The sequence below is a fragment of the Xiphophorus hellerii genome, chromosome 3 (assembly GCF_003331165.1).
Source record: "Xiphophorus hellerii strain 12219 chromosome 3, Xiphophorus_hellerii-4.1, whole genome shotgun sequence".
Taxonomy (NCBI): Eukaryota; Metazoa; Chordata; class Actinopteri; order Cyprinodontiformes; family Poeciliidae; genus Xiphophorus; species Xiphophorus hellerii.
Genome location: NC_045674.1, coordinates 4532092 through 4651117, shown reverse-complemented (window position 1 = coordinate 4651117; position 119026 = coordinate 4532092). Strand labels below are relative to the sequence as shown.

At 37.0% G+C, this 119026-nt stretch overlaps 3 protein-coding genes across 6 annotated transcripts; all 3 read left to right on the top strand.

Moving 5' to 3' along the window:
• The first annotated feature begins 934 nt into the window (after positions 1-934).
• On the top strand, positions 935-59819 carry LOC116717101 (semaphorin-7A). Its single transcript, XM_032558205.1, has 14 exons — positions 935-1250; positions 14992-15131; positions 22020-22082; positions 28236-28331; positions 28642-28747; positions 32233-32340; positions 32632-32771; positions 35267-35445; positions 36945-37053; positions 37263-37473; positions 48263-48378; positions 49153-49325; positions 49787-49842; positions 52871-59819. The coding sequence occupies exons 1-14, from the start codon at positions 1172-1174 to the stop codon at positions 53218-53220; spliced, it is 1926 nt and encodes a 641-aa protein (XP_032414096.1). The 5' UTR covers positions 935-1171; the 3' UTR covers positions 53221-59819.
• Positions 59820-66199: 6380 nt separating this feature from the next.
• tlr18 (toll-like receptor 18) lies at positions 66200-82926 on the top strand. 3 transcript variants are annotated; one of them, XM_032559149.1, is made up of 5 exons: positions 66201-66382; positions 75333-76337; positions 76893-78075; positions 78918-79242; positions 79282-82926. In XM_032559149.1, exons 2-5 carry the CDS (start codon positions 75343-75345, stop codon positions 79467-79469), a joined length of 2691 nt encoding a protein of 896 aa, XP_032415040.1. In that variant the 5' UTR covers positions 66201-66382; positions 75333-75342; the 3' UTR covers positions 79470-82926. The 3 variants fall into 3 exon arrangements, with proteins under 3 accessions (XP_032415041.1, XP_032415042.1, XP_032415040.1); XM_032559150.1 differs by having other exon boundaries at positions 66200-66382; positions 78918-79382; XM_032559151.1 differs by lacking the exon at positions 79282-82926 and having other exon boundaries at positions 66200-66382; positions 78447-79045.
• Positions 82927-83090: 164 nt separating this feature from the next.
• s100a1 (S100 calcium binding protein A1) lies at positions 83091-85477 on the top strand. Of its 2 annotated transcripts, none has more exons than XM_032559152.1 (3): positions 83091-83193; positions 84451-84601; positions 85165-85477. In XM_032559152.1, the coding sequence occupies exons 1-3, from the start codon at positions 83132-83134 to the stop codon at positions 85327-85329; spliced, it is 378 nt and encodes a 125-aa protein (XP_032415043.1). In that variant the 5' UTR covers positions 83091-83131; the 3' UTR covers positions 85330-85477. The 2 variants fall into 2 exon arrangements, with proteins under 2 accessions (XP_032415043.1, XP_032415045.1); XM_032559154.1 differs by lacking the exon at positions 83091-83193 and adding an exon at positions 83644-83751.
• Positions 85478-119026: the final 33549 nt, after the last annotated feature.

The window sequence follows — 119026 nt, the reverse complement described above, 5'->3', positions numbered from 1 at the left end:
TCTGGTTTGACCACAGAACACCACTGTGTGCTGCAGTAATTTGCTACTTTACAAATAGTGATTTTTTTATTTTTATCTCTCTTACCAGCTTCCTTGATATGCACGAGAAAAATGTCTCTTGGTTATCATCCAACCTAATTTATCACAGTTCCAGCTGTATAAAATTGTGCAACTATTTCTCTGTGTCAATATTGGCAATTTAATTTACTTCCCTAAGAGAGCAGGACATTTCAGACACAAATCTGGTGGAGTCCATCAGAAAATTACATTATCACTAGGTATTTGAACAAGGTAATAATTCAAAATATAATATGGATATGGTTCATCAGAGACAAAATCAAAATTAACATTTTCAATTGAAATCCATCCATCCATAACAACACAGTCAACCACACACATATTCTCTGTTCAGGGAAATTTAGAGAGACTACTTTACCTAACATGCACGTTTTTGGGCTGTGGGAGGAAGTCAGAGTACCAGGAGAAAAGCCACAGATGCACAGGACCTTCTTGTATCTCCCCTATGCCTTCTGCCTCTCCATCCTCTGACCATAATTCTTTAAAAACATTTTAGAACATAGTGCAATGACTCTCTGTGTGCTCCAACTCTGTGAAATGCCATACTGGCAAAAGGGGGTAATTTAAAGTATGACAAAGATTGGTAACAATAATTTGTCAATATGATTTTGGAGAAAGGAAATAAATATTTTATTTTGGGATTTTCTTTCTTCCAAATAAATATGATCAAATCAAAGATGTGAGATTAAACGCCAGAAGATGACACTAGAAAATGAGATCGCTGTCAAAAACAAACTTATCAGTGAAAATCATCTTTGTAAGCAACAGGTATGACGTTACTCCACAGATCAGTGACCAAATCAAAAGATTTACAGTGACTTCCAATCCCCCCCAGCTGTGATTTCCTCTCCTACGCTGACAAGAGACACTCCCCCCTCTTTTTCGCCTTTTGTTCCGAGGTGGAGCCTGACACCCCGACTTTACCGAACCTGACTGCTGGCGGAGGAGACGGAGGACAGAGAACCGGGACCAGCGAACATTGGCGCGTCTCTGGAACGCAGCTCGGGGAGGGAACCTCACTAGACGGCTTCAGGGAAGGAATCAGCTTACAAATCCTACAAACCGACAGTGATCGACAGATCCGCACGAAAAGATGAATTATTTCATACTCCTGTCGGTTCTGGCCACGGTGGTTACCGGAAAGTCACCTCGCCTGAAATTTATTGTGCACGGTAAGACATTTATTTTGGACCGTTTCGGAGATTCAGCTTGATAATTCAGCTTAATATTAATATCTGCAAGCTTATTCTTTCATGTCGTGTTCATTAGGAGTTGACTGTGTCATGGATACATGAATGGCTGAATGGTTGGATGAGTGAATGAATTAACGGAGCATACATTATTAGCTGATGCGCTCAAATGTTTTGTTTTGTTTTTCCTCAATTCGACACCGTTTCTAAGAGAAAAGTACAAACAGAAAAATAATAATCGGAGCACTTCATCAATTTTCTTCATCAGCCAACCGGGGTGTAAATTGCGCGTTCCAGCGTTCAGGCCCCGCACTAATTGTCAAAGCATCTAATTGCATTTGCACCTTAAGAAAAACTATTTTACAAAATCAAATTCACATATTAACCTTGTGTTAGAAAATATTTATTAGGCCTATGAGATTAGTGGGGGGGGGTTTTATTTCAATTTGTTTGCAGTTGTAGTTGCGGAGTACCATAAAATTGGGGGCTATTCATGCAACTTGTGGATTTTCTGTCGTTCCTTTTGACAAACTCTGAGTTCCATTTCTTTAAATCCACATCTCTTTGCAATGCCCAGGACAACGACGCTTTAATTTGTCCTCCCACACTGTCACATCCTGCAGACGCACAGCGAGAGATTAGGACCAGAGGCACTAATAAAGCAACTCTAATATGCCAAAGGTGGCTTCATGGCGCCTGTTTGCTCCAGAAAGGCTGTCTTTTTAAGAGCGGCCGGGAATCGCTGGAAAGCGTCATTATTATGATATACGAGTCTATGGAGGTTGACACGTTCATTGTAGCTGCCGTGTCCTTGCGGAGCTGCAATGCGGGACGCGGCAGCTGCTCCACACTGCAGCAGATGAATCAGGCTCGTATAAGAAAAGGCTGCTGTACAGTAAAAACAGGAGGAAAAAACATGCATAGCTGCATATATACTGGTTCATAAAGGGAACTTGAACGGACAAGAGAGCAATGAGTGGAAAATTTCGAGCCCAGTCCCCGTTATTCATTCCACTCACGCACTTTTACGCCGCACACAGACCTCTAATATATTCAGCAATCAATGGCGATGTGGCTGTGTGTCAAGTTATCTGGATCTAGATCGCTCTCCTCCCTCTGGATGGGGCAGCACACAAAAACGCACCACCAGATGACGTCTCTGAACGTGCGTGTCATATCAATCAAACTCGTTGTAATGCATTTGCAGGCAGGGACACACTGTGAAGTACAGGTAGAGAATGTCAGCGTAAATCCACGAAAGCCTCAGTCTGCCCCAAGGAACTCTCTGATGTTCTCATTTGGCACCCTTGAGCCAAATGAGGACATTAAGGAGGTTCTCATATCTTTCAGACACGGTGTTGAGGCTGGTTTGGGATCTTGAGAGTTAGAAGACACACTGCACTGCATTCACTCAGGTCTATTACTGTAAGTGCATTAAGCCTCAGGAGGAGCAAGATATCTCAGAAAGCTCTTAAGTACAACAAACAATTATGAAAAATTCAACTCTAATGACAGGTGTGCTTTACAATAGAGTAACTTCATTAATAGATAAATGAACTTGTCTGCATGTAATGCAAAAAGGTCACAAACAAACATCATAAACAAAAGTGATACTTATAGCAACATAAATGTTAGCTTTATGGACTGCATAAAGTGTCTTTCTTAATCAGGATTGATAATTGGTTATCCTAATCATAAAATATGAATATGACTAGTCTCACACAAAAATAGAAGCGTTTGGCATGTCTAAACAGTTGAAATATCAATATATTTTATACTAAGAAATATGAGATACTTTTTGGCAGCCAAATCGTTGGAAATTGAACCATTTTCATCTCTTCAACTTATTGTGTCACCAGCATACCTCTGACAAAGGGCAAAAGGGCAGAGAGCCCAGAATTTACCTTTCAGTCTTTCTTGTTTATCATTGGTCTCAATTTGTTCATCACATTAGTGTTTTCTTTATGTTGCCAGGTTGGGATCATTACTTTTACTCTCAGTTGTTTATGCTATAGAGGAGCATTAACTGTTGTCACTATATTGGACTGAGCAAAGTTGTTGTGTGCTGTTTAGAAATATTAATAGAAATACTACTGAAATATTAACTGGTGTAAAGGTTAGCTGAAATAGCCTCTAGCATCTTACTTTCAGAGCTACAATGTGTTCGGTGAAGCATTGCCAGACACATTGCTGATAAAACTGTGATTGATTGAAAGTACTATTGCCACTGTTATTGCAATAAAACAGAATATTATCAGAATATTTAAGGTCCATATAACTCACCCTTAGGTTACCTCAGTACTTATTCTAATTTGTAATTAGAAACAGATTGCTAAGAGTAACTTAATTGAAGCAGCTGAGCATCCTTAAATAACTTACTTCTAATTGGCAATAACTAAATTTGACTGGATTATACCAAAACTCAGTTTTAATTAGAAAATGGTTATGTGGTAAGGAATGTTTCTACATGGTTGCTACGTATTGCGTTGTTTGCTTAGTTGGAAACTAAACAAATAGCACTCATCGCTTAGTTAAAGTATCTAAAGTGGCTGGCTACCTGAAGAGATAGTTCAGCTAATAGATCAGCTAGCAGCTTGTCAAACTCCCAGTGTTACTGTACAAACAGAAGAACAGCAAAACATTCTGTGTAAACACATTTGAAGCCAAATTAATTGGCTGTTTATACTTGGCCAAACTATGATTAATAATTATAGGTAAAAAATAGAACAAAACTAATATTTCAATGTATTTTGTAATCACAGGAAGAATATTTTTCTCTTCTGCCTAAACTTATTATGCCCATCACTAACCAGGATCCATACAAAGTAAGAAACAAGTTGTTGAAAGGATGAAGAAATCAGCTGCTTGAAAGTCACTTCTTGTGAGATGTTGATCATAAAAGATCAAAGTAGCTTCTTGATGGGCACGGTTGGGATTCTCAGGGTAAATTAATACCACAGTATCAAGGGTTATACCAAAATTTTGCACCAAAATGCATCATTTTGTTTGGTTTCGGTACTCTGAGTTTTTTCTTGGCTGCTGAAAATGGAGTGAGTGGCAGATCTGGAGGAGTAAAACTAAAAGCAATGCAAGCAAAACAACTCACTGGTGTATTTCAGGGGGTCTAAAGGGAACTGTAGAATTGTAGGATAAATATTTGAGGCAGCTGCTGCTATGTTTCACTTTAAGCATACACATAAAATCCAGCTATTGTCAATATGAATAGATTTGTGCAGCTTGAATCACAGTAAACTAAACCACAGCTTTTGTGTTTAATATTTATTTGGACCCATTTCTGGACTTTTTTTTTTACTTTGGTTTTGTTGAACCTGCTCTAGGATTAGGATCTGGATTAGGCAGGCAGTAGATGAAAAATGAAAAACAGTCTCGCTTTGCTGTGCACAGCTACAACAGGAAAAACCCAAAACACAGACAAAAAGGAAATTAATGACACTAAAATGTACTCATAAATTAAATGTGTAAAATAAAAGAATCAGAGAATCAACCTTTTATGTGCATTTTTTTTTTTGCATTGACCTTTTCGCAAAACCATACTTAACTATAAATGAGTTTTACAGATTTACCCATCAAGAGAAAACTTGGAGGTTGATCTAAAAAAACATTATTGCAATTTTAAAATGTGGAACCAACATTGAAGCTTTTGTTTCTTAAACAGAAACAACATCTTCACTCTTTTTCATGTTTCTTTGAGCAATTCGAATTTAGTTTCTTCAAGAGTGGCTCATTAATTTCAAAATGTCTTAACTTCAAGGAACACATTGTCCTTTGAGGGTAAAAAAAGCCATAATTCGCTGCCTTTATGGACAGCTTTTTCAAGCTAAGCAAAAAATGAGCCTCAGTTTGGGAAAAGCCTTTTGAGAATTCAAGGTTTTTACACAGTAAGAATAAAATAAGGAAGAAGACGAGGACAAAATATTTAAAACCACTGGAAACACAGAAATAAATATTCATGAGTCCAGATTGATGTCAGATATTATCTTGACTTACTTCAATAAATTGTTTAAAAATATATTTGACATATTTTTATAGTATAAAGTATGGACAACTTGCACTAGCTGTTCATTTCATTGTTTGTTTTTTGCTAACTGCAGGACATTTCTGTTTTGCACCCCAGAGAACATATAATCCCCGACAAGCAGGTTTCCACAGGGCTTAGTGAATCTTTTTGCATGTTTTAAGAGTACATTTCTCCAAGTTTTTAGCGTCAGTATTTTAGCATTAACGTCCAGGCCCTAAGCTGCTCTGCCCTAGGCAGTTCATGACCTCTTAGAACTGCATATACTAAATAAATACTCCTGATTTCTACATTACATTTCACATCCTGCATTTCAAGGCAAGAAGCAGGAAAGTTGAAAAAGGCTGATTATGAAGCAGTGACAACGAAAAGCACACAAACAGTTAAATACAAGTGTAGATTACTCATTAGCAGTCATTACCTGATTTTTATAAAGCACTTTTATTGAGGTAGTTGCTTGGTTAAGTTAAAGTATTGTGTTACAAAATAGTCCCATTCACTGTTATAAAATAAAGAGTTGTTAAAATTGGTAAATGCAAACAAATATAGTTTACTGGAGAGTCTGGCCTTCGTCTCCATAAATACATCTTGCAAATGTATTTGGGCTCCTCAAACTCTCATGCTTTGTCATGTTATAACCATAATTTTGATGCATGTTGTGTTGATTTATGTGATATATTGTCATACTTTTGCATAGTGGAAATAAATGGATGAATAGTTTTTAGTTTTCCTTTTATAAATTGTAAAACCATACTTCTTACTTTAGTATTAAGCCCACTAAAGCATTCTAATGCTAGCCAAATTAATTGGTTACACAAAAAAATAGCAAATATAAATAAATTAGAAAGCCTTTCAGTTGGAGAAAAAAAATACAAGTTAGAGTCCATAACTTTGCATCAAGTCCACAGTGCTTACCAACTCATACAGGGTTAGCTCTTCACAAAAAAGTATTTGTGTCAAGGCTCACCAGCAGAGATTCAACAGGAACATGAAATCATCCCAAAAAATACAACCTGTAGGGAGGTCAAAATATTAAAAATTAATTTATTTATACAACACTTCAACTTAAATGACCAAAACAAATGTTTGGTTTACCTTTAGCTTCAATCTTGTTTTCAAAGGGGAACTCACAACATCAAATATACTGATGCAATGATGTGTTTTCATCTCGATACATAAAACACACAAAATCATTAAACAGTACAAACCTTGGCTTTCAAAGTGTAAGTTGTCCAAAGCTTGTGATCTGGTGGGGATCTGATGTGGTTGGTAGCAATAAGCTACAGATTTAGCTTTGTAACTGCCAGCAACAAGAGAGTTTGGGAAATGACTTTATGAAATTGGTTAGATTAATAAGATGTTTTACTAACAGCTACTGAACATGATGAACTAACCACTAATTGTGTGTACAAAGGTTTGAAAGTTCAACAGCCTTTTAAACAGGTCTCTCAGTCTGAGAGGAAGTGAGGAAGCAGGAAGTGACATGACTTGCTGTCGCTCTTTACACAGGAGAGCAATAGCGATGCAATTTGTTGACCAGGTACAGCTGCTGAAACTTGGATTTTTACAGTGCTTCTCAATTCCAGTTCCCACCCCCCCCTGCTCTGCATGTTTTAGATGTGTCTCTATTCCAGAACAGCTGATTCAAATGATTGCATGACCAAGTACTGCAGAAGCCTGCCAATCACCCACAGATTCAATCCAGGTGTGTGGCAGAAGGGAAACACCTAAAACATGGAGGGCAGAGGGCCGTGAGGACCGGAATTGAGAAACAGTGGATTACACCAACCTAACTCTAAACTTAAAAGTGCATTTTCCAGAATGCTCTCCATTCAGTGTGATTCAGCTTGTACTGTTTTTCAAAGAATAATTGACAGAAATGTTAGTCTGTCAATAAAGAAATATTCTTTAAAAGACTGTAACTGCAGCAAAAGGTGGTTCTAAAAAGTTTTGAATCAGAGAAGCTAGATATAAATGCAAAACTTTAAGATTTCTATTTGCATAAAACCATGTATTATTTTTTTCCTTTGACTTCACAATTATGCACCACTTTATGTTGGCCAATTACATAAAATTCACATAAAATGCATTGGCATTGTGGTTGTAGTGTGACACATCTGCAAATGTCACATGAAAACTTCTGCTAGGCGCTTAACTTTTATCTTAAGTAAGATAGATTTTTGTAAGTCTTCTTGGTTTTCCCAGTTAGTAAAATGGAGGTTAAAATACACAACTCAAAATGTTTGTGTCATTTAATCGAGACAATTTAAACTTTGTTTGTGTAAATACAACAGTAAGGTAAATTTGAATATATGTATACATAATTAAAATAAATAAATATGCATGATTCAACATATTCCATACATTTCTGATGAGGACATTCAGATTTACTAAGCTTCTGATAAAAAGATATTGTAAATTGCTAAAAAGATTAAATAAATTTAAGTTTTATCTAAGCCCATGGAGAATTATTTACATTCACTATCAGGATGCTGTTAAACAATTTTACTAATGTTCTGTATTACATTATTAAAACTTACTAACAGGCTTACAATTAATTGGATCAACGGTATGAAATATACTAATTGTATATCTTTATAGAATTCAACCAATTTTCACTACAATTCTTCAGTTTCTCGTGTAAGTTTAATACCAGAGATTTTAGTGTAACAAAGCTATTTAATTATGTCTTTGTATGTCTGTTTATACATCTGAAATAAGTCTGGCCTTCTAGGGATAAAACTCTGTTCAAGAAAATTAATAATTAAAAAGATTTAGACATTATATGGCAAATAATTGATTTCTTAACATGTTTGTAAAACATTTTTCAACGTCAGGATGTGAGCAGTGGAAATGTAGTTCGAAAACTGCTATGGAAACATCTGAAAGCAGATCAAACTATACTGTAATTAAACTAATGCATTACTCGAACACAAAAACGTCCGGCTTTCCATAAATGGGTCAATTTGTGTTCCTACAGTAGATTTTTTAAAGTGGTTTGACTTTCTCAAGGAGAAGTGTTCTGGCTTTTAATGTCTGCTGTAGTTGTCACCTCTAGTCCACCCAGAAAGTATAGAGTGGACACTTTGGAAAACTGTGAAGCAACAGAACCCCTTCAGCTTCAAATTGTATGTTGATGTCCTCTGGCTCACAAGTTTTATTTTTTAGTGTAATTTCATTTCTTTCTGTAAACACTTTTCCATTGGTTTTTAAATGTTTTTCCATGGATTCTGGCCACTTTGCTCATTAGTTCTCAGTACTTTTTCTTGAAAACTTTGAACTGAGACAACAAAGCTTCCTTTCTCTAAACCTGATTGTGTCCCTCCTTCTAGTTTGTGGTATTTCCTGGTATGTTTAAGCAAACCAAGTGTTGTTGCGCAACACCCCCCCCCTCCTTTCTGTCTCTACTGTCTCACTCTCTACTTCCTCTTCTGAGAGGGGAGATGTGCTACCAGCTCTCCTTCTAACGGGTTAATTGAGTTTCCTAAATCTGCCGGGATTTACCCTGTCCAGAACTGAAGTAAACTCTGTTTAAGCTGGTTTCGAGAAACGATTCGCCTGGTTTTCTGACGGCCTACATCCAGGTGTCCCACCCTTCTTCCCCCTGTGAATTAGCCAGACTGAGCAGCCTACAGCCAACTAGTTTCACAGAGCACACCTGTTAACGGTCGCTCGTTCTCTATTTTACAACTTGCATTTGTTATTGAACCAGGTAGGTTTTAGTGACTCGGGCGAGTCCCAAGGATGACGTTTTAAATTTGGGCTACCAGCAACCTAAAAACATTTTAAACTTTTTCCTCTCCAGAATCAAACATCACAGCTATTTTACAACCATCAAAGAACTTTAAGGTGACTCATTAACTGAATGTCCACAACATCTTTTAGATTTTCTTTATGCTAAATATTTTATTAGTAAGGCAGTTTTGCAAGGGTCAGTACAGCTTAATTCAGTAGCAGAAATAATCAAATAAGTAAAATCAATCATCTAGTCTATCTTTCCCTACTGCTGATACTGAGAACTAAAAAAAAGGGAACCTTTGAGAGAGACGGACGGAGTTTGACGTTTCGAACCCCAGACCTGGCTTGATGATGAAGAAGGTGTTGCAGCAGGAGGAAGATGTTGATCGGCGAAGGCAGGAATCGCTGTAGGTCTGATGAGCTTCTTCTCCGCATGGATGGTGAGGTTACACAGGACTTGGTGCTGGCAGGAAAAAAGGCACCAGTTCTTCTTCTTTGTCTTTGCCTTTGTCTTTGTCTTCATCTTTGTCTTTGGGGTCTGAACCCAGCCGATGAGAGAAGTGCGATTTGAAGCCACAGGTTGTGGGCCTGACCGGTTGGTCTCCATGAGAAGGACAGTCTTCGGCTCCGTGGCCCCGGCTCTTCTTCAGCTGCAGAGTTCTTTGTCCATCTCGATCTTGGCTCGAAGCTGCCCGGAGGATCCAACGAACGGTTCCTCTTTTGCACTCACCTTTTATAGGGTTTCTTTGGCTAGCACTGTTGCTGGGCTTGTTTCATTGGCTGTCTGCTTAGACAGATGATCTCATATCCATCACTGTCTTACAGACCTTATGTCCTGATGTCTGTGCTAATGTCTCAGGGTTGCTCAACCTCCTATGTCCATTGCCTGCACAACCTTTTACCTAAATAAGGCGTTGATCATCTCTGCTCTCCTGTTAGTTCCCCTTTTTCCCTTAACCGTTCACCTTTCACCTACTATCTACCTCCAACATATCAGTGATGTTTAATTGCAGTTACACCTTTTACACCATTTCAAGTTCAATGTCAAAATCACATTTATTTTCTTTAGCTTCTCTGATCTAGCATTCATTTATAATTTTATAACCATAACTTATATCACATTTATTTTCTTCAGCTTCTCTGATTTATCATTCATTTATGATTTTATAACCATAACTTATTAATTATACTTATTATAATCCTAATGTGAGTTATTACAGATGTTTTTCTGAAAAGAAACCAAGAATAATACATGATTCTAATTATTTAATACTAAAATTACAGTTACTTGTTTTTCTTGTAAGTGTTCCCACAAATGTTCGTGTAAATATTATTACAAGTAAACCAATATTAATATAAGTATTTTACTTTGAATCTTATCAAATTACTCAAAATGTTTTAGATTTCATTCTTTAAAACTTTCATGTTTTAAAATAAGTAATAGTCTCAGCTATTTTTATAAATCTGCAGGCTGGAAACTTCCTCTTTTTCCAGGAAACCTGCTTTTCCTGTTTAATGACTCTCTCTGACTGACTATGATTTCTTATGATTAGATAGAAAAAAGTAGAATTAAAGCAAAGTTTGCTTTAGACAAAACAACACACACAACCAGATTTATTTTATTGACACTTAAGTCTACTGTTGGGCCTTGATGTCACTTGAGTGATTCATTTTAAAGATAACTTTATTTATTATTACTGTTAAACTAAAATCTCCAGCATGGGGAAGTGGGATGAGCTCGGATTTTCTTGACACAAGCCTCTATACCGTTCATAAATTAATTGTGAATGTTTTGCCTTTTAAAATGACTGTAAAGGACAGATACATCTGGAAAGCTAAGTCAGAAGAAGAATGTAATTATTTGGGAGGTAGTGTGGTTAAATGGCCAAACAGGTGAACAAAAAGCAGCATCAGCTGCCAGTTCCGGGTTCTTCTGGTGAATTTTATAGTTTAGCATGTTTTTAAGGCTCTGACATCTTACTGGTTTTATACCAAACTGGCAACACAACTGCACTTCATTAGACCATACCATAATAGAACAGGCCAAACCAAACAACAAAATCTAAACAGAGAAATAAGATTATTAATCTAATTTACAAACCCATGTACAGTATATAACTAATTGGTCTGCAGGAAAAAAAAAAAAAAACATTTAACACAGGGCAACTCAAAAGGTTACATTAAAGAAAGAAAAAAAAAACACAAAAAAGAAAACACTCCATTTGTTTACCCAGTGATGCAATCAGTGACATCACCACCATTTAAGTAGGAAATGCTGGGGCCCCTCCTGTACACCTACTCAGGCTTTCGCATCTGTTACGTCCCGCTACCCTCACCGTAGCTCGTTCTTATTAATTTTTTTAAAATGCTGATCACGGGAGAGAAGGGGCCGCAACAAAGTGTGTAATAATTTACACAAAAAGGAACGAAGTAAAGAAAACAAAACTGGGCACCTGACGGAACACACAGTGTGGCGGGGCTTACCTTAGATGTCCGATCAGTAGATCATATTCCTTGACCAGCTGGCATCCATTGGAAAAGGGCGATCCCTCATTCATCCGCCGCTCCGTTTAATAGTTTTTTTTTTCTTTATCTTGATATATGTAGTTTTTTCTCTTTTCCTAAAAACCGCACCTCTGGTGATTTCGTCGGTGGTTGATCTTGGCAAGCGTAACTCCCCGGTGCTAAAATGCTTTAGCGTCCAGCCGGTTTTCCCAAAACAAACCCAAACAATCAAAAACAAACTTCATCCCGGCCAAAACTTCCGACGCTCCCCTCTGGATGGATCCGTCCCGAGGTGAAGGCACTCTTTTTTTCGTCCAGAGCCTTCCCGCACCGTATTCTTAATTAATTTTTCTTCGCCCAAAACTCCGCTGCTGCGGCAGCTTCGTAGACGCCACCATCACTCATCCCTCTCAGGTGCCCACCAGCACAGCTAAAACACCTGGGCTGGCTGTGCCCCGCCCCCACCAGTGAACCGTCAAAGGTGCCAACAATAAAAACAAAAATAAACAATCAGGAGGCGGAAGCAAAGTGTAAGCATGTAACACATCTCAAAGAGAAAAACAATGGTGAGTTAAAAAAGAAAAAAAAAAAAACATTTATCAGAAATTTACCTTTAAAGGAAACATTCATATTCCTCCAATGGTCCAGAAGTGTTGGCTTTAATTAAAACATGTACATAGATGTAATCTGCAACATATTGCTACTAAATAAAAACAACAACAACAAAAAAACGGGAGACTGAGTGAAGCAAAGTTTCAACGGCAATGTTTAAAGGGACAAGTGGTAAACAAAACTGAACCACTTTGTAACATTATTACATTCAAAATACCGTATGTTCCGGACTACAGAGCGCACCTTACTATAAGTCGCACCTACACATTTTTTGACAAAAAAAAAAGCAAACAAAAAAACTGGAAATGTATATATATTTGCCGCTGGTATCTCCGCCTCAGCCGAGGGCTGCTTCCTTAATCCGTCTCTAACTCCGAACCATGGTTTCGTTCACACCGAGTTTACGTGCAGTGGCTCTATTTCCCTCCTGTACTGCCAGATCGATGGCCCTTAACTTAAAAGCTGCATCATATGAATTTGAAGAAATTTCTTCGTCGTGCCTGCTGCTAGCATGTGCTTGTTCTAAATGAAAATTAGCACTTTCTTCTTTGATTTCCAATTTTGACTTCCAATGATTCACTTCCTGCTAAAGAGCCCCCTAGTGGCTGAAGAAAAATCCACAGAAAAGTCACACCAGGTTATAAGCCGCATGGTTCAAAACGTGGGAAAAATGTAGCAGCTTATAGTCCGAAAAATACAGTACATAGAAATATAAAGTACAACTCCTTTGAAAAGATCTCTAACTCTGATTTACCAATTTCCACTGTCTTTAATGTTCTTCTTCTGTTGTTTACTTTCTGTTCATGTTAAATATTTTTGTTGAGAGTTTACCTTAGTTAAGCTTCATAGCCATCAAGACCTGGACCTGGAAATGTCTGCTATGTTAAACAACATGTAAACCATAAGTATGTGAAGTCTCTTCATAAAATAAAGCTGTTTAAAAAGTTTTTGTGATGTAACTTTTTAAAATTGACTAAGGCTTAAAATCATAATTTTGGCAAACATATTAATTGAAGTGATTTCATATGTTCTTGTCTTTTAGGGTTATGTAGTTATTGGATTTAGCTCTTAGGGAATGACTTTAGTTAAAAACAGTCATGCTTGTTTTAAAAATGTGCTTTGAGGTTGTTGTAAATTTGTCTCAGACATTAATTTTGGTTGAAATAACATTGAGTCAACAAAGACATGCTCAGGAATCAGTAACACCCCCTGTGTCAGCTGCCAAAGTAAATATTGCAATAAATCTGTTTGTTTGATTGCCTCATAATTTCCCCCACAGCCAAACGCCACACTGGGTATCCTTCGGTATTTCTCATTTTGTCTGAACAACAAGTTTCATCAATTAGATTCCCGTCAACGAAGGAGGCTGTTGTTTCCATAGAAACATAGTTGGTTGGCTAGCAACCTATAGGGCCTCCTCTCTCTTCATTCTGGTGTTGCTGTCAGACTGAATGTCCTTTTTATTACAAGAGTGAAGAGAAATTTTATGGAAGTAATCATTTATCTGATATGTAAGTTGAAGACAAGAGATTTTCCAAAACACATCCCAGGAAAAGAAACAGAGAAATTAATTTCTGGTTGATAAAATTGATTAAAGTCTTGAAAGTTTAAGGTAATCATTTTTAGATTTCCCCCCTTTTGTTGCAGAGCATTTATCATTATATGTGGCAAAATCTCTCTGAAGTTATAATTACTTAGATAGCTACTCACATATTTCATACAGCAGCAGTGATTTCAATCCATTTCTAACTGAAGGCACAGTTGCAGTGTAGGTAAGTGTGATTCAGAGATGCTCAAATGTACTTTGAAGCCTTCTGGAGGTGTCTTCGGTGACAGAGAATATGTGATAGAATTTGCCCACATGATTTTTTCAGTGATATTTATGCTCCCACCACATGCCCTTTTTCTCTAGCACCCAACTTCTCTAGTTGACTGGGTTGTTGCTTGATGAGAAACCAGAAAGGGCAGCGATGTTGGAGCTAATGTTCCTGTAAATGTGGCTGGTTCGTTGCCAGGAAATACTCACCTGGTTCCATATATTGATGGGAGATTAAATAAAAAAACAAAAAAACTGGGGGTTGAGAGCTTTGAGTACTTCAGGACTCTGATTTACCTGCAAGAGCAGCTTAGGCTGGTTAAATCTCGATAATCTTTTTATTATATTTTTGAGAAAATACATTTGCGCTTACTGCAGTAATCTTTTGTTATTGTGTTGAAAATCTATTCTGTGGTCATGGATTAATTTCCTGTGATTTGAAAGTTGTTTTTAACTGATTTTGAACAGAAGCCAACATTGTGTCCTCTTCCTAGTTGTTGTACTTGTAATTACAATGCAGGTCAGAAGTTTTACATGCAATAATCATAGACACTCTTCAGAAAGGGTTAGTCTCATTTACAGGACATGAGGCCCAACCTTGATCAAAATTTGACACCCACATCTGTCATGCAATTTGGAATCACAGCCCTTAGCCAGATCAAATGTTCAAGGCAGAAGTTCCTCACAACTACATTAGATATGGTCCATATGGTTTTAAAATGACAATGTCTTAGTACCAACTATAGTGATGTACCGCCAGCAGTACTACAGCCTTGCCTAAAATTTGTGAAATACATTAAAAATGATCACAATTACTAAACTGGCAAACCAAACAAATAAAAAATATGTATTCTTATAAAGATAATGTCTGTAGATTTCTGGGCTTATCTCCTGACAGCATAATCTGTTATTTTATTAAAACATGTTCAGTTGATGCATCATGTTTTACTCCCATTACTTAAGATTTGTCACAACATTCCATATTTTACTAAAATTGTTTTCATTCTCCCACTCAGAGCCCCCCAGGTTCCATTTCAACAAGCCTGAGAACTACATCAGCATGTACCACCAGGAAGGAAGTGACACGCTTTATGTCGGCGGCCAAGCAACGATCTACGTGTTGACATTCAGTGATAAAAGGGTTGTTGACATGCAGGTAAATTCAACTAAACTAATTTTCCTGCTGTTTGCAGTCATTCTTTATTGTTATGGTCAATCACATGTATGAGTAAATTCTTGCTGTAGTAGTTGAAGCTGTATGCCAATTCTGGATCAATCCTCTTTAGATCCAAAAAATAATTAGTTTCTATTCAACTGAACAAAGTTATGGCCACACACCCACCTTGATTTGTTCTATGCATTTGTTCAGTACTTTAATGGTTTTAGATGGGTTTTAATGTAGAGCTGTGTGTCATCTGTGTAGTTACGGTAACTAATTGCATTAATTGTTATTGATGGGGGGAGCACGAATATATCAAATAAGAGGAGCCCCAAGTTGGAGCTTTGGGGTCTCACATGTAATTTTTCTTAGCTCTCATTAAGTTACCTGTACAACTTCATAAGTTATATAAGTAACTGTAAAAGCCCAAATGTCTGAGCAAAGTTAAATTATAAAATTTTGCTCAGACATTTGTTGCTTAAGAGCCATTAGAATACATTGGAAGCATTGTAGCTTTATTGTAAGCAAATATTTGAATTTGAAGCAAATTCATAGAAGAGGATGTCATCTGTGATCACTGAAATGACTCGCCCAGGTACCCACTAAGCACAAGCTGTCACTGATAGCACAAGTTCCTAAATCAAGATGAAAATCTTGGTGCATGCATGAATGGACTGTTAAAGATCCCCCCAGGAGTCATGATGGCAGCATCACTAAACTGTGAAATTGGGTGTAGCACAAAAACTACTCATTATCATAATCTAAATTGTCATCTCAAGGAAAAATTGCTGGTTTTCTCAAGCAACCATGACGTTTATCTTGACAGAACAAGAGACCAGATACAAGATAAAAGAAGTTTGCTTTACTCAAAATATTACTTCAGTCATGATTCTGGGAAAATTCTGTTCAGAATAATTGGTCACTGTCACAGCAAGTGTATTTTTTATTTTTTTTTCTGTTTGAGAATAAAAGATATGCATAGATGCACTATGAACAAGTGGTCAACTGTAAAATTGCATTACTGCCACCCAACATTCAAAGGTGAAGTGCCTTTAAGTCAAACAACACTCAGTTTTAGTTTCTGGGCTGCTGTGGGAACATAAATCACCGAGTGAATGCACAGACCTTTCCAACTCATTCTCAGTAGCAGAGCTAAATTAATCTTTCTGTCAGGATCTGTGTTTTCTGTGTTCATTTAGAGTTTTTTGTGTCCTTAAGTCTCTTCGTTGTCCTGTCCTCCCCTTGATTGTTCCCAGGTGTGTCTCGTCTCTGTGATTACCCTCCTGTGTATTTAACTCCACCTGTGTTCCTTGTTCCTCGTCGGGTCCTCGTCAATGTTTCGTCAATGTCTAGTCTGTTCGTCGTCGGTGTGTCTCTGTGCGAGCTGCCGTGTCACTGGACTTATTTATTATTAAATCAACATTTTCATCTAACCTGGGTCCGCTGCCTCTGCCTCACCACCAACACCACCCGCACTTCATGACAGTAGGACCCGACCAGACTGAACGGTGAGGCTCGCTTCATGATGGACCCAGCAGCATTAAGGAGGTTCCCTCCAAAAGGGCAGAGCGGATCGAGGCGGAGATCCGGCAGGGAGGAGAGGACACTGGCTGAAGCTCTCTCTGACCTGCAGCGGGAGCTTTTCCGGGGAACGAGGCTGGTGTTGGCACCCCCCGGATTCGGCCCCCGTCGATACCTCCATCCGGAAGGTCAGCGACGTGAGCCGCCGGTGGAGCCGGCCCCTCGTCGCTTTCCGGAGCCGCCACCTCCACGGTCAGCCCGGAGACAGCGACGTGAGCCGCCGGCAGACCCGGCCCCTCGTCGCCTTCCGGAGCTGTCACCTCAGCTGTCTGCCCGGAGACAGCGACGTGAGCCGCCGGTGAACCCGGCCCCTCGTCGCCTTCCGGATCCGTCACCTCCGCTGTCAGCCCGGAGACGGCGACGTGAGCCGCCGGCAGACCCGGCCCCTCGTCGCTTTCCGGAGCCGCCACCTCCACGGTCAGCCCGGAGACAGCGACGTGAGCCGCCGGTGGACCCGGCCCCTCGTCGCCTTCCGGAGCTGTCACCCCCGCAGCCGGCCCCCAGGCTTCGCTCCGGCTCACCTCCGCAGCCGTTTCCAAGGCTTCGCTGCGGCTCGCCCCCGCGGCCGGTTCCAAGGCTTCGCTGCGGCTCGCCCCCGCGGCCGGTTCCAAGGCTTCGCTGCGGCTCGCCCCCGCGGCCGGTTCCAAGGCTTCGCTGCGGCTCGCCCCCGCGGCCGGTTCCAAGGCTTCGCTGCGGCTCGCCCCCGCGGCCGGTTCCAAGGCTTCGCTGCGGCTCGCCCCCGCGGCCGGTTCCAAGGCTTCGCTGCGGCTCGCCTCCAGCCGGCGCACCCGAGGCCGAATCAGCCGGCGTTCCAGCCGGCGCACCCGAGGCCGAATCAGCCGGCGTTCCAGCCGGCGCACCCGAGGCCGAATCAGCCGGCGTTCCAGCCGGCGCACCCGAGGCCGAATCAGCCGGCGTTCCAGCCGGCGCACCCGAGGCCGAATCAGCCGGCGTTCCAGCCGGCGCACCCGAGGCCGAGTCAGCCGTTCCTTCCGAGACTCCCAGTGTTCCTTCCGAGACCCAGACCCCCAGCGCTCCGACTCAGACTCCCTGTGTTCCTCCAGAGACTCCCTGTGTTCCTACCGTGACCCAGACCCTCTACGTTCCTTCCGAGACCCCGACTCCCGAGACCCTCTACGTTCCCTCCGAGACCCCGACTCCCTGACCTCCTGCGTTCCTCCTGAGACCCTGACCTCCTGCGTTCCTCCCGAGACCCTGACCTCCTGCGTTCCTCCCGAGACCCTGACCTCCTGCGTTCCTCCCGAGACCCTGACCCCCTGCGTTCCACCCGAGACCGAGACCCCCTGCGTTCCACCCGAGACCGAGACCCCCTGCGTTCCACCCGAGACCGAGACCCCCTGCGTTCCACCCGAGACCGAGACTCCCTGCGTTCCACCCGAGACCGAGACCCCCAGCGTTCCGACCGAGACCCCCTGTGCTCCACCTGAGACCCTGCCTCGGGGGGCTCGTCGTCGCCGTCTGTGGGCGGCCCCCGGGACTCATCGCCACCTCCAGCGCCGCGGACGGCCGCCGGACCGCCTCCGTGGTTCCCGCCTCCAGCGCCGCGGACGGCCGCCGGACCGCCTCCGTGGTTCCCGCCTCCAGCGCCGCGGACGGCCGCCGGACCACCTCCGTGGTTCCTGCCTCCTTTGCCTCCGCCCACCCTGTGGGTAGTTTTTTGTTTGTTTTCGGACTCTTGGCCCTTCTTGTGTTTCCGCCCACGATGGTGGGTTGTTTTTTGTTTTTCTGGACTCTGGCCCCCCGTCCAGCGCCCCTCCGCCCACCCTTGTTGTGTTTTTGTTTTTTCTGGACTCTGGCCCCCCTTCCGGCGCCCCTCCGCCCACCCTTGTTGTGGTTTTTTTTTTGGGCGTCTGGTAGCCGCCCTTGAGGGGGGGGTACTGTCAGGATCTGTGTTTTCTGTGTTCATTTAGAGTTTTTTGTGTCCTTAAGTCTCTTCGTTGTCCTGTCCTCCCCTTGATTGTTCCCAGGTGTGTCTCGTCTCTGTGATTACCCTCCTGTGTATTTAACTCCACCTGTGTTCCTTGTTCCTCGTCGGGTCCTCGTCAATGTTTCGTCAATGTCTAGTCTGTTCGTCGTCGGTGTGTCTCTGTGCGAGCTGCCGTGTCACTGGACTTATTTATTATTAAATCAACATTTTCATCTAACCTGGGTCCGCTGCCTCTGCCTCACCACCAACACCACCCGCACTTCATGACACTTTCTTTCCAGTCGTTAGAAAATAACGCTGAGTTTGTTGTTTGTGGAGCATTATGGGATGGTTGATGCCTCCCCTGTTAGTTTTTTTCCCTGCATCCTGTTAGCTTAGCATGATGAGTGCAAGCAAAAGTAACAAAGGGAGTCCTTTATTCTTTGCTTAGTATTCAAATCAACAGCTGTTTCCATATAGAAATAATTTTGTTGCTCATTACCTGAATTGAAATTGTTGACTGTGATTAACAAAGCATTTTTAAATACAAAGAAATTCCATTAATGGACCACAGTGGAATTAGGGAGAGGTAATCTGATTCAGACAATTAATGTGCTTTGGTTAAGGTTAGGGAAAGATGGAGGTTCTCAACACTGGTAAACACTGTGATTATAAATTGATCGGTTGTGTCTCTTGTTTTTAATTGCTGAAGGTGAAGTAATGTTCAACCATTATCCAGCACTTAACTTTTTTATAAGATATGATGAAAAAATTAATTCAGAGATGTGATATTTGCTGTTTATTCCCCAATTAAGTTTTAACGACTCTCGCTTTTGACTTTATTGTGTAGTTTTCAGCTCTTATTTATTTGCATTTTATCCCGTCTCAGAACTATTAAATCTGATCACTTTCAGAGGAAGTGCAGTTTGTCAGTATTGCTGAAGTTCATGCAGTTGCATTAATGTTTCTTTATTCCCCTAATACACCCCCCAAAATCTTTCTACTGTTGACTTTTGGAGTTTTCTTTATGATAAATCTAAGCTTGGTTGCCATTTTGTTTCAAGTATGTGACATGGTGAACCTTGTATGCCGAGGGAGATATAATGGCTGACCCACTGCTGACCCTGAGCAGCAGCTGAGATCCAGAGAAGACTGTGGAAATTAGGTCATGCATACAATAATGAAGCTGCAGCTATTTGTCAGAGGGGAGAACATATTTAACTGAGCTAATGTTGCCAACATATATACCCAAGATTACTCCTTTGAGTATCTTACAGCACTATACTAGCTGGCCAAAAATTGAAGAGATATTTTCTAATATGTCTGCAGTCTGAGTGTGCTGGGTTGTCCTTCAACATGATGAAAGGGAATAAAAAGATCTGTTAAGATTGCTTCATTTTTCTGAGTCGGACAAATGTCTGAAAAGTGAATACACCCAAGTTAAAATGTCAGGTTTACCGGTGATAAAAATGTTTTTGATTAATCATTTCTAAGACTTTTTATATAAATTGTGACATTTATCCTGTAAAATCCATCCATCCATTTTCTAACACCCCTTAGAGGGGTTGGGAGGGGTGCTGGTGCCTATCTCCAGCTAACGTTCCGGGTGAGAGGCGGGGTACGCCCTGGACAGGTCACCAGTCTGCAGGGCAGGGCAACACAGAAACAGACAGGACACACAACCAGGACACACACACTCACTCTCACCTAGGGAGAATTTAGAGAGAACCTAACAGTCATGTTTTTGGACTGTGGGAGGAAGCCAGAGTACCTGGAGAGAACCCATGCATGCACAGGGAGAACATGCAAACTCCATGCAGAAAGACCCCGGGTTGCAGACCTTCTTGCTGCAAGGCAACAGCTCTACCAACTGTACCAATGGGCAGCCAAAAAATCTTTTGAAGGATGAAAATAACAGCAGCTATACCCTCGCTGCACAAACAAGAACACCATTAAAGTAACACTTTCTTGAATCATTTTTTGACTCAGTTTCAACATTTAGTTCACAGATGTCATCAATTAAACCAAAATATAGTTGAGGTGTCTTAGCAGGATTTGTTTTCATTTGCTTATTTGCATCATTCAGCTAAAACTGTAGTATTCAGAGAGGTTATGAAGGATTTAAAGTATCTCATATCAGTTATTAGAAGGGTACAAAAAGGGTGCAGACAATTTTTAATCATAAGTCCAAAAGGAAAGTTTGGCACAAATCTGCTCTGCATTTCACCAAAGAAACACCATACCCAAAGTGAAATATGGTGGTGGCAGAATGATGGTCTGCTTCCTTTAGGTGATACTCAATGTGTTGTCATTTTAGGATTGAAAACTACCAATCAGTGTTGACACAAAACATGTCATTTAGAAAACTTTGAAGGACAGTTAGAATAATTTTCAGCTTCACTCTGAGTACAAGGATACATCAAAATCAAGAACAGAATAGTTTCACCAGAAGAAAATTTTAAGTTTTCAAAATTCAGAACGAAATCTGACAGAAAATCTTTGGGGTCACTTAAGGGAAGAAAAGAGGTGTTCTTGACGTTTGAAAAACAGGTTGGCCAATTATTGCTAGGTCAACAGGTGAGATAGTAACAGACTGCTTCCAAGAAAGACTGGCTGCTGAAATTAAATCAAAATATGTTTCTACAAAGTATTAGTATATGAGTGCACTTATCTCAACTTATGGGTGGTATCCGTTGTATTTTTTCATATTTTTTCTTTAAACTGATTTGTTTTATAGCTGAATTGTCCAGAATACGTGTCACAGTATATCTGGAAATAGCTTGATCTTATTCTGTACCTCACAAAAACTTGCTGTTTTAACAGGGACGTTTAAACTTTTCAGAACCTTGGTATCTGTCGTAAAAAAATGAAATTACACTTTGCCTGTTATTTCCAGTAGAGAGTGGTTTAATGGAACACAGTGGAAGGAAAGTCAATATTTTATTACGTGAAAGCATCAAAAGCGAACACCAATCCATTTCACGTAAAAATGAGAGAACGAAAATTTTTCTTTTAAAATTCAACAATTTATGGTAGATGTGGCATAAAAGGCTCAGAAACAATCATCAGATTTTCAATGATGAACCAATTACATCAAAAGATTTCCCTTGTAATGTCATATGAATAATTGGCTGTGGTGCAAATTTGCTTAGAGGAGCTCTGGGTCTGCATGAAAATGTCAGGGCAGACTGAAGAAAAGCACACATTTAATGAGAAGTATAATAAAAAAATATATAGAATGAAATACCTCACATCCTGAGAAAAAGCAAGCAATATGAATGTCATTTGTGAGGACTGTGTTCTAGAGGCTGTTGTGAGACTGAAAGAGTTTAGTGTGAAATAACTTGGCACAAAATAAGCCGTCCTTCCTCCCACAGATCCCAGCGGCATCGGATCAGACTGCAATTGATACCTGCAAGGCAAAAGCTTCTCCAGATGAGGTAAAAACTCATCCTCACTGCCAGAACCTCCATCTCTTCTGCACAACCCTAACCAGCTCAATCAGTGCATTTGTCTCACTAGCATGTTGTTTCTCATCACCATTATATTCAGCACAATAACGTATGACTGTGAAAGACCTGTGTTTCTAGACTTGGATGAACCAGATAAACATACAATGATACATAAAGACATCAAGAAGTGGAAATTTATGTAGATGGAATACAATTACACATGAGATGGTCCTACCTCAAAACAAACACTGCACACTTGACTGAGCACTTAATTGCATTGAATAATTTACATCAATTTCTCAGAGAGAAAAATAGAAATTAAGAATTAGTAAAGATAGATACATTTTACAAAATATGTAAACTTGTCCCAGAAAATACCTTATTTTTTAAGTAAACTGCATCTTCACAGGATTCGCAACAACTGAAAGCTTGTAGTAAATCCACTTCAATGTAGGATGTAAGAAGCTTCTACAGTGAGGGGAGCAGAAAGAATCATTAAAGTGTCACAACTGTCTTCATGAACCTTTTGAATTCCTACCATCAGGCAAATGATATCCTAACTTTAAAAGTAAAACCAACAGACTGCTACACAGCTTTTAACCACCAGCTGAACTAGAAATTGTGAAATCATCATAAGTGCTGCTAATTATGTGGTTTGATTTAGATAATTAAAGTGTTGAAAGACAATTAAAGGAGGTTTTGAAGGTCACAATACAAATGTTTTGTAGAATAATTTAGCTTTAGCCTTTCTTTAAAGTCCATAGATCAGAGTAGAGAGAACTCCATCACATGTACCATTGATTTAGAATTATCTGCAACAACAACTCAAATATGGCAACAACAAAAAAAGAATGCTGTGCATTTCACACCTTTAATACTAATATGCACTAATTAAAAGAACATAAAAAGCTACACATGTTCAGAAATTTTACTTTCAGGTACCAGTACTTTATATTAACTCATGCTTAAACCTGTGCAAAACACATTTTTAGTAAATCAGCACACATGGAAAAATGAACAGTGTGACAGCAGCTTTAGTTTGAAAAAGACATAAAAGAGATAATGATGTCAGAACAAAATAAAATCAGTCCTAATGCAGTAGTATACATCCTTATAACACACACGACAAGTTTATTTTTTCAAAATGTATTTTTTTCATTTAGACTCAAGTTAGAATCATTACTAGAAACTTGAAAACACATTGAAACAATATTTTTTTCTGAGAAAAAAGGCATTCAGCATCATGCTTATGGTCTCAGTCCTTGGTGGGAGAAGCAGCTGGACCTTCTACATGTTACTGCCTGAAGGTACATTGTTTTATTATGCATGTTAGTGCCTCCTCACACAATAGCTTCTGCATTCCCCTGAATAAATACATATATTACCAGAGAATACAGCTTCCAGTTCAGTCCTGGAATTTTACATTTATTTTGTAACATTCTAAAGATTGTTATGACTTCTGATATGACTGCTTGGTGCATCAACCTTACTCATATTTGGAAATTAATCTCTAACAGTATCCTGTGGCTGATTGTTCTGCTGTTTTATGTGGGCGAGGATTTAGCAGGACATGTTTCATTATTTTTGCTTAGGTTTAATCTTCTTGTTACAGCTTGAACCTGCTCTGCTTCTGACACCGGTATGCCACCAACGTCACAAAGCGCAGGAAAACAAAAGCTTTAATACAATTTTTCAGTCAACACACACAGTGCTGCATGTTTTCGGCTTGCAGCTTTAATAAACCACCGTCTCAGTCTGACAGCTGTGTCATCCCGAGGCTGCGGTATTACTCACAGCTACACGGTGTCAGTGGTGACTACCTACCGCGAGCTGGTCTGCCACTGATTATGTTCTGAAGCCCCCTCTCCAACTCATGCTACATTATAAAAAAATCTATAGCAGACTTGCCCTATGCCTTTAGGAAAGTGTAACAGTTGTTTCAAAATAGCACATGTGGAATCCTCAAAAGGTGTTTGCATTGATGTTCATTACTGAAATTGAAGCATTTAAAGCCCATACATGAATAAAAATAAACATTTAATACAATTCAGAAAGTGGTGTGATTCATACCACTCTTCTGTATTTGGCATAACTAATGCCTCTTTTTACAGACATTGCTGTTGTCCGTAGTATGTAGTCTTTTATTAACCGATCGTCCTTCAAAAACGAAGGAAAACTCACTCGTATGTGTTTGTTTATAAAATGTCTAATAGGTTAATCTCTGCCCTATCTTTGATTCCCAATTATCTGTGCTCTGCCCAACATATTATGGTTAATGTTCCCACAATTAAATCAAAATATGGAGAAATAATACAATGGTGCTCAGTGTTAAAGCTGAGCACCAACGTTTAAAGATATTCTAAAGAAGATGCTGTCTGAAACCTGCAGATGTCTAAGTATTGTTTTTTATTGTTTTATGACACGTGTCAAACGCAAGGCCCGCGGGCCACATGTGGCCCGCTACGTCATTTTATGTGGCCCTCTCCCCCACCACCGTTTTACAGCCCCATTGATTGACTTAAAATAGGTTTTGAGCACGAATTGACTACAAACTACATCTCCCATAATGCCTTCCGATTGTTACCAGCCAACATTACGGCTTCTCGCCACTAGAGTGCAGCAGAGTCACCTCAAGCTGATTATTAATTTTCCCAGCGAATAAAACTGAAACATCGACAAGCTAAAGAGCGAAGTTCCGTGATGTTTCAATCGAGGACTTTTACCGTCTACTGCCCCTGATTTGATGCCACAGCTTCGACTCCATGCAGCTCGTGTTTTGTCCATGTTTGGAAGCACCTATCTGTGCGAACAGATGTTTCCAATAATGAATTTAAACAAGACCAAGACCAGATCGCGCATTACTGACGAAAACCTACACGCCGTTTTGCGGATTGCCACAGAATAGAACTAAAACCAGACATCGACGAACTGACCAGGGGAAAACGGTGCCAGACAGAAAACATTGGTAAGCACGAACAAACTAAATTTAAATAGAATGAATGTAAAACCAAAACTCAGTATACTGGAATATGCATATAGTTTATTGATTTTGCTTGTGTTTTGTTTATTTACAGAACACAACACAATGAGGATGTGTGTGAGTTGGTGACAGGGTGAAGAGGATCAGCGTTGTGTTCAAGGACAGGCAACATCACCTAATTGTTTTGTTCTTATGTGAAATACATGTTCGTTGTGTAATAAATAACGAAAAAGTTTTGTGAAGGAAGTTGAGAGTTAATATCAAAACTTGTTTTTATTCTTTGTCGGCTTCTCTTTAACGCAGACAAAGAATAATTTTCTCAGCGAATAAAACTGAAACATCGACAAGCTAACAAGCTAAAGAGCGAAGTTTAGCTGAGCAGCTTAAAAATACTGAGCATATTTTTAAACTGCTCAGTTTAAAAACATTGTACTTTTTAAACTGAGCAGTAATTTTACATCCATGCAAACTCAAATGTAATATTTAAAACTTGAATACATAAAATCAGTTATTTAACAATATGAGGTGTTTAATTTATTTTTAACATTGTATTTTCATACATTTATGCTAGGGTTGCCCAAGTCTAGTTTTCCAGACCTATCACTCTGCAACTTTAGATGCGTTCTTTCTCTAACACACCTGGATCATTGACTCATTCATAGGCCTCTACAGAACTGAGTTGCTGCTAATGGGGGAAGTCAACTTTTTGTCCGGGGTATGTTTTCGCAGGGACGCATCTAAAAGTTGCAGTCTGGAGGACTGCTCTTGGGCATTCCTGATTTATACCGTCAATGTGGCCCGTTGAGGGTGGCCAATATGCTGAAGTGACCCTTGGTGAAATTGAGTTTGACACCCCTGACCTCAACCGTGTTGCTGTTTGTTGATTACTGTAAAAGTCTGCTGCTTGATCTTTCTATGTGTTCTTCCTTCTCCGCCAGGTCATTCATGTAAATAAGAATTTGTTCTTATTAACTCATCTGGTTAATTAAGGGTTAAGTGAAAAAAAAAATTACAATATAACTGATACACTTTCACACTATAATTTAAAAGATTAAAGGTCTATACGATGTAATGGTTTGAAACATTTGTTAAATCTTGATATGAGTGAAATGTTTTAATGCTAATGGCATCCTTTTTGACCTGACAATATTTTCTCAGATGATTCAACAATTTAAAGACTCCACTGCATAACATAAAATATACCAGAACTAGTGAATTTGGTCTAACAACTATAGGTGTTTTGTAACAATCTGATTGACTTCAACCTTTACTCTGACATTCACACTGAAAGTCAGACCTTTTTGGCCGCGACTGCGTTTTGCCTGTCTGTTTGATGTGATGTGCTCAGTCTGCACTTATGTCTGGCTCGACCCAACAGATTCATGAGAGACTCGAGTTCAGTGTTTTAACACTTCTGTTGTTTATTTTTATGAAACTATTCATCTTTTATACATTAACTTGAACAATAAATAGACAGTTAGAATGCATTTACTTGTGAAACTTGGAATTCAGATAAAACGTGAGCAAAAGAAGCATGTTTCACCTTCTGTGTTGAAAGCAATACAGAAGGTTAGATGGAGATGAATCAAGCATTCTGCATGTGGGAACTCTGTCTAGCTCTGCATAAGTTTATCAGGAGCACACACACTGTTTCTTACATGACAGTTCTTCCTGAATACGGGAGGAGTAAAAAAAAAAATCAACCTACAAAGTCTGCATGACTCAATCAAATCTCACTTGGGGCTTTTCAGGCTGATATAAAAAGCACTCCCACTCTTGAAGATAGGTTTTTTAATTCCAGGTGGTATTAATCAGTGTGTAAAACCATCTCTCTAATGTGTTTTTCATTCTTGGTGAGCGATCCTTGGTGATCATGCTGTGGACATTGAAACTACTGTGTGTTTAGAGAAGGTGTATGGGGACTCTGATGTTTCTGCTCATTATGATTCCCAGTCAATTTGTCTGTTATCAGAGGATTAAAGCCAAACTTTGTCACAGGTAATTGAAATATCAAATAGTTATGTGACATACACTGTTTAAATCTAAACAACTACAATGGTTTGCACTCACTCACAGCTCTTTCAGTATATTATAACCACAAGCTGCCACTTATCCACTAGAAACATATTTTTATCAAGAGATATAGGTTTATATTTTAACAGTTCCTCATGTGAATTTCTTAAGGTGGTTGCAAAAGTGCTCAAAAACAATATAAAACATACACAGCATGTGAAATGAACAGAAATGTCAAAGGATTTGGTTAAGGGGTGACATGTGGACCCAACAACATATAAACCTGTCTTGTCTTGCCAGGTAGAAAATATCAGTCCCAGTGTCAGGTGCAACTGTGACTCTACAGCTCACACATTTTAACTTCAGCTCTCCATTTAATCGTGAACATCAAAAATCAATGCCCAAACATACACCAGCAACTATGTTTTTCAAAAACTGAAATGCGCGTGGACACAAAATAAAAGAAGCTAAGTAAAATAAAATCTCATCCCACTCTACCACCTATCCAGCCACCTACATACCCACCTACACATGTCCAATCCTCATTCTGGATTTTAGCAATGCTTCTCTATCATCACTGGATATGTATCTAAACTGATGTTCTCGTTATTTTCAACATGAGAAAAAAATGCCTCTTTAAACACTTTTTAAAAGTCTTGATAAAGGATGAGCAAAACTTCCTAAAAAACTGATTATTCATTAAGAATATTTCTGTAACCATATTCATTCTGCATCCATTTGTGTACAGTGCAGTCCATTATTTGTCCCTATTGATGAAGTGGTGCATAGTATTGTACTGCAGGTCTAAGCCTTTTTTGCTGTCTGCCAAATGTGCCAAGCATGGAAGGCTTCCAATCTCTTCTCAGCAGCCCATTTTTCTCCAGTAATCTGTTTGTTTTCTGTTGCACTTTTGCTTTGTTTCTCCATCCCTCTATTCTACCTTCCACTGCTTGAGTCCCGTGGTAGACTTCCTGTTGTCTTTTGTTTTCTTCTCTTTTTTTTAAATCCCCCTTTCACCCTTTTCCGTTTCTCTCCCCTTCTCTTTAATCCTTAAACCCTAAAAGAAACAGCATATTTTACTCCCCTATCCTCTGCATCCTTGATGTTTTTCCCTTTTCTGTCTCACTCACTTTCTTTTTCTTCAACAGATGGAGTGCGACAATTTCATCACCGTCCTTCAGAAAGTTAATGACACATTCATAGTATGTGGGACGAATGCTGGAAGCCCCAGATGCTGGATGCTGGTAAATATCTACAGATAAATTCCTTTGAGTTTCCCTGTCTCTCTTTCTGCTGCCATAAGACCTTTCTGCAGTAAATTGAGCCATCTGTAGAGCAGCTGCAAACAGCATTTATCTATTTCCTCACTTATTTCTTCTGTTCATAAAATGAAGGCTAACAGTTATTTACACTCAAAGAGAATGTTCTTACTTCAATATGATCCTTCACAGATAAATTGAAGTTTACCCAGTGAGTGAAGGGTAAAACATGTAATGAGACAGATCTCAAGGAGACCTCCGCTTGGCTCCAATATCCTGCACCTTTCCCCTGCAGGTAAATGACACGGTGCTGACAGACGTCCAAGGCGGTGGGATGATAGCGCCAGCCTCTCACATCTCACCTCCCTTCCCTTCGCAGAAGTCAATCAACTTGCCTGCAGGTAATGAATTCCAAAAATGAAAACTATTTTCCTTTCAAAAATTCAGGTTTAGATGAAAAGAGAGGAAACATCAAAGATTTTATTTGTAATTTAATATCTGAGGAAGCAACTGCTGCAAAACATCAGACTCTGTGGTACAAGTTCCAAGTCATTTAAGAGTTGGTGAAAAATCTGAGTGATTTGAAGTATTGGTTCTAAATTAGGAACACTTACTGAATTCATTTTGCACCCAAAATTGGATCCAGTGAGTTATATTTGCAGGGAAGAGAATGAAAACATGGAAGTAAGATAAAAGGCAGCCAAGGGATGGTGTATGTGGAAATTATGCATATTTCTATGCATGTTCTTTGCATGTTAAGTCAAGTTCAAGTTTATTTATAAGGCACATTTCAGCAACAAGGTAGTTCAAAGTGCCTCACCCCATATAAACATCATACAGTAACACATTATGAAACAAGCAATAAGCATTACATTTTATCAAATGTCATCATTAAAATCATCATGCAAATACATAAAATATACAGTCAACATGTCTGAGCAGAAGGGCGCAATGATATTTCTCTAAGCCATGCTTAGGATCTCCATGCTGCCTTAAAATGATTAAATGATACTATTTTCAAAATAAAATAAGCAGACATGTTATGATGTTGGAGATTACTTTTTGCAAATAGCTTTGGCATTGCCTTTCCTGACTGAACTTCTCTCATTCAGTCTTAGTTTTCCACCACTCATGTACTGTAAAGCATAAAGGTTTTGCTACCCCTTGCATATTTAGTTTAAAGTAATTTTTGAAATTCACCAACATGTTTCTTTTGACCTGAAATAATATTAATGCCTAGCCCATACTTGTATCTGATGCAGGATCTCTTTCTATGTATCTGTTTTTTCTGTACATTAAATCTAAATCTAATTTCCATGCATTTGTTTAAGGCATAGAGATGAACAAGATAAATATTATTTGGGGAGTAAGTGAGTGTTTTAATGCAGTAGAAATTAGAAATTAATGAGTAGATTGATTTTCTTTAGCATTTGGTTCTGTAGAAGTGTTTCAATCTATTTCTAAAGCCTCCTTGTCTCCTTGGCACCTGTCTTACTCTGGAGTAAAGCCACCTTCAGGTCTTCATATTAACTCAGCCTATTTGTGTCAGGAGAAACAACGTGACACTTGTGAATCCTGGGCTGCCAAGAGCAATCTTGCTCTCATAATCATCTTCTATTCGTGTAATGAAGATGACTAAAGGTTTCTTTTCTCTGTAGTCCCTTGAAATGTTAAGTGCAAAATGCTTTTTGATGATTATACAGACTCACCATAAAAGTTCTTATGTTGCCTAGTACTGAAAGCTCTGACTTATTTAGACTCATAATCAAACTATAGTTTGCTTCTTTATTATTAAGTTATATTTGGTTATAGTTGGAACTTAATCACATAAAAGGTTTATTAATATTGACTAAAAGATTTGTTATAAAATCCACTGTGGGCTGAGTAACTTGAGTCATTTTGCAATATAAATAAAATCGCCCATTTTGGCAGATGACTAATCCTAACATAAGAACAAATCACTTATTTGGATCAAAGGCGTTCTTAAGCTACAGTTGGAGACAAGAATTGAAAATCACGACCAGTGTATCTAAATGAAATGTTGAGTTCCAGTTGAACTCAAAGTTTATTACATCACTCCCATATGTTCTCCAAATGCATAGTAGAAAACCAGTAGGATTTAGTCATTATTGTGTGCAGTGACCAGGCAAGAATTCTGGTAAGAATTAGTTGAGTTGCACTTGTATGTATGCAGACTCTGTACCAGAACATTTATTCATAGAGGTAGTAATATGGTACAATATACAAGACTGATTTATTGAGATAAAAATTAAACAAGTAGAAATCCAATCTTTTTCTTAGAGATTGAATGCAGTTTTATCAGTAGGGCAGCCATGTTTTATGTTGAGGTTAGGGGAACAGAAGAAGTCTATTTTAACAGATTAATTCATCAGTCTTGCTACTGAGAAATTCCAACTTTTGAGTTCAATAAACTGTTTGCAGTTACTAAAGTTGCAATTTACATCACAAAGTTGGATGTTTTTAGAAAATACTGTAGTATGTTCTGTAGTTCGACTATTCCAAAGGGCATTTCTATAGTCATCTGTGTCCTTAAGTATTCTGTAGTTAGATTGTTCAAGTAGTTTTTCTATAGTTATACATTTCCTACATCAGCTCTGTGGTCAGGTATTCCTGCGTAAATTTATGTTATTGCCATGGAGAAGAGGTTGTGAAGGGAATTGTGAAAATAACCTACAGTTTGTCTGTACAGCATAGGAGTGGCTCACAACAGCAACTTAATAAAATGTTCCAACTTAAACCAGAGTTATAAGACATAGAGGGATAAAGCGTTACAATAGTTATTTGAAAAACTGCCAGACACTGTACTAAATAGTGCTATGGTAAGTTTTTGAGACCAATTTAATTTTATTTATTTTTCCTATCATAAATTTTAAAAAGAAAAACTTAAAAGCTTTGCTCCCCAGGTTTTGTTTGGTCCCCAGCTAAGACTTAGATAATGCATACATTAATTTTAGTAAACTTAGTATTTTGTTACAACTTGGCTTCGGCAGATCGCTGAACCTGATGTGAATGGTATGACAACATCTGACCTATTTCTGTAAAGATTTTTACTCAATATTTTTTCAAATCTAGCTTAGATTTCTTTTGTATGTAAAGACAATTCATATATAAGGCTGGATTTACTTGCACTTGCAAATTACAGACAAAGCTTCACAACACAAAAAATAAGACTCTTCAAATGAAACCCTTGAGTGTGTAGGTATTAAGTCTTGCATAACATTGCCTAAATAGGGCTGTATCTAATTAAACTGACCTTCAGTAGTCATTGTGCATGAAGAGGGACTTGCAAATTGTGTGTTTCTTCAACCATCTAATGCAGATGGGCTGTTTGAAGAGGCACTTAAATCAGTGAGGGTTTGGCTGCTCCTCCACATGGGGGGGGTTGATTGTGCATGCAATGAGTCGACCCCTTTGCTTGAGTTCAGTGGCATCTACATACTGATCAGTCCTGATTAAGATGTTACTGCCATGATTTCAAATGCTTCCCCCTCTGCATTGCTATGGAGACAGCTCTGCATTGGATTGTAACAATATGGTCATTTGTAGCTCATGGGAGCAAAAGCTGCTCTGCTTTATAATGTTGTCTTTACTTTGCTCTTGGCTCCCTATTCTCTGCCCTGCTTTTTTTATATTCTGTCTTTGTCTCCCAGGCCCTACTTTTTTCCCTCTAAACTCTGTATTTAATGTTCTCTCCTCTTTGTCTTCCCCTTTTTTCGCCATAGTCAATTCTCTTCTTGTGTCACTCCAGGCGCCCCTCTCCTCCATTTCAACCTTGTACTGATTCGCCAAGTGTGCCCTGTTTTTTATTACCTGCCACTCACCATTTCTTCTCCTGTGCATCTTTTGTTTTTTCCGCCTGTCTCAGATGGGAGTCTGTACTCGGCCATGTCATCAGTGGGAGGTCACACCGGCTTGATCCGTCGTACTTTTGGCTCCCAGAAACTCCTGAAGACGGAAAATGTTTGGCTGCTGAGTGAGTAGGTGGGGGGGAGTCACGCAGAAGGTGTACACGTTTAGATAATTGCATATGGAGATGGTGGGTGGTGCTCTCTGTAAATCATCTACTATCGTTCCCATAGGGACAAAACCATGTAGGTGTATTCACGACTGCTGTCAAACTGTCTTTCCAATCAGATGCTCATGTAGCATCTTACATGGTTCTTTTTTTAAGATAGGAAATAACTGCACAAGAAGTGCAGTAATGCTTTTAGTTTAAGTGTTGATGTATTTGATCTCTGTGGATATATTTAAATCTCACCTGTAGATCCTCAGTTTGCTGGAGCATCCATAATCCCTGCCTCGGAAAAGTACAAAGAGGAGATCTATTTCTTCTTCACGGAGTTCAACAAAACAGCCCGAGTGGATGAGGAGCCATACAGGGCCCGCATAGGTCGAATCTGCACGGTAAAGAGTCTGCATACAGTTTTTACCAAATTCATATACACCCTATATAAATAGGCATAAAATCCAACATTTCCTGTGTCAGGTAAGCTAGAATTGCCAAAATTTATATTTGCCAAACATTTGTACATACAGCATATACAAACATCTAAATTCATGTGTCTATGGTTTTCAGTACATTTGGCAGCATTAGTGGCTTCAAATCCTGTTGGGAATCTTCCCACTCTTCCATTTTTAGTCCTCTTTATAGATGTTCAGAATCTAGCTGGGTCACAGCAAGAGATCTACAGAAGCCACTTGTGTCCTTTATTGGTGGCCTCATGGTTGATTGAGAAAATGTAAACCTTCACTCTGACTTGAAGAAACACTCCCCCATTCCCTATAATAATTTCAAAAAATCTTATTTTAACAGTGTCTCATACATTACCAGCGTAATTTTATTTCATCCAACATAAAACTTAAAATCAAGGTGACCAACATGCTTCTCTTCTAACCTTGCAAATATATTACCAATAAAAAAATATTGAAAACTTCAGGGCAAATATGTTGTATTTGTGATGAAAAAACTCTGATGAATTACTGTGCTGATATTGCAAATGCTTGATAACATTGTGACCAAAGTCTGTTGTCTGGAGCAGAGACTTTAGGTGACAGATGGGAGCTGAATCATTTAGGATTAAAATCAGATCAACAGGTTTCTGAATTTCTATTGGCTGCATTTCTTCATATCGTGTAACTTAGTGCATAATATTCAAAATATGAAAATTTATCAATGTTTACGTAATAAAATTTATATTAAATGGCTCCTTAAGATTGCTGAACACCCAGGAAGCTTTTAAAGAGGGCTAGAAGGGGCTAAGTGTTGTTCTTGGGTGTCACACTAAAATAAAATCAGGACTGTAATAAACTTTATAAAAGTGAGTTATTCACAAGATTGAGGGTCAAAGATTACATAAACATAAATACGTAAACCACATACATAATTCAGACTAATTGAAGCCGTTTTCTTTTCTTAAGTTATTGTTCATTAAAAATATTTTCCACATAAGACTTTCTCATCAGGGGTATTAGTGGGATCTGAGGAGGTTGATTGTCATGCCCTGTTAAAACTTAAAACACTGTATTTGTGGTAATGTCATTCATGGAAGAAATAAAATGTTCTCCTTTCTGAGTGCTCAATCAGTAATGCAAATAACAACTCCATTATTCTCTACAACATTTTGTACTGAATACCAGAGGTATGAACACTATTCATTTGTGCACCTCAACATCTAAAATAATTATTATAAATCACATTTCAAGTGATACCGTCATATTTGGAGTTAGAAAAGAACCAAATTCAGAGAAAAACTGTGGTTTAGCATTTAACATAGTAGTGATACTTTATTAGCTTTGAATGTTGTTCATTTATGGAGGTGTAAATATCCATTTAAATAACCAATAATGTGGGAGAGCCTTTCTGGATGAAGTGTTTTGACTGAAAATAACATCAATAGATAAGTAAAAAAAGATAAAAAATTACAGGTTGCTAGCTCTATTTCTGCACCACGTTAGTTGTTTTGATGAATAAACCATTAAAAAATACAAAATGGTGAGGCACTTGACGATGCAATGGATCTCCAGGTGTGAATTGTGCTACATTTCCTATAAAATTATTTGAATGTTTTAGAGTCTCTCAGAAGACAGAATCTGTCATTGTAGAGTGAAATATGCTGCTTTGCTTGGAGGATGCTTTTAATCAAACGTTGCAATCAGCAGCATCAAATCAGGTGTTTTTCTAATTAGCTCTCAAAGGCAAAACACCTGCAGCTCTGTGTGAGCCGTGACTCATCCTCTAAATTCAAATCAAGAACCTTAAATGTAATGAGGAAATGTTGAAGAGGTATATTTTCATATTTACTGATCAATAACAAGTCGCAGCTCTTTATGAAATGTCTTAATTGTTTAAGTGATTTTTTTTTTTTTTTACTTAGCATTTCTTGGCTTTGTTTCTGGGAGGAACATGGATGAGCCCACCTGTTGTAGCTCTGTAGTGTCTCTAAGCAAAAGGGAAAATATATTTAAGGTTCAATAGTTTCCTTCAAACTGCAAAACCACTGATATGACTGAAATCAGTCTGGAAGGAAAACATAAAACAGGTTTTCTCCTTTTTCACAAAGGCACTGAAAAAGAATGCGAAATTTATATATCTCAGTAGAAACTGTCATTATTATTTCAGAGACTGCTTATTGCAATAAAAAGTATAACTGCATTTTTAATCACTGAGCTCTAAATGAAGTAAGTAGATAATAAACATCTTGGACTTAATATCCAAAGCTTTCTAAAATAAATAGTGAAATAATTCTTTTCAGAGGGAAATGAGGTTCTGCTGCTCTGTGTTGTGGGACAGAACTGTGTCACGGGCAATAAACACAAAGCGATCAAAAACACAATCAGCCTGCAGACCTGGCTGCCCCTTTGTGTCATTGTTAATAAGAGCCCCTCTGTGTTATTTCCAGGTGGATGAAGGGGGCATCAAAGCCCTCCTGCCAGAATCTTTTACCACCTTTTTGAAGGCTCGGGTGATGTGTGGCGCAGGCAACACACAGCAGCAGTACAACAACATGAAGCAGGCTGTGGTCCTGACGGCTCAGGACAAGAGGGCTGGAGTCATGTATGGCCTTTTTTCCAACGCATGGTAGGTGCAAACATGGCAACCTTTTAATTCTAGCCAAAAGTATGATTGGCTCTGTAAGAAAGCTAAACACATATGTACGATTTTGTAATACTGCTTCTTAGGACATGTTAAACCAACTTGAAGCAAGCTTAATGCTCATTGGATTGAAGATATAATGTTGGGGTTGGGTCTGGAAAAAATAAGATGTACAGTGAGTGGGTATCAAGATGAATTTAATAAGACCTGGTCAAAATTCATTATTTATGCTAAGGGTATAGCAGTTATTTGCAACTTACTCTGAGGTTTGTTCGTTTTTTCATTTTTTTTATGTGGAGATTGAGATTGAGATGATACAGTTATATTTGAAATTGTATGAATTAAACTCTATTTTAAACAAATAAATGATAAAGAAACTTATATAAAATAGAACATGTTAAACCATTCAGCCAACTTCGTGATGACTGATGTTTTATAATTTGCTGATTCTGATTGTTTTAAGCTAAGCATTTGAAATGAATTTATTTTAACTGTGTTGGACTGAGCTCTAACTGATGAATTAGAATGAATTAGAGGCTGATGGAATAATAAAAAAACAAGGTTTGTACTAACTAGACCTTTCACATTTTTACAAAGAGCACCAAAATAACCTTGATTCTCTATTTATTCTGTATGAATAAAATCCACTCAATTATCTTGAGCTCAATTGTCATCAAAGCAGTGGTGTTAAGAGACAAATCTTTTAATAAAAATATATATGATTATGCTTTGCTTTTGCCATAGAGTTTAAAAAAATTGCATTTGATTGCAGCCCTCTTTACTCTGATACTTTTAAATGAAATCAAATGCAATCAACTCTAAGAAGTAAATTCCAGTTGTATGGTTTAGTCAAAGCAGACGTCTACCAGTAATTTCTACTTCCCTCTGTTGACAAGCCTTGTGGAGATGCAAATTACTTTTGGCAGCAGGACTTGTCACCTGCCCACACTTCTAAAAGCACCAATACTTGCTCTAAAAGCCATTTCCAGAAAATTAGTCTGACCTAAATCTCATAGAGAATCTGTGGAGTGTTGTCAAGAAGAGGCACCAGAGCCAACAATGCAGAGAAGCTGAAGGCCGCCATTAAAGCAATCTGGACTTCCTTAACCCCTTCAGTGCAGAGCCACCTCTGCATTGAAGCAGTCCCTCATACTGCAAATTGAGCTTCACATTTTGAATTGAATTACCAACAGAAATGTAGTTTTCAATTATTTTTTATTTAATAAGATGCACTTTTAGGAAACAAAAGAATTCATTTCATATATCACAAAGGAAGGAGTAAATGACTATGGGCAGTGACTAATCCTTGGTGCGCCACAAACTAATCTAATTTGCACAGAAATTAAAAAGATGTTAAATATTAGGGTAACAAAAAAAAATGCTTTCAATTTCTTATTTCAAGGTGAAAGGTTGAATAAACAAGTTTCCCACATAACACCCTAAATACCTTTTCGAGGATTAATTTACTTTTTCCTCCATTTTAGGGGAAGAACGGTGGTCTGTGCCTATTCCATTGAAGATATTGATCGAGCCTTCTCTAATTCTAAACTGAAAGGCTACAGCAGCTCATTTGGTGGCACTCGACCAGGGATGGTAAGAAAATTTGCCTTTTTTCTATCCTATATTTTCACAGTGCAGAGACAATATGTGTAAAAGCATGAGTCAGTCTGTAATTTAGTGACTAAAATGTTATTTTAAAAATGGTAATAAGGGAGAAGCAATTTTGTGCTCTTTATTCAGGATGTTTTGCTTTTTGTACAATCCAGTCTGATGTAATTCGATTATTCCGCCTTTCTTCTCAGTGTGTACGTAAAAGTCCATCACCAGCAGATGGTCAGAACAACGTCAAAAACCTTGGCATCATGAGATACTACCCTGAAATTGAGGATGTAATTCGGCCGGTTGGTGTGAATCCACTCGACCTCCCCACAGATGATCAAATCACCCACGCTGTCGCAGATATTGTCCTGGCAGTCAATGATGAGCATTACACTGTCCTGTACCTCGGAACAGGTACGGGTGCACATTTGTGTGTCAAAATGTTAAGAGTGGCTACATGTGTAAAATTTTGTTTAGAGAGTTTTCATTTATTGAAAAAAATCCATGTTTACACCACAAAATTTCAAAATCTGACTGTTTTAACTCATTTTATACCTGTTCTTTCTGGAAAATTGCTTGTTCTGAACCCAGTTTTTTAATTTCCTCTCGGCTCTGATTGATTCCTGACTGGATAAACTGCCACTAAAAGAGGAGATCATTGTTACTCCCTATTGGTGCAGCATTACAGTGTCAAGAATTACATTTTTGTAACTGTTTTGTTAAACAAACAGTTTTAGAAAATCTTACTTCAGTTAGAGTAGAGGAGAATTTATGGGATGTTTATTTTAGTATTCATTTACCTCAGGTTAAGGAGGTGGCTGTATTTGTGAGCGACAGAGAACTAAACTCATGTTGACACTATTCATCATCGTCATCAGCTTTATTAAAGACACAAATAGGTCCATAGAAAAATAATACAATAACAACACAAAAAAAAACAATCACATTGATCAAGTAGTTTTCATATCAGATGAACTTGACTAAGAAAGGCATGTAAATTATTGGTTAGTGATGTCCTTTCACCATCCTGTGTTCAATATCTCCCTGGTAACCATGGGCAGCCTTAGTTACCAACATGTATTTTACTGCTTTGCATCAGAGCAGAATTACACCACAGCATCAGGATACAGGGCATACAGCAGGTCCACCACTTTTAGCTGCCAAGCACCTGTAATAATTGCAGTAGGATTCAGAGATGTTTCTATAGAGACGCTAAAAACCAAAAACACAGCATTCTCTTAGTTGCTGGTAATGTAGAACGTGTAATTTAATTGATCCTGAGATTAGCTTTAGTTGTTTTACGTGCATCAGTTTTAATCTCTTGCCTCTATTTTATAGCAGAGCAAGTCGTTTGAGTTATTGATTGATCAGCTGGCTGGCCTCCAGAGCTGTAGCTTTTTACTGAATCTTAGGGTGCATTCACACCAGCCCTGTTTTGTCCGCTTAAATCAAAGCTGGTTTGATTAAAACAGACAAATGCCTGCTCCCCAAATGCCTAGAGAGTCCAGATCATTTAGGAAGGTGTGAATATATAATTAAACTCTAACTGAGACCAAAAAAGCAAGCTTTGATTCACCCACAAACCTTGCTCTTGGTTCAGTTCAACTGAACTTTAGTGCGGTTCAAAAGCATATGAATACAACCAAAACAAAAAATCTAGTGCTAGCAGGTTAAATGGCTCGTTGCCATTTTACAAAGAAAACAGAAAAATCTTATAACTGCTAATATTTAACACCACTTCATTTTTGTTTATATTTTGTGAAGTAGCAATTTGTGGTTTAGTATTTTCTTCAAATGTTTTTGTGTTGTCTCCTTCAGTGGGTCTTGGCGCAACGCCACCACAGGTGAGGAGGTAAACAAGTTACTCAAAACTTTTGGTTTGTTTGACTATCAGGTGTGACTACACCCTTAGCGCATAATGACAAGAGCAAGAGAGATAATGTATGAAGGACTAAGCAGAACTAGAGATGTGTAAAAATACTGATTGCACTACATAATTACTGAGCTAAAAATGCAGAATTTCCAAAAAAGAATTTTTTGAAAACTTATACGGGGTCAAAATTGTGTCCACATACATTCTAAGAGTTACCATCTGTCACCTCTCTTCAGTCAAAGCAGTGACTCTGAGGCACAGCTGTTGCTTGTAGCAGTTCATCTAAAAATTGTGTTGCGCTTCAAGAGCATTACTATGGCAACCATCACAACTTGTATCCTCATGCTCTGTATGTTCTGAATGTGTCACAACTCTGAAGTTCACCAAAAAGATGTTTGTCGGTTCTGTCATTACTACAGTGACTGTATTCCCGTCATTCATCAGGCCTTTCTGGGTTGGGTGTATTTTTAGCAGACAGAAACGAATGTAAAGTTAAAAAAAAGAAAAGGTTGATGGCCACTCACTGTGGGCTTTACTAACTGTGTCAGTTAATGCTGTGGAAGGGGACAGTAATGAACAGCTGTGGATTTCTATGGTGGCCTAAAAAGAAAGTAGAACAGTTTGATTCACTCTTCCAACTGAGGCCAGGGAAAACATTGCATTAGAAATGCACTTTTTATCTTTGTTTTTTTATTATTATTATTTTTTGCACCCATAGATGCAGGCATTGTCATTTGTGGATAAACTTTTGCCATAAAAGGTTTTCATTTTAAACACCTTTGATGTTACCTTGCCTTCCCTCAGAGTGCAGGGTGTTAATATTCATCATGCACCAAGTGGAGCTAATCAGTCATCATAATTACTTTCAAAGAGCCTTTTATATTTGTGCAAATCATGGAGAGAAGTTACCTCTATGAAATTATTCAGCGTCAAATAAGGGAAACAGGATTAGATTCTAAAAGTCAAAGCCAATCAAATGAGCAGCTGTGGGTTTGCATTGAGTCCAGCGATGGTAAAAAGGACATTTTGGCAGACTGGGGTTATAACTCCTCACCACTGAGGGAGAATCCAGCAAATATGTTTCATAAGCATGAAAGAGGCTGAAAATTAGGTTTTGCAAAAGCTAATTGTAAGATGTGAGTCCATAATGCAAACATCACTGAGTGCTCAAGTTATAACTCTAGTAATACTGGCTTACAAAGTGAAACAAGACAACTGCAAACAGTTTAAACCAGAAGTGTACATACACTGTATAAACAAACACACTTTTTTCACTGTCAGATATTAAATTAGTCTAATCTTCCCCTGTTGTAGGTCAGTTAGAATTGCCAAAATTATTTCTGTTTCCTAATTACCTGAAAAATAAAATACATGTTGTTTTTTCCCCTTTGTATTAGTTAAAATTTGTCTATAAAAATGTCTAATTTGAGAATCCTTTCCAAAACCTTGCATCATAGTTTGAAGGAATTTTGACCTTTTGCTCCTTTCTGACCTAAATTGGTTTTCAGTTCTGTCCACTATTTCTCGAGACAAGATGACCAGTTCAAACTATTTACATCTTGCTTAGACATTTTTTAAAAGTTGGTGGTATGACTGGCATCATTGTTCGTTTTGTGTCAGAGCTTTAACCTTCTGGCTAAAGTCTAGAGAGTAACTGCTCTGAATGCCTTTTCAGCCCATGTTGGTACTGGAATCCTTTTACTGGTAGACTCAGTTTTAGTTTATTAACATAGTACTTTTGAACATTAATAATTTTCAAAGTCAAACAAAATAAAATAAAGGAAAAAAATGAAATGAAATTTGTCAATGTGTAACAAAGTGGAAACACAACTTTGACAATATCGGTAAAAAGATTTATATCAGGATGGTGTGTTTTTTTATGATTTGTGGTTTTGTTATCTAGGTTTTGCCTGAGAAAACAGGTGAAAAGAGAAAGCAGAAAACAAATTACTCAAGTTTAATGTCACTGAGAAGAAGCTTCTGGTTTCAACTGTAAGTCTGTCTTAAGTTGCACATCAGATACCTTGATATGAAATGTCTATTGGAAAGGGACCACAGAATATGTTTAAATATATGTTTTAAATTGGGTTTTGATATCAGATGACATTTGATTCTTTGAAAATAAGTTTTCCAAGTTATTTTTAAATTAACTGCCATAAAGTAGAAAAAAACAAAAACTGTTATTATTCAGTTTTCACCCATTTAGTAATGTGGCTAGGTACAAATCTTGTATATAACCAGAAAGTCTCCTGGGTTTGGAAGCTAAAAGAAATAATTTAAGAACACTGCCTTTGAACAAACTAACAAAGTGTTGACATGTTCCTAATAAGTAAAAGCACAGTTTACTGTGATTTAAACACCTTGTACTGGTCCCGCTGGGATACAGTGAACCAAGCTAGCGGGGTGAAGCAGTATTTGACTAAATTAATTTCTTCAGCTTTTGATCACGACCCAGGAAACATTTAAAAGGATTAAATTGATTTTTAAAATGCCAGTTCATGTTTTTTTTTTATCTGTAGCCACCAAAACAAAACAAGAACATATTGTGTTTTCCTTGAACAATGCTGTGAAAGGTAAATAATTGGTGCAAAGGCTTTACTTTTCCACATAAAGTTAACTTGATTCACAAACCACAATGTAATAAGATTGGAATTAAAATTGTTGATATCTTGTTATAGATACTAATTTCACTGAAGCTACATTTTATCACGCGTATCATAAAAAGGTGAGTCACAGAACTTTACCACAGGGCTCACGGGCATATGTGCATTTATGAAAAAATAAATGTATAAAGTTGATACAATTCCACAGGGATTTGTGTGGAAGCTTGGAAACACACTTAAGTGATGCCTCTTAAACTTTGAGAGCAATATGAAAACGAAATCACAAACTCTGCCAAACTCTAAGTATCTACTTGTCTATTATAACTAAGGGAAAACACGGACTTAAAAACGTAGCATTAGTTTAGAGATTCATTTACTCCATGGTATGGCAATGCAATAGGATGGAAAGCTCACAGATAATCTTTTTAGAAGAAGCTCTTAGAGCTTTTGCTGCACTCAAGGCTGAGCCAAGAGAAGTGCAAATGGATGCCTAAAAGCAATACAGAAGAACCCTTTCAGTAGGACTTAGGTCAAACAAATTAGCCTGCTTTTATTTAACTTACATTTTCTTAAATATGGAAGCTTGATTTTTGAAAAACTGCTGTTTTCATCAGGAGAATATGATTGTAAAACCAGTTGTACTAAAACTGTAATTTAGAGATGCAAATATCAGAGATTTTGTGACTGGTTTCTGACTCTGTCAGGCTGGTTTCAGTTTTAGCCAGTTATTCTCTGTCTTTCTGGAAATAAAAGAATCACAGCATATTAACTTTACTCTTTCACAGAATATTTTCTTTTTACATATTACAGGTTTCAAATGTGGCATAGCCTAAGCTCTTCCCCTACTAATACAAATAAGTCTTTTCTATTGTCAGATGAATTAAATTACTAAAGCAATTAATTTAACTCTGCAAGGATACATACCTTTTGTGATCAACCATTAATTATTTCCATAAAAAGCAGACAATGCACTGTAGTTTATAAAACTAATTTACTTTATAAAACAAACTTTTTGGCTAACAATCACAAACTAATATATAATTGAGTAAACTGGACTCAGCGTAAAATGACCATGTGTAAATTTACCGTGTTTTATATTCTTTATCTTAATTCAATGAGGCTGTAAATGAAATGCTATTTTGGCAGTGGATTTGTTCTGAAATTAAGGTGATTTATTTACCTCTGAAAATTGACTTTATTTTGGTTTCCTGTTAAAAACCTTGAACTTGAGCTAAAACTTACTTTTTTGTTTTTATTTTATTACCGTTTCTTTGCAAGACTTGTTGTAGCATGCAGTCTTTTTATACCCACTAAAAACTAGAGGTGCACCATATTATTATTGTACCTTTTTATCACATGATCTATTTAAAATAAACAATAGCTTTGACAACATTTCTTGCTTCACCATATTCTGTGACACAGAATTGGATTCTTCCAAATTACACTAGCTTTATTAAAGAGAATGGAAAGAACTGCATCAAATATGCATAAGAGGAACAATATTGTAGTTCGATGGCTTAAAGATGCAGTGAGCCCTAAGAAGTTCCTTAGCTGAAATAAAAATAGCAGACTTGTAAAAGCCTGCAGAGTAACTGAAACAGTCAATATGTCTATCAGTACACTGTTAGGGATGAAAAAATAAGGATCCATTTACTTTACCTCAGTAAGTCAGTGACAGATTGACCACCACAGGCACAAAGTGGTTTTGAGTGTTTTGGCCATGGAGCTTATACAGAAGCTTTCCTCAGGGCTGAAGAAATGTCAGAGATATATATCTGTTTTAGCCTGACTTCATGTTCCAGATTAGAAGTTATATTCCTTTATTTGCTGCTGTGCTTGGAAAGTCACACAGGAGAGGTTCATCTAGTTTATCAAAATTTCAGTCGGGAAAGAATATCAAAGTTGAGAGATGTAAAACTGATTATTCCCGTAAAATAATGGAATGTTTGAGTCAAAGCTATGAAAAAGCTTCCCTAGTTTCTTGTCTTCAACTAATTAAAAATAAACTTGTGTAATTGTGGAGATTTAAAGGTAAAGTGTGAAGCTTTTTACCTTTAAGCAAATGTCCCCTCAGCAGTTTCTGCCTGCATAAATATGGCTAAAAACAGATTTGCCAAGCAGATGTCACAGGAGTTCAGTAACGTCACCCTTTCCCCTTCAGCTATTTCTTTTTGTGCTGATACGCTGGTTTGATGAAAGATCTGAAAATAGCTGCAGACTGGATTAAAGAATCAGGAGAATAAACAGGAAAGAATGGAGAAAGTTATCTTTGACAACACCGAAGGATTTGAAGTCCATGAAAAAAGAGACAAAAGAAAACCAAGTGACAGCATGAACCTGATTGTCTGATTATAAATGAGAAAGTGCCTGACAGGCAGAGTATTCAGGAAATGAAAATGTGCAATAAAAGGGATCACAGCTTCCCATTTTTATAGTGGAGAAGGTAAAACAATCTTTTATGTGACAAAAGACGAAAAAAACAATCTGACTCATTTTTACATCAAACTGACAGGTTATCTGGACAAGAAGAAGTTGTTTGTAGACAATAAGAATGAGCATTATTAAGAAGTGAGAAGAAAAATTAACTATTAGAAATAAAACCCTGCAGGGAAATAGCAACCAACGGTGGCAAGAGTGAGATACTGTAAACTATGTAAGCTGTGGCTGCTCAGATGGGAGGGGCACAGCATGTTGGGCAAAAAAGTGATGGCTCATTGCTGAAAATAATGACTCATCATCTTTCAAACTGAGAGTGCATGCACTATTGACTAACGGAGGAAAGCTGTACAGTCATGTCTGGAATTTCAGCTGCATCTTTTTATCTGTTGGAACTTTGTGCACTTTTATTCATAGAACAGACAAAACACAATTTTTCTGTTTTAAATTACAAACCTTCATACAATCCTCATGACTGGACTGCATAATATGTGTAGTGTTAAAAATCAATGCTTGTGTCTGACAACAAAAACACAAATGGTGAAATTGGCCAATCTGAACAATTCAGTCATTTAACTTAGCAACATGAATACATTTCATTAAGTCAGAAGTTTATCTTGCTTTTTCCCGCAGCCTGCTGCGCATTAGAGCAGAACTTCGAATCCAGACAGCAGACCAATAAATGAGTTTCTTGGTAATCAGCTCCCTTGTCACTCTGTTAGAGCAGTGACATGCTGCTTCCACAAGCGTATTTACATATTTAAAAGATGCATTGACTTGAACAGCCATGGGACAAAAGAAACTTTCAATGAGTGTCACTTTGTTCTTGGAAAAACTAAGCTGATCAGTCTGTGAAATGGGTTATAATTTGCAATAATTTGATGTAGCTGTTTTCTGCATAACTTTAAAAGTCTTTTAAATTGCCATTAGAGAAGTTTGGTCATCTTTTAAAAAATCCTTTACATTTTACTGAAGACACTTGTTCCAACATCATTACAATCAGACTGAGGTCTGTACTTTGACAGGGCCATTGTAACACCACAGCCATTTTGTTGTAGATTTCCTACTGGGTTTGGAATCATTGCTCTGTTGACTCAGTTTGGGTCGAGTTTGAACTGCTGGACAAATTACTTCTGATTTGACTTTAGAATACTTTTGGATAAAGAAGAGTTTCTTGTGATGGGCTCAATAACTGTAATGTCTTCAGGTCCTGTGGCTGTAAAGCATTTCACATTTCTATGCTGATGGTTTGTATGAAGTATTTGTGTTGAAATGTACTTTTGTTTTTTCTCTGATCATGGCACTCTGCATAGAAGACAAATATGTTTGGTTTGGTCTTGACTATCTGAAAGAACATTATTTCTTACATGGAACATGTGACCCGTGGGATATAGGATGAAGATCTATATTTTTATTTTGTTTACAATTTTTCCAAGCATTACATGTTTTGACCTTCAGGTGACATTGCTGGGACATTTACTCTGATAATCCTAACTATTAATCAGATTATTTTTGCTTACTTAATTTTGAATAGCAGACTTAAAGTTGTTTGCAAATGTTCTTTAATGCTTTCCCAGATCAATGGAAAGCCTTATGGAAAGTTGAAAGGAAAATGAGCAATTTAAAGTTGCTCATTTATTAAATCTTCATTTAATGGTTGAAGCTTTTCTATCAGATCATTGCTGGTGCCTTTCTTCCTTGTAAAACAAAAAATTTCTTTATCTTGTATACATGCTGCAGACCATGTTTTTCTGTGATCGTATTGGAAACTGGGGAACTTTCTTTTCTATAATTAATGAAACATGCAATTAATCTGAGCACATCGTTTTCTATTATCTGCAAGGATGCCTTGCTTTAAACTGGAATAACATTGCCACATTGAAATGAGCATGAATTAACTAACACTTCAAATAGAAAACAGAGATGAAAGATTGAGAATGTAACTTCAAATATTATGGTGATGGTGATAGAAGCTGTCAAGTATGGTTGTTAGGAAACAGCAAAGTTCGCTGTTCTGGTTCCCCCCAATTAGACATTTTTTTATTTAACATTGGGCATTTTAATTCTTATGACTGCATATTGTCACAATTTTCACTTTGAAATCCTTTTACAATTTCCTGCTTTCTTGCTACATATGATTTATTTCACTGACTTTGTGCCATTAAGATGATGGTGTGTTTGAAAACAATCACATGTTGCTTCTGGATTATTATTCTTTTATCTTAAATTGGTAACATAGAGGTTTCAGCATTTAAAATCCCAGTGAAGGTAGTAAACTTCTCCATCCATCCATCCATCTTCTTCCGCTTATCCGGGGTTGGGTCGCGGGGGTAGCAGCTTCAGAAGGGAGGCCCAGACTTCCCTCTACCCAGCCACTTGTTCCAGCTCCTCCAGGGGTATCCGAAGGCATTCCCAGGCCAGCCGAGAGACATAGTCCCTCCAGCGTGTCCTGGGTCTTCCCCGGGGCCTCCTCCCGGTGGAACGTGCCCGGAACACCTCACCAGGGAAGCGTCCAGGAGGCATCCTGACCAGATGCCCGTGCCACCTCAACTGGCTCCTCTCGATGAGAAGGAGCAGCGGCTCTACTCTGAGTTCCTCCCGGATTACTGAGCTTCTCACCCTATCTCTAAGGCGCAGACACCCTACGGAGAAAACCCATTTCGGCCGCTTGTATCCGTGATCTCTTTCTTTCGGTCACGACCATAGATGAGGGTGGGAACATAGATCGACCGGTAAATCGAGAGCTTTGCTTTTTGGCTCAGCTCTCTTCACCACGACAGACCGGTACAGCACCCGCTTCACTGCAGATGCTGCGCCAATCCGCCTGATGATCTCCTGCTCCCTTCTTCCCTTATTCGTGAACAAGATCCCGAGATACTTGAACTCCTCCACCTGGGGCAGGTGGAGGAATAGACCTTGCCAGGGAGGCTTAAGAGTGTGACCCCTCTATAATTGGAGCACACCCTCAGGTCCCCCTTTTTGAACAGGGGGACCACCACCCCAGTCTGCCAATCCAGGGGAACTGCCCCCGATGTCCATGCAATATTGCAGAGTCGCGTCAGCCAACACAACTCTGCAACATCCAGAACCTTAAGGAACTCCGGGCAGATCTCATCCACCCCCGGGGCCCTGCCACTGAGGAGCTTTTTAACCACCTCGGCGACCTCATCCCCAAAGATTGGAGAGCCAAACCCAGAGTCCCCAGGCTCAGCTTCCTCAATGGAAGGCATGTTGGTGAGATTGAGGAGGTCTTCAAAGTATTCTACCCACCGGCCCACAACATCCTGAGTTGAGGTCAGCAGCACACCATCCCCACTGTAAACAGTGTTGGTGCTGTACTGCTTCCCCCTGCTGAGACTCCGGATGGTGGACCAGAATTGCCTCGAAGCCGTGCGGAAGTCTTTCTCCATGGCCTCTCCAAACTCCTCCCACGTCCGAGTTTTTGCCTCAGCAACCACCCGAGCCGCATGCCGCTTTGCCCTCCGGTACCCATCAGCTGCTTCCGGAGTCCCACAGGCCAAAAAGGCCCGATAGGACTCCTTCTTTAGCCTGACAGCATCCCTTACCGAAGGTGTCCACCAATGGGTTCGAGGGTTGCCTCCGCAACAGGCACTGACAACCTTGCGGCCACAGCTCAGATAAGCCGCCTCGACAATGGAGGCGCGGAACATGGTCCACTCAGACTCAATGTCCTCCACCTCCCCCGGAACGTGTTCAAAGTTCTGCCGGAGATGGGTGGGTAATCTGAACTGTCGTTTGGCCCGTAAGCACAAACAGTCAGGACCCGTCCCCCACCCATAGGCGGAGGGAGGCTACCCTCTCATTCACCGGGGTAAACCCCAACGTACAGGCGCCGAGAAGGGGAGCAATAAATATGCCCACTCCAGATTTTCATTTACATCTGCCCCACCTAAATATATTAGTCCAAAATTAGTTTACATCAAGACTGTTTTATATATACATCCAAAGATTTACCCCAAAAATAGCAGAAGGAAAAAAATTAATACATAAAAAGACTGCTTTTTACTTGTTTGAAATGAAAACATTATCTGACACATGCACATTAATGTTAATTTATGCGTTACTCAGCCTTTTAAATTGGAATTACTAGTTGCAAATCCGTCAAATTGCATAATAATGACTGCCACTTAAGCTAAGCAAAGAAAAGTAAAATCCATCAAATATTAAAGTTTGAGTGGCACCAAAGGGTTTTCTTTTGATGTGATTAAAAAACGTCACATCTAACCTCCTCAATCTATGTCAAGTGTGTTCTCCTTCATTATTTCTGCAGACCAAGGCAAAGTTCTCAAGGTTCTTCACACCATCCAGGATGTCTTCATCATATCTCAGTATTCTCTGTTCCACAACGAAGGGCCTGTTCTAAATATGGCCATCGACTCACAAAAGGTACAAGTGATGCTTCAATAAAACATGGCAAAGTCTTATTTAGGTGAATTTATGCTTTTAATCTTTAATGATACTCTATATCTAAGAGAAAAAAAGGAACAGCTGTAGGAACCTCTTTTAAAAGACATAGCAAAGAAAATCTTTTCTGTATCAATGTCTCCTTCATGTGACCTGATTCTGTCAGTGAAAAGGGAGAAATTCAGCTTTCCTTTTTACTACTGATAAAGCTTAAACATCCACATATACATAATTTATTGATTGAATACGACAGTCAAATGAAAGAGATGTGATAAACTCACAACAAGAATCTTATCCATTTGGTGCATAAATTCAAAGCTTGTTTTTAGAAGATGCAATTGCTTATGGTCAAGTTCAAGCAAAATGGCTACATAAAAACTTTAAAATCTTATTTGTTGACAGTCTTGGTGAAAATGTGTAAAAAGCTTTACAATAAATTCATATTTTATTACAGTAGCGTCACATTGGTGTCTAGCTCCAGTCTTCATGGGCTGGTGTCTTGGCTGTTTTAAATGTGTGTCTGCTCCAAAACAGCTGATCCAAATGGTCCATTTATCTCCTTCAGTGTGTCACAGCTTACAGAGGCCTGTTAATGAACCATCATTTGATTCAGGTTGATGAACCAGGGAAAGAACTAAAACATGCAGAATGCCAGCCCTTGAGTCCTGAGTTTGGACACCAGTGATCTAGCACAATAAAAATTAGCGGCATTCAGTGATATATGTATACTAAATGGCTGAATCTTTTTCTCTCTAGGGTCACTTGTATGTCGGTACTGCTATGGAAGTCCAGCGTCTGCCTTTGGCTGACTGCAGGCGCTATGGCCACACATGCAGAGAGTGCATCCTCTCCAGGGATCCTTACTGTGGTTGGGACAAGGCCAGGAGGAAGTGCATCGCCATCCCGCCCGGATACAACGTCACAACTGGGTAAGTTTAGATATGATGTCATCGCTGCAGCACTATTGGCTCATCTAATTGCAACCAACAGATATAAGATACTGAATCAGCTAAGTTTCTTTAACACCTTTCAAGACTCTCAGGGGAAATGCCTATATGGTTTGTGTGATAATCTCCTGCTCTAGAATGGTGAAACTAGCTTCAAATACCAAGACAGATAAAAATGTTAAAGAATGAAATTCTCAAATGTAAAGCCATGTTACATTTTGACTGTCAAGCTTTTCTCTGCCGTATTTCCAATATAAAAACAATAGCAACGACCTAGCCTATGAATAATTTCTCTTTTTTCCACCTATTTTTGCTGTTATGGCTCTGCTAATGTTAATTTATGAGTAATGCCAGCTTTATGAAAGAAAGAGACTCATTAGCCCCTTTGTGAAATAATTGTCTGCTCCTAATTCTGTCTCTCTCTCTCATTTTTTTCTTTACAGAACTCTTATTCAGAATCTCGATAGTTCCAACTCCTCCATTTGTGAGGAAGCTGCTGGTGAGCTCTTATCTACACTCTCCCACTCTCTTCCCGTCTTAATTAAACCACAGTGGTAGCGTTTCTGTGCAACTATAGCAAAAAAACAAAAGATGACTATCATATAATTGAGCAGTGTCCAAATTCCCCAAAGGGACAGTATACTTCTATTTCATGACTTGCCCTGTCTCAAATCTCATACCCCAATGCAACCTTGACTGTGCGTAGCAACAAGAGGCACTTAGTTAATCTGATGTTTGACATTGCATCTGTTTCAAGTTGTATCACTGGTTCCGGTTCCTGAAAACCAATATATTTTAGTGTTATTCAATTCAATGAAAGAACACCTTGTTTATCCCAAAGAAAAATTAAATGTTGTCTTAACTCAGATCATCCAGGAATCGTCAAAGAGTCATTGCAGATGATGATGTCATGGGCAGAAAGGATCTCCGGTAGCGGTCAGTCTTGCAACGAAGCTAGCATGTACGACAGTCTCATGACTCCCAAGCTCGACCATAAATCCTACTAATTTTCTAAATAATTCACAGTAGCATGGATATTGTTAGGTTTATTTTAGCAGAGCTGAAGACCCACTAAAATGTTCCACTGACTCGAGTTTTTTTCCTGCATGAAGCCAGTACCCTACAGATATGCATTTTATGTTCAAGGGGAGGTATTATGTAAAATGAATTTTTTTCTTTATGTTATTCCGTCATCAAAAAATACCTCGAGTGTTGCTTTTGATTCTTTCATGCATGTTCGAGTTATTCTTGAATCTCCTGTGGCGTACATTTAGAGTTCCTAAAAAGCTTTCTCATATAATGCGGCAACTATTTCCATAAAGCCACAGTCTCCAAGCCCAGCTTTTGCCTCACAGATCAACCCTCACAAACTACTTAGATCCTCCAGACTAGCAGCAGCAACAATTAACAAACACCCAGTGGAACAGCTCGTCTTCTGAACTTGTACAAACTACTTCTTAGTCCGACGCTCCTAAAAATGACTGTCAACGGCATAATGGAGAAACATTGTTGTGATGATGTGCTGAAGGTGTCATGCTGGAAAGAGCAGGAGCTTCTTAAAGAGACGGAGGCCGATTTGAATGTGTCAAATTGCAAAGTTTAATTTCTTTTAAGTAATATAGTTACATACAGCATTTATATAATAACTGAAGGTAACATAGTTACTTGATTGTGCTATAAATTTGCACTATGTGCCTGGAAAATATATAGTATCCCCCTTTAAGACAAAATTTTGAGGCAGTCAAAAAATATCAGTGATTATTTGATTAAAATTATATTATCTTGTTAAAGTTTTGTGGTCATTTTCCCTCTGCTACTATATTGAAAGGGAGGAATTGTGAAACAGGTGGAAGCAACATGTTCTTTAGCAAACAATATCAATCAATAGGTGCTAGATCTTTAGAAACTGGAAATCAAACATTTGGACAGATGTGATGTAATTAAATGAAAACAAATTGATTACCATGCCCTACATATAAAACACAAAGTGTGAAAGAAATCCAACACTGAACATCACCTTGGTGACACCATCCCCTCTAGGAGGAAGGAGGACCCTGAATCAAAGCCTGTCAGGGGCTGCAAAAGACTTGAGACGTGAGCAGCAGGGCAATGACTCTAACATACTGTCAGTCTGGAATTGCAATTGCTGTAATTACTGTGAAAGGTGGTTCTACAATGTGGACAGGGTGGCATGAAATAAAAAAAAAAACTTGTCTCACATTTCAGATTCCTTCAATTTTTTCCTTTTTGTCAACTTAAATGTTTAAATCAAACATTTTAATATTAAAACCAACCAGATGGAGTACAATAAGTAGTTTTCAAATGATGTCTCACTTATTTAAAGAAAGAGCTGTTTAATCTAATCTGGGTCTATTTGACAAAGTTATTCACCCCTAAAGCTAAAATCTGGCCGTGCTTTTCTTGATGGCTACAATTTATAAAATCAGACAATGAGACTTTTTCATCACCGTGGAGACATTTCGGCCAACTGCTCTTTACAGAACTGCTTTAATTCAGCTCCACTGGGGGATATTTCAGCATGAACAGTCTGTTTAGGGCTGTTAGCAAGTCATTTGCCTTCATTTTGGGGCATCTTGTAAGAGGCTCAAACAGTTGTCCACTTTTTGCCAGCCCAAAGTATATTACCTGTTTTTGGCAAATGAGAGACAGGCCAAGACATCACCTCACAACCCTTTTGTTGATGCTGGTTTTGCCCAGTGATATGGGCCTTTTTGTGATCTCGTCAATACATTCTTGACTTTCATTAGTACCTTTTTTCTTTGGCTTAGTTTTTTTTTTTCCTTTCATAAAGTACGGAGCCTTTTAGGAGAGATGGGGAATAAAATCTTTTGCGTTCCCTCGCAATGTGCTTACTGCAATATTTGCTGGTCTATTTTGTATACAGTCACAAATGTAAAATTTCAATGTATACACATTTAATGAGCCTCATATTCTTAAATCTTTTGTGCAAAACACGGATTGAAAATTGATTTATTCACTGCACGCTTATGTCAGATATTTCACAATGAGATATTAACATACATGGGAAAAACCTTACGAAAACCTTATACAGTATATTAACAGAAAGTATAATGGCCACCGTAAGAAAAGCTTACAGTATTCAATTATGCCTCATGAACTAATCAGTACATTATTGCAAGAGAACGCAAAACCTATTGCGAGGTAACACAAAATATTGCAAGGGAATGCAAAAGTTTGTTCCCTAAAGGGCTCCTTAATAAATAAAATCAGAATTTGAAAGCGTATTCTTATTTACCTTATCTCTGTTTAATATTAACATTCAATGGATGATCTAAAACTTTTATTTTTTACAAAATAGGACAAATCTGTAAGGGGGGAAAGTACTTTTTACTGGTGTATAAAATCTTCAAAATAGTACAATAACATTAAGCTGACAAGATGGGAAAAAGCTTAAGAGGTGTAAATACTTGAGAAGTTTTTAAAAACCTTGTAATAATTGAGTAGCTGAACTATTAATAGAATAACTTACTTGTGTTTTTACTCAGCACTTAAGCTGCGGCAAACTTCGCCAAGAGAGATTGTGGTGAAAGGAAAAAACACCACCGTGTTTCTGCCCTGCCCCGTTCACTCCTTTCATGCCACCTACCGCTGGGAGAAAGACAACTGCAAAAGGAACTACCCGTGCCTGTTCTCCGGAGACTTCTGCGTACTGGGCCCGGTTGTTAACACTCCCTTGAAGGAAGGTGTCTTCCGCTGCATGGCCACTGAGGACGGATTCAAGGTGGAAGTTGTTTCCTTCAGGCTGGTGAATGATGGGAGGCTTATATCTGCTTCATTTGCCTCCATCTTGGGCCTTTCAGCCCTGCTTGCTGTGGTGACCCTATGGCTTCATTAACTATAGCTAACACTGATGCTATCTTCTCTTTTGTAGTGGCTCCAACTGACAGGATAAACAAGGGGCCATTGTGGGAGTTAGGTTTGCATTGCACCGGCACTCATGGATGGGTTGTGCACTGACACCTGAAACGTTTTTTTATTTAGGTTTTTATCAAGAACATATTAGTATAAAAAAGTTCAAACTATCCCATCCACCTTATTTTTGAACATGGAAGTAAATGTAGGTCCAGGTTCCGGTTTTTCTGTGACCCTTTCATTTCTCCACTTTCCTGGGCTAACTAACAGCAGCTTAGCTAAACTTGTGAACTTTGTTGTGGGTACATTTCCTAAAATTGTTGAACAAACGAAATGGCAAGTTAGCACCCTCAAACATTTCACAAGTGGCATGATATGAAGAAGTGACCTCACTTAACATATGAGGACATTTTTAACTATTTTGTGTTGTCACTTGGTGCAGAGATGGCCAGGTGCTCCTGTGTCGCGGGTGAGGGGAAGTCATGCATTGGTGATATTATGGAAGGTAGGCTAATAAATTGTCACTTCAGTGCATGCTAACTTACAAGATGCGTCTTTGTTGTAATTAGATTGCAATTCAGTTTAATTTTCTGCAAAACAAAAACCACATAAGTCCATCATCTCTATTATTGCTCATTGAAATAATCATATTGCATTGCTACTCTTAAGTAAAATTTTGGGATATTCTTTCCGATACGAGAAACTTAATTGAATAGAGAACATACATGTTTTGCCCAAAGATGAGGATGACAATGAAACACACCTACAGTTTACATTAAAGCAAGACTTCATTTTTTTCTTAAGCTTCTTCTTCTTTTTTTCCCCCATCTTACTGCTGAACTTGTGCCATTTACTGGTAGTGAATATACAGTAAGGACAGTACTGTAAAGAATAAATGTTTTCACTTTACTCTCAGAGCACACTCACGTGTGTATACCCATACATATAAATATACTTCCATACATACATTCATTGCCTGGTCTTCTTTTGATTTTGTGTCCATCAAACGAAAAGAGCAAACATACGGTTGCTCTCAAATTTAAAGCTTTTAACCACAGGCAAAGGGATTCCTCATCCCTTGGCAGGGGATGAAGGTCATAGGGCACCAAACATCCACGTTCAGCTCTAGAAAGCGGTTTGTGACTTAACGACTTCTGCTCCAAGTATTTATTTCCTTTGAACCAGGATATTCTCAAAGCCATAATGTTAAGTGAGTTATTATGAAGACGGTGAACAGTAAGTTAGCTAGCCAGCGGCCGGAAGTGCCTGACCAAAAGTCACGCACAAAAAACACCATTTGTGTCTATATTTCTGTTAAAAATAAGGTGGATATCTTGGTCAAAAATAACATATCTACAGCTGCAACTGATTGCATTAGATAAAACCTGTAAAATTCAGAACTTTGCTGACTAATAATGTCATTCAACCATGATGTGGTGCTTTGCGAACCTTTCTTCTCTTACTAAAAAAGATGAACATATCCAGTGAGTTGGGCAAAAAACACCAATACCAGGCCAATTCTTTTAAACTTTTCTCTACATATTTTGAAATTACCTTGATTGTGCTTATTTGTGGATATGTAAACCTTTAATAATGCTATTACATCTCTTCATTCCTCTTGTTCAACTTTATTGTCTAAGCTTATTGGAACCTAAAAATGTCTGGTATTGAGATTTTAAAAGCCTTAATACTTTTGGGACATGGACTCCTAAGCACAATTTTGCAGTTGAGGGTGAAAACTGCAGACTCAGTTGGACTTGGGGAAATGTTCAGTGCAGCTGAGTCTAACAATGTGGCTGGGAGGAAGTGAGCTTTTAGATGGAAAGTAGGATGGGCCTCGAACATCACTGTGTCTCAGCACTTCCTCCTCAGACTGGGCAGTTTCTAGCAATGTTACAGCAGATGGTTTCAAACAACATAACTTTGCCTTGTTCACAGCTTCATGCATTGCTCTTTTCCTTTCATCATGCCATCATCTCTCATTTACCCTGTCCTCATAATCTGTGATATTCAATTAAATATCATTCTTATTTAAAGTTAGGTACAGAGATAATGATCTTTTTAAGTAGATGATGGCATGTTGTTACCACAACCCATTAATGTACGTCAAAATTGGGAAATTAGAACACATAGCTCCTGGTCAAAGAGGAGCAGTTTTCTTTGTAAATAATGAAAAATGATTTCTTTATACCAGACCAGTGGCGGTTTTTGATATGGGTGAAATTGCTCTTTGCCCAGGTTGCCCTTTTGTCACGAGGAAGGTTGTCCTGTTCTGTTAGTTGCACCCAGATTGAGTTTTTATTGTGTATCTGCATGTCAATGGGGACTGTTTGCCCTCCTATGTTGTGCACAGTTTAAGCACTGTGAGTAAACATGGTAATGCACCACAGCCAGTTGATGATGTTCAGCTCCAAACTAAAGGGCTATATCACTGTTTTTTTCCTAATAACCTGAAATCTTTTGTTGTCTCGTTCAAATCAGTTTTGACCTACTGATATTTAAAAACACTAACATAAGTACAGTCTTGAAAAGACTGACTTAATTGCTGAAACTGTACTTTTAAACAATAAAATGTCAAAAAATGTTGGATTCATAGCTTTCTCAAAAACATAGTTAAATTCTGTTTCTGTGTCATGCAACATTTATGCAAAAACCGCCACTGTACCAGACAATGCCTAAAGTTGTGAGCAAGACGTTATGCTATAATCATTTCAGTAAAGATGCTTAGATAAACACAGAAAGAGTTCAAACTAAGTGAAACCATATATTTCACGTACATTTTATAGTTTTCCAGGAGAAGAAAAAAGGCTTAGCAACTGACAATGTGTTTTGGATTTTTTTTTTCTGCAAATACTGATTTCTACCATTGCTGCCTACATATATAAGCATTTGTTTTGATAATTTATTGATTTGAACGCGACACCTAGCCACAGCCGCTGTATTTTTATATTTTTATTTTAAATCTCTGAAACAAAAGGCTTCAATAATTCAAAGAAGATCATTTCCTGGTCTGGTAATTTAAGACCATTTACTTTAATTGAGTGTAAGGAGTTCACAGTTGTGCTTACCAGGCCATCACAGATGAACAGGAGCATTTTCTATCGGAAACAAGAGGCAGTGTTTAAATCCAATCACTGGAGCATCATATTTAATTTAATTTAATTTAATTTTTATGACCGTGGACAAAAATGGTGAAAAAAATACATTGGTGTATATTGCTATTAAATACTAAAACATAATCATAAACCCTAAAATATCAAACACTGTGCTAAACCTTTTCAGTGATGAATTATGCATTGGATTAACGAGTCCTCCATTGAGGCAATGGAGTATTATCATTCACTAAAGGCACATGAATCTGTCTGAGATCAACCTTCCACAGTGGCAGAAATGTCATTAATTGTTAATCAGACAACAGAGCCAACCTGTCATGTTTTCTATTAAAGAATTTATTTTAGGCCATTAGAGATGCGGGCTGCAATCTTCTTCTCCACTGTGAAAATGCATGTGTGTGACACAGCATTGTGTTCCTCATTTAGCATTCTGCTGTCCCCAGATGTGAGCCACTGACTGTGACATAAAAGGGTAAAAAAAGGGAAAGCAAGGCATCTTTAAACACTGTTCACTTGGTGCTTTTTGCTTCATTTATGTTCATTTGAAAACTCCCTCCTTCCTTACGACAAATAACATTTTGTGTCTGATAAAACCCAAGTACTACTGGAACACCGATCTTCCTTACAGGCAAACTCACGGATAATCACTTCAGGTTTAATGGTAATCCTGTGTGTGATTTTCTTTGTCAGCACCATGGTGGGAAGCTCACTCTAGCCTTCAGCCAAGTGCTAAGTGCTACTCAACATTTAAAACAGGCTGTTTTACTCCAACCTGCCGCAGAGTTTTGGCGGAAAATAAACAAAAATCATGGATTTGCTTGAGGCAATTTTACAAATAACCTCTTTATGCTGCAATTTTAACTGCTGATTGCTGTATGTGTTTATGTGATTAGATTAGAGATGCTGTTATCACAAGATGCAGAGTAAAGTGGGATATGTGGTCCAACTTGGTGATTGAGCCTGGGGCATGAATTTTCATGTATCCCAAAACTGATTATTAACAAAGAAAAAAAACAGCTCAAAACCTACTTGAAAGTAACCACCCCCTTCTATCATAACATGTAACTGTAGTTACAGTGAAAGCCAAAAAAATATATTTGACAATATGTGGTTGATAATTTGTTAGTGGTTTCATTTGGGATAACCAAGCTTTTTTTTTCTTTTTTCTTTTTAGAAACATCTGAACAGGACATATGGGCATCAAATATTCTAAGACAAATATGCAAATATGAACTATGTCATGCCAAACTGAAATACTCCTAAAAATGATGTCCATTGACACTTAGTTTTTCGAGGGAGGCCATGCTTTATATTGCTTTATGGCCTTTCAAATAAACCATATGAGATTAGGTAAGATTTAGCTGCCATTCAGATTATTAGTGTATAATATTAAGATTCATAAAAGGGCAATTCAGCTAATGGTTGACACTAAGTGACTTCTCAATCTGATTTTTTTTTGTCTCCAGTTCAAAGAAGAGCCCCCAAAAAAAACACTTTATATAGAGTCCAAGCCCATAATAAAAATCAGTACATTTCCTCAGTATTACCTCATCAGTATTACCTCTCTTTGTCACCAGTGACATACCCAATACAGCAGTATCTGCTTTTTTCCACAGTGACTGATACGTTGATGAAAAATTAGTTCATTCTGGACAGTGTTATGTTTTCAAACACTTATGAGTCCTACTTACAGCTACAGTCTTTAATAAACTAAAATCATACTCCTGCTGCCAATGTTTGCTAATGTGCTAGGCTAATGCTAGCATGTTTCTTTGTTATTTTGATCATTCAGCTCATAACATTACATGATGGTGTATACAAGGAAGACTGAAAAAAAAAGGTATTTTTTAACTGAACACTTTGCTTTGAACATTTTACAATTTTGTGTTTTAGCTGCACTATCTGCAGCTGTCCTCCATATCTGTCTAAGCACACTCCTCAGATCAGGTCGCTTGGAAAAATTATGAAAAAAAAAAAGCTGCAGTCTTTCTTGCACTGCTGAAAAGTCAACATAATGTGTCAGGTGTAAAATATTGGTTTTCTGTCCTGCACACAATATTAGGCTGTAGTTTTTGAAGGATAGCTGGGTGACCACATGGCTAGCTGTAACTATGGCAGACTTAAATCCATTAAAAGCAGTCAATCATTGTGATCAGAGTTTAGTAAGGAACTCCAATACCAGTCATTTAAAAATACCAGAAACAGAATTAGATTAAAATAATAATGTACAAACATACTTTTACTACAGAATGACTGCTTTCGGTGTCCATTTAAGCTAAAGATTAACAAATGATAGTTAATCTGCTGCATTAATGAATATTAATAATGATCAAAAATACTTTCTATTCTTTATATAAAAACATTCCTATTGCAGTGTCTTATAATTTATTATAAGATATATATATTATTTATTTTGTTTTTGTTTTTAAATATATTATTGTAGTCAAGGGGAATCTTTGTGTACAATGTTTGAATTATGGTTTCATGTTAACATTAATTACATCAAAATTGTAAAAATATATTTTAACTACAGATATGAAGTAAATGTAGTAACTCAAACTTGAAAACTACCACATAAGAGGATCTATTCACAATTATCCAGCTACAAGTTCCCTTCTAATACATGCAGAATGCTATGTAGAATTGAGGCATTAACCTTCTGCTTCTACTGACAGTTTTCAGTTTCCCAGCGACTGTTAGTAGACTAGAAAAAAATAAATCAACATTGTATAATATGAATTATCAAAAATGTCATGTTTGAAGCCAATACTACTGTTTACATCTTTAGTTTAGTTTACATGATTTGTTTGCTCACATGAAGGAAAGACATGATTTGAGGGTGGAATCGATTCTCCATTGATCATTGCCCAACATTTTTAATCACCCAGAATATTTTTAGTACTTGTTTAAACAACACTTACTGCTAGGTTTAAGATTTACAGAACTTCCTGAACTTGCTGACATAATCAACCTAAGAAGATCATCTGAGTCATTGCTATGATATGGATTTTGGCAGTTGCTACGTGCAGATTACGTTATCGCTTTTCTGGCATCTGTAGTTGTCAGCCAGTTGGCTAAATGCTAATCTCCTTCAAAGCAGGCTTTTGATTTTCAATGGGGGCAGAATTGTGGTGGATCCCGTTATCTGTTGTAAATTAATCATTCTTGTAGGCGGGTTGCTTTTTTGTTTGCTGTGGGGCTTTTGAGTGTCAAGTACTGTACATGATGTGTGCCCATGATTCTGTGTCTTGGTAGATTTACTTTTAATAGCAATGTGCCAAACTCTACTATATGAAAAAGAGATTTATACTGTCTTGGTGCCATGCCATTCTAATACCATTTCATGACATGTATTTTTAAATAACAGATATCTATAGTGCAATAGATATTCATGTAACAAATTCATATCGACATGTGTTTCCCTGAACATGTGCAGTGAAAATTAATAAAATTATAAGTATAATGAAAATGATTTGTTATTTGTTTATTTGGGACTTTTTCCACACTTTAAGGAGTTTGCATGAATACAAGTTTTAAAAGCTTTTTATGTAAACTTCTGCCTTGCATAGACTTTATTTGCCTACCAGGTTACAGAAATGCATAATTCTGTAAATGCAAACCAATACATTTGTACTGATGATTGCTTCAAGCCAAATCTATGAACCTTAAGCTCATTTCTAACAGGAAAGACTTGGCATGTCCACACGCGCCAAAATGCAAAATGGTGGCGGGACCTGATTGGACAAGCAGGTTGCACCATCTGCTGGTCAAAGGTTGATGCCCTGATAAGACTTGCAAAATCTTGTTTGAGATATGTTTGGAATATGTTTAATCACAAAAGCATCTCCCAAATTTTTGGAGTCTTTATTTTTAATTGTTCTATCCATCATTAAGCACAAATATGTTGTAAGGGATTCAGGCCAATTGTGTTGCAACAACAGGGTAACACTTTACAGCAGTGTATGAAAAAACATAATTTTTTTTTTTTTGTTTTAACTTATACAGTACATTAGTTTTAGAATTATTTGCAGCATTCACCAAAAGAAATCCAACAAGGGTGCTGGTCTAACACATATGTGCTAATTAGCAAGTGTGCTAATGTGTTTCCACACCTCTTCAACACATACATCATTAGCACATTTTTAATTACACCCCTAAAGCCTCAAATAAATGTGTAAAAAATGAGGTTATGTCTTTTAGAGTATACTTCTTGGCTTTATGCTTATTTTCCCCTGATTGTTCAACTGTTCACATGTAACCTTTTGCACCGTTATTTAAATGTACAACTTTTGTCTCTCTTTGCATAGATCTCAAAATGGATCCTGGCAGAGTAGGAAAAAGAACCTAAATCCTTTATAAGCTTTAGTTTCCTCCATAGATTTTTAAGAAGAATCCCATCCAAAGAGCAGCTTTGTCTCTCTTTTACCTTAATGTGCTTCTTTAGGCAATCCTTTGTTGTCTTGTGGAAAAGGTTTGGGTTGTTGTGATACTAAAAAGACTCATCATAAGTGTACTGACTAACAAAAAAGGTTGTCGTCCAGGATTTTATGGTACATGGCCCTGTTATTAACATCTCAGTACAGTAAAGTCGGTAATTGTGGCCAGAAAAATGGCTCCCCATGAATATCTTCTATAACTTCTGACCGGCTGTCTTACCCCAGCCTTGCAGATGTATCACCTTTTCACATTGTCATTTGACTGCTCTGTATGGTATGTTTTTACCTGCTGTCAAGGTAAAAAGAAACAAACATCTAGTAATATGAGGAGTCTGACAAAGAAAATAGTATTGATTACTTTTAGTGATGACAAAGTGCTTAGATTAGAGAGTCAAATACTTCTTTCACTAAAGGACATGCAAAATTGAAAAACATTTTTTTAATTTCAATATTACTGTTTGTAAAATTTAACTTGGATTAAACTAGAGCAATTTCTAAAATGTTCAAAATCAATTGAATTTTCTAAACAAGTTGTTTATAGAAAAAAGTGGAAGACTTCCAGGAAAAAAAACAAACTTGTTCTTTTAAGCATGAGTCACTTTTCCAAAATTAACAGTGGAGGAGGAGAACCTTTGATTACGTTTGAATAGTGAGAGAATTCAGAGCAGAATGAGAGTCATCCCAAACCTACATCATGAATGAATGTGCACTTGGAAGCAGTCAGGTTTCTAGTAAAAATTCTGCAGCATATGAGTCAGAACATATGAAAAGTGATAAATGATGACTCAACAGAGACCAATGACCTTGCAAAAAATAGCAGAACAAAAAGTCACAAGATGAAGCTTCAAAAAACTGATGACAACTTGTTCAAAGGCTGTTTTTAATCACGCAAGCAGCAATATGATTCAAGTGAAGTTGAGTCAGCCATTTATTTCTCTCTGCTGATGGAAATATTACAGAAATACTTGCTCAGACTTTGATGAAATTTTTAAATTTCTCCAGTTGTCAGAAGAAGTGAAAAATTGGTAATCCTCCTTCCTATTTGACAACCTCCAGAAGGCAAAGGTTTTCACAATCAGATTTAGCCATTTAACTGAAAAGTGCTTGAGAAGTTGTCAAAAATAAGGAATGTAAAGTTGGATGTGTCTGAAAAAAGTTCCTTCTTCAACATATACATTATAACATTACCCACACATAAAGCTGGTAGTCTTGTGCAGGTCCAACACGCCACCTGATGTGTGGCAATATATCGTTTTAATATCTCCATTATGCTCAAAGTGAGCTGTATTGGCCTGTAGAGATTTAAAGCTGTAAATTTATTCTTTTTTAATAAAGCATTAGTACTCTCAACAGGTGCAAGCTCAGGCTGAAAAGGTGCTGTAAAACTTCACACAACTGGGTTTCAGCACACCAAGCCAGATATTGACTGGTCCAACTGCCTTCCTGAGCTATTAAATCCCTGTCTGCAGCTGGGGATCACTGGGACGGACTCTTGATTGGTCTGGAGGTGGTCAGGTGAGATTGAGGCTGCGGAAGTTCACATTACAATGTTTACAATAGCTACCTTCCTATAATCATTAGCTATTCCCCTTGTCTAAAACCTGTTATCGCTTCTTGATCCAAATATCCATCACCTCACTTTCTGTTCTTAGTTCTCACCTCAACACTTTTTATAATGAACAGATATGTCAAGTCAATGGTAACCCAGCAGACTTTCCTGTTGAGAACTGAGTAGTTCAAGCATTCAGACCCCATCAATTTTTGGTAATGTTGTTTCAGTTTGCAATTTCCAGTTTTTGATTTTGGATGTTGGAGACACAAGTCTAGATTGGCCTTCATGTAACCCAATTCGGCTTCCCCATCAATTCCAACCAGCTTGCCAGTAACATCCAAAAAAAAAAAAACGCCTCTCCACAACATGACAAGTCTTAGTTTCTCCAATTTGTATTGGCCAGAATGTTAGAATAAAAAATAAAAATCCAGATAGAAAAAGTTTTGTGACTGCTTTGTATGTTCATCATCAACCAGCAGCTTGATTTAAGACATTTAACTTATTCTGAATATGGTTGCTGTTATCATCATCATTTCTCAGCTAAAGGGTCAGCAGAGAAACAGAATCTCAGTTTTTGGGGGTTTTTTTGTTAATGATTAATATGCAGGGCCTTTCCAAGTGTTAAAGCTGAAACAGAAATGTTGCTTTTGTGCCTATTAGGAGTGCTGAGAATCTTAATGACCTTGCAGTTCTGAGAGATTCTGAGACTAGTTATGTTCAGTTATCAGACTTCATGATTTTGCTGCACACAGAGGGACTGTAGCTCATTAAATGAGAGTCAGACTTTAAGCAAGTCACCTTTAAAACTTCATAGTGGAATATCAAAATGCAGCACCCTTCCCTCTGACTTGTATTTCCTTCCTGCAACATTGAAATTCCAAGAGCCTTTGCCCCAATCCGACAGCAGAGACAGATTTACTGTAACAGCCAAGGGTGTTGCAATTTTTTCCATGGACTCACCCAATCTTAGGATAAAAACATTGTTACACCAGATCGACAAGCAGAACGGCTCTTAGCAATTTAAAGAGATGCAAAGTCTATGTTTCACTTTGAAGTTAGATTGTGCAGCTTTGGTAGTACAAGGTTGCTCATTTTACCTTTAAAGGACTGAAACGAAACCACAAACATAATCTGGAACGGTGCCAAACCACAACACGGAGATCAACCTGGAGCCCTGCTCAGCAAAAAAGAAAAAATATTTATATGTTCCTAAATGTTGAGAAAAAGTCATGATAGAATGCAACAAGACTTTCAGCACTGAAACAGCAAGGAGATTCTTATAACATAGGATTACAAAGAAAAAAAAATATATATATATATATGTATAATGCATGTATAATGTATTTACATATTTTATGTAAACACCTTTTTGCATTCATTAGCTTTTGCTAGTCATTTAAAGAATCTGGAGTTATTCAACCAAAAATAACAGCTTCAGTTATTTCTTTGATTGCCGTCAGGTAGAGAGAGCTGTTGACACTTGCTTAGAAGAATTTCGGTTGTACTCGTAGATGTTTTTGTAGAACCTGTGCAAAGAGTAAAATCTGAAATGAGTAACATCCACTCTTGATACTGTAGATAATGCATTGTTTGAATTTTGTGAACCTTCTGGATATTTTCCTCAGTGTTGTATAAAGTACTGAAATCTCAGAGTCAAGTAAAAGTATAAGTACCTCTCCAAAATATGACTTTGGTAAAAGTCGAAGTCACTGACTGAAATGTTACTTGAGTTAAAGTCTTAAAGTATCTGAAACTTCTTGTACTTAAGTATGGAAATTACTGTAAAAATGGATGTACTCAAGTAATGTAATGAAAAGTACAAGTAAAAAGTAAAACAAAGCAAATGCAGTTTGAATGACATTTTTTATATTTTGGTAAACTTGTCAAATACACTTAAAATAATGTACCCAACCAAGTGCAGGCAAAATTAAACCTGCTAATAGATATACCTGCAGGCATCATTTAGTTAAGAAAATTAGGTGCTTTACCTATAGCACAAGGTTAACTTAACCTGCTTTACAACTGAACCAGCTTCTTAGTATACCCTCCAGGACAGAAAATACAAAGTTTTTGTAAGCCTTAAGTTTTCCCTTCAAGTAAGGTCAGTGCTGAAAATGAGAAAAATAAATAGTACAGAAAATGCGGCCAACATGAAGAAAAAGAACTGTTACGATTACTCTACTTCACAAATCAGTGAATCAGTCAATGCTACAGTCAGTAGGTGGTGCACACAACTGGTCATTATGCAAAAGAAAAAAAGAATTGGGAGGGAAATGCAGCTTATTGGCATCTGTAAACCTGGTTTTGAACTTGCATGCCTTTCCTATATTCGTTAAATTTAGTCTAAATTGCTATCGCTATGGCTTCTGTCCCCCCTTGAACAGAGGAGTCTAGGTAGCCTGCTACAGTCAACATTAGGCCTAAGCTAAATACACCACGTGTGGAACTGAAACAATGCCAAACAAAGTTCATTTATGGTCAAGATTTCACAATAGTGCCTAGTGACCAAGCTATAGATACTGAAACAGGAGGATTATAACCATTTCATAAGACGTTACCTCGATGTGTTTCTTCAAGTTGGACGGGGAGTTTTTGTAAGATAGAATTTCCACATCTTCGGGCAGGAATAACATAAACTGCATGCGCTACGACAAAATCTTTAACACCCACGAAAGAGTGTATTGTGTTTAAATAAGGCCATGGGCTCTCATCACCAGCTGGTGGTCCCCCTGGAGCCGTGTCCGACGTAGTTGCAGTCGTTGTGGTCTCCGTCTCCTCCTCCATGTGGCTGCTGCTGATTGCGAGACTTGCTTTGTGTTTAATGGGAGAAGCGAAACAGGTGTATCCTATTGGTGGTGATGAACAAGCCCAGGCAAGCAGGCTACCGACTTTGTTCGGTAGCCTACTTGCTACTTGCTAATCAGTAGGTGGGATCAAAACACTTACGTTTCTCTCTCTCGCTTTTTTGTAACGAGTAACTAAACCACACATTGAAAATGTATCAGAGTAAAAGTACGCAATTAAGTTCGGAAATATAGTGAAGTAAAAGTGAAAGTCATCAAAAATTTTCATACTCGAGGAAAGTATGAAGTACTCCAAAATATACTTAAGTAAAGTAGTGAAGTATTTTTACTTCGTTACTATACAACACTGATTTTCCTGTTATTTAACACTGGTTTCCACAGAGGCAGAATAGAGGCAGTTTTTCAGAACTGCACAATATGCTATGTCTACTCATATTTTCCACAGATGTGGGTCATGTTTGTGGCTATGTCTTGTCATGTGAACAGAATACCCTGACCCCATTTTTCCTATTTTAAGACCCAGAGGCCCCAAAGTTTTCCAGTAATTCCTTTAGATATAGTAGTATGACTTATCCATATTTATAACCTCTGTTTCATATTATATCCATAGCAATTCATTTATCTTTGACCATTTATGTCTCATTGAGTTCTCGTTCGCAAAAACCTGGCTAAGATAACAAATACAGGGGATATATCACAAAGCAGAGAAGTAAATTACATAAAACTGACTTAAACACATGCCCAGAAACATTTCACATGGTTATTGAGTTCAATAAACATGTGAAAATTCATGCAGGGTTGCAATGTTTTGCACATTCAGTTCTCAATAAGCTTTAATAAGTAAGCTAATTAATATTTTACCACATTTTTTAAGCCCTGACAGCTTTAGTAAACAGTGTGGAAAGTCTCATTTTGGTTAACACTGACTTTCAGAAAGTATTGCAACAGATACCTTTACATTTTGCCAGATAAAGCTCACTCTTAGTAAAATCTGGAACAGTGGGAAGGAAGAAAAACAGTTCCTCCACTGGTATTTCCTACATTCCTGAGCAACTCGCACACAGACTGGGGGAGAGTGAAAGACATGCAGTAGGAGGGGGTGTGAGAGGGAGATATAAAAATTAAGTGAGCTGACAGAACAGAACAGCTCCAGGCTAACTCCTCCAGAGTTGAGTCACTAATAACCTGATTCTTTACCACACCACAGGTTAAAAACTGAAGGGAAGAGTCAGACTACCTGGTAAGTAGTATCTGATTTAGTTTGTTTGCATAATTTAGAAAACTAATCTTAAAGTTTTAGAAAGTATCTCACAGCTATGACAGATTTCACACTGATGACGTTGATTTTTCTGCATAGGCTACCTTGCCTGTTATCATGACAAAAAGGGAGTTGTCAGACACTTTCTGAAGTGGAAGTTTACTACAAGGTAGATTTGTAATAGCGCTGTAATATTCTGTCTGAGCATGTTTTGTCAAAGCAGTGCATTGCGGCATGAAAAATGCTTTTAAGAGTGTGCTGGTCAAATCAAACTGAAGATTGAGTTTATTAATAGTTGGGGTCTATCCCTTGTGTGCTGGCTCAAGAGAACTCAAAAGCATGCGCAGATGTTGCATTGGCAATTCTTTGCATGTTTTCCTCCCAATCATTTTACTAATTTATTTTCTATTGCTTCCTTTCAAAATTTACCGTGCCCATATGCTTACCAGCCATATATAAAACACATTGGTGTGACAGCTTTAATTAAATTACCCTTGAGTATGTGATGATTTACAGGATTCTAATCTTCATAGCAAAAGCATTAGACTTTTGGGCAATTGATGAACCTTAAGATCTGCTGAAGAATTGTGCAAGTATAAAAATAACCAAGCACAAATTCAATTAAACATACAGTAGATTTATGTTTGATTAAAATTATATTTACAGATAATAAGTAAAATAATATTCTGTGCCCATATTCATCTGGTAATAGAAGTTATCAGAGGTTCAGCTACCGGAAATGTTAATTGCAATGGGCCAGCTAGAAGTAATGTACAACTACAGGTGACAGAGCAGATGGTGGTCAATTTATTGATTACATAATTGACTTTTAGTCTGTTCTGTTAGAATACAGTGTCACTTAGCTGCATTGACCGGCTTACAAGCATTATGTTCAATAACAAAGTGGACAGCAAACACTACTTTACCCTTTATGGGCAGCTCATGTTGAGTAACTTGCAGTTAAAGACTGTGTTGCTCAAGATTGCCTCAATCTTGCCAACAAAAGAGGTTTGCCATTTTCACTTCCTCCATCCACATCTGTTCTGCTCATTCAGGAAAGACTTTGGATATTTCTTATGATGAAGACATGCTACTGATGACAAGACTACCTTTTTAGAGAAAAACATTTTGACTGATTGGTTGCCTGATTTCTGAATAGGTGTATTTGGCACAAAGTTGGTACAAAGCATGAGTTGATTAAAGCACCCAATAAAAACAAAAACTGAGAAATTCACAATATAAAGAAAAGTCAGAAAGACAAGCACCTACTTGTATCCCACATTTGGGCACTGCTGAAACATAGGCATTATTTCCAAATGCTATTTCAAAAGTCAGCAAAAAATGTCTAACATCCCATCATTTTAGATACTTGTAAGGAGACATTTATACTTCCTACATAATGTCCATAAAGTTTCAATTCATTCTAGCTTAAAAATATCCTCTATTTAACTAGATTAAAATCACATTATGGTCTAGACTTCATTTGCAAAGGGGACCTGGGCAGAAAGTATGCAGAATTATATAGATGTTTGATACAGAGATAAATAATAAAAGGTTACGTTTAAATCTTGACTTTATTGAGATGGCATGTAGAGAACATGGCTGATTTTATTGCGCCACTCTAAAGTTTACTGGGAATATGGCCCATGATGAGTCAAATTACATGGGAACTTTTTCTTTTTATAGGGTGTAAACCTGAGTTTGAAATTTTCTCTTCCCTTTTATTAGCTGTTTGCGTTTTTTTAATTTTTGCTGTGAAAGAGTTTAAAAAACTGTCCAGAGTGTCCAGAAACAAACCCCAAAATGTTAATAGACATTTCTTCAGGGGGATTTTCCGCTGTCAAAATAGAATGAGCCCAGGTGCAACAAATTGAACTGGCAATTTTCATTAAATCACTGCTATCAGCCACAACAATGAGCCAGACTGTGCAACTGCAGAGCTCTGGCAGCTAAAGACAGAAATAACATTAAGAGGCATAGATATACGTAGTTACTCCCATTTCACAAGTTAATTAATGTAATGAAAATTGATGACAAAATGTAACCTGAGAAGAGTTGTTATTTTGTCATGGTAACAATGAGGCAGTGAAACATTATATTTTGGAACAAAGCTGCTTTGGCTCATTGCACACAGTGATACTTTTCAGTAAGAGGCAATGAAACTTTTAATTATTTTCTGGCATACCAGACACTAAGTCTGCAATGTAAACTAGAGACATACACAGAATCTTGCAAAAGGTACCACATCTCTTGTGTTTTTTTACTCTTTTTTTCATTTACTTGTCTAAAAACAGGAAATCTTAAATAAAGATCTTAATCTTAAATAAAGATTATTAAAGCAGTCAGCTGCAGTGCAGCTATCAGTGCAGCTTTAAAAAGTCATTTTGATGGTGACTATGTTGGAAAAAGCGTTCATTTATTTTCTGAAAATAAAAACATACAGAAATCTATAAGGACGTAGCCTAAATGCATCAGAGAAGCAACCAAGAGATAAATAGTAACTAACGAAGCTGCAGATATTCATAGGTTAGGATAGAAAATATGTTGACAAGATAATTCTTAGCCATGCACACAACAAACCTGAGTTTTATAGAAGAATGGCAAGATTAACGCTATTGCTGTGAGAAAGCAATAAAAAGTTGTGTCTAACGTTTGGCACAAACCATGCTGGGGACACAACAAGCATGTGAAAGAAGGTGCTCTGGCAACATGAGACTAAAATTTGATGAAAAACTAACACTGGATATCACTCTGAGCATACCCATCCTGTAATCTGAAGGTGGAAGTATAGCAATGAGAAGATGCTTTGCTACAGTACATCTGCAGACACTGATAAGAGTTGATAGAAAGATAGTTAAACTGGTTAAGTACAGAGCAATTCTGAGAGAAATCTTGTTAAATATTTAAAAAGATTTGTAAATGGGTCAGAGGTTCAGAGTCAAGTAAGACATCAACGCCAAACAGAAAACCAGAACCAGTATTGAATGATTCAGTTAAAAGCTTATTTTGGTGTTAAAATGTCCGTGTAAAAAATTGTTTCAACAATCATCTTGATATGAAAGGAAGAACTTCAGCCCATAAACATATTGAGCCTCTGTTGCTGTACAGGATGAACATCACTACCTGAAAGCTCAGTTTTTCAGTGTCCACCGGTCCAATGTAAGCGCAGCTGTGTTTGTGGATAGTATGTAAACACAGAGCCTCAATAAACCAGGATACAGAACATCAGTGACATAGGTCTGCAGCCTTATTTAATCTTTTTTCTTTAAGAGGGGAAGCTGGCCTGGCGACATAATACTGCAAAAACATGTCAACCCAAGAACTGTTTGCCACTGGCTATTGACAACTAGATAACTGATGCATTAACAGAGATCTGGACTCTCAAGAATGACATATTTCTTACCATGTCAGGTATATAACAGTTTAATCATTTATGAAGCATTTGTTTCTTATTCTTGCATTTCCGGCAAATCAGTTGCTGGCTACAGCGTAGTTGTAGTTGCTGGGAACAGTGTAGTTTTAGAGTACTGTGTTTTATTTTAAAGTTTGGTTTATGCTGCTACAGGATTTTGTACTAAAATTTTCTCAAGTCACTCCCTGGTGCTTTATTATGTACTGTACACACTGCCCGGTGGTCGACAGGGTGTCAGAAACATTTCTAAGAATTTGATCCACACTGACACGATTGCATCACATGTCAGCTGCACATTTGTCAACTCTACATCCATGATGAAATTCACTAATTAAGTTAACAAATAACAGATGTACCTAAAACAACAACAGTGCAATAAAATGCAAATCAGATATTTAAAAGTGTGCAATGTGATTTTCTCTCACAATTGATGATTGGTGATATATAAGATGTTCATTCACCCTGTACATGTTAATTATTTTAATAAAAGGAAATAAAAACACTTGTATCAATGTTTCCCCTCACACAATTCCTAAGCTACTGGTTGAGTACATTTGCTCCAACAATTTATCCAAACTGTTTGCATTTGGACCAAACACTCAGCTCTGCTTGTCTCAAGTTTAAAGTGCTAATGATTTTGGATGGAGGATGCAGAAAATATTTTTTCACAAAATATTTGAATATTCTCTAAATACTATTTCAAATAAATGTCTTTTCTTTTTTTTACCAACACTAAATAGACCAGGGAACATATTTCTAGAGCATGAGTTCAGTTATAATATTCTTCAGTTTTCTTTTCTTGTCCTGCATGGTGTTGCAACAAAACGTCCTGAGGTAATATTTTCTACATGAAGTTTTCAAGTTATACTTGTGCATTCTTGGGTATTCTCTCCAGTAATCCGTATTAAGTTCCTTTAAGGTGCGTCTGTGGGGCTGATTGTCCTGTTTTGGACTGGTAACCTGTCTAAGGTGTAACTCGCCTCTCGCCCAGTGACCCACACAGATAGGCACCAGGCCCTCTTTGACCCCACAAGGATTATATGGGTGTAGAAAATAGCTTGAATTTATGTTTCCCCTTTCATCAGCGAATCAAACTTCAATGTTATCTTCTTTTATCAGTATTTAAGATGGACAAGGTTCTCATCACTATTTTTCAGACATGAAAAAAGCTAATATATCTACAGTATATGTCTCATGGAGTTTCCTTGTTCTGCTTCATAAGCTTGAAAATGAGCAAAACTGAACTTGAAAAAATTTGATCTTAATACAATCCCCTATGTTTTCTATGTTTATCACAACATAACCATGTCTTTTTTTTTTTTACCCCTCCAGGGGGGCTTTTGTGGGCTCTAGTGTCCCTTATATGACAGTAGGCTGACAGGAAAGGGGGGAAGACATGCGGCAAATATCGTCGGGTCTGGGAATCGAACCTGCGACAGCCGCGTCGAGGACTCAAGGCCTCCAAACATGGGTCGCACTATCCCCTGCGCCACCACGGCACACCCATATAACTATGTCTGCAACACCTGACCTCAGTAGCAAACACCTATTTTAAACCTGAAATAAAGAGATATCAACTGCAGCGTTCTTTTGCACATGCCTGTCGCAGATAGGCTTGCAAACCAAAGAACAGGAGCATTTTCTCTTTTGTGAACAAGTCAGGCACAAAAATCAATAAAGCAGACCCTGACAAAAACAGACATCGTGTCAGATTAATGCCAAGCCACTTACAGAGCATACCTTTTCCATGAATCTTGTTTTTCCATACCTGGAACTAAAACCATTGAATTAAAAACTGAATACAACAGGAACTGAAAAATATTTGCCTTGAAACTTTTTGTCTTCTTATTTAGTGCAGTAAGCTAGTTAAGCTTAATTTCTGGGAAAAAAAAGAAAAAGAAAAAAAAAAAACAAAGTAGATTTTATTTAAAGTGTAACTTGTTAAAGCTTAAATATTCCAAAGTTGATATTGAATGAATACATTTTTATAATAACCACTTGCATCCATTATTTTTTATAGCTGTTAAATCCATTAAGGGTTACGGCTTGGATAAGTCACCTGTCTGACACAGAGCGACACAAGAAACACAACCAGACTTGCACAAACGCACTTCAGTGGTGACTCGGGTGGCCAACTAATCTAACATGGATACTTATGGACAGCGTACCTGGAGAGAACCCATGCATGCACACACAAAACAAATCAAAAATGTCTCAGATGTTCCCCTGCTTCAACACACATAAAGCAAGGTGTCTTGAGGACCAACATTGAAAAACACTCTTCCAAAGATACATCGGTCTGAAAAAAGGAGAGTTGTTTGTTAAAAATAACCACATATTCTTTAAACTATGTGAAAAGACTTCAAATGGATAATATCCCATGTAAAATGCATGGACACTCACTTGTAATTATGCTGGTCAGGAATGACAGAAGAGCAAAGTCTTTGCATAGCTGAACAGCTCAACACTTCCCCTGCAGGAGAGCTTTGGTTACTACACCCACTGTCACAAAAAAGACTATAACTTTATTAGCTGGCATATGTTATAAATAAGATAATAAGATGTAACAAACACTCTATAATTAACACAAGATGAAATGGGACCAATTTGAATTCATATACCTGTAGATTAGAATGAATATGATCTACAGCTGAATGCAGATATTGTATATTATTTTAGAGCAAGATATATTTCATACAATATTATTAAAATGGGAATGACAGCAAGAGAATTGACCATCAGCCAAACAAATTTATTATAATTTTCCTTTTTGTAGTACTTTTTATCACTTTTGATAGTAGCAAGTGATACCACAAAGTGTTTGCCCTGCATTGACTTTATGTGAGGTAATTTCACTTTCCTGTAAACATATTGTCTGATAATTTGATCAACAGTAAGAAGCAGATGCTTACTTCAGAACTGACAAGATGAGTAATCAATGAAGCAGTAAATCTATTCCCGTATGATGTCATAAAAAAGAAGGAAAAACAGCTCGTAAGGAAGCAATATGAGATTAATTCAGTGGAAAAATATATGTATATAATAAAGGAGGCGCAGGCGTATGTATATAATAAATATATATATTTATTTTGACACATTTAACAACTGAAAATTTAATAGATACTTACAGTAGCTATTAAAGACTTTGTGTGAGTCTAGCTGTAATTCAAGCAAACACCTAATGTAAAAAAATATATATATATCTATATCTATAGATATAGATATATATATAGTATCTATAGATATAGATATATATATATGTATATTTTGGTACAGACCAAAAGTTTGGACACACCTTTTAATTCAATGAGTTTCCTTTATTTTCATGACTATTGACATTGTAGATTCACACTGAAGGCATCAAAACTATGAATAACACATGTGGAAATATGCACTAAACAAAAAAGTGTAAAACAACTGAAAATACCCCTTATATTCTAGTTTCTTCAAAGTAGCAACCTTTTGCTGTGATTACTACTTTGCACATACTCTGCATTTTCTTGATGAGCTTCAAGAGGTAGTCACCTGAAATGGTTTTCACTTCATAGGTCAACCTGCCCTGTCAGGTTAATAAGTGGGATTTCTTGCCTTACAAATAGTCATGAAAATAAAGAAAACCCATTGAATTAGAAGGTGTGTCCAAACTTTTGGTCTGTACTGTATGTATATAATATAATATATATATATATATATATATATATATATATTATATATATATAATATATAATATATATATAATTCAGAGGAATTTAAAACTCTTGGCTATAAGTAATATCTACAATTTGCTCAACATACCACAATGTTTTAGGATTTTTCAATAATACTTTAACGGACTCTTTGAAAAGAGTTACTAGTCTATCATATTTTTGTGTCTGTGTGTGGTCCAGCCAACAAAATGACTCACATTTTTATTATGGTTCCAGTTCTATTCTGCAACAACCCCATCCAGGCAGAAGTGTTTACTCAAGCTGTGTCACTCCTGGACCCAATAAAACGAACACTGTTTGTTCAGGAGGTTATCACAAAGCTTTATTTTTCCTTCACGTGAGGACAAAACAATTTTTTAGCATCTCAGTATCAGTGTAGGTTGAGCACAGGATTAATTAAAAGTGACAGCAAATAGAGTCTTCAGTGATTTAAAGCAGGGTAAGTGTTTTACAGCGAACAACGCCTGGATGAGTGAGTATGTCTGATCATATTTGTGTCCGCAAATTGATTATATTTAACACACTGTTGGTTTCCAGAAGATGTGTGTTACAAGATAATTTCAGTAAATGCACAGTTAAAAATTGGTTTCAGATTTTAACAAACTGATTACACATTTAATCCAGACAAATAATGGCACACGATTTTTACCTTTATAATTAAATAGAAAACATTTAGAACAAAAACATATTTCTGTATTTTTCAAACACAGGTAATTGTCTGTTTTTGTAAGTGAACTTTACTAAATTATTTTGATTCTCTTTAATACTTTTACATACATGGAAATTTTAAAAGTTGCACAGAAAACAGTGACAAAAATGAAAGGAAAAACATACATATAAAAGAAGAATTTTTTTGTGTACTGTATTGTCTGCTGAGATAAGTAGGCAACCAGAGCCGAGACATGTTGGAATTGATTGCCTTGCAGTGTCAGATGCAGATTTACTGTTGCTCACACAGTAAATTAGAGAACAATTATAAAGACAAAACTAGCTTAAAATAAATTAGCAAATAAATAAATAAAAATGAGACAGAAATAATGTGTCTACTGTAGTTTATAGTTGTGCTTGCCCCTTGTTGCATGATCCTTGTGTGTTCATGTAATGGTGTGATTCCACCAAATGTGCTATATGTGTTTGTTTTTGTGTGTGACAGCGGCTGTGCATGTGATTGTATGTCAGTGTGCAAAGAAGTACAGGCAGAAGATGTTTGTTCTTAAATTGTGGGAAGAAATTAAGACGGGAGGAAATAAAGCCCTTCCCCCCTTGAAATACAGTGACTTCAGAAAACCAAATCCATTAGATAAATTAATAAGTCAGTTAAAGGATTATCAATTTAAAGGTTTATTTGCTTTTGCATGGCATATCAAACAATGATCCAGCATTATATTTTTAAATCAACTGGTACTGAGGCATATGTTATCTAATCTCCATCTGAATCACTCAAATTTTATTGACATGATGTCAACAATGCTATGAAATTGATGTAAATACTCACAGTTTTGGCAGCATTGATGCCATGATTACATTATTTCATTCCATGCCTTACTATGCAGATGTTCTGTCTTCATTGATGAAGATTCACTCACCTCGGCGTAATGAGTGCTTGAGTGGCTGAGATAACAACAGATTCATTTTCTGTTAGAATTTACTTGAGATAGGAACAGTTTTGACCTTTAATCCCAGTTAAATTTTAATCATTTCTTCTTAGTCTTTTGAAAGAAAATATTGAAAAAACATGCCATTGTTCAAAAATCATTTTGATCATTTCTGCTTGAAGCTGAAAGTTAAATAATGTTTTTATTTTCTTTTTCAGATCTGTAACCATGATTGGTGAGTTGATCAGTGTCGGTGTTCTCCTTCTTGGAGCTGTGTCATCTCAATTTTCACCAGATCCATCTTCACCTTCCACATTTATCTCCGATGAAGGACCATGTCGGATTTACAACTTTGGTCTGTCAGCAGACTGTCAGGGAAGAAAGCTAGATTTCGTTCCATGGAGACAACTTCCAGTTACACTTGAAAGCATTGACCTCTCTTATAATGGGCTTCATGTTATCAGTGCAGCTGACTTCCAGAACTTTCCTGAGCTTCGCATCCTTCTACTGCAGTACAACAACATTTCACACATTGCCAATGAGACTTTTAAAAATAACCCATTACTGGAGCATCTCAACATTTTTAATAACTCATTGCATGAAATTCCTGCTTCACCTCTGACATCCCTCCTCAATCTGAAGGAGCTCTCCATGTCAAATAATCTTTATAGACATGCAACTTTAGCAGACAGTTTCTCTAAATTAGTCAGACTCAAAGTTCTGTCCTTGGGAGGCCCTTTGGTGATGGGACTAAAGAAAAATGATTTTCAGCCCCTAAAAAACATCCAGTTACAAGTTTTTGCCATCAAGTGCTCCTCTAATTTAAGTTACTACGAGCCAGGAAGCTTAGAGGTCATCCACACAAAACAGATGGGCTTTGACATGGCGATCGATCAACGACCGAATGCTCTCCATCATATGCTACGTGATCTCGCCAACAAGACACTCAGTGCCATTCAATTCCGCAACCTGTTTGAATTCACATACTACATGGGTGATGAAGATATTTTCCTGAACTTAAAAGACATTAGAGCATTTCAGCTCATCTTTCACAGAGGCAAGTTCAACGAAAATCTCCTGAAGATGGCATTACTGAACTTACAAGTGACTCCCATCAAACGGCTTAGACTTCAGTACATCGACTTTGCCCGTTCACCAACATTTGTCGACAGTGGAGCAGGTTCTAGCATAACCAAGCTGAGTCTGGATAACTTGGATCTTTGGTAAGTGTTTTCAAATACTATGCACAGATGTAATGTTAAAAAAAATGTTGGAAAATCTAAAACTAAGTTGGCATTATGAAATGTTTGTTAATATATTGACTAAAATTAGATTATGCTGACAGTCAAAAGCCCGACCTTTCATATCATCGCTGACATCTTCTTTACTGTCACAGAGAAGTAAGAACTGTAGCTGCATTAGGTATCAAAACATTTGCCCAATTGAATCCCAAGCCCTAGCAGATTATAATAAATTAAAACAGAAGACATTTTATGAAGATGTTAAATAGGCAGTAATACCTGAAGAAACAAGATGGTTGGAGCATAATGACTTGTGTTTTCTTTTTTCAAAGAATTACAAAAATGACAAAATGCTGGGGTGATGCAAATGCACACCACCTTACAAATTTGTTCTTCTTTGAGTTGATCTATCATATAAAATGCCATTGAAATACATATTTACATTTTTGTTCTTAATGTTGCAAAATTTGAGTTAGCTCAAGGGTGATGAATCTGAAGGTACTAATAAAATTCTAAGTAAATCTGAATTTTTTACAGGTATATCAGCAATCCTGATGTGCTGCGATTTGACTGGCGCTTCACCTGGTTCAAGAGAATAAAGCAGCTGTCTATCCAGTATGTGTATTTCAGCAGTGTGCCTTGTGACTCCTGGGCTGAGATGGAAGGTGTGGAATTATTAGATGTTTCAAACAATCGGTTAAATGATGATGTTTTCTACAACAAGCGATGTAATTACAAAGGGTCCATGCCAAATCTTCTCACCTTCAACCTAAGCACCAATGAGTTGACCAATCTAGAAGACCTATCGTCTCTGATAAAGCACTTCAGGAAGCTGCAGGTACTGGATCTCAGCAACAACAAACTGGGATCTGCAGAAGAAAGTCGACACTGTGTTTGGACACAAAATATAACTCGTTTCATTGCACACCACAACTACTTTTCAAGCGAAGCATTTCACTGTCTACCTACCACTGTTTCTTACTTGGATCTGTCCGACTGCAACATGGACCAGCTGGACTTGACCTACTTTAAGAAAGCCACAAACCTAAAAATTCTGTTACTGAGTGGGAATAAAATTAAGTTCATCCCATCTAAGTGGGAGTCCCCATCTCTTCAGTTTTTAGCTTTGGATGGAAATTCATTTGGATTGATAAGCAAGGCATCCTTTCATCATATGCCTCAACTGTCTCAGCTCAGGGCAGGAAACAATCCTTACCACTGCACTTGTGAGCTTCACGCTTTTGTCCAGGACACCATCGCAATTGGAAAGGTCAATCTCACTGACTGGCCATTGAATTACAGATGCTATCACCCGGAACCGTTCCTCAATACCTCAATATCCAAATATTTTCCTGGTCAAGTAGCGTGTGACATCAGACTTGTTATCATCATTTCTGTTGCAACCACTGCCGTAGTGATCTTGATATTTGTTCTAATTTGCTATATTTTTGACCTCCCATGGTACACTAGAGCCACGTATCAGATCATACAAGCCAAATACAGAGCGCACAAGGAAAATCTAGCAAGGGACGTTGGGAACTTCAATTATCATGCCTTCATATCCTACAGCCACTCAGATGCTGACTGGGTGAGGGACCAGCTCTTACCCTGTTTGGAGAACAACAAGAACCCCTATCGTCTGTGTATTCATGAGCGGGACTTTATGCCAGGAAAATGGATCATTGACAACATAATTGAGAACATTGAAAGCAGTCGTAAGGTAAGAGAAAGTACTTTTGATTTCAGCTAAGAACAGTAAAAATAAAAAATAAAATCCTTATCTGCTTCTTAATAGCTTTGCAAGAAACAAGGTGACCAGGCAGATTTGTTATCAGCAAAAAATGCTTTGGATCAAAGAATGTGAAAACTGTTTAGCAATGTCACAAGCTAGTTGATTTGCTCATATTTTTGAAATTTTACTTATTAAAATTATTAATGCAGCCCTTCACAGTTTTAGACATCAGGTAGTCAAAGTCACATTTCATGAATTGGCAATGATTAGAGCTCAGTGTGCTGCAGCTTCCAGATTTTTCTAAAAAAAAAAATGGCAACAGGTAATTACTCACCAATTGGTTTGTTACCAATTGGCAGCACTTATTTTAAGACGATGCCAGAGAAAGTACTGGAGAGTCCACAGTTTTCTTCAGCTGGAAGGACCACAGTGCTGTTTGCCCCCCCCCTCTCTCTCTCTCTCTCTGTGTGGCATTCAATCAAAACACATGCAAACTGAGTAATTCATAATTATGTTCAGTCAAAAAAAATCTTCGCACATTCTACAGAAACTAAAGAAGTACTAGCTATCACTCATGTTAAGGTGACTATGTTCTAAATTTACAGTTGGCAAACTGTAAGCTTTATGCTTGTTAAGCAGCTATCTTGGAGCTAACTATCCAAGCACTTAGCCTATGTTGCATTGTATTTATATTCAGATTTGTCAAAATCAAATACCTTAGGCCCAGAAGTCAGAACATGTATTTTTATTTGCTACATTATTTCTGTAATTTTGTTAAACCACATTTCTCTTAATCAAGAGTTTATTAAATTTAGTGTTATCTTTTACAGGTTATTTTTGTCCTTTCCCGGCACTTTGTGAACAGTGAATGGTGCAACTACGAGCTGTACTTTGCTCAGCAGAGAGCGATGGGAAAGACCTTCAGTGATGTCATTCTGGTGCTGAAGGAGCCCATTGAGCCAAGTTCTTTGCCCAGCAAATATTGCAAGCTCAAAAAGATGCTGCGTACCAAAACATACCTGGAGTGGCCCCAACAGGTCAACCAGCAGCCATTTTTCTGGGCACAGCTGAGGAGTGTTTTGGGTAAACCCACAATGACTCGTGAGGGGACTAACAGCATCAGGAGTAGAAACTCATCCGAACGATTCTCAGGAGTTTATTAAAACTCTTGAGAGTTTGGGCCCGTTGTTGAAGAAAGGATACCAGAAGTAGACAAACATCTTAAGGGCAACAAAAAAGAATTTCAAAGTGAAATTATTCACAGAACTGAAATTGAACTACAAGATCAAAGCAATTCAAAATATCAAAATATAATGCGACTTATCACATTTCCACATTGTCTTTTTGGCAAGTACTTGTCCATCTTGATAACATCAAGTTGATAGCAGGACCCACCACTTTCTCACTTTGTGGTGAGAGAAAGGTATATAAGAAATCAGTTCTGTTTACATTTTGATGGAGATAATTTAAATACATTCAAATACTTAAATGCAGAATGTGCCTGACTCCAGAGGCTTGTATGTTACTAGACATTCATAATCCTTACTATGCAGTGTTGAAGTAAAATTTTGTACTTGGAAAAGGTTTGTGTGATGCTTGTTTACAAGAGACTGTTGCTATTTTGTTTCACTTTTCAATTTTGTCAATAAATAAAAATATGAAAGAGTTTTTCTTTATTTAAATAAGTGAAACAGTGTAGGGTTGTGGTTTGAATTCAAGAGCAGTTAAATTTTAAGACACTGTCCTAAGGAACAATTTAACATGTAGAAAACAAAATTTTTGCCATGAACTCCTTATTGTGTCATAGAACATCATTAGAGGTGGGTAGAGTATATTGTACTCATGTAAGACTTGAATAGGACTAAGGAGTAAGGGAAAATAGGAAATAATAAGGGAAAATAGAAAATAATACCAATTTACAAAACCAAAATCAAATAGACTCAAAAAAAACTGCATGCAAGAATAAAGAAACAAAATACAAAGGAATTAATGTAAGACCTATAATATAAGAATTAATATAAGCATTACTAATGTTTATTCTGTATTGCAACTGTTTTAAATGTTTTGTTCCCTCTCCATAACATGGGAAAAAATAATTTACCAGCAAGTATTTAAATATGTTCATTCCTCTAATCATGGTTAACAAATAGGGTACTGTAGATTTGGGAATATTCGCTATTTATTTGCCAAAGTTACCTGGAAGGAACAAAATAATCCAGGTGTTTCAAATCATCTGTTGCCCCTCCATAATGTGGGAAAATATTAATTTACCAGCAAGCCTTTAACTCTGTTTATTTCTCTCATCGTGGACAACAAATTCTGTAGATTTGGAAATATTTGCTCTTTAATTGCCGAAGCTACCTGGGGGGAACCAAATATTTCAGCTGTCTGAAATAATCTGTTCCCCGATGGGAATGAAATATTTACAATTCATTTACAAGTATTTGTAGTTGTTGTCCAGGTTGAGAAGAATAAGCACAGTTAAAAATTCAGTTAAACACTGACTCTGTGGACAGGCAATGCCCCCCAATGCCTGTCCATGCCGCCGGGCCTGAGACCAGGTTTATTTAATAATTTACTTTAGGGTTTTGTTGTTGTTGTTTAAACAGCAGCTGTCGATTAAACTGAAAGTTACAATCTTAACATGATTGATTACGTGAGTCGTAAGCCCCGTGAAACTGATTTGGATCTGGCTGCAGATTTTCACCGCGGATTGCACACAAGACCTGTCTCTGTTTTCTGGATTTTGACTCACTGGCTCCCCCTTGTTGTCATTTGTACACTTGACCTCCAAATGCCACAGCAAGTTCAGCAGATGGAAAAATATTGTTTCTCAGTCAGAAAAGTAACTTGTGATGTGTGAAATTGCCAGAAATTGAATATGTGTTATACAAAGAAAAATAAATCTATAATTCATATATAATACTAATCTAGATCAAATCCAATTGCACAACATTTTAAAGCACTTTCTTCTACTGACAAGCTTCATGTAGATAGGGATTTAATTTTCCAGCAGGACTTAGCACCTACCCATACTTGGTATCAATGTTTGCTAGAATAACTGGTACTGGTCAACAAACTGGTCATACCTGATAAAAACTGTTGAAATTAAGATTATATATTCTTCAGCCTCAATAACAGACATTAGCTGAACACTGTTATTAAAGCAACCTTAGCTCTCTGAAACCCATCAGCAGAGTTTTTCTTTTTAGTTTTTATTTATTTATGGAAAAACAATGAACAACTGCAGATTTATTGAATGCATATAGAGCATATTCTGATATGTATTAATACTTTAGTTGATTTAATACTTGGACAATACATGACTTAAATTGAACTGAATACTTACAAAAAATATCAAGATAGAAATATACCTTACTGTACATCTTATTCAGGTTATTTTTGTAATATAATGTGATATGTTAAACCATTAAAAAAAGGGTATGTATATGTTTCCATGACTTTTAAGGACATAGCAGCAAATGGAAAGCTGCATAAATGACCTCACTGGCCGTGTTTGTTTTAACAGCATTCTTGTTAAGGATCTCAGCTCCACTGTAGTTTGGTTTTCCTGTTATAAAATGAAAATATGGAAATGCATATGAAACCTTTACACAGAGGCCAGTGATGCAAATACTGATGCAGATGCAAATGTTTAAGGGTTTGAACAGCACCCTGTATCCTTAAGTGAAGCATTAAAAGTCGCCTATGTTGCAAATTAAAGGAAGCCATTTGCAAAACAGGACATATAATGAAATGAGTCATTTTATAAATTGATGTCATACTTTAGTAATTCATTGAAAAGTTTGCCTTGTGATTTAATTTAAGAGAACCCCACTACAATAATATCGGAGCATAAATCTTGTTATAAAATGATTAAGATTAACTCCAAAGGTAAAATCTCTAAAATAAACTTGTCTGTGGATAAATGTTTTCATGTTAAGAAAATTGTAAACATTTCAAGCAAGGAAAAAATAACATTCTAAATAATTATTGCCCTCCAGAAGAGAAGAGCTGCCTCCCAGGCAAAATAAAAATAGCCCCATATTATGTTGGACTGGTTCAATGTGATAATGTTCTTGTTCTAACAATACACTTATCATACAATATGCTATCTTATTACAAGTTATAAATATGTTCATGATCATTCAATATATTTATAATGTAAGAATTTCATAATTTTTCACCTTGCATGGGTCTGAAAATGTCTCTTGGTTATTAGAAATATAACCCGCCTGAATGTAGTTCAGGTGGTGTAGTTTGGAGCTTCCTCTGCCCCTCCGGATCCCATCGCTACCTCAGTGGGATCAGACTCATTGTTCCTCCTGGAAGGCACTGTCTGGTTTAACTTCCTTCTCAGTTTGCACATGGCTATCAAGTTGTTCAGCAGCAGCAAAATTTCTCCAAACATTAAACAGAAGCAGGAAAGCTTGAAATAATCCTTGAGACCAGATCATGATCATGATTATGATCATGAATGTTCATTTTGGTTCAGAAGCAAGAAAGGGTGTAGCAGCCCCACACCAGGGGCGCATTTAAATCCCAGATGTAAATCACGCATAAGAGCAGGAAGCTTGAAATTCAATCACTCAATACTGATGTTTGCTGAACAAACCTTTGTAATACCAGACCTTGTTATATTGTGTGGTTTGTTTGTATGTTGTATCTGTGGGTTGTATATTTGTAACATTATACAATCGGTAAAGTCTTTCTGAAGGGCCCATACCAAATGTATGGCCCGCCACTATTTATTATATGGAGGGTATATTGTAATAACATAATAGTACATTGCACAAATGTATATTTTTATAATAATAAAGCTTTCAAATTATAATATGATGCAGTTCTATTTTTTCCTCTTTGTTGTAGCTCTGTGCCTCCTCACTTATCTGGGTGTATTCATTGGCTGATAAAAAGTAAAAGTAGTTTGTTGGTTAGAAACTACCTTAAATGGCCTTGCAACGCACCTGTGCAGCAGGGAGCGATGCTTCTCTGCAGAGGGAGGTGCTTATCTGATTGTGGCTTGGACAGCCCATATAAACTGATGAGAGGAAAACTCAGCAGCAGAAGACTCTTCGGTCAGGAACTATTTGCACCCCTATTCAAGTAAGTAAATTGCCTCCTCTGCTTTTTATTCTTTCTTTTTATGTGCCATTGCAACTGGAGAGTTCATGTTGAGGAGCTTAATTATCACCAACGCTGCGCTTCACAGTTAGAAACTCTAATTTGTTCTTTGAATCAGTCAGGAATAAATAATCGCAATTATTGCAAATAACTAGCAGGAATATTGCATAATTCAGAGAAGCAGCATTGTAGCAACTTTCAACTCTGTTACCTGAGTTTGTACACACACTCACAGTTGTCCATTGTTGATTGTTGTGTTGTAGGCTGAAATAATCAGTTTAAATGATGGAATTAAGATCAACCAGCATGTTATTATATATATAGATGTATATATATAATAACATATGTTATTATATGTATATAATAATACATATATATATGTTCTTTTATATATACGATTGATTTTATTTATTTATTTATAATCAGTTTTACTTTGCAAGTTGCCCTGCAGGAGGTCTGGGCTTTGTCTTTCTTGCTGATGGGAGGTGAGATGACCCCAGTGTCCACTTCTCGAGTGTCAGACTGAAGGGCTGATGTAAGGTTAGACAGTTAACCTGTTCTGACTTTACTTGACATCAGTGACCCTCATTCATATGCCTTAAATATACAGATGGAAGGTCGCTTAAGGGGTTTTTATTTCTGTGATGTTTACAGGGTGAATGTATACTAAATACTAGCTACTGGAATCTGTATTGATAAAACAGCTGCCATTACTTGCATGTGAAGGCTAATTTTTTCACCTGATTAATCAAATCTAATATCTCAATATTATTTCCCTTCTGTTTTCAGAGCATTTCTAGGAAGCTGTAATGTTTGTAGAAAACGACTTACCCACCGTGTGATAATTGATATCTTGTCAAAATTGGCTAAAGCTGCATGTCAAGATAACTTGAAGTGAAAAGGCATTTAAATTACTACTATATAGATACATGTCAGAGTAACTTCAGTGTTTAAAAACTGAAATTTTGGAGAAATTAAGATTATACGGAGATTTAGTTTTTTTCGACAAGGGTTGAAATATAATTATCTATATTTGAATGGTTAAGTTGTTCAGCTACAGACTGGAGTGCATGGATGCTGTGGATCTCAAATTAATACTAACAGCTAACTAACTCCTTTGCTGTTGGTGCTATATGCAGAGAATATAGCAGCATATTTCTCTATTTGTTCATTACCCTCCTCCCCCTCCGCTACCAAGAAAATAGTAATCTTAATGTGTCGTCTACTCCTTCATCACAGGACTGCAAAAATGTCTTCCACTTTGCAAGGAGCCATGGAAGATCTTATCAAGGTCTTTTACCGCTACTCAGGAAACGAAGGTGACAAGTACAAGTTGAACAAGAAGGAGCTGAAGAAGATGCTCCAGGAGGAACTCTCAGAATTCCTGAATGTGGGTTTGACAAATAAAAGAAAAATAAAACTACCAATCTTTTTTTAAAGCGCTAAAACTTAACTTTGACACAGTCTTTTGTCTTCTATTTTAACTTGGATGTTACAGTCCTAAAATAAAATGGAAACAGAACAAGCAGCCAGGTAATTAGATGTTAAATATTCAGGAAATTATGGTAATAACATTCTTGACAATGCTGTGCTGAAAGTGAGACAATTTTGTTTTATAGCCCTAATAACGCACAAGACAGTCTAAGGAATTATATATATAATTAAAAAACTTTTTATTTACAATATTGCATTCACTATGTCATTATTGAAATACACTTGATGAAGACCATGCATATGAATATGATTAGTAGACTGTATCTGTACATTAAAATGTATGTTGTGCTAAATTAATGTAGTAATAAATGCATAATTTAATCTTTTTGTTTCTCAGTGAAGAAATTCAAACTCCAGACTTCGTACAAACTAACTGATCTTGGAATGGATTTTTCTTAAGGTTTACTGTCTCTTGTGTTGAGAAAAGATTGATGACTTGTTTTATTTATTTATTTTAAGGGTTCAAATGATCCCACTATGGTTGAGAAGATTATGACTGGCCTAGATGACAACAAAGATGGTGAAGTGGACTTCCAGGAGTTTGTGGTTTTGGTCGCTGCACTGACTGTGGCTTGCAACGAGTTCTTTGTGGATTGTCTTAAACAGAACAAGGGCTCAAACTAAGCTGGAAAGTTGGTTCATGACATTGAATCTGACAGGATCTACAAATGTAGAAGTGTATATCCTCACACATCATCTTGGAAGATGGCCAATAATTTACATTTACCTATCCATCATTGGTCTGCCATCTTTAATAAAACATAGTGTTTAACCTGTGTCCATGAGTCTTTTTGGTTGAAAAGCTCTTTTTCTTGATCTACAACTTGTAAAAACTTGGTCTGTATCTTTTTCAATGAAACCGTGAGCACCATCTAGTGTAAGAGAGGGAAACTCTTCTCTGCTTCTCAGTCTAACGCTCCTGAGAACAGTTGTTAATGGAGAAACCCTGTCGCGCTGAAGGCAGGGTCAGAAAGAGAAGGGGCTTTTTAAAGAGACGGAGGCCCAATTTTAAAGCATCAATATTTCATTGAAGTTGTGTTTTATACATACATTTTTAGAACAACTGAAGTTAACAGTTACTTGATCTGTTTCTTACTAATTTTGCTGCTTGTGGGCTCAATGTTGGCGCCCAAGACCGAGAGAATCCGGTTAAATGATTTTCAAAATAAAAGATCCTCCAGACTCAAATAATACATAAAACAGGTCCGCGGCCCAGGGGTTGGGGACCACGGTTATAAAACATGTATACTTTTCTGTAGTAAGTGTTCCACCAAGGTGGCGTCTCTGTAGTTCTAACTGGAAGCTCTGCCGCCCTCTGTAGGTGTTCCGCCATCTTTGTAGTTCTAAATGTCTGCCCTCCTCAGTGTTCTGTTGCTATGGTAATTAATCCTCTGAAAACTGTCATGTGTGAGTGAGACACAGAGGGGGAGACAAAATTCTCTCTCTCTTTTGAGTCAAACTGACACAAAACAGTGTCAGTTAGAATTTGTTTTCATTGGAATTAGGCTCATTTTTCGATAATTACGTCGCCATGGGTACTCGAAATGCCAACAGATGTAATGGCCCGCATGCCGAGATCCAGCCTCATGTTTTTATATATGTATATTGTGGGTGTGCACGGAAGCGGCAGTTATTTTGAGTTGCAGAGTAATAGGTGCCTTCCATGGACTGCATGGAACTCTCCTATGCTCTGCTATGGCAGGCCCCAATTAAAAAACAAGGTCTGCAAACTAAACCCCATACTTGAAAGGCTTGGATTTAAAATTTAAAAAGAAAACTTTTAGACTTGGTTAAACAAACTCAGTAGAGTTGGCTTACAGCTGCATACCAAGCTGTCATGCAGTATGTTTAATGCTGTTTAATGCTTTTTAGGTTTATATAATGTATTCAACAGAGATCAAAGAACTGGAATGTAGTCACATTTCCCTGTACATTTACCATTAATATGAGCTACTATTTTGTTTTAAATGCAATCTATTTATTGGAGATTTTGGAAAGCAGTAATCTAGTCATTTGAAAAGACTGATTTAGTGGTAATATTACTAAATACTGCCATGCTAATGCTATTACTAATAATGCCGTGTTGTGATTTTTTATATTTATATATGTTCCTTTTAAACTGTTTCTTCTTTTTTTTGCTTTTCTATAGATTTTCCATAGATTTTAACAAAGCACAAATTGCTGCGTAGTTAAACTGATCTAATCTTCACCTTAATAAAGTAAAGAAGCAATAGATTTAATTTACACATGTTCAGATTGGTTTGAGTCATAACTTGTAAAATGTGAACAATGAAAGGGCCGTTTTGAAGAAATAATGCAAGGTTGAAAATAATAATAATAATAATAATAATAATAATTCAACATGCCCAGTAATCTCCCTATGCAAAACTTCACCCAAAAGGCGTAGGCTAATGAACAAGAACTATCTCATGCTCTTCCTGGGGTAGATTTCTACTCTGGTGCTTTTCTCCCTTTACGTTTGCATTAAGTGACCAGCAGATGGAGACAAAGACTGTATGCTTATCAAAGCTGAAAACGATGGAAAGGTACTTATACCGTGCATTAATACAGTTTTATCAAAACCACAGTCATGATACAAAAAACTCTAAAATAATTTGATGAAGTAAACTAATTGTCATTTCACTGTTATAGTCATCTATAAAACGTATTAATATCTACTGTCTGATATATCTGCAGATGAAATATTAAAGTTTTTTGTTTTTTTACCTACAATGTCTGTTTTCTGGTGAAATTAGGGTCACTTATTTTTATTAGTTCATTTATTTCCTAATCACTTTGTTTTAGTTGTTTCTATGCTCTTTTGTATTTTTTGTTTTGTTTGTAATGATTTCCTTTATGTGGTTTGTATTTAAAAAGAATATTGATTTTGAAACTAATTTAACGTGTAAAACTCAAGATTAACTCCTGATAACTATAATTACATTTATGTAAAATAGGCAACTCTCAGTTTAACTAAACATCTCCACTTCCTGGTACAGTATGACAATTACAGATACTTTACAGGTTTTTGTGTGACATCTGTTGTGACAAACTATAATGAAATATGTTCAGAAGTTCTCACATACCCAACTGAAAAGTTATTGAGTGAAGTCAACGATGATTTACAGCAATTTACTTACACATTTAGAATTTGATTAAAAATGTACCTTGTCACTAGTAATACCTGTCAAATTGAAATGTAATTTTAGTTTGGTCATTTAGAGAAATTATTTGCACTTGCATAGAAACGTTTGTAATCAGCCAAAACGGTGTAATTAAGTCATACTCAAGGGTAAACATCTGTTCCCTGGCCAAAATGAAAGCCACACTGAAACCTAGGTTCAACAGTCTGTGATTTGCTTCACTTACATGTAATAATTTGTTCACATTGTGCTATTTTTATAAACTAATACAATTCTATTTAAATTAAACAAAAACAGCATATTAAACAATTTTCATGCCATTTGTATGAGCTCCTGTCTTTTAGGCTGGAAGGCCTCTGTGCCATTACAGAAATATTTAACTCTCTCGAAGATTTTTTTGTGTCTGGCTGGTTCCCTCCCTGTAGCTCCCTGTAGCTCAAAGAATAGACTTTAAAATACTGTTGTTATTTTACAAATCACTGAACGGCTTAGCACCACAATACATTAAAGATCTGCTGTTGTTGTATCAACCTTCCAGACTTCTCAGGTCTTCCGGTTCTGGTCTGCTCTGCATCCCCAGAACCAGAACCAAACGAGGAGAAGCAGCTTTCAGCATCTATGCACCACAAATGTGGAACAAACTTCCAGAAAACGGTAAACCGGCTGAAACACTGACTTCTTTTAAATCTCGACTAAAAACCCACCTGTATAGAACTGTATTTGAAATGTAATCAATTACAAATTTATTGATGGAACCTGACTTAATGCTGTGTTTTGATTGTTGATTCTATCTTGCATCGTGTTTCTGTTTGTAATGATGTAAAGCACTTTGAAATGCCTTGCTGCTGAAATGTGCCATACAAATAAAATTTGATTTGATTTTGATTTGATTACCTCCAGCATATTAATATGATATTCAATCAAAAAAAACATATCGATCAAACTCACCTACACAGCAAGGGGAAAAAGAAATGGATAAAGAAAAAACAAACAAACAAAAAAATCCCGTCACATTCAATAAAACCCATTGACATTACGCAATGTCAATGCATTACGTAATGCATAGCTGTGTTACATTTGCTGCATTACGCAAATGATAGGTTGTTTTCTGAGAATAACACAGAGGTAAATACTTTATAAGAATAAAGAAGTTGGATTATTTTTAATCATTTTTTTTAAATTAAGCAAAGATATTTAATAAGAAAACATTATTATTTTAACCTCACCTGTTCTTAAGCAGTTTGTTTTTGAGATTTTGGCATCTTGTAGTAAACCAACAGTATTAACTAAAGCTCCAGAAACATTGACTGATGTGTCAAGAAAATTCAGCATGAGCAAAGTGCAACATAACAAAACTTTACTAATTTAATGCTAAGTGACAAACAATTTTGCATACACACATAACAATGTTAAGCTACAGAATAGTTCATCCTTAAAAAGGAAACTTTAAACGTTTTCAGAAAATGTCGCTGTATGAGTGGATTTTGCTTTACTACAAATAATTTGTATGTGCTCATGCATGTGTTTGCTTAAAATGTTGCATTAAGCTCATGCAGAAAGCTAAACTATGTACTGATCCAGTTACCCATTAACAGACTGACTGGGTCATCTTGTATTACTTTACTTCTTTTGTTTGAGGTCAGACCTTCTTCTGCAGTTTTACTGCTTCAAACTGTGCTTTGTGATATAAAGGTTTGTGACCAGGAGCAGCTCTTTGAGTCTGAGAGAATGATCAAAAGTAACCACAGACTGAGGCTCGATTGTCCATACTAGAATATTTGGACAGTCGAAGAATCACAGTCATTCTCACTGCAGAACAAATTTCTGGAACGCTGAGTATTTTGTAAAAACCAGGATGTGGACTGAGCAACCACATACAGCACCATAACACAAAATAAGTATTAAACTCTGAAAAAAGTTGGTATTTGCACATCTTAGTGCTTAGGAATGTGCCATTTAACCCCTAAAGGGTTAATTGAATAATTCTTTCTTAAGAGTACACTGAATAACTGATAAAAAAATATGTCATATCAATAAATAAGGGGTAAACCATTCAAACCCTCTAGCGACAAGAAATCAAAATGGTAAAAAGTGAAGCATCTCCTCTGAAACCGATGGAAACTTTGACATTTGGAATCTGCTCTGTGTTATCAGACGATACTAAGACTAAAACTACTTGAAGTGAAAGAGAGTTATCAGGGAATCCCTCCTGTTTGCATAGTTTCTGCAGTGAAAGATGGACTTGGACAAGCAGTGATAGGAATTAAGTCAATGTTTACCTCTCACCTTTCTTATCAAGGTGGAAGTTTGCCCTCTACCAGACGGAGCGCCTCCTCTCCTCCTCCCCGCACCTCTCACTTTAGTATTCCAGCTTTTCTCTTCAGTGCATGTTCAGCTGTTGAGCAACACACTGATTACAACAATGTGTGAGAAGTAGAAGTTGAAACTGCAAAGAAACAAAATTCCATTGATATAACATGTATAACATTTATGTATGTTTTATGAACTTGCATTGTGTTGGCACCCATTAACCTTTCCCTCCAAGGTTAGCCCTAATCCTGAATGTAACTCATATTGATACTATATGTTTCTTATCTTTCTTTCTGGCTCTGTCTGGTGACTCATCTCTCATTTACGTCCAAACCTGGCATTGTTGCTTCATAAAGGAACTCCACCTCAAACATTGCAGATATACATATGTGTTTGCAAAGTGATTATGTGGATGTTCTGATTGCACTAAAAGAATGCCAGGAGATAAATAAATTTCGTTGCCAGGAAATATCAAAGATTCAACTGAATAACAATGTCCAAGTAAGAACATTTTAACTTCATTTTTCTTTACTTGATTAAATACAACTAGTGCTTTTGTTTATCGGTGAGAAGATTAAAAAACACCTAAAATATTAAATTATTGTTTAATATCTATTAAAAATAAAACAAAAAATAATTGTCTGTTATTTCTTTCAACTTTGCAATCTTAAATTTGGAAACAATTGGTCTAAGCCAATAGAACTGAATATAAGGAAGCATACAAAGATGTTTAATATGGTCTTCAGTTTAAGAGACATTTAGTGTTTTAATATTATTTCAACTCAGTTCAATACAGTTTATTTTTCATATTGCGCCATTTCACAACAAAAGTCATCGTCAGAACAGAGCTGTCATGTCTAGCACCAGTTTGCTCCAGATAATATAAAATAAAGACTGTTAATAAGACTCGAATCCCAGGCCTCAATTCTACTGCAAGTCTGAAGTCTTTTGTGAATTAATTTAAACCAAAATGGTTTTAATCTTTTAGAATTAACATGTGACATCTACATTTTTATTACACTTGACTAAAATATTATTTCCCCTGCTGCTCCAAAACAGTATCTAACCCGAAAACTAATGAATACTCTGAGCTGTGATTTATGCAACACTATCTACGTCTTCTCAGGTGTTTTACCACACCCAGCAGTACAATAATAGAATGTGAAATTCTGTAAACAGTAATTTAGTAAATTTTTCAGATGGCACATAGCCTGTCATATAAAACATAAAATGTGTCCTTATCACAGCTTCCACCACTTTAAGAATTAGCATTTTGTTCAAAAACGCAAATTCTAACAAGGAATATTTTTACAATTTTTCTCAATAACTCTTCATTTTTTCACAGTTTCTTCCCTTTGCTCTTACTAAAAATAAATTAAAACAGTAGTTTTGGCGGCACCAGTTTGCTTCCCGAGAATTAAATGTAGAATAAACAGAAAATAAATGATGGTAGAAAATATAAATCTGTAACAGTCTTCACATGAAACTGGGGCAGAAGATGATGCATGCATTATTGACCCGACCACCCATTACCTTGAGTAAATATAGAACTTTTAATGCTTTGTAAGTCTGCCAGTCATGATGTTATGTCATTCTCAAGAACTACAGACCCCACTGCTTTTTACGTCAATTGCGCCTGACTTTCTACGTAAGAGTGTGTCTGACAAACTCAAGCAGTCAAGACAAAGGCACGCCATCCCACTGCAGACAGGGAGTCTGCAGGCAGAGTGAACACAATAAATTATACTGACTAATGGCTCATCAAACTGTCACAGTGAGCTCAGACAATGCACGCAGCACTGTCCAACCGCAGAATGTTAATAACAAGATGAAAACACAAAGGTAAAAGGGAAGGTTATACTTAAAGTTCCGGATGTGTGTCACTCAGGTTTTGGCCGAGAGGCGCCACCATTACATGTGTTGACACTGAATAAACGTGAGTATGTGCGTGAGTAGGTGAATGTGAAGCCAGAGATAAAAAAGAAGGTAACAATAACAATAACATGTTAACTAATCCTATTTATGTTAACGCATCATAAGATTACATTTAATTTTCTAATAGTCATAGCTGACGCTAATTTTTAGGGACATTATGAAGGATCTAGTTAGACTTGCACATACTGCCTTAATATTTAATCTTTGTTGGATATGGGATGTGCATCAACGAACCAGTGGTGGGAGTTCAGTCATCACTTGTTAGGGAGTATTCAGGTATTCTTTCAATTTCTATAGTATCTTATTAATAGGACTATGAACCAAATATTGATGTATCACAAAATGTTTTAGCCACTTTCAGACCTCAGTATATCTTGATACTGATAACTGGCCAGTGTATACTTTTGAGGACTATATTTCTCAAAAGTATACACTTTTAAACGTCTACTTCACAGCACCAACCTTGTATTTTTTTAATCAGCAGGTTGGTGCTGATTTAAAACATATTTTACATGCGGTATTAAATATGTGCTCATTGAAATAATACAGTATTTCATTAAAAAAAAACACCAAAGTATGTTGGTTAACTGGTGTTTCTTGATGTAGCTCCTTCATTACCACATAGGAAATATTCAGATTGATAAGTTTGCAAGTGGTGTCAGAACTGTTCCCGTTTCTGTTTAAAAATTGTTTCAAACCACAGATTTCTTAGCAACAGCTTGTCAAAATGTATTACAGCAACCGGGTTTTTTATGGCTGACTGGTGACATACGAAAAGAAGGGAAATAAGAAATATCAAGAGTTCATTACAAGCAGCTACTATAAAACCCGTAATTTAAAAATAGCTTCAAATATACCATCCTGATATTTAGGACCAGACCAGAATGTGAAATCAGTATGACTGCACAATTACTATTTTTTATAAAAAACGGGAAACTGCATCACCAGCTGGGATGTCCTGCTAAATTAGGAGAAAAATCCGATGAGTAGCAATGGGTTTAATATTTGATTTCATAAATTCAGTGGTCTTTAAATTTGCAAATGTGGCTTGTTTTACAGGTAAAGACAGGCTCTTGTTCTGATGTAGTAATGTTGAGTATTTTTTTAATCTCAAACAAGTTAAGGATGACTATATTGCTTGTTTTTCTGACTATTGCTTACAACATATGCAAAATAAATACACATTTTTCCGTTTTGAACATTCAGCTGGCTCTAATTGACGGATTCTTGTTTTCAATTTAAACATTACACAACTTTCTAGCTTTGGAAAAACAATGTTGCAACTACAGTAAGAAGTCTGCACATAAATGTTAGCCCTGAGCCTCAAGGATTTAAGGATTTAGTTTTATGCCATAGACATTTGGTTTCCCCTTGAACAGAATTTGTGGAGAGATTTTCTCTAAAGTGTAAACCAGTATTTGTTGCTGGGAATTTCCTAAGTGTGAGAAAATATGCACAAAGCTGTAAAACAAAAACAAAGAAGCCAACATATTTTTGCTTAGTGATGTGACAAATTATGGGTAACCTCTGGGACATACATTATACTTAACAGCAGTGTAATGCAGTGCTTCAACTAATATTTGTATAAATAAGAAATGTAAGAACAGTAAAATGATTTGGGTCTTCCCCTTAAAAGAACCTTATGGCCCTGTGTTACAATACATATTTATCCCAGCCACAGACGTTACCAGAGAAACACTCAGCTTCTCAACAGGCAGGTAATTCTGCTTTGTCCAAATATGATCAGCCATGATTAATCCAGTAGGTACTTTCAGAATTGTTTGAACCTGTGTTCCGCCACTAATGCTTAAATGAGGTTCATGACCTTTTTGTTGACTGGAAGGAAGTAATGACTAACTGATTCTGTGAGAAGAGTTAAGTTTGTATCACTTAAGCGTAATGTTTTTGACTATTCTTGCAGAAAATGTGCAATAAACTCACAAATATCAATAGCGCAGAAAAAATCGTGATTTGTTGATTTTGCTTTAATTTCCTCAAAAAACTGGAAGCACTGAATAGAGGTGGTGTAAACCTGTAGCACATTCACATTTCTGCAAAGGAACATAATACAGCGTTCCTGTTCAATGTCTGTTCCGAAAATAATTTTTATGCTTGATGTGTCTAAAGAAGGTCTTCTTATTTACAATGAGGACAAACAATAAGGTATATACAGATTTCCTCCTTTTTTGCTAAACAAAATAAATGGAAAATTAAGGTTACTTCATTCACAACGAGAAAATCTCTATCTCCAAAAGTCTGGCTCAAGTCTGTCAAAAGTTAATATCTAATTTAAAGTTGTATGAATTTTCAGATTATAACAATACATTGCATAATGTTGGATACTATAGTGAATATGTGCAAGTAATTAGAAATGTAACAACTACTCCTAGTTCCAAGGAAACACAATCATATATTCCTAGTTTTATGCAAAAGTGAAATGATGTGTTTCCTATAAATTGTATGTAGTCTTTGATCATTTTGGGAGCTTGAGACAGCCAGTCTAGTCATTTCCCCAGGAATTTAGTGTTGAAGCTTCTTTTGTTTAATATGTCTTCTTTTACCATTCAGATACAACAACCACCCACTATTAAGTGAAACTATATACTCTTGTGTCTGAAATGTAAAATAAATCACTTTACCTAAACTAATTGCCAGTTTCTACATCCTGTCCTTTGATCAAATGCTGATTAACTCAAAAACATTCTGCAATCTTTCTTTTACTAAATGTTCACTTAGTTTTGAAAAGTAAGATTTGTGCCACGAGTGGCTTCGTTGTCAGTAACAAAAAAAAAAAATACAGGACAACAAAAGAAGACCCTATTGATTAAAGCTTGCATTTTTAAATTAATAAGGTTTAATATGTATCTAATAAAGACCTTTTGAGAAGAAGTAGCTACTTCTGTTTAAGTATCACATTAATCTGAAGACTATTGTCCATTTCCATCGCATACTGTTAGCTTTTGTTTTCAGCTGATTAAAACTACAATAAATTGTCAAATCTACAAACATAGTTCCTAGATTTTGTAGTCAAATTATGGAAGGTCAAGTGAAGTATTACCTTAAGGAGAAACAATTAGAAACATTGGAAGAGTGTGAAACTTATCAGTTTGAAGCAGCAGACCAGGACCGAAGGAGTATCACGTTTTCTGTCATCATTGTGACCGGTCAGCGCAGCTCTCATTCAGGGCAAAGTGAGGCCACTAATACCCCTGGGGGAAAGGTTTCTGTGTGCGGCCAATACAGATGGTTTTAGTAGGCTGCTTAAAGACTGATGGAGGCTGTCAACCTTGCCGGCCTTCGCAATCCCTGCCAGAGTCCGATGCTGGGCAGAACTCTTACATCCAGTCTGTGTAAATGCGTGTATTATCAGGAATGGAGGGCATCCTAGTGACGAACTTTGACCCTCAGAAAGGGGATCCGGACAAAGGAAGTTGAACAGAGAGGTGAAAAGGGGAGATGGAGGGCAAGTGGACGGCCGGCGCCACATTATGCCTCTTGTCTATCAAACTCACACCCCTCCGCTGCCCCATTCATACGCAACTCAGTCCTTCACTGAAAGTGAGAACTGTCCAACAAAAACCAGTGGTCAAAAGTTTGTTTCCCTGCCTAATTATATTGTGGTTGCAGAAAACCCCAAGTTCAGATAATAAAGTATAATTCAATGGGCTTTATCATATAAACTTGGATGTGGGAATGGGAGATGTCTGATACCCATTCTAATAGTGTCATGCTACACTATTAAACAGTGTAGCATGACACTTTACATGCAATGTTAATGCTAATGTTTAATGTTAAAACCTGTTTTGTCAACCAGCCTTTAAAAGATTTTAAAAAGTTGAAATAGGGATGTCTAATTTGGATGGGTTCTTCTGGCATTTTTTTTCAATTGCCAGCATCCTCTTCCCTGATGAAACTTAACTTTTAGTGCCTGTTGTTGGTCAACAAACTGTAATTATGTTTGCCCCATTTCCAGAGGCCATATGGCTGCTATTTCCTTAGCCAATTTAAAATAAGTCTTCTAATTATCAAGTGCACAGTCTGCAAAACTGTACTGCTTCACAGGGAAGCTGGTGCCTGTTTCCAGCAATCACTGGGCAAGATCGGGGTACACCGTAAAGAAGTCTCCAGTCCCAGGTGACAGTCTCAGGATAACACAAAGACACACAGGACAAACAATGCACACACACATTCAGACTTAAGGGCAATTTAGGTAGACCAATGAACCTACCAGTAAAGTTTTGGACTGTATGAGGAAATGGGAGTAACTGGAAAGAATAAATGGGAAAACATGCAAAAAAGACCCCAACTATTGCCTTGGACCTTCTGGCTCCAAGGCAACAGTTCTACCAACTGTGCCACAGAGCAGCCTGAGAATGAATACTTCAGATCTAATTAAACCCTGGTGTTATATTATATTTAAAGGTAAGTTCTCTACACCAAAACTGATTTTTACCACAATAAGAACATTGCCAGAGTTGCACCATTACACTCTGATAAGTCTTTTTTTTTTTACATCATTAACACAACTACTTTTTCTGTCCTTCAACATTCCTTCTGTTAACATTCCTTCTTGTTTAGCCCCTTATTTTCTTATTATCTTGGTTTTCTTTGATGTATATTACTTTAGATTGCCCATATTGTCTTTGAAAAGTTGCCCATAAATATAAACTGTGAGTGTTACAGGTCACAAATATCATTTTGTAAGAGGCAAGACCTGCACCCAAAACCCTTAAGGGCTTCAGTAGTTGTTACATTTCTTGTTCAGCAGTCCATTTTCACTTTCAATAAAACCCAAAATGATGTTACACACGGACAGCACGAAAGTGGTCACAGAACTTTATGTGGATAAAACAACACACAAAATCTATGAAACATTCTTACTTTATATAATGTTCCAAACAAAAATAACTAATTTAAATACAAACCTCATACCTGCAGTCGATCTAACAAATCTGGGGTTTTCCTAATGATCTAATTGTGAAGTGAAAAAGAGACATTTGTGGTTTTCTGTCTTTCTACTGGATGGAACCTGCATGATGTGCTATACGCAGATTAGTGTGTGAAGGTTGAGAGAGCTATGCAAACCCTAACTATAATTCCAGTTTATACATTTTAGGACGTTTGTGTCTTGAGACAACATGTCACAAATTGGCGCTATATAAATAAACAGAATACAAAAGGTGTAATTCTGATCAAATCCAATGTATCATTTTTCAGTTTGTTAACTTAGACACCAGATCAAAATCTTAAGACCGCAGAGGAAGTTACAAATCCCTTGTCAGTTGGGTGTTATGAACAACACAGTTGTACTGTTGAAAGATCCATTCATCACTACACAGACAAGGGCCCTCAGTCAAGATTGATGCATGCTGTAACATCTCCACATAAGCAGGCGTGATTTGATGTCCCTGAACACCCTGAAGCTCTGTTGGTTGAAAGAAAAAAATTCCCACACCATGATGGAGCCTCCTCAACTGCAGCACTAAGAAAACAGTGAGATTTGTTTGTCACACCAGTGATGCTTGAAGCCACGTGGAATGTGAAGACACATCTTTTTTATTTTTTTTTTTCAGACTAAAACTGTCCTCCATTTTTCAATGTCCCATGTTTGAAATTCCCTTGCAAAATTCAACTGGATAATTTTGTGGCCTGGAAAAAGACATGACCTTTGAAGGAAATTCTTTATTCATTAAGCTTTTCTCTCAGATGTCTTTTTATAATAAGTGGACTAGAGTCAGCACCAGTAAGAGGCTTAATTTGGGTCCAGAATCTGCTTTTGATTTCACGGATACCCAGCTGGATCCTCCAGCTCAGTACAGGGGGATTTTTTTGTCTTCTGTATTGTGACTTTACAATCTCAGTCCCTCAGGATTCATAGTTACAGCGCTACTGGTGGCTATCTACAGAAGTCCTTGGGGAAAAGGTGCAAAATACCCTGAACAAGTCAATAATCCAACAAAAAGAAGACATACTTCATAAACAATCATGCAAATTGGGGGAAATTAAAAAGACTAATCTTATGTGTGACATTTTTACTGTGTGAGGAAACTGTGGCTGCCAGCAGAAATGAACAAATGAATGGAAAGAATTTGAAACCTCACTTGAAACCAACTTGAAACCCAGGCAGAAAGGTTATGCCTGGGTTTCAAACTCAAGACCTATTGTGTTATTAATAATTATAATTTCTTCCTAGTTATTAGAACTTTGCTTACATGGCAAAATTAATTGTTGTGCTGGAAAACTGTCAGTAAATGCCTGACCTTATATGACGCTGAACTGCATTGTAAACAATAGAATCAGATCAGGATATTTGAAAGTTAGTTTTCAAGAGTGTGTGCATAAAGTTTTAAAGCCTTGTTTATTTTTTAAGATTTTTCTTTTCTGTTTTGCATTTTTGACTTCTCCCAGCCTGTCTTTGCAGATAGTTCTTTTAGTGGAGAAAGCATGTGTGTATTGCAGTAAGACTTCAAAAACACATTACTGATGAACACTCTACAGAAAACTTTGGAACCTGTGCTAAAGAGCTAAATTAAGAGCCCTTGTCATTTGTGGTTGGCTGTTGGTAGGCGTGAGCCACCCACCTCTTGCCCTGACCCTCTGACTCCAGGATTTTAATGCAACTTTAGCAGGGTCAAGGCTGGGTCATCACAGAAACCTAATGACTTCCTCCTAATAAAGACTTGATATATGAGTTCTGTCATTGGCCCCTGACCAGCAGGTAACCCCAAAGCCAGGGCGGAAAGAGGGACTCCACCTGACTGAAGTATTATGATAAGTCAAACAAATGACTTAGTGTAATATTATTTATAAAAACGACCTAAACCAAACTAAAAAGGTATAAACAGTACTTGTTTTACTAACATTACTGACGTTGCTCTGTTTAATAAGATTCAACAAAAATGTAAAATCAATTTCCTTTTTCTTGAGAATACTATGAAGCCAGCAGATTCAGCCACGATGATAATTGACCACGCTGGACGCTTCCTCTGACTCCTGCGGTGGTTTTAGAAAGACGGCCTGCGGGGGCATGTTGGCGTGTGCGTGGGTATGTGTATGTGAGCAATAGAGGGGGTTCATTTAAGCAGAAAGTGTCTAAACTCTGATTCACTACTATCTGACTGATTTTACTGGAAGAGTTACATGGTATACTCAACACAAGAAACATACACACACACGCACACACAAAGAGCTACACAAACACACGTTGCTATGGTTCATTTTTTACATTTACAGCACACACCTGTACAGACAGAGATTAATATCTGTACATTTGATCTCCTTTCAGTGTTTCCATCTTTTCAATTGCAAGAACGTTCACAGTGGACACAAGATAGCAAGCTACACATGCAGAACAGTTACTGCAAGAAGAGTGTGTACACAACATGGCCTTTAGGGATTTAAACACGTCAACCATGTCTGCAATGTGAACCCTTGCAAGTTTAAAACATTTCTGTCTGAGCAGTTCTTACATTTAAATTGTAGTACGCGAATATTGTAAACAAGATAGTTAAGCTTGAATAAATATGAAACTGCCCTTATCTATATGTAACCAGATAACAGACATTTTTATTGTGTGAAGAGGACAAAGATTAAGCTGTTTCTGTATTTGTACAGTATGTGTTGGATGAGCAAACAAAGCTAAAACCTATGAGTTCATACAAGAGAAATTAATTTCAATGTACACTAGAGGGTGACACATAGCCAGCGAAACATCTGCTTATTTTTACACACATGAACACGTAAGCGTCCAGAAACTTTAAGCATGCTTTCCATGTAAGTACGTTAGTACATGAAACGTGTTGTGCAACATTTTTAAGATTTTATAAATCAGTAATTTGTCTGCTGACTACTTGGATCAGTTTGTTTATCTTACATCCTTGTCTTTAGATATTTTAGTAATTTATTCTCATCCTGTCAGATATTTTTATTTCTATCAGTTTTCACTTTTTCTCCGTCTCTAAAAGAGCTTACTGAGTGTTGTACTTGTATAATTATAACACTAAAAGAAAAACTTTTCTAGCATTGCATTATTTGATGAATCCAAATATAAATAATTTTATTTTCTTGTAGGTTACCTTGAATGTAGCCGTGATGAACTACTGTTCATCACGGCTACTGCTAACAGCATACAAATGTAGACAAACAAAAATAAAAAAAGGGAAAGTAGGAAGATGCACTGTTAGAAAAAAAGAGTTGGAGAAAAGATATGCAAAAAAACCCAAAAAGTGCACACAAAAATTATTTATAACCTTCACAAAGAACAGAAAAAAAAATTTCCACAATGAGCCCCAAGTCTTTGAGGTGAGAAGGTCTCCTTTCCATCACCCTAATCTTTAGTTCAAGACACAAGGCTGACAATATTGATATGACTTTTGGTCAGAAGAAACATGTTACATGAAAATAATACATCTAACCAGGTATATAAATAATATAGATTCAAATGTTTAATCAGTGTTTCACAAATTTAATCTTAGGGGAAAGAATATACAACACTCTATGTCAAAAAACAAAGTGGTAATGGAATGAGAAGGAAAATAGGAAGAAAGTTTGGAGGAAAGGTCCAACAAAAAGGAAAAGGGGTGGAACAGAGGAAGACAAATAGGTGACATACAAGATGGAGGAGAAAAAGATGTAGGGATAGAGAGAAAAATAGCAAAGGAAAGGCAGAAATCTAGTGAAGATGGAGGGTGAGAGAAAAAGTAAGGAGGATGATTGAAAAGTAGAGGAAGAAAATAGGGGAAAAGAAGGAAGAGAGGGGGACAGCATCTGTTTCCTGTCTGGAGTCCAGCTGGAGGTGGAACAAACAACAAAAGAAGAACAGGAGGAGGAGTTGGAGGAGGAGGAGAAGAAGGAGGAAGTAAGCGCCGGGCCTGAGAACCTGTCTCATGCGCACATGCAGGCTTCCTCAGGGAAAAAATGAAATTGACTTCCTCTTCTGTGTGTGAGCCACTTCATTTGGTTCAGTTCAATTAGAAAAATTCAACAGCCAAGGACTGGGAAAGTTTTCCTGGTGATTGGATGAACTAATTAAAGCAGTAAATCCACTTAATCACTACTTTGCATATATAAAACTTAACCAAAAGTTGTTTTTTTCTGCATAGATGAAAGATTTTACTTTAGGGAAAGGAATTCAGGTAGTTCTACTCATTTGTTTAGATATATACTGTTATGCAAACATGGTTCCTACTGGATTATACCTGATAAATAGATAAAGAAAACTAGGGTTCAGCAGATATTAAAACCCTTAAATAACTTTTCATCAATTTCATATAGAAATATGTCTATATTATTTTAGTAACCAAAGAACTTCAACTGCGAATGCAATAAATAGCTGACGTTGTTATTTTTGCTACAAGGGAATATTGATTCCACAAGACTTTAAAAAGAAACAGATAGGCAATCAAAAAAATGAAGTGATGGTAAAAGTGAATGCAGATTTGTTTACTTGTCTCTGAATCTTTGAGCTGGTCCGTACGTGTGTGAGGGGGATGTTGAGTGAGGGGCTGTGAGGTGGGGGTAACATTTCCTGATTTGTTTGTTCCTCTAACACACTTTTCTTCCTGGTCCAGGCTCAATTTAGATTTCCTGCTCAGAGCTATTCTCAGAGTACAGACATACTCTCTCTCACAAACACACATTCATAATCCCATGATTGAATACATTCACATCCTCATGTGTTGTCGAAGGAGTATATATAGATTTGAAATGGGTCTAGAATGGGCAATATTCTATAAATTAATGCACATTATATAAATTAATAACCTGTTGAGTGATGTTTTAAAGCCTTTATTTCAGTTATCTATGATGATTTTCCACAACTAATGGAGGAAAACACTTTTAGTTCCAGAATATTATTTAGGACTAATTTTAAAAAATATGTTTTCACACAGTAATGTGAGTTTATGTTTGAAGTTTGAAGAACTTTTAGTCTGACCAACCAGCCAATATTCTAAAACCAGCCTTATCAGAATACGTGTCACAATTCATTGTATGTGACTTTCATAGTTTGGATATGAATAAAGAAGTGGTTGCAGGTGTCTCATGAAACACTGATGCCAAGTTTTCTCACAGTTTTGACAATCAAAGGATTTGAATTTTTTTCATTGTGTGTGAGCTTCCTGTTTACCATCATAAACAATGAAAGCCCCCTTCCTTCAGGTCATTATATCCCAGAGTCACTCTCTCTTCCTTTAGACTTACTCACTCACATTTAATCTGAAGCATTATTGTGTCAAAAATATCTCTTGTTAGTTACATTTGCACATCAAACATTAATATTGCTTAAACTATAATTTATTTGAATTTATACATCTGAATGCAGAGTCTCAAGCTTTCAGTCAGGCACATTTTGATCAGGGGTGTCAAACACTAGTCCTCAAGGGCCGCTGTCCTGCAGTTTTTAGATGTGCCACAGGTACAAAACACTGGAATGAAATGGCTTAATTACCTCCTCCTTGTGTAGATCAGTTCTCCAGAGGTTTGCGAATGACCTAATTATTCTATTCAGGTATGATGCAGCAGAGGCACATTTAAAAGTTGCAGGACAGCGGCCCTTGAGGACTGGAGTTTGACACCTGTGCAAAAGATGCAACTTCTGAGAATTCTTATATGGGCCTAAAGTTTTCAAAAATTGAGCAAAAAGTTTTTCTTTTTAATTCATTGTGACAATGATAAAGTATGAATATTAAAGCAGATCATGATATTGTTGATGTGTCTAAGTAAAAATAATGCCAATCTTCTGTAACCTACAGGTCTTTAAGGTCTCGTCTTTGAAGTACAGTAGTTGTGGTTGGCCTTGACCTTTGAAATACTGTAGTGAGGCTTAAAGTCAAGTGTGAGGCAGGTTGGATGAAAGTCAGGACCATGATTCTAACCCAGAAAGAGGTGGATTGTTCTCTTCCGATTGGGGTCAGTGTTTGGTTTGAGTGGAAGAGTTTTAATACTTTGGCACCATGCTTACAAGTGATGGTAGCATAAAGTAAGAGTTGGATTGAAGACTGGGGTTTCATTTGCAGGAAAGTTGGTCCATCTGTGTTCCCATCTGCACCTATATGGTAATCATATGTAGATCACGAGAAAGACAAGATCCTGGATCTAAGCAACTGCAATGTGCTTCCTTTTTCTATCATACTTCAATGTCAAGCTTGGCAGGTCTGGACACGGCCTCAAGAAGACATCAAGAGTTGGGCAGAATTATTAAACTTCACATGCAGACTTTACATTTTTTTAAAATTTTTATTAAACTCTGTGCTTCCTGTTGGGAGAAGACCAAGGGAATAAATATAGAACCAAGGATTATATATTCCTTCTAGCCTGGGAAAACCTTTGTAATATTTTATTTTCTTTCTGGTATTTCTATAATAACTTTCATTTGATTTAATGCAAATCCAGAGTGGGCAAAACAAAAACCAGAGACATTGTATCCATCCCCTCTTACGTGTGCAATTGTTTGAGGGGAGGACTCGTCAGTCATCATTGTCCCGTGAAGACGGTAATTACTTTTGGGGATGTTTGTGTGTCTGCAGGATCTTCAAGCGACAAAACACAAAACCACACCAGAAATGCTATTTGTCTCCTCCTTTTGTGTTATTTATAGGCCTGTTTATTAGACATACACGCACAGATTCTGTTTTGAGCCTGTGCACGCCTTCTGCAGGGTTATGGATGTACTTGTGTGTACATGTTTTGATCATCTTGATAAATGAGTATGCTCATAACATTTGCAGGTTTCTGTGCCCCTGCAGAATGCAGAAACTTCAAAGCAGGAAATTTGTATGAATGTCAAAATGTACACATTATCTGATGTCATGGGGTTTGAAAAATATCATAACAAAACCCCAAAACTAATGCTAAGGCTTCTATATGAAGAACTAATCAACTTTTTTTTATAGGGAGAGAGTATCAGGGAAAACATGTCAACATTATTAAAACATAATTCTATTACCTGAAGCTTTAATAATTTATATCAATGCAAAGTGAGTAGTAACAAATTTGAGTTGTCTTGGAATCTGTCTGTATCAACAAAATGAATAGATTTTTCCTTTTCAAAGATACTTGAGTAAATATTTATTTTGCACTGGTACTATAAACAAACTTAATTAAAATAAATACAGCTAAATAAGACTGGGTTGAATTAGAGCTCTCAATAAAGTTAGCTGGTGGGCCTGGGTCGTAACATTCAGCCACAACACTTTTTCTCAGCATGTGCGGACACTGACTCATGAGTGAGCATGTTTGTGTGTTAATATCCTTTGAATCATTGTTGGATTTATGATTTCATGGTGATACTTGAGCTAAAATGTGTTGGTGTGGTTGTAATCTAAAAATAGTGAAAATCTGGAGAAAGCTTTGAAGCTTTGAAGTCTTTAACTCTGAACTTTTATGTAAAAGTATTTACAAGGCATCTTTTGTTCTAAGCGGATATAGAAACATTTGTATCAGTATACATCTATAATGATATTTCTGATGGAAATAATGTTAATATTTTATTATAAGAGTAGTTCTACTGTGAACATGTAAGTATTCTCACCGGTCTGCTTAAAAATAACTCAAATGGGAAAAAATTTCAGTATATGACTCTAGTCCTTTAAAACAAACCTTCAGTGCCAATAATAGATAAAATTATCTATTGATTAAATGATCAAACAATATTCTATAACTAAATCTTAAAATGATTTTAAAGATTGTTGTTGTTTATTTACACAATGCAAACTAATTCATAATTTTATTGTATTTAGCAACTGAGGTAATGTAAGATATTTAGCAACCATTTTCCAAAATGAATGTCAAAATGCTGCTGCATTACCATTATTTTCCATTGAGTCAGCTAAGATTAAGTGATTGTAAATCTGTCAACTGTCACTTCAGTTTCTGTTGACTCTTACTCAGTGCTGGTGTGTTTGTGGGGGCATCAATCACTCAAAGCGAAATCATAACACCAGTAAAAATTAAATGACAGCCAAATCCATGTTTGAAAATTCCCGATGTTGCTTTCTGTCATGTCTGACCACACATTAGTCACCCTGCGCATCAGTAAGTTAAAACTCTGAAAAAACACTCCTCGTGGACTCAAAAACAGAAGTGTTCAAATATCTAAGAAATGCTGTAATACCTTTCAGAACATATGTTTCATCACAGAGTAACCGCTAATTGTTAGCTTAGGATAGCGTGCCTGCGGGTTAAGCATAGGGAGTTGTGGAGGCCGGGGCCACTGAGCCCAGGGTTTGAGTTGTGGCTAGTTCAGGACAAGGTGACTCAAGCTGAGGTTAGAGGTTGGCACATGTGGTCATGAGTGTCCTGGGTGTGGAGAAAGGGAGACCATGAAGATTAGGAGGATGCAGCTGGGACCTAAATGGGACACCTGCGACTCATCTATGAAGAATAGAAAGGTAAAACTGAGTACACATCAGCATACATTAGGTAAGTGTTATTTATGTCTTTGAGTCAATCTTTGATTTGTGTGAAGTCATTAAAGATATATTTCATCAGGTCAATGCTATTTAGCTAGAAACTCTCAGCATCTACACATGAAATACATTCAATTTCCAAACCATACATGGGAATGTATGGTGGGGATGAAAGGTATTGTAGCTGCTGAAATATTGTATAAGAGTTTGAAATGTTCCATAAGTGGAGGATTAGTGAAAGAACACAATAACTGTACTATTTTAGCTAGCTTTAACTGGTTCTCCCTCAGTCCGCCCCGGCCAGATTTGTCTCCATTTGGAGATCCTACGCAGTTCTTCTCTGTTTCTCATAAACATTTCAAGGATAGTACAAGCTGTGCAAAGCCATGTATTGTGCGCAAGCAATTTGATTGACAGCACACTGCACTCTATGATTGGCCCATGTTTTACGTCAGTGCGAATGCCACACCTTGCAAACTCCAAACAACAACATCTTAACCACCGAAGTGGACCAGTGATCATGTTGTGTGCTATTAAAGAGCTGCACAGTGTGGAGCAGCGTAATCTGTGTTTAATCTTGACCAGAGCCAGAAAAACATGCATATCGACTGTGAGTTTTGCATACAATTACCAAGAAAGAATTACAATATTGGTAAGAGAAAAACATTTTAAAAAGTTCCTATATATGGTGCCAAACAACTAACCTATTTTGTCTTTCTTTAAAATATGAAATATTTCTCCCAAGAAAATACATTCCTTCTCTAATAGTATTTTTCTATGAATTTATGTTCATAAAATTCATAAATTCAATAAAATTGAGATTAGTTTAACCAAAAAAAATAAAATTTATATCATAGGCATTTTCCTTTTTTTCAGAGTTACGTAGGATTTAAAACTACACAAACGAAGGTAAAAATAACTGAATTGTAAAGTTTTTTGATGGCTGAATTAAAGTCTAGACCTAAATACAATCTATGGCAAGTCTTGAAAATTGCTGTTCACAGATATCATACATTCAATCTGAGTGATCTTCAACTATTTTTGAAAAAATAAACAAACATGCACATATAAAGATGCACAAAGCCGGCAGAGACATATCTAAAACGACTTTGGACTTTTAACTGCAGCAATTGACTTGATTTGGAGGGAATGTATATGCAAGAACCACGTTTCAGTGTCTGCAAAGTTATGTACTGTCTGGTGACTTGATATTTCTTAGATATGTTAGACTTCAGTGAGGGATCATCTCCACACATGAAAATTATTGAGTCTGTGAGTGGCTATTTTTGATAGCCACTCACCAAAAGATAGTCTGGAGTTGTGTCACTACAAACCAAATGCAATATGTTCAGTGGAAGTAAACTCAGTTATTGTTTCCCAACATTGTGAACTTGAGCCTTCCGTCCACAATAAAATGAAAAGTGTGAGAAACGTGTGGTGGATGTAGCATTGCAACGACACAATGCGTCCATTCAATGCCACACTGAAGTGCAACATCCTTCCTTTTGTTTTTCCACCACAGCCTATTTTTCTGAATGAAGGACTGAGTTTGAAGCACCTGCAGCAGCACGGATGGAGATGAATGACTGTATGAATGAGTGGGAACTTGTGCTCACACAGGTGTCACACACACACAGACTTTGACAGAACAATTAACTGTGCAGAGTACTCCCCCTCAGTCTTCACTTTAACTCACATCCAGCAGTCACTACTGGAGAGGCTGGTTCTACTGACCAACAGTTCATCTAAAACCCTGAAGCAAGCTAAGGTGCTATGTCTGTGGGTATAAACATTTGTTTCCCTGAATCAGTTCTGATAGCAGATCATCATAACGTATTTTCTGAATTATTCAGCTAATATCTATTTCGCCACCTGAAGACACTCATAAAATGCATTTAGAACATTTATGCAAAAAAAGAGGCAGTGACAATTTACAACAAAACCAATTTACTTCTTCCTTAAGTGGTAACACATTTTAGATAGTTTATCACAGAACACATTCCTTTTTTCAAAATTGCGTCACGTTAGCAACACACACATTCATAAACATGACAGAACTTCATGTTTTGAAAGATGTCTTTCATTTCTTTATGTTTAGGTCCAAGTGAAATATGTCTCTAGTATGCCAGCCTTAGTAGCATAATGAGAAACAGAGTAATAGCAGCTTTAGGAATTATTTGATCATAGGTATATAAAATGTTTAACTTAAACTTCATTTCTAAAAACATTTTTAACTGCTTACTAGTTCAAACATTAAGTATACCTCATTATGCATAAATATATTCAATGAACCTATGCATTTGAGCTTCCAAAGCTGCATCTTGTTTTGAATATTTTAGTCAGACTCTACAAAAAAATTCCAAATAAGCAAAATGTTTATTCAGTTATGTTATTCAGAAAAATTTTTGAATAAAGGTAGCAACATTTGGGGATGCTTAAAGCTAACTTTTACAAAAATGTGTTTTTTACATATTTTGTTAAAACTGTCACCATTTTGTGACAGTGAAATAAGAGACAAATAATCAGTGAAAAGATTGAGCTCCTCCACCTCCTTCCTGAGCTATTATTGACATCTGAAGAAATACATGGTGCTGTCAATCAAGCTTATGTATGTGCTGTTCACACCTCCCTAGTGCCCTTGGCAGAGGAGCCTGATCTTTTCACTGACTATCTCTCTAATACCATACTGTCATGACATTTTGTTAAACACTGGTGCTTTAAATGCATGAAACTGTTTAAATATACATTTTAAGAAGTAATAAAAAACTATAGAATCTCAAATGCATTTTTACATGATAGTTCACTGGTCAAACAGGCGTCTTTTTTTGTGCTATTTTTCAAAAGCTCATTTTGACATTCACAAAATCAGGCTTTCCAAAAAAGCCTGATTTTGGAAAGAATGCGCAGCAGCAGGGTGGCGTTAAAAAGCCACATGATGCACAAAAGCATCAAAGCAGAGAGTAAACAGCAGCTGGTATTTGTCGTGTCCATGCAAAAGCAAAGCCAAAAGGCTATAGTGTGCCTTGCATTCTGAAGGGATTTCAACCAGCAACTACTGCTGTTTACATTCCTCTGTCTGTCTGCTACGAACAGACGCTGAGTCATTCACAAATGGGAATGCCTTCAGTCTATGTGCGTGTTTGCGTCCATGTGTGTGTATTTGCGGGTGTGCAGGCATGTGGGTGTGTGTGTGGGGGGGGGGGGGGGGGGGGGTGCGCGTGTGTGTGCAAGAAACCATAGGCACACAGCAATCAGCGAATAATTTCCCTGTGTGTGGGTGAGGAATGGATCTATTTGTACACTGTTCATCCCTTTCTGTTTGTGTGAGTCATTAATACCCAGACAGGCATCTGATGAGTCACTGACTCAGACATTTGATACCAAGAGCAAAATGGTAGCGGCATCAACAGGGCTTTCCCTTATAGCCACACCTGGAGACAGATGCAGTAAAGATGTAAACATGACCAAAAACTTAATGTCATCAATCACTGAACTTATTTACCCAAATAAAAGTCTTCTTTTGTTCCCTATTGTCTTTATGAAAGTCTTTGAAATCTGACGCTAAGGAAAGCATGTATTTGTCTTCCTGACAGGTAAAAGCTTCACTGGCAAGAGTTCAAGATTCTCAACTCGGTTTGGGCTGCAATTTGTGCAGAGAGCACGATTTTGCAGAACATTTTGCAAAGCCACCATTGTTTTAGGTACTACTTAAAAACAACTTGGAGGTGAATAAACATGTTTAAGATCTTCATCTCAAATCACTATCCCTATATTGACAAGGGATAGTTAAGTATTTAACATTTTCTTATGCAAAGCAACTGTCTCAAAAAGGAAATTCTCAACATTTTTAGCAAGCAGAAAAAAAGATTAAATGGGACAGAGAAGAGAAGGAGAGACGGTACTGTGATGGCCTCTGAATAAGATGTATGTGAGTGTCTATGTTTGCGACCTTCCCTCTCTTCTCTAATCAGCCTTGCAATAACTCTCAACACCTCCACTTCCAATCTCACTCCCTCCTTTTCCTTTTCATTCATCTTTCTCCTTTCAACACTGTCAAATCCTCACAGTCGCTATTTCTTATTTACTCCTTTCTCCCTTTCCTTCTCTCTCACCTTCTCTGTCCATATTTCTTCTCATGTTTTCTCCGTTCACTCTTTTTTCATTCCTCCAATTCACTGTATCTGTTATGTCCTTTTTGATATTTTCTTCATTTCCCTCCATCTCTTTCTATCCACTTAATGATCCTCCCTCCCTTTTTAGTGACAGATGAACAGAGACTGATAGGGAGAGTGAGTTTTCATTTAATCTGCAAGCACAGATTTTACCATGACCTCAGGGCCAAAACTAAAGAGTGATTTAAAGGTTGCCAGTTTCCATCAGGATTGGACTGAATCTCCCTCCCTTTCTCAAACAACTCATCTCCAACCAAGGACACACACTGATATGCAATACAGCATAATTCACAACTCTGACAGAAGAACACACTCTCAAACACATAAAAGCTCAGATATATTAAGAGAGAATCACACATCGAGAATTCTCCATTCATTTCTGTTACAGTAAATCAGTGTTTACAGGGAATTTAACTGATTTTAATGTAGTTTTAGAGTTTTGAAAGTAAGTGAATTAAAGATATGATTACTGCACAATGCCATGTTTTACATAGGAGTTAAATTATCACTACATCACTATTATTTTTCTTTTTCTACACCTGATCTGACTCTTTTATTTGCTGTGTGTACGGCACTGACCCTGATTGTTGGTGTTAACACGTAGTCAGAGTGAACGTAGTCAGTTACCCAAATCATGTTAGAAAGCGATTTTCCAGGAAAGTCTACCATGTTTTAGAGAAGTCCACTAACCTGATTTAGTGTACCATAGTCTCATACTCACATGAGACTGTGGTATTTCCAGTGAGTATACTTCTTGGTCATTTAGTTAGAAGTTACGATATACCTCCTGTTGCTTCATTCAAAGTCATGCTATAACAAACATACATATCTTGGTGGGGAAAAAAAAAAAAACTTGGAAAGATGACTAAAATAAGAGAGGGCTCAGTTGTTACATCACAGCCAATCATTGTCTCTTGATTGCTTGTCAAAAGTCAAGGACACTTGCCTTAAATAACGTCTACCTGTCCAGCAGCAGGGAGAGTGTTAGCACAAAAGAAGTTGAGCTGCTGCTTGTGCAACTCTTTGCTTTGACACTATTGTTGACAGTGACTAATAATTTTGGTTTCTGTCGGCACCTTCCTTTGTCAATAACTCGGAACCATCAGTTACAAAGAAGAGTCAATTTTGCAAAAAAAAATGTCACACATTAGCATATTTTGGTGCTTTTGATTGTCACAAGAAACACCTAAAGATCAGAATCTTACCACCAAATCTATCTCTTAATGACTGAATTTTTTTTTTTTAAGTTTTGGAGTGGCCTAATGTCTGATACACATTAAATTAAGATGTGTGATATTTCTTTGAGTTTTGAAGTGACTAAATTAAAACAATAAAAAAATAACGTCTATGTACAAGAGTCATTGACAGTTAACTACTTAGTATTGTTGCAACTCACAGAGTCACCATGACTTATTAGGTTTAGGTTGAGATTACTTTTCCACATAGGCTCTAGTTGGTTTTGATCAATTAAATTATCATTTGGCTTAGAATTTGTTTTTTCAGGTTATCTTTCTTTAATATAAAAATTATGACATAAAAGCCAAAACTAAAGAGAGCTCTATGGGGGTAAATATTTTCCCACAACTATATACAGTCAAAACAAATGTCTGTTGTGGATTTAGAGGAGCTCAACTGCCATTTTTTATAATTGGATTTCATCACACAGTTCTGAATGTGAATGTGTATGCAAGACCAAATTATTGGTATGCTTATGTAAAGGTGTAAAGATGTGCTTGCTTCTTGTAGCATCCATGTGTGTAAATACACCTTCTTGTGCATCTTACAACTACAGGCAAAGACTTGCCTGTGCATCCATGTCATGGATCTACGCTTTGATTGGCCAGTGTAAATAGAAGATGTTTACAAAATACAAGTCAGTCACCCAGCTTCAAGTCTGTCTGCTTTTACTTTGTGTTCACGTGTGTGTATTTGAGAAAAACCCGACAGACACAAACACGAGGGCAGACAGGATCGTCTTATGACATCCATGGGAATTTTCATTCGGCATCTCAAACCTCACAGTGCGCCTCAGAAAATGTCCACTAACAGTAAACCTTCAGCTGTTTCCTCTCATGTGATGCAACATTTTCTTTGAGGAAATCCTGGTCTGCTGTTGTCTGATTTTGAAACGATCATCTCATCTTTAATTTTCACCCATGGCAAATCATGCATGGTCTCAATTTACTCAATTTGCTTTTATTTTTTTAAATAAAATGCTTGGTCTTATTTCTCCCACCGAATGTTTCAGCCATCAACATTTCTTCAGGTATTCTTTAAGTCATATCAGACTTAAAAGTACAATATTAAACTACTCAAGTTTCATGTTTGAGTTACAGTTGTCATTTCATTACTAATAGTGATCTCATAATGCTCATAAGTTGTGAGAGAGATGAAGATGAGAAACAATATCAGATGTCAGGAGTTAAATTTGACATGATGTTACAGTGAAATCCTACTAGAAGCCTGGTAAATGTTTTCAGTTTAATAACTTATCTTCTCATTTGAAGTACTTGTAACATCATACTGCTGAATTCTACAAAAGAGTTCTGTAAGGCTCAGATTATTTTTGCCTTTATAAGGCAAGTTCATTAGATGTCACCCAACACATTTTATCTACTATTGTTTTAATCTGTAAATCTTTAAAATGTGATGAAAAAATGTTGCTGCTTTGAGACGCCAATTCCAGTAACAGAATTTCATCACATTTGTTTCTAGCTTGTCAATTAATTAAAAATATGATTCATATTTGAATGCATTGTGACTGCAGGGAAGTTTGGATGTGAACTCTAATCTAGGGAACAACTGTTTTTCAAGTCACGTTAGATGACTTATACTTTTCATTATTACAGATTAAAATGTTTTGCCCAGATGCAAGAAAATATTAAACCCAGCAGATTGTTTGGCAAGTTGTGTTTGGGTGTAAACAAAAAACAAAAGTATAACTAAAACCGAAGTAGGATATTGTGATGTTCTAGAAGCTGCCAAATTAATCCATTGAAAATTAAAATTAAATTATTAAAAAAATTATATTTTGTGAAGAGTGTGAGAATGTTGCTTAGAGAAAATTCCATTTACACATTTTTGTCAGTGAGGACCATGAATGTGGCTTTCTCAAATTCAATTTTGAAAAGTTGTAATGGTTTGGGGTTTTTTCTCGTTACCATTTTAACTTTTAGGATATGCAGATGACACACAAAGCTGTAAACATTGGTATACTTAGCTCTGTCAGGAGACTCATGATGTAACGGTAATGGTGATACGCAGACAGGAACCTCTGATGAGTGTGAAGTGACACAGAGACAAGGGTAAACATGAACACATGCACAGATGCACACCGAGCACAAAACAAACTTGTCTCTTGTAGCAGGAAGGGGGTCATTTAGTTCCAAAACATATTGTCATCAGACTTTCTTGCGTGTGCAGGCTTTGTGTTTGTGTTCACGTGCGTGTGTTTCCTGTAGTGCGTGTGTGTGCGTGGAGAGGAAGCCGATCAGTCAGTAGAGCTGAAGGTAAACTGTATTTAGTCTTTCAGAGCCCTGTAGTCATGGGGCTTTGAAGTGAGAATAGAAACGTGTGTGAAAGACAGTCAGAGAGAGTGTCTGTGAGAAAATGAGTGGGGGCCTTTGTGTGTGTGTGTGAGTACCACACGAGAACAACACCATCAATTTGCCCTCCAGGTGTGCCCACTGGTTTTGGGACAGACGCCAACTTCAAACAGGCCTTCGCTCTCTTCCTTCTCTTCGTCTTCTGAAGGATAAAAGGACAAACTAAGGAAGACACAACACAGACAGAGAAACAAGGAAGGAGAGTGGGGATCATTGTAGGGGGCAATGGGGCTGGAAGCTGGGGGCAGAATTAAAGGAAACAACAGAGGAAGGAAAGGGAAGTATGACTTTAACAAAGAAAGTAAGTATGGAAACAGAATATAGTAGAACCGAGTAGAGGACAAAGAATACATTTCTAGCTCCAGCTAAGGAACTTAAGAAGGACTCATAATACATTTACATTTGTAAATATATTACAAAGACAAGAGGTGAGGGTCTAGCAAGTAGAAAAAAAAAGACTTTTAGACAAACAACCATTCAGCATATGAGGTTAATCCCACAATTAACTTCATATGCAGGTTAATTATGGGAGGTAGCCAGATTACACACATAGATAATAGATAAGATAATAGATAGTAATACTTTATTGATACGATAAGGGGGGAAATTTTGTCTTAGCATAGTACACAATAAAAATTAAAATAGATAAATAAACTAATAAGAATAAGCATACAACAATAATAAATAATAATGAGCAGTGACACACACTTTTTGGTCAGAAATGCCAGCAAAGTAATAAATTATCAACAGATTAAACATTTTGGTTTTTTAAATATCTAACTGGAATTAAATTGTGGTGGATTTTGTTGTTGCATTACTAGGAATATGTAATGCACATCCATGTTGTATAATTTCTGGCACCTGTTGCTAATTTTAACTTCAGTCTCCAGACACATTTTGAAATGATTACAAAGCTGAGTGTTGATGGACTGCACACTAATTTATTTTACTTTATTTATTTTGCTAATAAGGAGCATCAGGGTCAGGTTAATCCTCTGGGTGCACAAACCGTGCTTTGGGTTTTCCTCAGAATTCGGATTCCACCTTCTGTCAACCACTGAAATCCAAGCTGTCATTACATGATACTCAAGAGGCATTCATCCAAGACACCAACAAAACTCAAAGGTACTGATGCATAGCTGCTTGTCTTCATCAGTGATTTTTGTATGAAAGCTCTTAATCCTTTCAGTTCTTTTGAAAGATGGTTTATTAAAATCCTATCTATCGTCTCCAGATTGTTTTGTTGTAACATAGATCAGACTATTGGGGGGGAAATCCAACGTGTTGATCAAAGCCACCACAACAATTTTGATAATGCAAAAAGTTTACCTGTTGGATCATGTTGTTTTACTAATGTTTTCTTAAAGATATTTCTTTCACTACTACAAAAAATAGAATATTTATGTCAAGTTATTGTTGAGTAATAATATTTTTACCAGAATATAACTACAGTCATCACATATGAACGTTAGACAAAATTAATTATTAATTATGCTGTGTTCAGTGGAACTACAAAAAAAAAAAAGACCAATAACAAACCTAATCAACTGAAGCATCAAAAAAGTCTAATGAGAATATTATCTCTACTATCTGAACCCAACAGAGAATCAGATTGACTTGCTCTGCAGTTTGCCTACTGGTGCACCTGTTGTGACTGTTGTTACTGATCTGATGTGATGATGGGAGAAAATATTTCACTGATCAAAAATTTGTTTTGGATAATCTGCGATGAAGGTGGATCAGCTCCATTATTAAATATCATTTTAAAGCTTTTGTGACCTACAGCATAGTGTCCCCAATGTCAAAAAGCACAGAAGTTAGTCTTGTGATTTTTACATGAAAAATAAAGGATTCACAAATACTAAACTATGATTTATCTCTGTTTATTATTTGTTATCTAATGAGCCAGTGGTTAGATTTTGATGTCCAGATTTCACAATAACAATTGTGAAATAGATATTTTAGTTTAAACCACAGGCTTCAAGTCAGAAAAACAATATAATCTGCAGAATACATATATTCTTCCTCCAGAAACTTCATGACATTTCCATTACTCATACTGTTCTCTGGCCCTGAATAGTGAGTCATATCACTCCTATCAAAAATACTGCAGGATTTCTTTGAAACATTTATGATAAAAAAACAAAAAAACAATAAAGCTGTAAGTAAGTCAGGGGTAGTATCTTGCAAAGCCACAAAAAATTAGACTTTGCATGCATTCAAATAAATATGGAGGGTGCAGTGGATAAAAGTTGAATTAAAAAGAAATACATGTCCTACTGCTGAGCTGCTTCTCATAGTTAACTTAGGTTATTAGTCTAACACAATTTAGATGTTTACATGAAATGTAAAAGTAGAATCAGAAGAAGTTCACATTGCTGAGATGTATTCATCGATCTGCGGCAGGAACAGGGCTGCAAGCTCCAACTTCCTCCTGTTGTCATGTAAATACATGAAAGTGGGTGAAACACTGATTATTAACAGTGTGTCACAATAAAACCCACACAGCATTTATAATAGCAGAATCCGAGGGACAGTTTTATATGTTTACCGTATATTGAACCTAATGAACTCCAGCATAGAAAGGTATTCCAAGTGAAGACATTTTTATTAGAAACACTGGTCCTATCCTGCAGAAATAATGAATCAGTTTTGTTAGGGTAGTGATCTGTGAATGTGGAAAATCCCACACCTAATTTTTCTAACAGTAAAGAAATAATAATCATTGCAGGGGGCGCACAGGAAGCAGTATGGATGAAAAAGAAAAAAAAACTGTTACACAAAAGTGTTTCACTGCAAAGATGGTTTGTAGTGTGTTTTGTTGCAACCTGAAGTGTGAAATAAACTTCAGTGGAGTTTGAAAACAAAATATGTGTATAGATTTATGTCTGATTGAATGATGTGTGTGCCCAATTGATTTTTTTCCTCTTTTTTTCCAAGTTCAAACACTCATTCAAAAATGTAAAAATAGACATTTTACTGCTTTTTGACATTAGACTGGATGTGTAGTCTTTATATTTAGTATGCCTAAATTTCCCAACAATGCATTAAAAGTTTTTGAAGGGTTAATGGCAAGTTTAAAATGAAATAAAGCTACTTGTGTTCTAATAGCAAAAATCGTGGTATAAAGTATGTGCATTTGTAAAGAATACTCAAATCCTATTGTGTATTTATTTATTTAAAACAGCTTTTTGAAAACAAGAACTTTTTTTTAATAATCTATTTATTATTATGTATTTATTTAAAAATATCCTGTTTTAAAAGGAGTAGGCAGAAATGAACACTTATTTAATCCTAAAAAATTTTTTTGAAAGTACAATGATTACATATTTTTCAATAAGGCAGGTTTAGGTTGACTGAGATGTCCAAAAAGCTCTGTCTTTTGATTTTGGGAGAGTGGCATATTGTCATTTCAGTTTCAGTGCTGTGTTGTTTTAAGTTGATAAATAAATCAGCTCATTGTGAAATTTTTGTACTCCATGGACAGATGGCCACTTATGCTTTAATAATATGTTGCATTTAAATGCTGAAATTAATAAACTGCTGACAAACTTCCTGTTTTATCTGTAGCTACAGCAGCAGTCATTGTTTTAGCAGTGGAGTGACTTTGCATCCTTATTGAGAAATACTAAAATGTGAAATCAGACAGAGTTAAATACCAAATTTTTTCTGTGATCTCTGAGCCACCGCCGTCTGTCTGGCTCAATGCCTCTCCTTTCCCTATCAAAACCTCCGTCTGTTACTGAACAAGCACAACAAGGAGAACTTATCACATTTAATCCAACTGTGATTAGCGAGGAACAGTGCCGCAGAATGAGTCACAATGAGGCAGACACAATCGAAAGCAAGCGGGATTTCAGGACTAATAAGCAGCTCTTAAGTTTTTAAGCATAAGTATGGACAAATACACACACAGTAGACAGACACAGTGTGGGCAAAGACAGACAAAGCACAAAGCACACATAAACACACCCTGAGTAGGTGTGCCGTGCCGTTACAAACAGAGGAGACAAACAGAGACAAGACAGATCAAAAAACTCGAACCGACTGGTAAAAAAGTTTCTTTCCAAGATCAGTGACCATCTAAAATTACATTCATTTTAAATGGTCACCAAGTTAAATTTATTACAAAGTTATAAATTTAGTTTAATTAGTTTGTGATATTTTAGAAGGGGCACAATTATCCAATCTCTGAAGAATGAATTTCAATTGCCAGGTTTCTGTGCATAAACCAGGAATTTGACTTTGGTTTTACATGTTCACAGTGTACAGACATTTTACATCATTAGATTAAAAAATAAAAAGCCTGATTTATATCCATTTATATGTACCAATAGTTTTGCTAAAATACTATAAATTGGCTTATATTGTTTTACATCAGAATGGTTGACTACTCAGGCTGTAAGGTCTTTGTTGTGTTCAGGAGAGAGAAAGCCTGAGGAAAGAAACCGTCTCTATAGCGGCTCGTTTTTGGAAATAGCACTGTAGCACTGACCTCAAAGTAAAACTGTAAACAGTTTCTGTCCAGGATGTGTGTGGTCTGCAGAGATATTAGCCGCACTTTTTCTGACACTAGACATATAAAAGTTCTGGTTTGAGAGAAGGTCCTGGAACTTCAAAAATACTATTTTTTCTTAACTTTTAATCAGGTGCCTGGTTTGTAATGTTGAGAATTAGACATTTTTAAATAATGTATTTTTAAATATTTTTTTATTTTGATTTATTTTAGGGATCCTTTAATTATTTCTCATAGTAAGGGGAGTAAAAACATCTCCAAATCTCACTAGTTTGTGACCTGAAATAAAGAAAGTACGTTTTCGGGTCCCCGTGTGTCCATAACAACTCAGAAGAAGCAATCTGAATGCACTGCAATTTTTACAGAGGCAGGTCAGATCAAAGTCTTTTCTGTCCTACCATCACAAACATAAAACTGTGATAAAATGTTGAGCATGTTATGTGTGGTCGAGGATCTGTGACATTCCTCTTCCAGATATTATGGGAACCTCCTTAGGGTGCATGTTGCCATGAACTTTTTAAATACCACAATCTTCAAAAACATCCTCAACCTTCCCTTTAAATCTTCAAGTACCTTCAGTATGCTGGATAATCATATAGTATATTGCCTAATAAAAGCAGAAATGGTTAATCAGACACAAATTCTCAGTTCCATAAACCTAAATCATAAATAAAACCCGTGGGGTGAGTTGAGGATGGGGGTAATGAAGGAGGGCATGTAACTTTAGAAAATCTAAAGATAATTGAACAAAAATTATGTTGTTCTTTTTGTAACAATCTTATGTAAAGATTTCAATATTTTTTTCAAGAAAAGAGAGTTTTACCAAGTATTAACATCAAGTTATCCAACATGTGTGAGGCAAAAACAAATAATTACTTAGTGTATCATATTTTTTCCATTAATAAATGTATTTTTGCAACCTGCAACAGAGCTGGTTCTAAATATGTAATTTTGACAGTTTGACTATTTTGATTATTACATGTATGTACTGTATGTTCAAAAGCATTTCCAATTAAATAGTTATATTTATATTTAAACAGGTACAACACTTGGCTACATTTCAAAAAGAATTGGATAAGACAAGTAAAAGTTTACGGTGACTCAAATAAGATATCTAATCAAGGCTTTAAGCCCCTCCCAATTTTAAACAAAGGGCTGACAGTCCCAAGTCAACGTACAATGTCTGCGATACAGTGTAATCACATTTTTACTTTTAATTAAATAAAAATGAGAG

Coding starts and splice junctions, on each gene's coding strand:
- LOC116717101 (XM_032558205.1), top strand. CDS start 1,172: ATGAATTATTTCATACTCCTGTCGGTTCTGGCCACGGTGGTTACCGGA. Junction 1,251..14,991: donor CCTGAAATTTATTGTGCACG/GTAAGACATTTA, acceptor TCTCCCACTCAG/AGCCCCCCAGGTTCCATTTC. Junction 35,446..36,944: donor GGCCTTTTTTCCAACGCATG/GTAGGTGCAAAC, acceptor CCTCCATTTTAG/GGGAAGAACGGTGGTCTGTG.
- tlr18 (XM_032559149.1), top strand. CDS start 75,343: ATGATTGGTGAGTTGATCAGTGTCGGTGTTCTCCTTCTTGGAGCTGTG. Junction 78,076..78,917: donor ACATTGAAAGCAGTCGTAAG/GTAAGAGAAAGT, acceptor TATCTTTTACAG/GTTATTTTTGTCCTTTCCCG. Junction 79,243..79,281: donor ATCCGAACGATTCTCAGGAG/TTTATTAAAACT, acceptor CCGTTGTTGAAG/AAAGGATACCAGAAGTAGAC.
- s100a1 (XM_032559152.1), top strand. CDS start 83,132: ATGAGAGGAAAACTCAGCAGCAGAAGACTCTTCGGTCAGGAACTATTT. Junction 83,194..84,450: donor CTATTTGCACCCCTATTCAA/GTAAGTAAATTG, acceptor CCTTCATCACAG/GACTGCAAAAATGTCTTCCA. Junction 84,602..85,164: donor AACTCTCAGAATTCCTGAAT/GTGGGTTTGACA, acceptor ATTTATTTTAAG/GGTTCAAATGATCCCACTAT.